This window comes from Sphaerodactylus townsendi, linkage group LG01 (genome assembly GCF_021028975.2).
Source record: "Sphaerodactylus townsendi isolate TG3544 linkage group LG01, MPM_Stown_v2.3, whole genome shotgun sequence".
NCBI lineage: Eukaryota > Metazoa > Chordata > Lepidosauria > Squamata > Sphaerodactylidae > Sphaerodactylus > Sphaerodactylus townsendi.
Window position 1 is genome coordinate 142,470,183 of NC_059425.1, and position 144,179 is coordinate 142,614,361.

General features: G+C 42.7%; 2 protein-coding genes across 6 annotated transcripts; one reads left to right on the forward strand and one right to left on the reverse strand.

Moving 5' to 3' along the window:
- Positions 1-2,647: 2,647 nt before the first annotated feature.
- B3GAT2 (beta-1,3-glucuronyltransferase 2) lies at positions 2,648-34,639 on the forward strand. 2 transcript variants are annotated; one of them, XM_048496255.1, is made up of 4 exons: positions 2,655-4,057; positions 23,248-23,392; positions 31,103-31,251; positions 31,339-34,639. In XM_048496255.1, exons 1-4 carry the CDS (start codon positions 3,509-3,511, stop codon positions 31,423-31,425), a joined length of 930 nt encoding a protein of 309 aa, XP_048352212.1. In that variant the 5' UTR covers positions 2,655-3,508; the 3' UTR covers positions 31,426-34,639. The 2 variants fall into 2 exon arrangements, with proteins under 2 accessions (XP_048352221.1, XP_048352212.1); XM_048496264.1 differs by lacking the exons at positions 31,103-31,251; positions 31,339-34,639 and adding an exon at positions 23,716-24,879 and having other exon boundaries at positions 2,648-4,057.
- SMAP1 (small ArfGAP 1) lies at positions 30,659-120,368 on the reverse strand. Of its 4 annotated transcripts, none has more exons than XM_048496223.1 (11): positions 120,012-120,366; positions 89,326-89,459; positions 83,455-83,540; positions 81,210-81,270; positions 74,717-74,794; positions 74,050-74,130; positions 55,327-55,411; positions 41,935-42,065; positions 37,323-37,488; positions 35,022-35,350; positions 30,659-32,810 (listed from the first exon to the last, which is right to left on the reverse strand). In XM_048496223.1, the coding sequence occupies exons 1-11, from the start codon at positions 120,127-120,129 to the stop codon at positions 32,676-32,678; spliced, it is 1,404 nt and encodes a 467-aa protein (XP_048352180.1). In that variant the 5' UTR covers positions 120,130-120,366; the 3' UTR covers positions 30,659-32,675. The 4 variants fall into 4 exon arrangements, with proteins under 4 accessions (XP_048352180.1, XP_048352172.1, XP_048352199.1 ...); XM_048496215.1 differs by having other exon boundaries at positions 81,195-81,270; XM_048496242.1 differs by lacking the exon at positions 74,717-74,794 and having other exon boundaries at positions 120,012-120,368.
- Positions 120,369-144,179: the final 23,811 nt, after the last annotated feature.

Below are 144,179 nucleotides of genomic sequence, written 5' to 3' on the forward strand. Positions count from 1 at the left end.
CTTTATTTTGCATGGCAGGCTGCTGACACAGGCACAGGGGAATGACCAATTAAAAAGTTGGCAAGTGTGTAAATGTCACATATTCCTTCACTTCATTATTCTTTAACTTTGTGTCCCCACTTCGGGCACTCCCCTCCTTATTCCAGACTTAGCATTGTATTATGGTAATATGTTAAAGGTTATGGACTTTGAATTAATTCACCTCAGTGACCCTTGCCTTTGCTGTGGGGCAATGGGACTTGAGCTTTGTTGATTGCATCTTTAATTCATATGCTGTATTATCTAGGCAAGTACTATTTGTAACAGGAAAAAAAAATCATTGTACAGTAAGTGGGGGAAACGGCGGGATGTTCAGCCATTCTGAGAGAGATGCTATTTTGGTTATTGGCCTTTAGATAAACTGCATCAGCACAAAATGGGCCACTGTAATTTCATGTCTGAGGTGCTCTGATTTGGATCTATTGAACTATTTATATTTGCTGCATCCCTCCTGTGTTATTTCATTAATCACATAAGAACCTTTCCATTTCTCTACAGAACACGCTAACTCTAATTATCTCTCCACTGCACAGATGTTTCCTCATTTAGATGTTTGGTGCACGGCCATTTGTCACTCTGGTTTTCACACAGCTTTCAGTTTGCATTGCATCACTCTAATGTCTTTTCTGCGTCTGAGCCCTTGGGGGCTAATATGTCCCCTCTGGATAGCAAGCAGACATATGCGGCCTAGATAGGTGCCTGCATAAAACATATAGTTTTATCCATATGGGATCCAGTTTTATCCTTATCTGGAAAAGATCTATTGCTTTTGTGTACAATCCTGCACTCTGTGGGGCTGCTTATATCCAACTGACTTAAATGGAATCTAAGCAACCTAATTATGTGGAGGATTGCAACCTTTGACAGCTGAATTATTACCCTGGAAAGGCCAACGTGAAGTAAACATTATTTGTTCTTGCATGTTTAAAACATGTTATTTAGAGCTCTGGCTAGTAACACAAGTTTACAAGGGATAAAGAAATGTTTGATGTAGCAACAGTAATGAAAAATACTGAACCAAGGAATCATTTGTTTTTGTGTGGTTTTACATCTAAGAGCATATATTTCCATTCTGCAGCAAAAGGACCACCTTTGTCCATTTCAAAATTAAAATTAAGATAAACTTATAAAACAAATGGTGATGTGGTATTATGTGTAGTCCAATCCAAGCAAGGCTACCCAAAAGAAAATCATAGTGGGTTTCAATGGGGCTTACTCTCCAGTAAGTATGCATAAGACTGTAACCTAAAAGCTAAGCATGTTTGCTATGGAGTAACTGCATATTAAACACAATAGGACTTAACAGACCAATTCAAAGAGAAAGCACCACTGTGATGGCTAGGACATACTCTCAGGTAAATGTGCATGGGACTTCAGTCTTATTCTGAGTAACACTGCTTAGCCTCATATAAACAGGTTCCGTTTTAACAGAGTTGTTTAACTTCGGTTCTTTACAGCTCTTTCATGTGGCACTGGTCCAGATGCAATTCTGACAAATAAAAGTCCTGGTAGCAGGATTCTTTGCCCCACATTTCCACAGGCAACGTGCATTGCATGCTATGCGGAGGAATACAAAGAGGGGAACTTAATATGGATTGCCCATGATCCTTCCCCCCCAAAGTGAGAGCATGTTCATTTTCCCCCTCCCCTAAACTGTGCAAGCTTATGTATCTCTCCCCAGGAGAATCCTGCTTTATACCTTACAGGGTGTGTATGGGAAGGGGGGGGGGGAGGAATGTCTGATTTTGCTCTTTACAAGTGGCACTGTAAGTTGAATTGCCACCTATAACCTTTGGAAGCTGGCTGGGCTTTGTGTACCAATCAGTGTCAGTCAACATCAGTTCATTGTCAGTACTACAAGGATGTGAATTGCAGAGCCCTTGAAATCTTTCTTTCTTTTGAGCCTGGTATTATTCCATTGTGGCTCCAGGGCTTGGAATTATCTTAGTCAGGTGCATGAAGGAGATGTTAAGCAGCAAGTACCAATAGGACTGGGACTGAAATAGGGACACCTTGCCATATGTTACCTTCCTCTGGAGTCTGATAAAGGGTTCCACCTATTTCATCTCTGGAGAGGGATGGGTCCTCCAGGTGCTGAACAACAGGGCTGAAACGGCAGTTCTTTTGATTCTAAAAAGAGGAATCCCCTCCTCACCGAGAAATGTGGAGAACTGCCTGTGCATATTCCACCTGTGACAGTCTGGGCTTCCCACCCCATCCCTTAAACCCAGCAATGGGTCAGAGCAGGAGCAAGTCCTAGAGGAAATCCGCCGCTAATTCCTCCAGTGTTTGCCCTGTTCAGCACTGTTCTCCCAACATAATATCCAGGCACAGTAATCTTCCTCTGCTGTTTGGCTGGCACACTGATTATAAATAATGGCATTTGCTTTCGCCTGGTGTAACTAATCTTCACCCCACCCGCCTAACACCGATGCTTCCTAAGTCTCTGGAGTTTTAAGCACGTGAATCTATTCTGCCTTTTCTCCAAAGAGACCCTGCAGTGGCGAGAACAGAACCAGCCAAGAGCAGCTTCTCTCCTCCCCCCCCCCCCAAAAAAAGGCATCAGCTCCCCACCCCTGCGCCGCATCAGCCCTGAGGGGATCCCTCCCTCTCCTCCCCAACACACACACAGACACACCACCAGAAGCGCCCAGCGAAGCCGCCTGCCGCGAAGAGGCTTCCTCCGGCCGGATTCCTCTTTTCTCGCCGGCAGAGTCCGCCAGCGCCAGCACTGCCGCTCTCTGCAACGCGGGACTTCGCAAGCAGCCCCTGGAAAGAGTTCAGGACCCGCAAACACACCCCGGCCGTCCCGCGCATCGGAGAGGGATCAAAGGGAAGCGATGCTCAAAGAGAAGAAACAAGGCGGAAAGCGGCACTCTGGGGCTGGCTGAAGAAAGAGGCGCGCGGAATCGCAACCTCCTGCCCTTTTGCTGATTTGCTCCGCTGGCTTAGAGGGAGAAGGAGCAGAGGACCGGGAGCGGGGCGGGGGCCGGGGGTGTCCCCGTCTGGAGCAGGACGACACCGGCCAGCCCGCCCTCTGCACTCCCTGCGCCGCCTGGGCAGGACGGCTCTTGCTTACCCCCGAGAGGTCAGCGGCCTCTCGCCTCGGCAGGCTCCAACAATTGAGGCCTCCTCGCCTCCGCCCCCCCAGCGGCGCCCCGCTGCCCACTCTCCCCCGCCGCTCTACCCCGGGCCGTGGGGGGCCCGGCGGCTGTTCTCCTCCCCGCCTCGCCTGGTCCCGGTCCGGCTGCGCTGCGCCGAGCTCCCCAGCGCCAGGAAGCCGGGCGTCCCTCCGTGCGCCCTGCCGCCGGCTCCATGGCGAGGGGAGCGCAGGCTGAATCTCCGGGGCGGAGGAGGCGCCGGCGGCAGCAGCAGCAGCAGCCGCCGAAGCTCCCGCTGCCACTGCCGCTGTTGTGAGGGCTGCAGCGGCGGCACCCCGACCGGCGAGCCTGCGAGCGGCCGCCCCGGCATGAAGTCGCTGCTCCTGAGCCGCTTCTTGGTGCTGCTGCCGTGGGTGCTGCTGGTGATCGTCGTGCTGGACGCGGACAGCGGCGGCCGGGCCCCCCCTCCGGCGGCCGCGCTCGCCCGGAGGCCCCCCGGCCCGCAGCAGCGCGAGGGGGCGCCCCGGCAGCGCCCGCCGGAGCCGCAGCCGCCCATCATCTACGCCATCACGCCGACCTACAGCCGGCCGGTGCAGAAAGCCGAGCTCACGCGGCTGGCCAACACCTTCCGGCAGGTGGCGCGCCTGCACTGGGTCCTGGTGGAGGACGCGCCGGTGCGCACCGACCTGGTCAGCCGCTTCGTGGCCGGGCTGGCCGGAGCCGGGCCGCCCTGCACCCATTTGCACGTGCCCACGCCCCCGCGCTACAAGCGGCCCGGGCTGCCCAGGGCCACGGAGCAGCGCAACGCCGGCCTGGCGTGGATCCGCCAGAGGCACCAGCACTCGCCGGCCCCTCCGCCCGGAGTGCTCTTCTTCGCCGACGATGACAACACCTACAGTCTGGAGCTCTTCCAGGAGGTAGGGGGAGGGAGGAGGGGGGAGGACGGGGCGCCCCCTCTCTCCGACCCCGTCCTGTTCAGCCCAGGCACAGCCGCATGTCTGAACAGCGCCGATGCCCAACTTCTTTCCCCCAGACCCGCAGCAGGTCCCGCTGGGTTCCAGCGAACTTACTTTATCCGGCGCCCCGCCCGCTCTTCAGGTGCTGAGCGATGGTCCCACCTATAAACGCCGCCGCGCTCGGTTTGTCCCGCCAGTAGTTTTGCTCGCGGGCCCTTTTTGCCCGGCTGCACGAGCACGTGTTTGCGATGGGCCGGAATCAGCCCTGCGTGACCCGCTTTTCTTCCCGCTTCCAGGGCAGTAAGCCCTTCTCCGCCCGGGACGGCTGCCCGGTTAGCTCCTCTGGCCCTCGCAGCCGGCGGCTCCATTGCCCGTTTTGGGCTATCCTGCTTGCATTTCACCCGCCCCTGCGCCTCAGCGCTGCCAAGCCGAGGTCCGGGGGAATATTTCTCCAAGTACTTGGCGTCCGGCGTATATTTCTCCTGTCTGGTTGCGCCTTTCCGGGCTCTGAAACGAGTAGTAGACAGTTGTGTTTTAAAATCTGGGGACTTCCCGCACGTTTGCAATTAGGAGCAAAGGTTTACACTTTACAGAGAATTGACTTCCAATTTCACTGTATGTCTTAATCGAGAAATGATATGCTACAGTGTTTATTCAAATGAAAGTCTAGGATTTTTTTCTCACAAATATGCCATCAAAAAGAGGGGGTCGTCCTACATTCATCTGCAAGTTACCTTTATGTCTAATAATATTTTGGGGTATCATTTTTAAGGCAGCTGAGTTATATTCAGCGTGGTCTTCTCTTGAAGTAAAAAGGGCGCCTAAGGCCCTACTCTGGTCCTAAACTAGTGTTGTTAGAAGCCAAGATATAGCTTTCTCATTAATGCCAAGCTGTGGCCTTCCCAGCCTTTTTTCACTGCTAAGACCTTGAAAGTTCAAATGCAGTGATGCATTAGCAAGGAATAGCTGCTGCTTTATTTCCACTTCATTTTTGGCTTCAAAAACTCTCCTCGCCTGACTGTGCAGGCACACACCTCTTAGCTGTTAAGATTTTTTTTTCATGTATTCTTACAGCTGTCTCCTGAAACTTTGAGGTTAATGCCATTATTTCAAGGCTTAGTTCATTTTGTTAAAAAACAGTATCCCACTGTAATCTCAAAGTGGCTTCCCAGAAGTCCTCCATTTTACAGGCTGCTGTAGAACCAGATGTCTAATTATCAGGAAAGAATAGATGTGATCACAGGCTGGTTCTCTGAGTTGTTTATTCTGTGTGTGTGTGTTGCCCATTCTTTGGAATGGGGTGTGTGTGAAGGCAAGTGTTTATATAGTGACTGAGCACCTTGTCACGTATCTCTGTGTGATGTGAAAAACCTGTCCAGGCTTATGAGCAAAAACAACCTTATTCTTTCCAGTGGGAGTTATTGGCAGATGCGTCAAAAGGAGGTGGGAGGTTTGCCAGTTTTTTTTATTTGTTTCTCTGCTGGCAGGATGGATCATTTTGTACATAAAACAGTGTAAGAAAGGAGTATCTTACACATAACTTATGAATTAAAGTATAACTTTGGTGAGGGGAAAAAAGGAAGTGTGGAAGCCTTGGAGGGTATGCGGAGAAGCTAAAATAAGCCTTAACCCGCTCAGGTAAAGGATGTCTTTGCTATCTTGCTTGCTGCATACTGAGACATATCCCCTCTATTGTAAAGGATTTCCCTTTCTTCCAGAATTATTGCATCTCAATAGGATATAATCTTTCCCTTCCCCAGCAGGAGAATGGCTTGGCTTCACATAATTCAGTGGAATTAACATTTATGCTTTGGTGACCCTAGAGAGGAGTGGGTGCCTGTGTTGCCACCTACAACAGATTTCTCTCTGTTTTGCAACTAGGCCAGGTGCATGAAGAATCAATAAATTAAAGCCAAGGCACTGCGGAAAGATGCAGAGCACATCGAGTCCCTGAAGAGAGTGGTTTTGGAAAGCCTTCTCAATCCTGCTGACGTGTGTTTAGATTTAAAATGTGTTGGGTCTCTTTCAATATGCTGCTGGCAGGTGTTAGTCCCCCCCCCCCCCCCATTCAGCGGAAGAGTCTGACTTCCTTTCCTTATGTGGCAGCCTCATGCATTGAAACTTTTATTGGAAGTGATTGAAAAGAAGGGATTTTAGTTGTTCCGTTGCTGTGGTTTATTTTCTGCTAAACTGTGGGAGGCTGTGTGTACCTCTTTAATGCTGGGAGATCTCGGGCATTCATCTTTTTGGCTGTAATTATTTCAGCTGTGTTCTCTGTTTGAACTGAAAGCTGGTGGAGTTTTACTTCAGTGGAAGGTGTCACTTGAAAAACTGCTCCATTCCCTGAAGCAATGCTGATGTAAAAAAAAATCAGCTGCCAGGCCTAAATTACTTGCATAAATGAAAGCATTAATTAGTCAGGAGAGGAAAGAACTAACTGCAGCAAAAGCCAGAGTAGTCGGAGCATGCCTCTTGAGGTCACTGCTCAGTAACATCAAGTGCAAAGAAACACCCAGATAGGATTTTGTTTTTGTTGGTTTTTACTCCTTTGACTCTTAATGAGATAAGTACAAATAAGATCCTTTGGAGCATGCGGGGTTAAATTTGAAAAGTTGAAGAAGCAACTGATGTTAAGTTGCTCTCTCTTTTTCACACATAGGCACACGGAATGGGTGTGGGGAGAGACACTCTGTGCCTTTGCTGAGCTTTCCTGTGCAAAAAGAAAGGTTTGTTTTGAATAGATGCCTGTTTCCATCAAAGAGTACATCGGGAAGCTTAGCATATTTGCATGACAAGGAAGGAGGATAGTCTCCAACTTCAGGAGGCAATTGGCTTCAAGCTCCACTATTGAATGAAACCTTTCCGAGAAAAGGCTGGGTAGGTTAGGTTTTGCATTAAAGGGTATAAGAGAAAAGATAATCTCTTTCTCCATATTGATTTAGCACCTTAGGAAAACCTGCTGAAATTATTCGAGATGCCTCAAGCGTATTTTATGTCCTTGGTATAAAGAATTGGAGAGAGGCCCTGTAATGTTTTCACTCAAGGTATTGATTGGAATTCTTATGAGTGAAAACTTGGGAAATAGTGATTTCTGATCGAACGTTCTGTTAAATCCCTCCTCCACCTCCAGATCAGGATCAATTTATAGAAGCTGTACTATTTTTTTTTTTTGGCCCCATGTGAAAAGAAGCAAACTTTTGAGCGCATCACGTGTGGCAGAAGTCCAGCCATAATTTCTCTCTTGAAATTGGATTAATGGCATGCAAGAGGAAATTGATGCTTAGTGCCTTTCTCCTCAGCCTCCCAGTAGCAATTCTAGCTGCTGCTTCCTTGAACCAAGAAGAGCTGTGATTTAAGAACCTTTTCAAGTGTGGAGATGATATGGGTCAAAAAGTATGGACAGGGTTTTTTTTAAATCCTGTATTCAATTTATGCCATCTTTTTAGTTGCCTGTACGCTTGTTCAAAAGTTGGTTTCAGTTCTTAAGTTGCCTGGGTGAGATGGTCCTCTTACTAAATATTCTTATACCGTATGCATCATTAATACTAAATTTAGTGTATAATTGAGTTTTTGTTGTGTTGCAAGGCAGGTGGCCTGTATCACATGAAAGCTGTTTAGGGGTGTGGGTAGCCTTGAAGACACTGTGTTTTTCTTGAGCATGAATGATAATTTAGGTCTAACTTTAAAAGATCCTCATGATATAATAAGAAATTAGTATCTTGGTGTAATCTAGTTTGTATACATTATTAATCACATCTTTTTTTTCTATTTAACGCATTACATAACTTTATCTGGCTACCTTCAACTACTACATGGTCTGGAGTCAACTATTTATTCTGACATTTAAACCGTGCTTTTCGCTGCATCTGTGGTTCAGAACATTTTACCACACTGTTCTCTTCTTCTCTGTCTTATCCTTGCAATCATAACCCGATGAGATGGGTTAGACAAGAGAGTGAGTGACTGGTTTAAGGTCACCCAGTGGGCTGCCATGGCATCATGGGCATTTGAACTGAGGTCTCCAAGGTCTTGGGCTGGCATTCTGAGCATGCTGACTCTTTTGCTTCCATCAGTAGCTCTTTTTTGTATAATTGAGAACCATTTTTCAGGAAACCAATTTTTCATTTCTAGCAACCCATGCTGGCTATCCAGAATGATAACAATCCCCAGTAAAGTGATGGCTTGAATTAAAATGCTCCAATATCACTCATGTGGTACATCAGTGAGAGATGCATTATATTGATATACAGTAATGTTTACATCTGGCTAGTTCAGATAACGTTACTGAAATGATACTTACAGCCCAATCCAGAAGGCTATGGTGGCCAGGGCTGGTGCTGCTGCTACACTGCTTCCAGGTGGCACAGAGGGCTTCCAGGTGGCACAGAGAGGTAGCAAAACCCAAGAAATCCCAGCCACCTGAAAGCTATCCTTAGGGCGAAATGGATTTATGCCACCCCTTTGAGTGGTGTAAATAGAAGGCAGATCAAAAACTTTGGAACGCTCCCATCCTGTTCCCCGCTGTGCCGGCAGCCAGGTTTTGGCTGGTGCAACTCTTCAAGTGGCCGGTCTTTCCGAGTTGGGCACCATGGAACTCTGAGGTACCCTCCTGCCTCCCTGTTTGCTCTTATCACTGATGCCACTTTCATTGTCAGGGTGGCAAATGCAGTGGCACGACCCTGCGCAGTTCCTAAAGTTGCTTCGACCCCCATCTGGATTGTTCTGCAAGGTTCTTAAGTAAAATGTGAATAATAACACACCTAAGAAAAACAGGGTTTGTGAAAATAGGAGTTTACCTCACTGAACTCCTTCTTCTGTTCCAGAAAAGCTAGTCAGCGTGAATGCACAGGTCCATAGCGTGCCCATCTAATTGCATTCAGTAGTCTGATTAGAAGGGCTGAGTTAGCCCTGCCTTTGAGAGCACAGAATAATGGGACAACTCTGTACAATCCAATTCTGTGTTTACTTCAAGGTCACCCCCACAGTGTTTGTAAATTCTTGGGAAGATCTATATAGAATTGTTGCCTTAGCTCTTTTGGAGGGACTAACTCACATTTTGAAAACAAAAAGGGAAAGGACTGGAGAAAGCATTTCAGATTTTTTTTTTTAAATCACCAGGCTTGTCTGGACCTTAAAAATATTATACATTCCAGTTGCCAGCATCAAATGTTCAGGTGTTCTCATTCTCAGGTTTCCAATGAGAAAAAAGCACCATAGTAGAAATTAAATGATTCTGTATTTTCCTTTTCTTTTGGAAATAGTCCTTCACACAAATATGCCTACATTTCCTTGGGGTGGCCAATCTCCAAATGGGCCCTGGAAATCTGCTGGCGTTAAGTAATTAATCTCCAGCCACCAGATGTAAAATCTCCTGGAGAAAATGGCTGCTTTGGAGGGTGGTCTGTGCGCACTGTCCCTGCCCTTCCCCAAGACCTGCTCAAAAACTGCAAGTATTTTCCAACCCAAAGCTGCCAACAGGAATTGCCAAATATAAGTAACATTATTGTGAATGGCATCGTACAAAGAGAAAAGATGATGATCTGGAGATTTTGAGGTCACTTTAAAAAAAATTATCATTTCACACTTTTGAAAAGCTGTCATTAATTGTAAGTGTGCTCATAGTTCCTATGAACCTTGGAAACATACTAGGTAGTCATGGCAAAAGTAGTTGATCAGAAAACAGGGCATAACCATTTGCTCCAAAGTTAATATTGTTGCTGGTTTGTAGTACTGATGATCAGTTTTTGAATTGCGGTTGAATGGTTGCCATGGTGACTGTCAATTTGAGTGTTCTGTGTCAATCTTTGCATCTGTGAACAGCCTCATAAGTTGAATTTGCTGTTTGAGAACAGGTGGGCGAAACAGTAACATAATTGGGGGGGATGGACATGATAATTGTAATGAATATCTTAAACAAAGGCATCATGTACGGGCATTATATTGGAGTTTATTACTCTGGATATTGCTCAAGGTTTGAGACACTGCCATTCTGTTTCCTGCTGAAGCTTTTGCTTTGCAATAAGGACCAATGCAGCCTTTGGCCAGTGTTTTCCCTGTGGGGGAAAAAGATACCTGAACTAAGAAAGTGCAGTTCTGTATGTTCAAAATAGTGCTGTAGGCCAGGAGTCTGCAACCTTTTGGAGCTTGTCAGCACCTTTGGAATTCTAACATGACATGGTAGATACAGCCACAAAATGGCTATCATAAAATAGCTTCTGCAAGAGATGGAGTCAGCAGACCTTCAGTCACGTAAAGAAGATCCTTGTACGGTAGTAGCAGCTGTTGCCGAAGCAACATTTTAAAAACATCTGCACAGCCAGTCAGAAGCTTTGCTGTTCCTAAGCCTCAACCTGCTTTCTAAAAACACTTGGTGGTCATCAGGAAAGTTATCAGCTGGCACCATGTTGGGGACCCCCTGCTGTAACCTCTTTTGGAAGGCTGCCTCTCTGTTCTTTAGATAGAAAGATTCCCTTTCTGTATAGCAGAAAAAATGGATGTTGTGAGATAGGGCTTTGTAAGAGAGTTCTGGAAACTCATCTGATATCTTTCTCTAAGAAAAGTTAAATGAAACATATTCAGAAGTCTTGCTAATGGATATGTGATCAGAGCAGAATATTGGAATCTTTAATATACTACTGCAGCAACTTTTGAAATGGAAAAGGGTATCCAAGTTGTTTCTTTGCATATTGCTCAGGATTTAATTCTAGTGGTAGAAAGTTAATAGCATGTGTCCTCATACCAAAGCAGCATGAGAGTGGTGTCTTATTAGGGTTATAGTGGCAACACAAGGGACAGCAAACATCCTTATAGTATGCATCTACTGTTAGGTCTGCTACTAGCAACAATGGCATCGATTCTATGGTACAGGTGGGGCTACCGACAGGGTCTTTGGCTTCCAGCTGTAGAGTGTGTTTGGTTAAGTTGATGAGTACCCACCTTCCTGAGTTATGATTTAATGTCGGCACTTAAGGCATGGGGCTCTTCAGCCCTTGTCCAAGTTCCTCTGGTTTAGCTTGGTTAGTTGCTTCTTGATCAAGGTCATACCCGGCAAAGCCAACACCCAATGTGGTCAGTGCTCAGCATCTAGTCTTACAGCAGAAATAATGAGTGCTTTTAAATAACTAAAGGAAGGCTGGCCAGTGTGGTGGAGTGGGGAGACCTGTGTTCCAGTCCCCACTCAGTCATGAAAGGTCTCTGGGTGACCTTGGGCCAGTTGCTGTCTTTGGGTTAGTCTGCCTTTTAGAGTTGTGGTAAAATGAGGGAACTCCTCAGAGGGAAGGTGGGATAAAAAGTTACTGATGGGTGAGGTGTTTAGAAGACTGATTCTAGCCACTTTCAGTGTCCAGGGGAGCATATGTTGGGCTCATGCGCTGGTGCCATAGAACAGCAGGACTGTTCACACTTGTAGGATTTCATGGCAAAATGGAGAACGCTCTAGTGAATAAAAAAAAGTTAAGACAGCAATCTCAGACCTCCTGACTTAATCCCACTGAACTCAATGGGTCTTTCTTCTCATTAAACATACACTTGATTGGGCTGTAATGCTTGAAAGTGTCCACCTCAACATGTAAAGTTAACCCATGCTCAGTTATAATCATTATATTTTTAAAAAGCAATCTAAAGATGAGCTGTGTGCACACAGTGTGTTCTTCCATTACTACAAAAATAGAATAAAAACTGTATGTTAAAATAATTATGTGTTATAAATCAGCAAACACAGGAGGCTTTGGTGAGAAAAATGAGACCACTGTGTTAGACTAGCAGCAAGGTAGGAGGAGATAATTCTTCAAAATAAATGGAACAACTGAATCCAGTATTCTTTCACAACCACCGAGTTTGAAAGTGCAAGCTGATCATTTTTCTCCCCCTTTTAAAGCCTCATGTATGAACCTTTGAAGCCTCATGTATGAACCTTTGAACTGGACTCAGTTCTGTAAAGGGCAGTGATGTCTGTTGTATTAGTCACCCTTCCAGTACCCTTTTAAGTGTCCAGTGACTTTCTTAAGAAGATGTTAATTTGCAAAATAAAGCAACAGAAGGAGCCAAAGGCTGTCACTTTATTTGATCATCTTTATTGAGGTTTCTACATGAAGTCATTATAACCTCTGTTTGGTCCCCTTTCCCGGCAACAGTGGAAGGTGATGGTCCATGCATAGCCCAGCTCATCTTTAGACACTAAATTGCCACTGTTTAAAAAGAAAATTGTTATATGACAGAGTACTGGTTAACAATTCCAGAGAGATAGCCATGTTACTCCTTTGTAGCTAAATCAAATGGAAGTTGTAGCTAAATCAAATGGAAGTTTGGTGGCACCTTAAAGACAGATTTTATTTCAGCATGAGCTTTTGTGTTTCTGCAGCCTTACAGCTCAGTCTCACATATGCAGAAGCAAGTCACGCTGAGATTAATGAGATTAAGTAAAATGACTGCCATTAATTCGACAGACTTTCTCCCATTCAAGGTATAAACACGGAAGATAGAAAAAGATCACCCAAGCACAGGCATTGGGCTACCACTCCCCAGAGTCAGAAAGAGAACTGAGAACAAGATGGCTGACTCCCACAAGAAACGGGACATTAAGAATTATTCCTGCCTCTCCAACTGATTGCTGGGAATCACCCAGAAAGAAATCCTTCTATGCTCAAAGGAGAAGGATCTCTCATGGTAAGAATGAATGGTCATTCTCCACTTATAGCATTCTATGCTCTCCAATATAGAATGAGGCTGTTGTGATGTTATAGCTTCTGGTGACTGTTGTGAATTTCCAGATGTGAACTAATGAAGGAGAACACCTCTGCTGAGTAACAGCAGCACTTCACAGTACTTATGCTTCATAGTATTTATACTTCACAGCATAAATACTAAAGTCAGTGAATTTAGTTATGTTTCAAGTACAAACCATGACCTTAATCCAGTCAAACCCTGATGTAAAGAGGAGAGAAGTGGAGTGGCTACTGGAGATAATAGTAACTGAAACTGACCCCATTTTTTAAACTATGCTTATAGAGGTCCATTTGGGGCTTCTCTTTGAGAGATGCTTATTTTGCCCTGCTTAACATTTAAATGGGGTTAGAAAAGAATTCAGAAAGCCACCAGATCAAGGTTCCTGGAACTCCAACAGGCTTTTGCATGAACCCATTCATTTTGGTGGCCAAAGATACTAGATTTTACAGTTCTAAATAATTGTGTGTCCTAATTATCCTTTTGACATCTATCCTTACAAACTGAAACTGTCGTGTTCACCAATGTCTTTCTTCTTACATGGGCATTTGTGTCAATCGAAGCATAAAAGATGCTGCACTGAAGCGATGGAGTACTGCCAAGAGCCTAAAATTATCTTGTATGTGGAGTCAGTCTATCACATCTATATTCTGGAGCCCAGAGCTGTGTACATTGATTGCCCCTCTTCTGTTCTATCCTGTCAACAATCCTATGAAGTAGATCTGGTGAGAGGGCGTGGCTGGCAGAAGGTCACCCAATGAGGTCTCCAGTGTCTAGTCTGAAACTAATCATTCCGTCACAGTGGCTTTTGTAGTGCACTATGAAGTAATCTTAATTTCAGTTTCTATCTTTACATATATTGCTCTCAGTGCTCATATTTCATGCTTTTTTAAAAAACTTGATTTATGCGTAGGTCCATTCTGTCATTTGCTTCTGGAGAAAAACTTATTAAAAGAGTAGAATTGAGATACTGGAAGTGAGTAAAGAATTGTAAGTAGTATAAGACAATATTCTCTAAGCGAGTGCTTAAAATGTTCATGATATCTTTTGTTTGGATTGCAAGGCAGATTGTTCCTGTAATTTGCTTGTTTTAAGTTGTGTAGCCACTTTTTGTGATGACAAACAGTTCTTAGAGCGAATTTTGCACCGTAGTTGAACTGAATTTGCTCCCGAAAGAGCCAAAGTGGTGTAGTGATTAAGAGCAGTGTACTCTAATCTGAGTTGGATTTGCCATACCTCCACATGAAGCCTGCTGGGTGACCTTGGGCTAGTCACAGTTCTCTCAGAACTCTCTCAGGCTCCCAGCTACCTTCCAAGGGGAGAGTAAGAGACGGTGATTGTAAGCTGCTTTGAGACTTTTTATCGGTAGAAAAAAAAGAATATAAAAACCAACTCTTCTTCAGAATTGTTTGCTTTAGCTGTATGTGTGTATGAAATGATCTTCCAGATGCTGTCTGAATGCTTGATAAATTGTCCTTGCAATACCTGGTAGTACCTCATGGTAAATTACACCTGCATTTCCCTAATGTCCAATTCCATAAGGTGAACTTGACTCCTCCTTCCAAGTTAGGAAGGATTCTTCTGTTGAAGAGTTCATCAAGACGGAGAGATTCTTTTGATTTCCAACCCTCGTTGCTCTGTTAGGAACCTATGAACATCGCAGAAGGCACAGAGCCTTCTGCTGTGCTTTTGAAACTGTGCCAGAGAGTTATAATATCATCTCCCCCAGGATTGGAGTGGCAGTCCTTTGCAAGTAATCTACAGATGGGAGCACAAATGGTACCACAAATTACCAATTACCGTTCCAGGGCTTTTTAGTGAAATCTAGGGGGAAATACGTTGAAGGAGAGAAACTTAGTGGAAACTTTCATATCCTTAGCAGCCGGTTGTTTTCACATGAAATGCCGGTGTGTGTGTGTATGTGTGCGTAAAATATCTAGTGTCTTTATGTGTGATCAAGTAGGGTCAGAATAATTGTGCAATTAGGCATTTGTGTAGATATTGTGCAGATGTTTGCAAGGCAGAGATGGTGTACATACACAGTGTCAGGCAAATAGAAAGGTCTTCATTGTGGGGGTGGTGCTTTGCCTCCCCAGACGCTTCGCAAAGCCATTCCTGTGTTTGTATGAGTGCTGCAGTGTCTCCCGTGGCAGTCTGTGTGTATGTGAAAGACTGCCACCCATGTGATTCATTCTGACACCAAGCTTGTGCATAATGCAAGTGACAGACCTCCCAAGAGGCCAAACATCACGTATGGGTTGCAGAAAAAATTATAGAAGGTAACTTTCACCCTTTAGTATCCCTTTTAGCAGTTTGAGGAATGTCAAACAAAGAGCTGCTACACCAGGGTGCTCTTGTAATTCCAGGCCCTATCCATCATATGTTGGTTCTCTGTAGTCTTGAAAGGGCTGAAGCACTCAGCATAGCCCCCTTTTCCTTTGGGCTGAATTAGATGAGATGCTGAGAGATAAATGATCAGCTCTTAATTCAGGTGTGTTTTTTGAAAACTTCAATGCTGAAGGATGAGTATCTGATTGGAAAAGTAAAGGTGGGTCTTAATTCTTTCACAGTTATCGGTGTGTGGGGGGTGATGAGGATGTATTTTTCTCCTTCTGGATCTGAATAGATGTGGGGCAGGGAGGGGGGTCATCTGATTAAGAATGACCTCTACTGCTGCTATGGCAAACAGATTATCCCTCTCCATTTCATGTTTAAAAGAAATTGGGAGACTGATGCATACCATGGAATTGCCTTGATTCAAGGAGTTGTGCAGGATTGTCCAAACAATAATCAGACAGTGGTATAGCTTAAATTGCAGAAATTTAAGTTGAAGGAGAGCTGCTCTGAATGCTGTTCAAATGTAACACATCTTTCTGAAGGGCAGTATACTACAAAGAAAATAGTAATTTACATTAAGAGTTGTTGATGCTTCTACCACTAGTGGTAGTGAACTATCAGGAAGGGCACCATAGAAGAAAATTGTGGGGTGGGTGGGCTATAACCCAGCACACTGTGAAAGTGCAGTCAACTGATTTTCTAGGCAAAAGATTGGTGGCCTTGGCTTGTGTTTACAGAGATGTTTTAATTTTCCAGTTCTAAATCTCAGAAATATCGCAGATTTCCAATGTATTTGCCACAATTCTTGTGAAAAATACGACAGCATTTGAGCTTCTCCCCATATCAAGAACTTGATTAGAACTAGTGCCTTGTAAGCAAAGGGAATTTCATCTTTCAAATGGTAGTGGCAGTATCCCCGTGATGAACATGGGGACACAGTCATGTCTAGTTGAGCTCTGAGAAGTACTCTGTTGAAGTGTTCACAATGATCGAAAAGAGTTGTTGCATCTGTAAATTCTTTGTATTGAAAATGAAGCGCTGTCTTAATTAGACCCTATAACTCACAAAATGGGTTCACACTGATAACTATCCAAACTTCAACTGGATATACTAGTTGTGATAACTGATCCTGTTCAGTACTGTTACGGAACAATGAACATAATGGCCCAAATCCAGTGGAAAATTACATTCTTAAAGTTTGATGAAATTTCAACCTTGTTGGGACCAACTTCATTCCTTTCAAGTGTACCTAAGCATATCATGCTGTCTATGGTCTGGGGCCAGGGCCATTTCTAGTTCCAAACCACAAAAGGAGCTGCTTAAGGAATACTGACCTTGCTTGCCTGTGTCCCTGAATGTCATACACACACCTATCCACAAACACTCAACTAATCAATCAATAATTTGATCAACTACCAGTATAACAAAACAAAAGTAAAACAATGTCTAGGTAGTCTGTTCACTACAGGATCTATAGTTCCTTTTTGAATGTTGTTGAAAAACATGTGCTCTTTGGATTCAGACTCTCTTTGTGAGCAAGCGCATACCTCTGTTCATAGGGAACTTTCTTAAATTTCCTCACAGTACTGCAGAAGGTAAAGTATTGCGTCTGGCCAGAGTAAACACCCTTCTGTAAATTATACATATATAAAACAATTGACTAATGAATTGAAAAGGAAAAAGAGCAAATCAAGAATACATTTAAAATCATAGAAATAGTAAAAGTGGCAGTCTGTAAAACAGCAAATGCATATGAAAGTAATTGCATCAGGTAGTAATTGACTCAAATATGTGAACTTTAGAATACTACATGTGGGGACTTATAAGAAACTTGCAGGAGCAGCTATCTTACTCCCCCTCCCCCCACTTTTGCTTCCTCCCCTCTCCCCCTACTTCTCTGTCTTATTCTTTCTCCCTCCTGTCACCCCTTTTCTTACTCTCTCTCTCCTCCATGCCTGTCACTTTCTCTTTTTGCCCCACCCCATCACTCTCTCTCCCTCTCTCGTCTGCCCCACCCCACTTTCTTCCCCCTGTCATTGTCTTGGCCTCCCACCTGCTTTCTCTCCCATTCCTACAGCAGCAGCGGTGGTTGTGGCCTTCTCAGGCCTTTTCCGCACAGCAGCGAAAACGAACACAGTAGCATGCAAGCAGCCCCAACTTTCTCCCCAGCCAGAGAGGCGGCTCCGCACAGAGCCTCCTCTCCTTCGGTCCTCTCCATTTTTCCTTCCATCGTCACTCTGGAGGGTTGGAGGGACACACACACACTACCCTCTGACCTCCAGGGGTCGGAGGGCAGCATGGGTGTGTCCCTCCAGTCCTCCAGAGCGATGCTAGAAGGGGAGGGGAGGGGAAAAGCGGCGTCTTCCCGCCGGTGCGGTTCGTGCTGCTTGGGGGGAGCCAGGATGGTGCTGCTGCAATGCACTCCAGGGATTTTTTTTTCCCGCCCCTTGGGTGCTGTTTTTTGGCCATGTGGAAACGGCCTCAGCTTTCTACCTTCTTTTCCCCCCACCCCAGCAGCTATGGTGGCAGTGGCTCTCCCAAAATCACAACAAATCTCCCAACCTCAGATATCACTTCCCCTTAGGGTTACCAGCTCCAGACGGGGAAATTCCTGGAGATTTGGGGTGGGGTCTTGGAAGGGTGAGGTTTGGGCTGGGAAGCAACCTCAGCAAGATATAATGCCATGGAATCTACCCTGAAAAGCAGACGTTTTCTGCAGAGAAACTGTTCTGTCTTCCAAAGCTCACTTGTAATTCTGGGTGTTCTTCAGCCCCTACCTGGAGGTTGGTGATGCTAGTTCCCCTGGAGGAAATGGTTGCTTTGGAGGGTGGAGTTGATGGCATAATGCCTTTCTGAGGTCCTTACCCTCCTCAGACTCTATCCCTCAAATCTCCAGGAATTACGCACCCTGGAGTTTGCACCCCTATCACTTCCCACTCAACAGCCAACCTACTTTGATCTGTTCCTCTGTCTTAAGATTTCCATCTCCTGCCCTTCTGCAGCCTCTGTCTTTGAAAGCTTTGGTCTTTGTCTACAGTGGGGACCAAAGCAGCTTACAGTAGTCTCAGCCTTGAGGCAAAAAGTCTCAATTTATCCAGAAATCCCCTAACCTGGAGCTGGTACCCTTCCTCCAGCCTGGTCCCAATGAGTTTTCCCTCAAAGGTCAGGATAGGCCTGGAAAAGGGCCTTGCCTTTTACTCACATAATCTGAAGCCTGAAATGCTGTGGTTGCCTCACAAAAGCCATTGAGGGAATTGGTTGCTTAAAGATCTGTCTTGTCCATTCACTGCTTCAGTCACCTGATTTAAGTATCCAAAAATTTGGCTGACTTTGCTGTTAGGATATAAGATTTGAGTCCAAAAATAACATCTTTTATCCCATGGAGGGTTTCACAGTTGGAAGGTGGTAGGCAATTTTTGCCAATTCTGTATCCCACTAATGACTTGCATCTTCCCCATGGGAGTGCAATGGGAGGTGAAAAAAAGTTATATTAAATGGATGGGAATCATTTCTGTCTGCAGAAATGTCTGTCTGCAGAAATGTCTGTCTGCAGTGTTCTGTGATAAAACATTCTGTTCCATGCTTCCTGGTGCCTCTAAGCCAGGTCACATTTGCAGGACTGGAGCAAGGGGGACTGCGCCTGGGGCACCCCTCCACCCCTGCAATGCCCCTGCTGCCCCTGCCATGCCACAGAACGCCCCTGCCATGCCCTCACACCGGTGCACACCCGGTGCATCGTGCACCCCTGTCCCCTTGGTGCTTTGCCACTGCACATTTGTGTACCAGTTTCCCTCTTAGTCATGAGTCCTAGATATTTGTGAAATAGCTCATGGTCAAAAGCGATACCAATTTGTAATCAAATTAATTTCCCTGGTGGAAGAGATGCAAAGGATGTCCTGTAATAAAATGCTTACAGTTTTTTGTGGTAAAATTAGGTGCCTCGACTTATATGCGGGTCGACTTATACATGAGTATATATGGTATATAGGATTCTTTTTTCAATTAATTAAGGTACTTTGTGTGTACACGTTCATGTGTGCTTTGGTTCACAGTAACCTTCCTTTTTTGCTTTGCTTTTAAAAGCTGTATCACGGCAACTGTACCAAACTAGCTTAAAAGGAGAGTTAAATAATGTATGAGAGAGCTTTGCATGAATGCTTGCATTCTTGCATTTTATCAAGTACAAGAGACTGGCATGGATGGTGCTGTAATTTTTTATGATGCCCCAATAACCATAGTTGCAAGGCTTACATTTTAAATTTCAGCTCTATTTGTGAATTTCAGAATTTTTTTATTTTAGCTTGCTAAAATTCAGGAAGAAATGATCACACAAAACAACATTTTGTTCATTTGAACAACCCCAAATACACATTATGGCAATGGCATTGCTTGACAGTTCTAAGTATGTTTCTCAGAGCTGTAAGAACAGGCTGTTTCATTTCTGCATCCCATGCAACAATCTGTTGCAATTGAAACTTGCCTGAATACTTTCTGGCACATATACATATAGGCAGTAAGGCATTGTAGGTTTAACCCCTGTTGGTCTTCATAGAATCATAGGCCGTTTCCGCACGGGCGGAATATGGCAGCCTGGGGACGGCAAAAACGCCATCCCCAGGCTGCCATTCGCACAGGGGGCGCAGCTGCTTCGCTGGGAAGCGCACTTTTCTGAAAACACCGGCTGGAAGCCACTGCCGTGCGAACGGCAGCGGCTTCCCGGCGCTTCCCCCCCCCCACTCCCTGCCTTCACTCACCTGCTCTCCGGCCCTCCAGCGCGTCGCCGGGGCCTGGGGACACCCCCCCTGCTCTGTGACACTGAAGCAGGCGCGCAGGGCAGGGGAGGCGTGTCCCCAGGCCCCGGCGACGCGCCGGAGGGCCGGAGAGCAGGTGAGTCGACCGGGCGATGGCGCCCAGTGGCGCCGTCTTCCCAGTTCTTTCTGGGACCGTCTATGTGGACGGTCCCAGCATTGTCGGGGCGGCGTCAGAAACGCCGACCCAAGCCCTTGTGCCTCCATGCGGAAAGGGCCATAGAGTTGGAAGGGACCACAAGAGCCATGAAGTCCAACCTCCTGCCATGCAAGGACACACAGTGAGAACCCAAAATGGCTTACAACATCTTCCTCCTTTCCTCCAGTCCATGTTTTGCTGTCAAGTCACAGCTGACTTATGGTGACTCTGTAGTGTTCAGAAGGGGTTTGTCATTGCCTGCCTCTGCACTGCAACCCTGGTATTCTTTGGGGGTCTCCCATGCAAATATTGACCAAGGCTGACCCTGCTTAGCTTCCAAGATCTGATCAGATCAGGCTAGGCTGGGCTATTCAGGTCAGGTCATATACATGAGTATATAAAAGTCATTTTGCTACCTTGTGTTATACTGTAATATGATCAAGGGAAAGAACTCTGGGTAGGGTAGTACAGAAAGGAATGCTGGAGGTGATAAGATGCAAGCTCTGACCCACCCTATTGGTGCCCTCATTATTCATTCATGTAGGGAAAACTTAAGCAGTGCACTTGAAGGCAATGTAATAGAGAAAGAGACATTTCCCAGACTTTGTCTTTGCACGCATGCATAACCCACCTGTCCTCATGCTGTGCAGTTTGAGTGTCCTTATCCTGCCAGAGCTATAAATGCACAGAAACAGGCTTCCATGTATGTCCGAGGTAAAGAACTGTCCACATAAAAGAGATATGAATTGTCTTATCACCAAGGCTATAAAATGCACAGAAACAGGCTTCCATGTATGTCCGAGGTAAAGAACTGTCCACATAAAAGAGATATGAGTGTCCTTATCCTGCCAGAGCTATAAATGCACAGAAACAGGCTTCCATGTATGTCCGAGGTAAAGAACTGTCCACATAAAAGAGATATGATAAATACTTACTTTCATAAAAGAAGCGGGAATTGGGCTAGAGACTGTAATTTCACCAGTCAGATTTACCAGGGTGATATGGGAGACAGTAATAGGGGATTGAACATACAGTGTGATACTAACACCCTTCCCAATCGTTGAAGTCAGTGGGCATTGAAGGCTGTAAATTTACTTTGGATTGCATGGCTGGTATTCCAAAATGGACGATGATGGGCAGCCTAATACAGAGTCCTTGGTGGCTGGCGCCGCCCTGCCACCTGCACTTTGGTGGCACAGGGAGGCAAAATACGAAGCAAAACCTCCCCATCACCAAAAAGCCCTCCATTGGGCTCAATAAGTCTATGGGGCTGGCCACCATGTACCTGGAGGCAATGCCGGGGTAGAAGCTGACAAATGTTGGCTCCGCCCTGGCCACACCTTCGGAACACCCCTGCTATACTAATGTGGCCGGTGGTGACATTGGGCTGCGTTGCCTTCGCAGCTCTCCTCAGCCTTCCCACTCGGTATTAGTCTGTGAGTCTAACATATTTGAAACTTATTTTAGTCTTCAGTTTTTGGTTGTAAGCTGTGTTGAACATTTTTTCACAGTTTTCACTGCTGCAGTAAGGCCAGAAGAGGGAGACTAAGAAGGCAGAAAGGCAACTGCAGACAAAGCATACGGAAACCAGAAATAGCGAATGCAGCAATTGCAATCCTGAAGAGTTCCTCCCAAAATACAGTTTTTACACTCATGAATTAATTAAATCTGGGGATTTCTTCAGGTTACCAATACTTCTCTATTGTATTGCCCCCATATTGCCCACGTAGATTTCATGACTACAAAGCTATTTTTTGTTATTTGATAGAAACAACCGGTGTAAGGCCAGTCTGTATGACCATGTGAATGACTTTTCACTGCATTTGTCTCCATCCTTATTTCAGAGTAGATTAAAACAATCCTCTAAAGATTAGCAAACTGATTTTCTATAGTGTTTCCTTGATTTTGATTAGGTGTAGTAGTGCTGAAACCAGTTACTTTGTTTCCTTTTGAATTTTTTTCTTGCAAAGTCTAAACCTTGTAAGTTGGAGTTTCCAAGGTGATTTTGAGGAGAGACTAATGCACAATGCATTGTAGTAGTCTAGGCTTGGTATTATTGCAGAGGCGTAGCTACAATGTCCCGGGCATCCACCATTGGGGGGTGCAGAAAAATTTGGGCTCACAGACTTCTCTCTGTGATACACCTCTGAAGATACCAGCCACAGATGCAGGTGAAACATTAGGAACAAGATCTACCAGACCAAGGCCATGCAGCCCAGAAAACCCACAACAACCAACATTGAAAATGATGCTGTTTGGAGGGTGGGTGGGGAATCTACCCAAAAACTGCATCACTTTCAATGTTGTTTAAACTAGGGAACCCAGAGTGTCCCTTTATGGTGAATCTGGGCTCCCTAGTTTAAACAATATTGAAAGTGATCCTGTTTTGGGGTAGATTCTCCCTTTAAGGTGGATTTGAAAGGAGAATCTGGGCTCCCTGGTTTAAACAACATTGAAAGTGATTCTGTTTTAGGGTAGAGATTACCCAGAGTAGAGATTACCCGCAATACAATACTATCAACCACATCTTTGCATAACAAGTTCCACCCAAACACTTACTGATTGGTTCTCCACCTTGGGACATGGACAATATATACCCCAAACATTCCCTTCTCTCTGGACACAGTGTGTAACAGACTTCCCCCTGTGATACACCTCTGAAGATGCCAGCCACAGATGCAGGCGAAACATTAGGTATAAGATCCACCAGACCACGGCCACACAGTCCGGAGCCCACCAGAATCAGTTGAATCCAGCCGTGAAAGCCTTCTACAATACATATTAGTTTTTAATTTCCCCAGTAGGTCTAGAACATCGTTTCTTGCCACTTCAATTTGACTTGGTCCTTCAGATGCCTTTTCAGTGCCATTTTTATTGCTCTCCCTACATTCAAAGAATAAAAATAGATACAACTACCCATTTTTAGTTCTCTACAGAAACCTAAGGTTACTTTTGGAAATGTGTACCTTAATTGAGGCTGCTTTATGCTTTGTGCCACTTCTTTGATGGAAATGCTATTGTGTTGTATCAAGGACCCAGTATTCCTTTTACCCAGGGAAGGATTTCCTGATCAGTAAAAGTATTACTCATCAGCACAACACAGTACAGCACTGGTTTGAAAGTCGTTCTCTGCTTCCTTCTTACAGATGCGCACAACCCGTAAAGTGTCTGTTTGGCCTGTGGGGCTGGTGGGCGGACGACGCTATGAGCGCCCCATTGTGGAAAAAGGCAAGGTTGTTGGCTGGTACACTGGCTGGCGGGCAGATAGGCCTTTTGCCATTGATATGGCAGGTGAGTAGCTACGTAATGTCAACTAGATAATGTGAAGAAGCATGTTAGATATTACGTGACATGGTCCCATTGGTAAACAATTGAGTTCTGGATCTTTGTATGTCTACATAATTGCAAACTTTTTCTTACCTGTGACATGAAAAATTGCTACCAGATCGACCAGGATTGTTGCTGAAATCCTGAAAGTCTTAATTTTCTCAAAAGTACAACTTTCTGGTTCTCAGTTTCAAAACAGAATATTTGTAAATATTACTGGATTGGCACTACAATAAGCTGTTTTTGGAAAGTCATATTTCTGTGACCACCAGCATTTTCTCTTCTAGGACTCCTGTGCATGATAGGGAAGGTTTGGAATGAAGAAGGATTTGGATTATTAAGTCCAGCATAATGAAATTAACAGTTGCCAGGCATTGAATTAACACAACTCACTGCTGTGAAAGAATTTGTATGACTATTTTCTAGTCCCGGGACCAGTTCTGTGAGTCAGATCCTGAGCTTGGAACCCTGTGGAAATATTTGTGAACATTATTTATTGCATCACTTTTAGTTGCATTGATGACAGATTACCTTTTAACCCCTTTTGCTATGATCTCTGCACTGTGTTAAATGAGTCCGGTTGTTATAGTAGTTGTGTTACGTGGGCTTCACGATCACATGGAGAAGCCCTTTAGATGGAAGTGGACAAGCCTAGGAATGGCAGCTAACACAATCAGTTATATTTCCCTAATTCCATTTCTAGGCAATGGAAAAGCACACCTGTTTCTCACTTGCCTTGAAAGCGCTTTGATGGGGTCGCCATACATTGGTCGTGGCTTGATGTCAGTTATGTACATAACTCTGTTTCTACCTAATATGCTCACGAGCTCCTCCCTGTGGTAGTGAGGCCTACATGGTTCACTACTCCTTCTGATCTATAAAACATTTCCCATTGCCACAGGAACCCCAAGCTTTTTCAGTTGCACAGTAATCCTTAATGTAGCAGATAGTGAGAGAAACTACTTGCAAACACACCTGCTTTCCCATCATGTCAGAAACATGAGTGTGGCTTCCCCTGGATCACACTGAATCCCGCTTTTTCTTTTAAACATCTGTTATCTAGGAATTACAAGAAGCAAGGCATGGTGCAGGTAGCCAGCTCTTTTTGTCTCCCCCAGTTTATGAACAATAAATGAGTTTAATATGTAATAAAGTACTATGTTGACTACAGCTTACTTATTCAAGGTGTTATGACTACTGAATGTGTGCTGTGTACTTATAACACTGTTCAATGACCATGTGCAATATTGTTGATATTTAATTTAGCCTGTTATAAGAAGCATTGTGTTGAATTTATGTAAATGTAAAATAGCTAGTTATTGTTGCATAGCAAACAGAACTTTTGTGCATCAGTATAAGTATTTTATTGTTATGGACACATTTTGCATATATAAAAGACACAAAACAGTGGCTTCTTAGTTGTTTATTATATTGTTTTACACACACACACACACACACACACACACACACGTTTTACATACACGCGCACACACAATGACATTTTTACACTCAATTCATGGAAATTTGCCTTCCCCCAGTTTATAACAATTCAGAGGTCTACTTCCTTGAATACAGAACTAGCTATCAAGTCACAGAGACATCCTGTTAGTTTTTAAAAAAATTATTCTTGGATGACTGTGAGGCATCATTTATTCTGCACACTGTGGATTTGAACAGATCTCTCCCTGCCTCTTCTGGCCCCAGCAGGTTATTGGAGGGAGTGGGAAATGCTTGTTGAAACTGGACCCATGGACTCTACATAATGGAGCTTCATATGTTCAAGCAATGATGAGCCTCTCATTGCTTGAACACACGAAGCTCCATTATGTGGAGTCAAGCTACTGGTCTGTTAAGGTCGGTATTGTTTCAGCGGTGGTAGCTCTTCAGGGGCTCAGATGATGGTTTTTCATATCACCTACTTCTTTCAGCTTAACCTGGGACCTTCCTTATTTGCAGCAGATGCTCTACCATTGAGCCGGGGTTCCATCCCCAAGCTTCAGGTGGGCTTTATCAGCATAAAAATTCCACAGAAATTTGCTGCCCAGTTTTAATTATGGCAGTTCCCTCTTGCCTCTTCTCCTCTCACCAAGACACAAGCAGAGAAAACAGATTACACACAGAAACAGGCTGTGGTCAGGCTGAATATGAGAGAATGAATATATGCAAGCACATAGAAAAGGGTGAAAGGAATTTGACTGATGGGGGAGGAAGATACAGAAGAATGATTTCAGCTTTTATGTATTATTGAAGGTGAGAATGCAGGTGAAAAAACTGGGCATTTTATGGCATACAGTTGATATTTGAGAAGTGTAGGGCAGCAGGCTTGGGTATACTAACAGCTTCTTGTGTTCATGGCTACATTTGAAATGTGTGCAATATTGGGCATTGAATGTTATTGGAAATCAGAAAATGTTGAAGTGAAACCTTCTTGCATGAGCATGTATGTGTCTTCAGTTTTAACTGGCTAATAAGCCTGCCGTATGTTTGCCATTTATTTTTACTGTTAGTAAAACATTCTCGATTATTTTGCATTTTATATGGCATTTCTGTTGCAGTGCTTGTGTGAATTTCTTCTCTGCTCCTTAGTTAATTACTGCAGACAGCCAGTATCATTTGTTGCATGAACTCTATACGATGTAGTGGGAAACAAGCCCCATAAGGCAGTTTAAGTGTAAAAAAAATGCTGCTTTGCCATGAAAAGATTCATTTTCTGTTGTTTTAGGTGGCATGATGACACTGATAGTTTGTAGAGTAGATACAGTTTGCAGCACATGCTTTAGGGAGAAAACCTCAACCACCACGGGCTGAAAGGCAAAGGCAGAAAAGCTCCCCAAATTAATCTCATCAATCTTCAGCTCTACAGTTAGTGACTACATAGCTCAGTCCAGCTGTTAGCTTATAAGCTTGGCCAGTCTTCTGTATACTATATGCATCTCAGATGCTGGCTGAATTTCTTTGGCTATTCCAGCGGCTGTGCTCCTACTTAGCCATAAGCTGCCATACTTCAGAGAGTTGCATGTGTTAAAGAAGAGTGCATATAAACAGCTCAAGTAAACACGTCACATGATTCTTCTTTCTGTTAGCTGATAGCATTTTCTTTTACTCAGAAAAATTGTATTGATGAAATATGCTGAAACATTATACAAGATGCCTAACAAATTAAAATGGTGACTAGAAAACTGAAAGAACACATCTCTCCAATACTAGAAAACAGTTTACAAGTGACAGATGCAAGCAGTTCTGAACATAGATAGGTGACAGTGAAAATGTGAATACAAAGCCAATCATTCCCTGCGTGGGAGATAAATATTGCAAATGAGGTATGGGTTCCTCCTACCCTCTGCAGATTTTCACCTGTCAAGTAAAGCTAGCAGTCATTCCTAATGTATTAGCTTCACTTTGCTCCAAAGTCTGTTTGGTTTCCTTGGTGTGTTGAATTAATTTTTTGAATAATTCAGTTGGGAGTTTTACGTCTTAGTTCAGCCCACTGTCAATATCCAGATGATGAACCAGGCATGTAATAGTCCACTGAACACAATCTTGGAACATACCTTGTAAATACAGTGGTGTAATATATTGTTGAAGGCTTTCACGGCTGGAATTACAGTGATGTTGTGGGGTTTCCAGACTGTGTGGCAGTGTTCCAGTAGCATTTTCTCCTGACGTTTCGCCTGCATCTGTGGTTGGCATCTTTAGAGATCCTCTTTTGGTTCTTTTAAGCATTAAATGTAATGCATAGAAATCTTTTGAAAACGCACTTGCTTTCACTTCCTTCGCATGTAACAAATAGGGCAGCCATTGTTAGGTCTCTGTTTCTGACTTGCAGATAAGCAGTTGAAAATAATGCAGGGGTGTTGACTGGGGAAGACAGAGTAGAGATGTTCATGGAGAAGGTCCCATTAAAGAGTGTCCCTGACAGGAGAATCATCCACCAAGACCAGTAGGACCAAGAGAGCAGATCCTTCTATATAATTATCTAAGGGATGGAATGTCCAATGGCGATCCCTAGCCAAAGTGTGTCCAGGTCACCCATTGGTGGGTGACATTACATTCCACCCCTGCCTTCCTTTCCCCAATCCAGAAGCCTTCCCCTGCTCCAAACAACAAACTAGCATGCTGGGGCAGCAGCAGGTTGCAGCCCACTGCCCTGCCAAGTCCACCCCAAGCCTCCCCCTGCCCCCAAAAGGTACTCGGGCCAACACAGCAGCAGCGGTCTGGTCTGCTGAGGCTGCCCCAAGCCTCCCCACTGCAACTCCCCCTCCACCCCAAACAGCAGGATTTCCCTGACAAGGACAATGAGTGCTGGCCTCGGGTAAGTCCAGCTGGGGTGGAGGCTGGTCTGGGGCCACTCTCGGGGGGGGGGGGTCCCCCACCCCTGTCTAGAGCCCATTTTATTTTAATTTAAAATGAGCTTTAGTGCTAGTAATCTATAATTACTGTCATTTTTATGCTGAAGCAATTAGATGTCTCAATAGGTTAAACCCACTGTGGCCTATTCTGGGACCTACCTGCTATTCTGTGCTCATTTGTTTTTGTACAGATCAAAATTGTAAGTGGTTCCCGTACCCCCATGTGACTTTGTTTTATAAAATCGTGATTCGTTCTCAATGAGATTTTTGCCTTGTTGTCATCAAATCTGGATTCTCTTTATGGGAACTATATGATGACAGACTTGAACTTTCCCCCTTTTAGGGAGTCAACATTTTGAACTTCCGTAACAGAACCACTGAATGAGCACTCTTGGAACTAAGGCCTGTTGATTTCAAATAAATCTGATTTTTAAAACAAGTGCACTGGTGACTACAAGTATCCTGTGTGGTGTCAGTTGCTGCAGTGCATTTGCTGCTGTAGCTGCAGAAGCAGTTAGGGTCCCTTTTCCCATTTTAAAAAATGAACCCTAGGTGCCACAGTTGTGAGTTGGAAGCCGGCTACCGATCAGTGTGATTTTGCCTGAAGAGCATAACTGGCTCTGCCTCCTTCCTCATTTCATACCAGTGCTTGGTAAGTGCTGCAGAGACAGGGGGAACACCCAAGTACAGAAACACCTGATCTGCCGCACCTGCTGTGCCTTATCTGGTATTTGGATGTGGCCCTATTGAAGAAACACAAGTTGCAGCCTTATCCAGAGTCCTGGCAGCTGCCCTGTCATCACTTTTCTCTTCTGGTGTCTGCTTGCCCAGTTGTTAACATCAGCTGCTCAGAGACCAGTACAACAGTGAGTTGCTTTTGTGCTTGAATGCAGTGTTTATTTTCTGACCCCAAACTATGGAGAATCACAAATATAGTCATACACTGCATGCAGAGAACCTGCTGTTGCTTTGTCTGCATTGCAGATAAAAACAGGATATTTTCCCCCTTTGGAAGCTGCCTTGAGAGCGTTATCCATAAGCAGAGGATTAACTAACCTAATAGTTGGTCCATGGAGAAGGAAAGCTTTGGAGTTCAGAACCAATAGCTGTTTGCGTACAAACCCCTCATTTTCAGAAACAGCCTTATTTCATTTCTCTCCCTAGGCATTGCAAGTCCTCCCCGCCCACCCCCCGCCACTTTCAACCTACTTTCAATCCACAAATGGATTTACAGGACAAATAAATCAGCTTATTAAAAACTTACATTGAATTTTAAATAAACGGAATGCAGAACTGGAAATCCTTATGCTGCCATAGCAAAAGGTACTAACACTCAAAGTGCCTCAGGGAGGGCAAATCCACTGGCACAGACCACCTCCACAAGTGGATCCCCCCCCCCGCCCCCGGATTGGACCATAAGAAACTCACTCTAGTAATCATCAGGACATATTTTACTTGATAAACAAGTGCATGCCGTGACAAAAAACTACCAGCTGGTACATGACATGGAAGATACTGCTTCCAGAGTCAGATTTTAGCTTCCAAAACACAAGAGAGCAATGGAAAGGACAGGGTTGGCCATTAAGAGGGCTGGGCTGTAGCCCACTTTCAGAGGCTTCACAACCCACTTTTGGGTCCTGACCAACCTGTGCGGAAACACTGTTATATACCAAGCAAACGGTTTACCTTCTCACCTGAACATTTCTCATTTGTGAAGCTCATGGGTATGTGTCGACAGCTAACCTTTAATGTTTCACAGACATTTGCCTTTTATCAACAAAGGCTGTTCAGTTGGATTTTGGGGGGACTATCTAACTATTGCAGGGGTAGGGAACCTGCGGCTCTCCAGATGTTCAGGAACTACAATTCCCATCAGCCCCTACCAGCATGGCCAATTGGCCATGCTGGTAGGGGCTGATGGGAATTGTAGTTCCTGAACATCTGGAGAGCCGCAGGTTCCCTACCCCTGAACTATTGGGATGATTGTAAACTTGATCAGAAGGCTACTTTATAAATGTGTTCCTTTCAGCACTGCTGTTGTCAGAAACAAACCAGTATTTCAGACAAGAAATCTAAAAGTTGTGTCAAACACACTCTGAATTGCTAAAATGCTCAGTGTGTACAGGGCAGTTCTGATAAGAAAAAAGGAATTGATGTTGTAGGGTCACATTAGACTTTTGAAATATAAGGAGCACTCATTTCCCCAAATGTCTCATTCAGCACACTGACTCTCAGGTGAGTCCCACTGAATACAGAATAAGCTTGTACTACAGCTGAATTGCTGGTTTTAATTTCTTAAATGAGAGGTTCCTAACAGTTCAGCCTCACATAACTTTTTACCCTTACATTTCAAGGACAGATTATGGTTTATGATGTGGGGGGAAGGATTCCAACATGTTTTGCTACATTCTGCTTAATATTGTACATGATTTAATCAAATGCAAGATTATATTTTTATATCTCACAGCTTATTGAGGAGCATGTTCATAAATCTGGTTTCAGCGATTGCTGTGCTTAATTCATTTCAATTAAAAGCCAAACGGAACAAAGTGGAACATTCCCATTGTTAAACACAGTTTCTTATAAATACTGCGTTGAATAGCACTATATGTAAGAAACAACCCGAGACAGAAAATTTAAGATGTCCACAAGCATTCTGGCCCACATCATAGAATCAGTGTCACAGAACGTAAGAAACTCACATGCGGGTTTTGCACTTGGTAAGAATCCGTTCCTGTACCATTAAAAAAAAAATTCAAAAGCCTAGCCTTTAATAAGAATGAACTATGGGTAGGTTATGTTCTGCATTCTTCGAAAACAGGAGATAATGGGGGATCATTTCTAAAAACCAGTATAATGAAAAGCTAATTTGCATGCAGAATTCATTAAGTCAAGTTTATTTAACCCTCTAGTTAACAATTACATTCACTTCAGACTTCAATTTCCAATTAATTACAAAGGTGATATCTTGGAAAGGAAAAACGGTCTGTTCCTTTGAATCTCACCCCTTTCCCCAACAGGCAGACTGTTCATTATACATACATTCCAACTGCTTACATTAAACGCCAATGTTTACATTCTATCAAAATGCATAAGGAGCACTCAACAGAGATGAGGAGGAGCATAGACAATAGCTTTTCAGAAAAAGACAAAAATGGCTCGTAGCTTAAAAACTAAGCTGTTCAACTTGTGAAGCTAACCCATGACAGTACTGTATGACACTCTAAACTTGTTTTGCAAATGCAATTGGATACAAAAAATATCAACTGCTAAGTCAAATGTGTAAAACTTTAGTTTCATTATGTAACAAATCTGATTTTCACAGGGTTTGCTGTGAGCCTTCAGATAATCTTGTCCAACCCTAAAGCTGTATTCAAACGTCGTGGATCACAGCCCGGAATGCAAGAATCTGATTTTCTGAAACTCATAACCACAGTAGAAGAACTGGAGCCAAAAGCAAACAACTGCACAAAGGTATTAATTTCACTAATAATGTAGAAGAAACCTGTCTTTTGAGGGGTAACATAAAATTAACTATTTTTTTTTCAAATATTTTTTCAGGTTCTTGTATGGCACACACGAACTGAAAAGGTAAATTTAGCTAATGAGCCAAAGTATCACCTGGACACAGTCAAAATGGAGGTATGATGTGTATGAATAAAATGGGACGTACCAAAACTGATGGAGGCAATTGTGTTATACCTACTGAACTCAGTTAACATTCAGCCACCATACAGCCTGCTGTTGTGCAACAACATCCTTTGCTAATCTAAAGAAAGACTTCTGTGCAAAAAATATGTCAGCTGGTTTAAGATGTATGTAATTTGTCTTTACTTGTTTTGCATGTGTTTCTTCAATCCATTTTAGCGCTTTAAGTAAAATATTCAGATTATGTTGGTGAAACCAGTTAAATGCAATGGAAGATCCGGGGTGGGAGATTGATCTCAAGCAATGTACATTTCAGTTCATTGTTCATTTATTCCCCAGATTATTTATAGATGTTTATTTGCCCTGATTTAAAGCTTTGTTTTGAAGTGTAGTAGACAATAATACCACTTACAATGTGCTGGGTTTTTCTCTCTCTTTAATATAGGGAAGCAACAGCTTATCAAAACGAGGCACCATAAAATGTAAACACAATCAATGGCATAAACCTGGATACAGCTGTGATGACAGTCTACCTTTCAGAGAGTTACCCTGCATATATGCTGGGAAGGATTCTTTTAGAGGAGTCCTTTTCACCACCATCATTTTAAAACAATGGAAATTCAGAGATCAGTTTTCTGGCTTGGTTTTTATAAACTGATGGGGCTCCCTTGACATCCAGGCTTGTCTTCCTTTCACGACCATACTTCCTGTTCAGCACATCATAGTAATATCACAGTGAAATGAATAATGAAACAAAAATCATTGTTATACAAGAAAAAAAAATCTTCAGTGATAACGTGATACATGTACACTCTTATTTATATGATTAACATTTGTTCATACAGTACCTTCTACAGGAATACTAGGTAATTTTCTGGATGGGGTTTACACTTTAAGAGATAGTACTAACATGATATCTGTTTCCCTTATATGCAACCATTTGATCTATAACTGGTAAAACAATTTGAGTATGTCCTTGGTCACATAGTTCTCCTGATAATGATTCATGACATCAGAAGCGCTGTGGAATGAAAAAGCTGCCGATGAGAGGTGTTCTCAACCTGCTTTTCACTACATCAAGATTTAAGTCAATACAGACCACAACACGGTCAGTTAATGTTACTTAATATGAACAATTCTGTGAAGTTGGAGAGGGAGAAAATATGTACAGGGACAGACCAGGGAACTAGATAACATTGGAGCATGGAATGTCAGATCTCTGATCTGGGTGGAGTTTCTATTGCCATTTTTCATTTCCAGAGCTGTGTGCTGAGAGTCTGGCCTGAGGAGCTTCCTGTCCATCCTGCTGCTGTATTTGGGGGCTGGCCAAAGCTCATCATATTGCTTGGACTACTCAGATTCATTCCAGCCATTTGTTGATTCATCTGTGGAAGTACATATGCAAAATTGTAGTTAGCACGAGGGTCTGGAAACGTGCCCTCAGAACTTGCGACTCTAAAGGGGACCGAAGCTTAATTTTATCAGTGAAGAGAAACACTCTCAATGTCACAGATTTATAATTCCTATTTGCAGAATTCTTTAAAACCTGTTTTTTAAAACTTGCATAGATATGATTGAAGTGCCACAAATTATCATGTCCATTCCAAATCTTACCCATGTGCATTTATGCCATATACAAGTTCCATGTGGTGACTTCCTATGGGTTGGTTTGGCTGTATATTGTAGTGATCTAGACTGTGGGAAGGGTGGGATATATAATGATAGAAGAACCCAGCTTTTATATGGATGTTTACAGTACTGGACAGAACCCCCATTTTAAAGCAAGTTTTCTGCCAAGCCACCTTACTAAGATATACAAAAAGCCAAATTTACGGTTAGTGAAGTGGCATGAGAGTCACTTCCCCACATCTGCAGAAAGCAAACATGTTGCTTTCAGCCCTACACCAAGATTTTCCTACACCAATAACAACAGTGTTGATCTGGGGAGTAACCACATTACATGTCCAACTCAAGCGATCTGCTTTTTGTGTTGGATAAGAAAAGGTGTGAAATTCAGCCATATGAATATGGCCTGGTCCACAGTGAAAAACCTACAGATTTACATCCGATCAAAGAGGCAAGGTTTGTCCAGAATTATAAGACACTGCATTTCATTTTACTACAGTGTTTTAGTTACTTGACCTGAAAGCCTTGTAAAGGAGCATTTTATGGAGTCCTGAACTTACGGAGACCTTAGGAAAATGTTTGCATGACAGCCAAATGGCTTATCCAAGTCCACTATCCCCCACACAAGCTTTATCCAGATATATTTGTAGGAGAGACACGTCAAAGATTTTAAGAGCATGTTGACACTTTCCTTTTCTGAACTGCAGCACTGCATCAGCAACAAATAAATTGTGAATGGCTGATGCTCAACAGTGCCTGGTAGATCTGGGAAGCTGGCAGCCGCTGCATTATTTGCAGAGAGATACTTGGCCACAAAGAAATGGACTTGGTCTGGAGCTTGCAGATCCAACCCAAAAAGCCCATATTGAAGTCAGGCTGCTGGATAAGCACTTTTTATAACTTCCAAATCTTCTCAGTCTTAATTCACATTGGTAAAAATTACCCTTCACCCTAACACAGTGCCCTGAGCAGTTTTTTTTAAAGGCCAGCAATTATTAAAGGCTCACTATTGCATTACCATAGCAGTGTAGTTGCTCCCTCTCCTTGACTGGATCCCACAGCACTCTGCAGTCAGCAATAGTCTGAATTGCATCTTTCTCTCGCCTCAGCCCATATGACTGTATTTATTGCAGGGCAGTGTGGAATTCACTCCTGGGAACTAGTAAAAAAGCTGCTCCACAAATACAGCAGGCCCTTCTCAAAAGAGCCTGCTGAACATTACAACTCACTGCTTTCAGGAATTTTTGCATTGTAATGAATTGGCTACCAACAACTCATGACAGTGTTCTTGTGGAAATTTCAAAAGGAGCCTGAAGAAAGGTCACAAAAAGATTCTACTTTCTGCAAATCTAAGGTCTAGTAATAAAATAACCCACCCACCCCCCAACACACACAGACCTATTTAAGAAAATAAGCTTTTCAGGAATTTGGTACTTCTACTTATCACATGAGAATATTTACACCACTAAAGGAACCTCAAGTAAAGAAAGGTTGAAACAGTCTGCTACATGCATTTTCAGGGCCTGGCATAAAAGAACCCTACTAAATTGTGTAGGCTTAGTAACTTGGGACATTTATATATGCACAACCCCCCCCCCCCCCGGAAATGCAAGTTATTCACCGTATAACTTAAAAATGTTCCACCTCAAATGTGTAAAGCTAAAGAGATGATAAATAGTGCCGTTCTAATCAGAGTTTAACACCCTTCTAAGCCCAATGATCTCAACAAACTGCACATTTCCCAATTTTTCAACTGCACAACTAGACAAGAGTAGAACTTCCCCTCTCACTTTAGTGTGGGCCTGTCCTGTTATATGCATTACTTTCCTTAACTGAATGCAGATGCAAATCCAAAATAAATGCAGCATCCAGTGTACCTAGATGCTTGAATCTAGAACTTAACCTTAACAGAAAAAGATTCTTCTCCCTACACTCTACCAAAACAAAAGAAGGAAGAAAAACTTTTCTACCTGAGAGAGGTTCCACTGAGCTTGTTGATTGTGCTGCATACCATATTTATTCTGCGGTGAGGCTATCTGTCCCACCATTGTTCCTTGGGGGCCAACAACATTCTGAGGAAGTCCCAAACCAGCAGTCTGTGCAGGCACAGAAAAGCCATTGGGCATTCCCATGCCCACCAACATGCCTGTGTTTTGCCCCATGACAGGCACTGACTGTCCCATCATGTTCCCCATCATTCCAGGGGCTGCAGGCACAGGCACTCCCATGGCTGGAAAGCCTTGAAAATGAGTTGATGGAGGTGCAGTGAAGGGCATAGACTGTGGTCCCATGAAGACACCTGTATTGGATAAAGGGGAAGAACAAGAAGAAAGGGCATTGGATAATGTAAACAACATCTTAAATTCTGTAAGATAATTTTGAAAATATGTTTACCCAGGTAAAATTTCAATTTCATCTGACAGAAAAAGTCACAGTAGCCACGTTCACGAAGAATGTGTGTACTATCAGCAAACTGTGTACACTCAGTTTTTCTGTATAGGTGCACTGAATAATTCTTGTTACATTCAATGTATGTATGGCTGAACACGTGATTAAAATCACACATGTATCCAGGTACTAATCCCCAGTTGCATCTGCAAAGCAAATGCACGTTGGTTCTCTCTTACAAACCGATGTACATGCATTCACTGGAACATGTGAGCCAGTTTTGTGTGAGCTGGGAATGAGATTGCCTGAAGGTCTTGTTTTTAAATTGCCATGTTCATGAAAGTTTGGAGTTAACGGTGTAAGCAGTTTATCTTCTGAATTACTCTCATATCTACATGACTGTTAATTTGAAGGAAAGTCCTCAATTATTACAAATTAAATTTTGAACAAAACTTAACACAAAAATACAAAATCCAGACAGTGAATGCTTTAAAAACTGTGTCTGTCTTCTAGGATGCTGAAGAGGATAAGCTATTCCTTTCACCATATGTGTTGCTAATTCTTCCCATTCTCTCAGCCACACAGTCCTTGCAGTGCAGCTTGGCTTACATATAGCGTTCTCACATTGAGGTTGTTCTGTCCTAGAACAAATTGGGGTCGGGGTGGGGGGGCTGCCTGTTGCTTTATCTGATTGGCCACATCTACTCAAAAGAGCCGGAGTTGTTTATTATAGGTGACCTCAGGCCACCTAGATTAAAGAAAAACTGCTTCAGACAGCCTATTGGCCTGGGCATTATCTTGATACAGTTGCTGTAATTTTATTGTCTATAGTTTTAGCCTTTAATCAGTTATCTTCCCTCCTGTTTCTCCCCTCCAGTATTGGTTACATTTGCTCCTGTAACCTGTCAAACCACATTAACTTGTGGAGTGTAGAGATAACTAACTAGAACAGGAGAGGAGTTAGCTAGACAATCAGTGTTTAGCAAAGCAAGTTCTTATCCATCCATCGGGTTCTTCAGTTTTTTCTCCTCTTATGCTGCTATATTTTTTTATGTTTTCCTCTTTTGTTTGCTCAGTATTTTCATCCCTACTTTGTTCCAGCATTTTTACACTTTCATTTTTTTAGTCACATTCTTTATCCCTTTTTGTCAACAGCCTTCCCTAGAAGTGAGGCCTTAGTCCAAATCAGAAATTCTCACACCACAGCTCTAGAACCTCTTCTGATAGAAGGATTCAATTATGTCAAATATGCAACAGTAATAAATGAGAACAGATAGGAACATGTGCAAAGTGCTTTCCTTTTTCTGCAAGCAACCACTCACTGAAGACCAGACCTCTATAATTTCCAGACAGGGTTGACCTGTGTGGCACTTCTCAATAAATGCTGTGTAAAAAGAAAGGCAGCTGGTGGGTTGGAATGGTACATACACAGCCCAAAAAGACCACAAGTAGGGAATCTTCTCTTACTACTGTCCTCTTGTGTTCATCTCTTCTTTCTCCAGCTTGGCTCCTACAAAACCCTACTGACCCCATGTTAAAACATTTCTGCATCCATGAATAAAGGGCCTATGTTTATGATTCATAGGATAGTATCATTTCCCCCAAACTGAGTTAAGAGCCAGTGTGGTGTAGTGCTTAAGAGTGTCTGGCTAGTATCTGGGAAACTCAGGTTCAAATCCCCTCTTGTGCTGTGGCAGCTTACCAAGTAAAACAACAGTTTTAAACATTTTTGTTTTTCATACTTAGTTGAGTTCCATTTTATTGTGGGTAGAAGCAGAAAAATATATACAAATATACACGTTTAGAAGGAAACCCCCACCTGTTGAGGTTGCACCACTGCTGGCAATTCAGTTACTTTGCAAGCAGATTTGTGAAGCAATTACCTGGGGCATTTTGCTGTGGCATGGCCCCTGTGCCATACAGTGACAAGATGGAGTCTTTGGAGAGAAGTTTCTTTGCTGATTCTTCTGATTTTGTTTGTTCAGTGAACAGGTCAAGGTCCCCAGATGCAGCAGATATTGTGGCAACCGCAGGGTTAGTGGAAGCACTCTGGGAAATAAAGGTCAAAAGAAGACTACTCAAAGAAATGACCAGAAGAAATGCTAGTCAATGTGCATTTCATTCCTAAACTAAAGAAAAAAATGTTTAATTACAGTATTACGAGGCAATTTCAAGGGTCCTAAGATTCTGAAAGCTATACAGGAATAATGTTGTGTTACAAATACATACACACAGAGGAATTTCGATGGTTATGTATAAAGAACACACTAATATTCATTTCTTAATGTTCCCCTTATAGGTTGCATATATTATATATTAATAAAATCATGAGAAAGCTTATTCTGTGTGAAGCAAAATCAGTACAGTTCCACACTATGCAAAAACATGCCTGCATACACATGATCCCACAACAAACATGAAAACTGTGGAATGTGTGTACATGCATATAAGAATAGGGGATGGGCCACAGTTGTGTAAGAAGGTATGTATGTTTTCCATATTGTATGAGCTTACCGCAAGAAATACTAGTGCAACACCATTGTACACAGTAAATTTATTATGTAAGTTGTAGGGATGCCCCTAGATAAGAGCTAGAATCTGCCAAAATATTGGAAAATGGTATCTTTGCCATGTGACTCCTACTGTTGGTATGAAGAAATGTGGTGAATTTACACTATGCTGCACACCAGCTGATTTTCAGAATTTGCCAAACTTTGCAAATAAACACTGGGAAAAAATCTATTTCTTGTCAGTCATTCTTTTAAATGAAAAGGTTACAAAGAAATCATATCATCATGGCCTTTTGCAGGATTTATTTTAAATGTAATACATGCATCTTTGAAGATCAAATTTTTCCCCCCTTGCAGTCGATAATATTTCTCTGACAACATGCTGGGGAGGCCAATGTGACTGTTCAAAAGGGTTAGAGAAATGGAAAAGAATGCCAGACTAAGTGACAGGTATTTCTAAAGGAATTTGAGGGATATTTATCTTAAGTATGGAGGAAAAAGTAGGACTCAGTCCTTGCTGACATATGTAGTGGTTCAGACAGGACACCTGCCTAAAAGGATTACCTTTTCCACTGCAGTCCCAGCTTATGATGGCTTTATTTTCTTCTATGCATTCCTTGTCTCCTTGTACCTTTTTCAGATATTCTCCTTGGAGATTGCAGAAGACCTAACACACAATTTGCTGACTCTCCAATGCAAAGCAAATGATGGATAATTCCATCAATTGCTAGTTCCACGAAACTCCTCCAATGAGAGGTTTAGAAAGTGAAATGAATTTGTGCCCTATGTAATGATAGGTGATGTAGCTTAGCCTCTGTATGGGTCTGTCTCTAGATGAGGTAGTGTGCGTTTTCTGCACCAGGATTTACGGCTCACGCTGTGTCTATTAGAAAAATGTCATCATGCAAGGGTAAAGAAACCTGCATATAAAAAGTTTCCTTTCAACTACTCACAACAATTTGGGGACGAAGGGAAACTTTTGTTGTAGGGGACCAAGCTTGTTTTCAAAACACACACAGGAATCTATTTTTAGCGCCTCAGGCACAGTGACACTGCACAAATTCACAGGTTGAATGGTTCAGTAGTCTTTGTGAGGAAGAACTGCACCCTTAGAAGCGAGAAATCCCTACATTTTTAATGAAGTCAGCAGAGCATGAAGGAAAACATTTTCCCATAAATCATACTATATCTATGGTAAACTCTGCAAAGAAAAGTTAACTGTACAGTGAGATAATTTAACTGCCTCAGATCCTTTTCCTACAATAGATACGGAAATGATTTATCTCAAAATGGAATGCACATGTCTTCTATAGTCCTCAGAAGAAATACAGACCAAACTAAGGACTAAGGACAGAGTTAAGCAGTGAGATGGGACGAATTGTTTTCTACTACTATTCTCTGTAGACAAAAATGCCATTCTTTTACAAAATTAAAATGCCAACAATGAATGGATGAAACAGAAATGAATTAAGTGTTGTAGTTAATTTTCTCCAATCACAATGGGATCATTTATATACACACCCGCATATCCTGACCAGGAAACGAAATACTTACACAGCTATAGGTTGTTTTGTTTGAATTCCAAAACATGACTTAAATCCTCATATGGAGGGCATAGGTTCCAATGGAACAACGAACGGAAGCATTTCATTTCCTAGCTCCATGCAAGATCAGGAATAAGGAGGGGACATGCAAAGCCTCAGGATCCCACCAAGTTTCTGCCTAATATTCAAACCACAGTCTGGTATTGTGTGTGAATCTAGTCTGTCGCTGGAATGTGTGGGTGTTCATATACTTCCATAAAGGAATACATAAGTAAAACCCTCCTTCAGTGGATGAGAATGTGGCTCAAGCGGTTCTGAACCAGAAACTCTTCAGTGTAAACTAGAATGTAAAAGTGTAGCTGCTGCTACAGATGCTGACAGTTGGACTAGGTTGAAGCGGCATCTCATGCACAGTTCTTTGGATTTATTTGTGTGTATTATTTATAATTTGCTTTTCTTGCTGAGATTCAAGGCAGATTACAAGGACCAATGCAATCAATAGTGTGATATATCTAATAGTGATGAACAGGATGAAAATTGCAAAAACGGAAGACAAAACTGTTGTCTGAACAAAGCATATCTATTAAAAATGACATATAAACGTAAACATTACAGCAGTAGAAACACTGTGTGTTTTCCTGGACCATTTGGTTACAATGTCACCCTATTTTTGTTATAAAAATGCCTTCCTGAACTATTCAGTTTTACCTAGTTTGCAGTGCGCTAGGAGCGTGAGAGCCTTCCAGACCTCCTCAGACTTCCTCATTCCACAACAGAGAAGGCACATGTATATACAGTTGTTGCTCTCGCCAACTTGTATGATGACACATGCAGAAGGTCCTGCTCAGACAGATGGTCATAGCAGGACATAGGTAAGGAGGTGATATGGCAGATATGAGGGTCCAAGTATCAAGGACTCTGGATGTGCTAGACAATACCTTAAATTGAGCCTGTAATTAATGTGCATCTGATGGAGTGACTGCAGAATGGGTGTAATATGCACACTCCCTTGAGCTCCTAATAATTGCTGAGCTGTGGCATTCTGCACCATTGGAGCCTCCAAATTGATAGGGGGGAGGGGTTTCTATGTACAGTATATTACAGTATGTACAGCAGAGTTGGGATCCAACCAGTTCTTACCACTTCTCTAGAAGTGGTTACTAATTTTTTCTGAGTGCCGAGAAGGGGTTACTAAAGCAACCTCCCTGCCCAATAGGGACTGGAGGTGAATGTGCGCGGCATCACTATCGGAACCTGTTATTAAAATTTTTGGATCCCACCACTGATTACAGGAGTCTAGACTCAATGTTACAAAGGATCCATGAATCCTGATTGGCAGAGTCAAGGGGGGGGGGGGGCATTTTTCAGTCTTCTAAGTTGGAAAAAAAAGTGTGTTTGTTTGTTTGCAACTGCATTAGCTTGCTTTTTCAGCAGTAATTCCAGGTCCAGTATAACCCCGATGCTGAACCCTAGCATCAGAAGTGTGAAGCATGCTGTTGTTTAAGACCGCAAGCTTTCTAGTCAGAGTTCCCTCATTCTTGTCTAGGTGGAGTTTTATTTTCATCTGACTGAAATGACACGGGAAAGGGTTAACACACCTCCAGTTCACAGGATCTGTCTATTTTATCTAGATGCACTGACTGCTGGACAGAAAATGGTGGCCTAGCAGATGAAGCAAATTACCCAGGATGACCAGAAATGTACAAGAACAACTTGACATACAAGTTAGGATCTCTGTAGTGATTCCTAGTCACAAGCACCCAGAGAACAGATGGACTGAAATATACACATTGCCCACGAATCATGCAAATATGTAATATTAAATAACACATTGCTATCCCTACCATTTCCATAAGAAAGCCAGACCAACTTCCCAAACCTTTGCTACCAGATCTGCTCCCAACTTCCCCCTATTGAGGATCTCTACACTGACTCTCCAGTACTTTGGCATTTTCTTTGCACACTGCAGTATCTGCAAACACAAAGGATTTCCTGTAGCCATAAGTTATTTTTACTCATATTGGGTAGGAACAAGGCTATTAATTGCAGATGCTTAGGACTAGTTTGTGCTATGGGTAAAGCTGAACTGCCCCTACTGAAAATTGTACCGTAAAGCAGGATGATGTGAAAGTAACATGCAATCCAGTTCTTGATGCTGCAAATATCAAGTGATGATCAAGTATTAACATTTCATAAACTATTAGCATTCTATTCTTCAAGCATGAGTGGAGTAGGATTTCTATGGTGCTTCAATGAAGCACCGCTGAAAGGAAAAAAAGACAAATTCCTGCCTAAACATTTACAATCTAATTATCAGCCTAATACTTGGATTACAGCCCAAAGTAGCCTTTGGGTTGTAAATTAAGCAGGATCATGCATAGATGGAAGACCACCAAGGAAGACCGAGGTTGCTTTTATGTAGGTTTTGTTTTTCTGCTTACCTGGGAAGGAGGTACAGAAGAGGCCGGCAAGGGATTAGAGATCATTGGGCCAAATATATCCAGGTCATCATTCAGAGCTGTAACAGGAGTGGTGATGCTTCCATTTGTAACAGCAGAATCAGCAGGGCCATCTTAAATGACAATGTTTTAGAATAAAAAGTGTTACACCAGATTTTAATAACTGCAAAGTAAGTATATACGCAGCAAGCCAATTACACTGCCAGTGCTTAAAGGCATTCTGGATTGGCAGAACTTGCCAAGTGTTCAAAACACTTGGTATCCTGGCTCCTCTGATAATCTGCCAGATCCCTGTAATTTAAAAGCTACAACATGCCAATGTAATTAGCAAGATTTGAACATATTAAAACACAGCCTGAGGCCAGCCATAAATGGCATCTAAACCAGTTTCACACAGTTACACAGTTCTACAAGACTTCCACAGCTTTGTCAAACAGTATAATAGCTTAAGGAACAGAAATCTTACCAATATATAACCCTCGCTGGAAGCAAGAATTGTAATAATTAGATACTTCTGAATATATCACTGGTAGACATACAGGTCATATTGTTCTCAAAAAAAGACAGGACTGATAATTTGGTAATCCCATTGCAATAACCTACTGACATAAGAAGTTCAGCACCTCGTCAGCATATTATCAACATCTTCCTTCAAACCATCAGACTAGCATCTTATGAAATATTTCAAAACTAGTTTCTTCTTTACTATCAAGCTCTCAATATCCATAGTTTATGACTTAATATTGGAGTATACTCCATTGCAACTTACTATCTCAAATGTGAAATAAAAGATGAGAAATATCTTTCACTGTCCTTTTGATTTTAATGCCTATGGTGGATTTAACAATTGTTTAATCTACTGTTTATTCAAGCTCTATAAACATTGTTTCTGAAATGAAATTGTGGCATAGTGTTGACAACTGAACCCCCACTCACACATCCCCTCCCAAACCCCATGAATGTTATAGTTAACAGTACTTCATCCAGGAAGGAAAGCTGAGTTGTATCACATCTTTCTGTTTCATACAGATCAATAACTTCTATGAGCACTTCAATCCCACGTGTTTGAGAATTTCTGCCAAAAGCACACTAAACACATACAGTTCTGCAGCACTCTCAGATATATTATTATATATTTCCAACAGTATTGTAAGTTAGGCCATTATCCCCAATTACAGATGAGGGACAATGAGAAAATGACTTGCCTGAGGCCACTTGGTAAATCTGTGGCAATAACAGGATTGAACCAGCACTGTGTGCTACGTGCCAGTATATTTTTTATTTATTTAATCTACATCTGCACCGTCTCTCAACAGGGGATCAGGGTGGCTTACAACATTTAAAATACAGTAAGTACAACTACAGCACAAATAAATATACTAAATAACAATAAAACCAACTGAAATATAAACTTAAGATGATCTTCAGATCTGAAACAACAGGCCAGATCTCCAGTTCATAATGCTAAACAAAGGCTGTGTGAAACAAAGCAGACTTGCATGCCATACAGAATGCTGGCAGGTCCCACAAGGCAGAACTTCCCCAGGGAGCTGGTTCCATTGAGAGGGGGCAGCCGGAGAAAATCCTCTTGCCCTGGTGGTTGACAGGTGGGCAATTTACAAGTCAGACATCTGTAGAAGGCCATGTCATGATGAACTAAACAGGTGAGTGGGGTTGAGAGGTGTTAAGAATACGATTATCCCAGGCTGTTTAAGGTTTTATGGGTAAAAACACCAGAACTTTGAATTGGCAAGAGAAGTTAACTGGAAGTCAGTGAAGGTGCCCAAGTATTGGTGTTATACGTGCAGACTCGGGAGACTAATCAGCAATCTAGGAGCCACATTTTGGACTTCCTGAAGCTTCCAAAGCATCTTCTCAGGCAGCCCTCCCCAGAGTCTGTTACAACAGTCTAATCTGGATGTGATCATCACATGAATCACAGTGGCAAAGTCAGAGCAGACAAATAGAGGGCCAGATGGTGGACTTGATTAAAAAGTTCTCTTTGCCACCCTGGACACATGTTTGTCCAAAGTAAAGGAAGAAATGAGCTACATTCCTAGGTGTCATCTGCATATTGGTGGTACCTAACTCCCAACCTCCAGGAAATCTCTGCAAGAGGGCACATATTAAACAACACTGGAGAGAGTATCAACCCCTGCCAGATCCCATAGGCCAGGGCCGAGGGACAGAATCTTTCCACTGATGGCTACTCTCTGAGAAGGTTCCTGAAGGAAAACCATCTCATTGCATGCCCCTCACCCCCAGGGAGCCTAGGTGGTCAATCTGGACCAGATGGTTAATTACTTTACATATTTGCTATTGATTTGCTTTGCTTTACATAGTATTTGCTTTACATATTTACATTATTTCTGAACCCAAATAAATAATTAGACATGGTTTCTCCTCAGCATACAAAAAGATGTTTGGGGGGAATTCACAGATACATAAAAAACTAAAATCCCAGCATGTGCACACACGCCAAACAAGTAAATGATTGTACAAATGAAAATATTTACACCTTGAGAAGCAAAACAATCCTGAGCATTGTAATAGAAACCCAATTTGTTTTGGGGAGTTTAAAAAAAGTGACCACTTTGTTGAATTGACAGCTACTTCTTTCACAAAAGCATGACTGCTTCAACAGTTTGTATTTCTGGCGATGGATAAAGACGCTTCATAAACAGCTTGTTAGCAATTTACCAAGCAGATCTAAAGTTCCTCTGCCCATCTGTTTTCTCAGTTTGCCCAAACTACCAGCCAAAATACAAAGAACACGCTAACTACTGAATCATATGATAGTTGGCACCTTGACTGTAGCAGCAATACATTTAAGGTCAAGTCAAATAAGAAATGATGCCTAATTCAAGACCTTACTGGTTTGGATCCAGCAAGCAGTCAGTGGAAAGCACTGGAAGATGCAGATCTTTTCCCCTTGCACCCCTCCCCACAGCTTTGCTTACTAACACCAAAAAAGTTGATTTCTGCTGGGGGAAGGGGAACAAGGGGAAGGTCCATGATCCGTGTGCCCATGGATTGCTGGATTCAACCCACTATCTCTATCCTGAATCTAGATGATCAAATTTGAAAACTAAACACTGAAGATCTAGGAATATGTGTGCTTTTGTGGTAGTAAAGAACACCGTGGAAACCTTTCCCAAAAGTCTGGTAGAGCCTTGTTGCTGTACCATTTGAATCAATCTGTCTTAAGATAAGCACCCAAAACCTGCAGACTTCTTGACTACCAATTTCAAAAATTAAGATTACCATCTGTTAAATCTCCTTTCAGGGTTCAACAAGAAGACTACAGAAACAGTAGCAAAACTGATCTCATGGGCACTAAAACACCATGACCAAGTCCTGAAGCTATCCTGACTTCAGAGGATTAATTTAATTCTGACAGTAGGGTTACTGATACTTTAGATCAGTGGTTCTCAACCTTCCTAATGCCGCGACCCTTTAATACAGTTCCTCATGTTGTGGTGACCCCCAACCATAGAGGAGCGGTGTCTCAGTTCCTAAGACCTTTGGAAATATGTGTTTTCCAATGGGTCTTAGGCGACCCCTGTGAAAGGGTCATTCGACCCCCAAAGGGGTCGCGACCCACAGGTTGAGAACAGCTGCTTTAGATAACCTTTACAGTGTCCTGATTCTATCCTTTCATTATGTACACTTCTTATTCTGAATTGTGTTTAGTAGGCACAGCCTGAGTAACTGCAACAAGCGGTTGGGCTTTATGGTTTATTTTATTAAAAATAAACTGATCCTTTCAAAAAGCTACTTCGAAGACCTTGGTTCTTTAGAGCATGCTTGTCTCCAGATGAGGATGTCCAACATCAGTCTTTTACAGAGGCCAACGCTAGTGGTGTGATGGGATAGGATATTGCCGTTAGATTCTTCTTGATGGTAGCAACATTTATTCCTGTCTACCCAAGTATCCAAGCACTTCCTCCTCCCCAAAATATCACACGGTCACTGCTTTGCAAAAGCAGATATAACGGCCAAATCCAAATCAACAGTGTCCCTAACAGAAAACTAACAGCAAAGGCCTGCGTTTCTAGGAGAAATGGGGGAACAGCCCAGGAATACATGATCCTGTTATGATATTTAAAAACAAAGTTCACAGAGGTCATTTTCTAGGCAGCAACAGGTTTGCAAAGCAACAAGGGCCAGGAGCCTGGAAGTCTGGGGGCAACCAGCTACAGTTTACCTTTAAGGTGATTGGTGCATTCAACTGAGACTCTGGTCCAATGAGAGACAGTTGCCGGAGAAGAAATACCTAGCTTGAATGTATATAGAAGCTATGGATTAGTTCTATTCTATTTGATGAAGTGTTCTGTATAGCCTTACAGTCTTATTTAGTGTAGTCTTGTGTAACCTTGCAACCTTCCTATTGGAAAGAACATTTTGCGTGGACAGTTTTCTTTGCCTAAGAGAGAGGAGGAGGAGGAGGAGGAGAAGATGATGATGATGATGATGATTTGGATTTATATCCCCCCTTTCTATCCTGTAGGAGATTCAAAGGGGCTTACAATCTCCTTGCCTTCCCCCCTCACAACAAACACCCTTTGAGGTGGGTGGGGCTGAAGAGCTCCAAAAAGCTGTGACTAGCCCAAGGTCACCCAGCTGGCATGTGTGGGAGTGCACAGGGTAATCTGAATGCCCCAGATAAGCCTCCACAACTCAAGCGGAAGAGCAGGGAATCAAACCCGGTTCCTCCAGATTAGAATGCATCTGCTCTTAAGCACTACGCAACTGCTGCTCAGGAGGCTGCAGTGTGTGCAAGAAGAAGACTACTAAACCTTCTTCTCTGTTCTGAGTAACTCTGCTTTAAGTCTGCTGATAGAGCCCACATCTTCACACAAGGGAAAGCAGAATGGCAAATGTATTTCAACTTGACGATGCATGGCATTTCTGCAATTTTCAGTCACTCTGAAAAAAATTCATTCATCAGTGACGCAGGAAGCCAGCAGTACTACTGACCTCTCTTTCACATCTTCCCTTTGTTTGCTTTCATCCTTTTTCACTCAAAGAAACCTGTGAAAAATCATACTTTAACTTGGAATGAGCATGGAAGAATAAGTGTGGCATGGTGAAGGAAATGCAAAAGAATGAGACATTTAACACTGTTATTTGCCACACTATCAAAATAGATATCTGCTTTGTCTGGGATTTTACCGTTAAAACAGTGGGTAGCATTACACAAAAAGTAGATGACTGACACAAATCTTCAAGGGGAAATAGTGGTTTTGTTTTGAAGTTTCTCTTTGCTTATATTGCTAATATGAGGAATTCTTAATATGTTGTAATACTGCAGGATTCACAACAGTTCATATGTTGACATAAAAATGTGTTGGTATCATTAAAGAATTAAATCAAAACATACACTGTAAAGTTGCCAGGCTTTTGGACTGGGAATTAGAGCTGTTGCAATAAAGATGTTTTAAAGATCTACAACTTTTGCATTATTTGCAGCTCTAGGGAATTTTAAAAACAAAATTAAGTCTACAGAATGACATCTGAGAAGTCTGAGTTTTATTTTGAACTCTCAATTCTAGTTTTAACAAATGTAAATATAAATATTTCGAGTTTCAGGAGCCAAGAAAATAGAGAGAAAACCAGAGAGCCCATTTTGAATTTGTACTTGATCATTATTTGATTCAACTGAAGTATTTTTACATGTACAGAATAAAGCCTTTATGAGATACTGTCACTATGAATAATAATAAGCCCTTCAGTGGCAAATGAGCAGTACATTCCAAGAGCCACAGGGGTATTGGTTCATGCTTTTGCTAACTTCGTTCTTCTCTTGTTATGATAGTAAATGCAGAAGCGCTACTGCAACAATACGCTGGGGATTCTACTCTAAAGTCAGGCAATCAAAGTTATGGTTCCCATAGCAACTGTAACTGTGCCACAATTTATATACTTATTAACCCACAAAGATTAATACCTCACTATGGCCCCAAATTCAGATATGCACAGAAAACACAAACATACAGCCACAGAAACCACATCTAATCCACATTTTGTAAGACCTGTGCTTTTGTTATTTCAAGCACAAACCCCATTATAACTGAGATTCTTTGTTGTCCAGCACCTTCTTTTTGGAGAGAATAAACGACAGGGCTTTCACAGGTTATGCCTATAAGACCTGGTTTCTGAATGCAAGAACAAGTGACCACAGGCCATTCTATGCCTATGTTTTATTTTTAATATGGAACAGAATATGAATATGTTTCCCTAAACCATGCCGATAGCTTTGTGATCTGCTAAACAGAAAAGAGATTTCTTCCTCAATTTAGTCTACATTTTGGAGTTGGCTTAAGAAGAGGTAAAGAACACTAGGGCATTCAGACAATTCTTCACAATATATCTGCTTGTTCTACGAAAATAACTTCTAGGAGGAGAAGAGTGCCACATAAATAGCTTCCAGTGCATCACTGTGGGTATTCTGTGCAGCCCCATATTGGGACTGCGCATGCACTGGCCTACCACGGAAAGGATTTTAAAGCTTTTTGTCTTCAGCTCTAAGAGCACTCGCTCCCCCTCCCCAAATGGTCACTTGATAGGAGGGGAATGAGTGCTATTCCCTCAGCTCTTCTTTCGCCACCGCAGGGGAATGAAGTTCTTGCTGCTCTGCTGATTCTTCCCCTCACATCAGGAAAATTGCAGTAGATTTTCAACTTGTTTTGCCCCCATTTTATATAAATGACTGCTACACAGGAAGATACATTACTGCAATCTTGCAGCTTCAACTACCTATCTCAAAGTTTATATTTTTAACTAGCAAAAATGAAGTTAGTGGTACAAGTTCAAGAAAGGCTTGCAGAAGAGGAAGCAAAGGAGTCCAAGTAAATCTCAATGTTGACAAAAATCACTGTAACTTCACAGCGGCATTAAAAGTAACATTGAAATAATTTGGTAGCCACTATCAAACATGGTAAGTTCTACCTCCAGACATGATTTTTTGCCCCCATGTCCTCCTTTTGAATAGCTAGAGGCATCTTGTGGCCTGCTGTCGGAAATAATATTGTTCTGGGTTAGAATCACATCTACTTGAATTCCTTCCTTTATGTTTTCATAGAAAGTCAGCAAAGGAGGACCAGATTATAGAAAATGACACATCAAGGAAAGCCACATTTCTGTGGAAAATTGTATCATTTTTAATTATTAAAAAAAAAGATTAGGTCAAAGTAACTGTTTGCTAAAGCTTACTTTTGGGGTTGAGAAACAGGTTGCTTGCCTGCAACTGATGTCAACTGTTACGGTGGAACAAGGTGTCACAGAAGGCAGAATGCTTCCATTGCTCTGTTTCTTGCCCCCCAGAAACAGCTGGCATAGAACATCATAGAACATCTGAACCTGTCCCTGCTCCCACCTCATATAGTTAGTAGCAGGTAGTAGGAAAATGCACATTGTGAACACAGGTTTGCGTGGGAAAGAAAGCAAAAGGGCAGCATCTCCATATTTCTTGCACTGTGAACACAGAACTTTATAAGTAGAATCTCCCTCACATCATAGAATCATAGAGTTGGAAGAGACTCCAAGGGCCATCAAGTCCAACCCCCTGCAATGCAGGAACACACAATCAAAGCACTCCTGACATTTGTTCATCCAGTCTCTGTTTAAAAACCTCCAAAGAAGAAGACTCCATAACTCTCTGAGGCAGTAAATTCCACTGTCGAACAGCCCTGATGGTTCTTCCTAATGTTCTTCCTAATGTTTAGGTGGAATCACTTTTCCTGCATCTTGAATCTATTACCGTCCCAGCTTGTCAATATCCTTCTTGAATTGTGGTGCTCAGAACTGTACACAGTATTTCAGGTGAGGTCAAACCAATGCAGAACAGAGAAGTACAATTACATCCCTCGATCTTGATACTGTGCTCCTATTGATGCAGTCCAAAATCGCATTGGCCTTCTTGGCCACCACATCACACTGCTGACTCATGTTTAGTTTATGGTCTACTAAGACTCCCAGATCCCTTTCACATGTAGTGTTGTCAAGCCAGGTGTCACCCATCCTATATCTGTGCATTTCATTTTTTCTGACTAAGTGTAGTATCTTCCATTTATCTCTGTTGAAATTCATTTTGTTTGTTTTGGCCCAGCTCTCTATCTGTCCAGGTCATTTTGAATCCTGCCCCTGTCCTCTGGGGGATTAGCTACCCCTCCTAATTTGGTGCTATCTGCAAATTTGATTAGCATACCCTCTATTCCATCATCCAAGTCATTGATAAAAATATTGAAGAGCACTGGACCCAGGACAGAACCCTGTGGCACCCCACTAGTCTTTTTTTTCCAGAATGAGAATGAGCCATTAATAAGCATCCTTTGAGTTCGATCAGTCAACCAACTACAAATCCATCTAATAGTAGCATTGTCTAGCCCACATTTCACTAGCTTACTTGCGAGAATATTATGGAGCACATTGTCAAAAGCTTTACTAAAATCAAGGTATGCTACGTCCACAGCATTCCCTTCATCTACCAAACTTGTCACTCTATAAAAAAAAAAATATAAGATTGTCTGGTATGACTTGTCTTTCAGAAACCTATGCTGACTTTTTGTGATCACCAGAAGTTTTTGACATCATATTTTCAAAGTTATAACTTCTGCAACCATATGTCTTTAAAATTAATGTTGAATTTCCAGAACTGCGAGACAGCCTATTAGCTGCTCCACAGAATCTCAAGGAACATATAGAATCAGCTTACTCCGAAAGCTGCTAAAAAGCTATTCTGTCTTAAGCAGAATTAATGACACTAGGCATGACAGAGCTTCATTAAAATGCACCAGTTAGCTTATTTGTTTGATTAGCAGTCATATTCTAATTTCTTCTGAACTGCTTTCTGCCATCTCTGTAATTGAAGGTTAATAAGGTTATATTATCCAACTTGTTTTCAACAAGTACCTTGCTTAACTTTCATCATCCTTAAGATAAATTGGAAGAAAAAGAACATGGCAATTGAAGTACGTCCCCTTAGAACAGCTGGGATTATCAATTTTTAATGCTAATACACGGTGATGGTTACTCTAAAGTGCGCAACCATCCATATTCATCTATGTTTTCTGTATGGCACATCTAACTGGTAAATGATACATCAAATGGAAAATGAGTTTTGTTTCTTCCTGTAAATTTCTGTAAACATGATGGAAAAGTAGTGTTTTAACATTATGTAGTATTGAAGACTTTTTACAAAATGAATAGTACTGACTTCTCAATGTGTCACTTTAAGAGAAAATATATACTTACAAACTGGAAAACCCAAACAGGGATTCCTTGTGACTCAGAGATATAATATCACTGACTTCTATACGCTCATTATGATGAAAGCAGTTACAATTATTTATCTGTAAGAGCACAGAACAAGGATGCTAAACTGGGAAAGCACCAATAAACACACACACACAGGTAAATGACAAGGCCCACAGGTGACTGCAAAGACTCTTTGACAATCAATCAGGAATACGTTTGCAAAATATGAAGTTACATAAATACTGAGAGCAAGTTTATGTTTTTTAAAAAGATCATCACTACTTTAAGGAGAAGTGCCTTACTTGTCATTCATATAGGCCCGTGGTGGCAAACCTTTGGCACTCCAGATGTTATGGACTACAATTCCCATCAGCCCCTGCCAGCATGGCCAATTGTAGGGGCTGATGGGAATTGTAGTCCATAACATCTGGAGTGCCAAAGGTTCGCCACCACTGATATAGGCAGTGTACTTAGATCACAAATGTGATAAAACAAGTTTCTATGGAATTCCTCAACCAGACCCATTGGTATCCCTTTGTACATTATAACTGGCACATCACAGTACATTGTAACTAGTATGTTATAGAGTCCCCTTCACCCCTCAAGATAGTCCATTCCTTTCCAATGCTTACTCCTTGGTCATCTTTTTGAATGCACCATATCTAACAAGCTTTCAATAAGGAAAAGAACTGCAAGATACAAGGATATTGATATGGATCATACAAACTGTGAATACAGTTTGCAAACACAATCTTTGCTGTCTCCTCCTGAATCTTATGGGTTTCCTTAAAAGCTATCCTTGTGCATCAGCAAATATTCAGCAATGAAATAGCTGGAAAGGCCAGCAGCAGAAGGAATTCAAGAAAGAACTCGGATAACAGTAGGGGAAAGTTTGTTGAGTCACTTCAGCTGCAGCCCCCCATAGAACTCCAAAAAGTCCCCTGACCCTTGGGGGAGCCACAAGGACAAAGATCCTTTCTATAATCTCCACACCATTCGTGGTTCTTAAGCATTCAAGTTATTGTCATAAGCCTGCCTGCCTGCTTTTGAGAAACCACACATACACAGATTTAATAGATGCAGACATAAAGATACAGCAGTTTAAGATGCAGCATATTTGGGTTCTTATTAACATACCAGTCTTGCTAGGAACTGAGGAGCATGCAGGTTATTCTCTGGCCAAAAATCGGCTACAAATTGGCATTAAAATTATTATAATCACAGTTACCTTCTCCTTCTCCCTCCCTCCCTCCCACTCACCAGCACTGCCCCTCCTCACATGGCTGCAGCAGTGGAGATACAGCAGGTACTGTGGTGGGAGGCGGGAGCAGGTCATGCAGTAGGGGGAGACTCCTCTTCTGGTGGAATGGTGGATGGAGGTTCTTCCTCCTTTGCCATATCACAGCCAGCTCCTCCTCTCCCACAGGCAGCACTGCTGACTCACTATGTTAGAGGTTGCTGAGGAAAGGTAGTGATGGTGGAGCTGGTGATGGCAACAGTTCTGTGCAAGAACAAAAAAAGGTTCCTTCTCTAGAAATAACATTCCCCCCTCCATTTCAGGTTAAGTTTTAAGATTTATCTGCAAACTGGTGAGATCCTCACAAGTGGATGGAGAAACCTCCCATCTCTATCTGCAGATGTGGCCAGGTAAACAATTAGATATGTTGATGATTTTATATTACCAAGTCAACTGATCATTCATTTACAGCTGCCACTTTAAACAAACATGATGTTGAGTCAACCACTGTGTTTTCAGAGCATCACATTTGTTTTGGTGAGACATGCTCACTAACTGGATACCACATAGCTTGGAGAATGTATGAAACTAGAAAAAATCCTGCCTTTTCATTAATAAGAAAGCACAATAAAATACGGAACTTTAGTGTAAATAAATCTCATTTATTAGCATCTGATTGCTGTAGTGGTAATTCAAACTTCTGCCTCTACCACAGGAGTCTGAACTTGAGGTGTAAATTCATGCTTCAAATTGCTACATCAAAATCAGTATTCTTCATATAATATACATAATCAACATGAGACAAGCATACTACAGTAATTCAGATTGACCTGCTTTTGTCAGTTTCACTTCAAGTACTGGAGTCTCTCTCTCTCTCTCTCTCTCTCCCCCCCCCCACCCCACCTCAGTGCTGAATTTGCTTTACTAATCTAAGCTTACCCCTTTCTAGCATGTAAATATAATCCTGTTCTTCAGTGTCAAAATTTAGTCAAAGCCTAATTGTAACTGAAAGGAAAAGATAATCCCTACTCAAACAGAACCACTGCACAAAAACTGTTAAAATACACAGCAGCATTAGACTGTTTTAAATGTTGACATAAAGTGGTATTTGTACAGGAAGGAACTGAAAGTCAATTTAATGCCAAATTACTCTAAAGTAATTACTCCAGTAGCAAAGTTTCTGCAATCAGGTTGCCTGTTCTAGAACAGATGTCCCCAACACAGTGCCTGCTGACACCTATCTTGGCACCCACCAAGAATTTTTCAAAAAATGGGTGGGGCAATTGCTCAGGAGGGTTTCTCACAGGCCACAGGTGATTAGATTGACTGTGCAGAGCTTTTTAAATGTTGCCTTGGAAGCAGCTGCCACTACCGCACAAAAATCATCACACTGTGATTGAAGTTAAGTGATGCATATTGAAGAAAATATTCCAAAGCAGTATGTTTATTTAAAAAGGCATTCTCTTAAACAGATCTGCCTGAAATGGTGAACAGTTACTATAGCAGTTATGCAGAACATAACTTGCTAACATTCTGCGGTAGGAACTGCCCCCTGCGGCAGCCGTTCTGTGGGTGGTTCCCACCACCTTGTGCCAGCATTCCAAATGTGCTCCCTGGTTCAAAGAGGCTGGAAACCCCAGTTCTAGAACTATGGCTAAGGAATTATCTTAGTTTTGATTAGAACCAGGTCCCTGAAAGACTGGGTAAGCACACTGAAACTCTGGCCCTTTCTGCACGGGCCATATATGGCGCCCTGGGGATGGCAAAAACGCCGTCCCCAGGGAGCCGTTCGCACAGGCGGCGCTGCTAAAATGCAGCAGCGCCGACCTGGCTCCCCTCCACCACCCCCAGGGCGGCGTCAGGCCGCCTCCAAAAACCTCCCTCCTGGAGGGAGGTTTTTGGGAAAACAGCGCGTTCCCACCGGCGCAGTGCGAATGGCACCGCCGGGAACACGCTGTTTTCCCCGTCCCTCTCCCACTCACCTTGTTGCCTTCGTCGCTCTACTGGACTGCTGAGACCCTCCCTCACTGTACTCTAACCCCTGGAGGTCGGAGGGCAGCGTGGGCGGGTCTCAGCAGTTCAGTAGAATGAAGAAGGCGATGAGGTGAGTGGGAGAGGGATGGGGAAGAGGCGGCTCTCCCACACCGGCCTCTGCGGGGGCCGCTCACACGCTCCCGTGCGAACGGCCTCCACCCCTCCAACGGCAGAATTCCTGCCGGTGGAGGAGCGCCCTTTCCGCAGTGCGGAAAGGGCCTCTGAACAGTTTAACATTAACTAAAAAGTACTCTTAAAACGCCAGTATAATGCTCAATAACTTGCATGCATTCACCCAGTAAATTCTCTCTCTTTCTCTCTCTCTTTCGGACAAGGAGACTTCACTGTATTTCCCAACCTACTCTAAAACCCTCTGTTCCTGTGGTAAGGGAAACTGGTATTGGAGAGCCCATGTCCAAAGCTCCCTTGGGTTTGCAGAACTGATTGCACAGGTCCTTAGATCCCTGGGTAAAAGCAGAGGCATTCAATAGAAACTGCACAACATTCACATAGACATGAGAGAGCTGTATACTTGGGAGAAATATAATAAGGAAAGCCTATCTTTTAAAAAGCATGGTGTCACAGTCTACAAATGCTTTGAAGATCACTTTGATAGCTTTCCCTTCCCTAAGGAGCTCATTACCTACAGTTTAGTAAAGACAGCACTGACAGGAACAGACCCCCTTCAAGTCTTTTCTAAGTAAAATCAGCATGCTACAATACTATTTTAGAGTTTAACGAATGATACTTGCCAGCATATGAAACATCAAACCATTGTGTTTATTATGGTGTGTATTGCTGAAGTAATTTGATGCAGATTAATAGTAGGATAATTTGCTACTCACCAAGTCCTAAAAGATCAACAGTTGAGTCTGGAACTTTCTTGGGACTTGCTTTAAGTTCCAGTTGCTGATCCTCCTTCTTCTCAGCCTTTATTTTAAAACAAAATAAGCATGCATTTTTAATTAAAGATTTTCCATTAACATTCCAGAGAATCAAAAACTTAAACATCGCAAATAAGTAACTTGGTTAATAGTGGAAAGAGTAATCACATTATCTTAACGTTACCAGTGTATACAGAAGAAAATGAGGGAGGCAGAGAGAGATGACAAAATGTGCTGCTTTTACCTGTGCTGGAGCAAGCATTTAAAACTATTTAACATTTATATAGCACGTTTCCAATTGCTGAATGTACTTCAAAGATTACCATAATTGCTATGTTCAGTGTAAACAAGCGCAAGGTGATGCACACTGGAACAAAGAACTGTCACTTTAAATACATGCTTATGGAATATAAACCGGGAGAGACTAAAAGAGAAAGATCTTGGGGTTGTAGTGGACAGCTCAATGAATTATCAGCCCGGTGTGTGAACTAATGAAAATTATAAGAAAAGGTTCTAAAACAAAATGGCCAATTCCTTTTTGTTGCAATGTGCATCGATTTGCACTTACTTACACAGAACATAACAATTATGATAATCTTGGCAAAGCACATTCAACAATTAGGAATGTGCTATATAAATGCTAAGTAGTTTTTAAACACTTGTCCAACACTGGCACAAACAGCACATTTGTCTCTCCCATTTTGTTATGCCAGGACACTTACAGTCACTCCAGAAGTAGAAAAAGAGGCAGCTAACCCCCCCCCCCCTTTCATATCCAGAGAACAAATGCCAGAAGGCCAAGGGGGGAAATTAGCTTAATCAGACTCAGAGGAAATAATGGACTAAAATTGTAAAAATGCAAAACTAGATTTCTTGGCACCGTTTGCAGGAATGCTTATCCTAGACAAAAACAATCCTTACTAAGATCATTTCAAATTCCACCTACAAACAACGGCCAGTGTTTGCGAAACACAGGCAAGAGATTTTCTAAACCGACAGTGCCTAACACATGAACAGAAAGAGTTAATTATAAAGGCAAAAAAATCATCCATTGAGTCCCAACACATCGGTAAGCAAACATTCAATCATCTTTTGAGTTAATATCAACACAATCTCAGGTCACAGTTATTTTTGTCCCAAACAAATATTAACCAAGGAAATAAGTTTCCTCTACCATGAAACTAGCAAATAAAATAATTTTAATTTGACTTTAATTTGAATGATCACAGGACACACAAACATACACCGCCAATGGGAATTATAAGGTCTGGATTTCAGTCATACACTTCACATCATATTTTTCCATCTAACCTGCCTCCAACCAATAAGGAGACCGTATACATTCATCACAATTGGTAGCTATAAGCTAACTTTTCACTTTTTCTTACTCTCTCCTTTTCTCTCACTGAAGCCCAAAGCCCCACACTGTTTCTCAGAGGCATAGCTCCAAAGGGGCTGGGGGTGCACAACGCACCAGGCGTTCCCCCTGTGGGGGCGTGGTGAAGGTGTTTCGGGGGCATGGCGGAGATGTTCCGGGGAGGGGACGGTGGCGGCATTCTGGGGCTGGACGGGGTTGGAGTACGCACCAGTGTACTGGGTGCTTTTCCCCCTTGATGTCTCTGCTGTTTCTCCAACTGCTCTGATACTCTTCATGGTTCTTGTCATGCAGCCTCCTTTAGTCTCTCTCAAGGATCTTCTTCAGATCCCTTCATTCTCTGGTTTCTGTTTCCTGCCAAGACCCCACCCACGCACCCAATTTGTCTTCAGCATAACTCTCCTCATATCCCCAAGACTCCTCCTTTTATTACCTTTCCTTCTCTTTCCCTTTCTCTCTTTCAGCCTTCCTTGTCCCATGTTCTTCAAAGACATGCACATATCCACACAACTCTCTCATGGACGAGACATAGTTAGGCATTTTAATGATCAAAGATTTTAGCAACTGTTGAATTAGGGTGTACTAATTTCCTCTGATATGCACCAGTACCATTAAGAAAATATGATCAACCTAGCACCATGGTGGCGAACCTATGGCACTCCAGATGTTCATGGAGTACAATTCCCATCAGCCCCTGCCAGAATGGCCAATTGGCTGCTTGTGTTACCACTAGCACATTCCTCCCTACATTATATAGTATTCAAAAATTAGTTGCAGAAGATCTTGTGCGAGTGGTAACACAAGCATGGTTACAATAAGTCTGACTTTACATGAGTAGCTATTGTGGAAAAAGAAAAACTTTTTCTTGAGTTTTGATTGTTCCAGAGATCTATACTCTATTCTACGGAAAGATGATGGTTTGGTCAGTTGAGATGCAGCAGTTGAGAAAATCGTATGCTTCCGCCTTAGAATATAATCCCGAACAAATATGAGAATTATCATTCATTTTTATACGCTGTCTTTGTCAAAATGATTATTTTTTGTATTTTGAAACATGATACTTTGATACAAGAGCATTTATGCTAAAATCTATTTTACTTTCAAACTTTTAAAGGGATAGGGAAAGCAGGGCTAGATAGGTACTAGAATCCAGGCAGAGCATTCTACAACAAAGAGGATTCCGCGTGCTTTGTTCTGTGGCAGAAGAATCCTCTTTCTGTGGAACAGAGTATAACACAAGCAGAAATTTTGCATTGATCCCATTCATTATGACTAAAAAGAAGCTTCTCATCCAGTGGAGTAACCTCTGAATACCAGTGCAAAGAAGCAACATCATATGGGTGGGTGATGACTGAACCAGCCATTTGTGGACAAATCTCACTAACTGTAATTGCTTTCACTTTTTATTGTACTGTTTTTTAAAAACAAATCTGCCTCTCCATTACACTTTTCTGTCCATCCCTGTAACATTGCTGAAGGTATAATGCTAAACAGAATTATCTCTAAACACAAACTGGGATACACTCACAATCAGAAACCATGGACTTGTAATCAGTCTGCATTATCTCTATTGGGTCTCAGTAGAGAAAACAGAATAGGACAGAAACTGCCAAATACTAAAAGGTAACCATCTGTGCTTGGTATGCGTGTACACGAGTGCTTGGAAGGCAATCAAAAATTGAAAAAAAAATCCCTATATGGATGATTCTGAGTGGGGCTGTGCAGAGAGTGGGTGGTTATTGTGAAAAGTGATTCACTGCACATATATGGGCAGCTCTGGAGAAAGAGTGCAAATTCATTCACCAGCAGACAAGACAATGCCTGGCAAACACTGCCTTTCAGACTGCTTTGAGTTTTGAGAGCAGAAGCCTGGTGGACTTGCTGGCTTTGAAAACTGCAGCTCATTGCCTGGCAAATTATCAGAAGTAGCACAAAAAAAGGAAATGGATTTGCTTGTCTATGTTTCTGGTTTAGAATTTGCCAGATGTTTCTGGTTTAGAATCTTACTCCACACCAGCTTTTGCTTCTTCCCGCGTACTGCAGGCAGGAGTTGCCTAGTAGTTCAGTTGTTGCCTGTTTTTTCCCCCAGGAAAGAGAACTCCCAAAGCCAGCAGGTATTACAGCGATTTTGCACGGTGTCCACTGTACGTGTAATGAGTTTCTGGACATGTTACATAGAGAAGGATAAAGACATCCCTGATGGATTGATGATATATGTCTCTTGGGGAAATGTGACCTCTTGGCTTAAGGAAAGTATTGTGACTGGGATGGGGTGTGGCAGTTTAACAATGCACTGCCAAGGAGAGTTATTCACAATCCTCTGTTTGTTTATCTCCAACACAGAGGAAGAGGCTCTGTTCATTAGTCACTAAGACATCTGATCTCCCCTTCTGGCTGGAGATTGATATTGTTCTTCAGACAACCTATTATCCCCCTCATTTACTAAGAATGAGGGGATTTTGGCATCTTATTGTATTCACCCGATTAGGGTGTTTCTGGAGGAGGTACTGATGAGGGGTAAACGGTGGGGTTTCCGGTGGGGTTTCTTCCGGTGGGGTTTCCGGTGGGGGAAGACGCTCCGCAAGCGGCGGAGAGTTGGAGTTTGCCGTTCTCCTCCTTTTTGGGGCTCGAAACTAGGAGCTTCTAAACTGGAGGGCTTCTAAACTCAAGTAAAAAAGGCAAGGCTCATCTGTGGGTCGGGTTGTGACGAGACGGCAGGCGCGCTTGGGAGAGACGGAGAGGTGCGCGTGGGAGAGACGGCGGCCTTCTCCATTTTTCCAAAACTTGGGAGGGCGAAGGCTCCAGAGCCGTGAGTCATAGTAGCCGGGAGTTTTTCAAACTGAGGAGCGTGCAAGCGAGGTCCCGGTTTCATCGGAGGTTCCCTCAGAAGCCTCGGCAACGTCGCCCCTCTCCATAACGTCTTAACGTCTCAACTCTTCAACTCAAGCCATTAGGTTTTTAGCTTCCCGGTCCCCAGGAAGGGATGGCTGGCGCTGGAAACCGCTGGTTGCTTTCCCTCGATGTAGTGTGGATGTTTTGTGTTTTGTGTTTTTTGTGCTGTGTTTTTGTTAGCTAAACATGCTACGTGGCGCAAGGAGTTTTATAGTCGGCAAGTCTTAATACAAATTGGACTGAAATGTGAAATGGCTATTACGGAAGATTTCATATGTCTTCACAATATACCGGCAGAGGCAGCTAGGACCCCGGGGGAACCCTGGATTACAATTCCTGGTAGGAGGTTGAGACGAAGGCGGGATAGAAGGAGGAAGAGAGGGCGCCGGGCTGGTGTTGTTTTTTACTAAGCTGGGAAGGTGTAGTTTCAAGTCTGCACTTCCAAGCATTTTTCTTACTAATGCACGATCTCTTAGCAACAAAATGGATGAATTAAGGCTACAAATTGTGAAGAGCAGATTTGGCAAGAACAGCTGTGTTTTATTAATTACAGAAACCTGGCTTCACTCACACATTCCCGATTCAGCAGTTGAACTATCTGGTTTCACTTCTTTCCGGCAGGACAGAAGTAGTAAAGATTCTGGGAAGCATAAAGGAGGGGGTTTAAATCTCTATGTGAACAAAAGCTGGTGCACTAATGCAAGCATCACAGGGGTCACTGCTCAAGGGATTTGGAAAGTATGACTATTAGATGCAGACCCATATATCTGCCACGGGAGTTTAGTGTGGTTATCATCATTGCAGTATACATTCCACCTGATGCTAATGCTGCCATAGCTTTGAGCTCTCTGTATAACATTGTTGAAAACCAGCAGAAAAAAGCATCCTGATGCTGTGCTCATTATAGGAGGAGACTTTAATCATACTAATTTAAAAAACAGTGCTCCCCTAAACTCTACCAGCATGTCAGGTGCCCCACTAGAGGAGCTAATACATTGGCTAATGTGTATACCAACATCAGGATATACCAAGGTGATACAGTTACCACACTTGGGTCAGTCAGACCATTTATCACTGTTTCTGGCACCAGCATATATTCCACTTGGGAGGCGGGTGTTGCCTGTAATAAAGACTGTAAAATCCTGGCCTGATGATGCCTCTAAACTACTTCAAGATTGTTTTGAGACAACAAATTGGGATGTTTTCTACCACCCAGATCTGGAGGAGTATACCACTGCTGTTCTGGGCTATATCACTCACTGCCCGGATACTCTTACTGTGTATAAAAGCATCCGGATTTACTCCAACCATAAACCCTGGATGACAAGGGAGGTTCAGCGACTTTTGCATGACAGGAATATTGCTTTCAGATCTGGTGATGAGGCAAAGTATAGTGCGGCGAGAGCCAGTCTCAAGAGAGGCATTCGACAAGCCAAGATGTGAGTTATAAGAGAAAATTGAAGATTATTTTAATAATAACAACATGAGGCAGGTGTGGCAGGGAATTCAACAAATTACCAACCATAAACCAAACAATGACATTTCTGTGGATGGGGATTCTTCTCTGGCGGAGGAGCTAAATCACTTTTTTGCCCGCTGAAACAGGTCTATCAGAAGGAGATGACACACAGCCACCAGGTGATTGCAGCTCACACCTCACTGTGGAGGAACATGAGGTGAGGCAAGTTTTGAGGGCTGTGAATCCAAGGAAGGCTGCTGGACCGGATGGTATTCCCGGTCGGGTGTTAAAGGAATGCTTAACCAACTGGCTGGTGTTTTTACTGGGATCTTTAATCGATCTTTATCCCAGTCCACCATTCCATCTTGTTTGAAAGCTTCCACCATTGTTCCACTACCAAAGAGATTTCCTGCTGACAATCTTCAGGATTATAGACCAGTGGCACTCACCCCCATCATCATGAAGTGTTTTGAAAAACTGGTCCATAGGCATATTAGTTCTTGCCTTCCAGATACATTTGATAAACATCAGTTTGCATGTAGGACTAATAGATCTACGGAGGACGCCATTGCCATCAGCCTCCACACAGCTTTGACGCATCTGGAACAGCAGGGAATTATGTCGCCGAGGAATGCTCTTTGCGGACTTTAGTTCCGCATTTAATACAATCTCGCCACAAAGACTGGTGACAAAACTTGTGGATCTTGGACTCTCACATTCAATCTGTTTGTGGATTAGGGACTTCTTGTCTGGACGTTCCCAGAGGGTTAGACTGGGAAATCGGGTTTCCTCAGTTCTTACTCTAAATATGGGAACGCCACAGGGCTGTGTGTTGAGCCCTTTACTGTTCACCCTTTATACATATGATTGTACTCCTGTCTATCATAGTAACACCATTATCAAATTTGCTGATGACACAACGGTGGTGGGGCTCATCTCTGGAGGGGATGAGTCTGCCTATCGGAATGAAGTGGACCGACTGCTCTCATGGTGCAGGGAAAATAACCTGGTTCTTAACACTAACAAGACAAAGGAGCTCATAGTGGACTATAGAAGGAATAGCTCAGGCGGGTGGCTAGTTTTAAATTCCTGGGCGTTATGATTAAAGAGGATTTGACCTGGGGAGTACAGACTACCGCGGTGGTTAAGAAAGCCCAGCAAAGACTGTACTTTCTGAGACTTTTAAGGAAGCAACAACTAGATGGAAAACTTCTGGTGTCCTTTTACCGCTGTGCTATACTGCATCTGTGTATGGTTCTCCAGTTGCACAGTGGCGAATAGGAAGGCGCTCCAAAGGGTGATCAATACTGCACAAAGGATTATCGGCTGCCCTCTCCCCTCCTTGGAAGAAATCTATAATGCCCGAAGTCTAAATAAAGCCCAAAATACTCTAAGGGACCCGCCTCATCCAGCACACTCTCTTTTTAAACTGCTACCATCTGGCAGACGATACAGGGCCCTCAGAACTAGGACAAAGAGGCTTAGAGACAGCTTCTACTCTAGAGCTGTGGCTATGCTAAACTCCGCTGCTTCATATTGATGTATTTGGGGCTATGTAGGGATGGGTGGAGGATGATGATGTATGAGTCTGAAATTGCATGAGTCTGAAATTGTATGAGTCTGAAATTGTGTGCATCGAGGAATGCTGCTGTAAATTTCGTTGTGCGTGCACAATGACAATAAAATGCTTATGCTTATGCTTATGCTTAAACGAGTCCCTCTTCCTTTGGAAAAAGTACAGAAACACCAGGGGGAATTTTCATGACCATGTGTTGCTAGCAAAGCAACAGACCAAATCAAAGATTTCTTTTGCCTCATGGGGTGAGGCAATCTGTCAGCAGCCTTGCTCAGTTTCATGGAACCCCTGAATTTTTTTTGTTCCTAATTGTTTGAACCCTAACAGCTCTCAGGCATCCAGTGAGGTGGAACTTCCCCTAAAAAAGAGTCAATTTGATCCCTCCTGGAATCTTCACAACAACAGTTCAGGCATAGAAGTGTCTCTTCAAACAGCCCCTCACAAACTTCCAAAGCTTGTGTATCATTGAGGCAGTCTGATGACCATAATTCTATTTTAGAAGAGCTGGAACTTTCTGACCCATCAGTTCACCCAAAAAAATCAAGCTGGGAGTCTATGGGTGGTAATATTGTTGCTCTAACTTCAAATATGGTGCAAGGGGTAGCCGGAAGGCTGGAGGCACAATGCCTCAAACTTTCTGGAGTCCAAGAAACCCACACCAGATTGAGTTCAAAGCAACATGTCCAGAAAAACATAAATGCTCTTGAAATGTTATTGTAGAACATGACTGGCGGGTTTTGTTGTGTATCGTGTGGCCCAGAAAGCCCTTTTTTTGGTCTGAACTACAATGTGATTATATTACAAGAGACCTGAACAGCTGAAGATCTTCATTCAGATGGACACTTTTCTTACAAGACTGAGGCATTGCCAGGGTGGGGGTCAGGGAAGTGGAAGGGGGCATTGGGTATTTTTTTTAAAGAGTCCAACATCTAGTGTTACTTCCCCCAGAACAGTTGGTCATGGCTGCTTTCCTATTTTGAAAGGAGTAGTCTGTTAATTATATATACAGACTTGCCTCCCTTGAACAGAAAACTAGACAGATGCCAACTGGTCAGCTCTTGAATTTCATGTAGCAAATCTGCACAGAATATCCTGAGGCCATGGTTTTAAGGGAGGTTGATCTAAATGCTTTAATGGGGCCTAAGGACCATTCCTTCTGGGCAAATATAAGCTGACACTGGATGACTTAGAAGAGGAGTCAGGGATCTCCCCTGCCTTGCATGTCCAAGGATCAGAGTTCAAACGACACTGGGATTTGCCTTGCTAAACTAGCTCATAGACCAAGCCTACATATTCTGAATGGCTCCATGAATTATGATCATCTTGGTGAATTCACCTTATGTTTAGAACAGCACCACAGGTTGTGTTGGTAAAAAAAATTGCAAATGCTGCCATATTGGAGGGCAAAAATCTCCCCCTATTCTTTATCATTGAATCAGATCCATCTTAAAATCTGTCACCCAGTGCTCGTCACCTCTTCCAAACAAAATCCTCTACTTGGATCCGGCAATTTTGGGGGAGAAGGTGTGTGGGGGTTGCCAGTCACCACAAAGGACCACCTGGTTTCATTGGTGGCAGTTCCAATAATCTTGGAAAGGGAGGCAGGCTCAGTGATAGGAAGTTCAGCAGCCACCTAGCTTTGGCAGTGACTCTTGTGATGGTGGGGGGAAAGCTGACCCAGCAGCAAGGAGACTGGAAGCTGCAGCAGGCCAGCAACTGTGGAGGGCCATTTGGTTTCAGCAGTGACTCCAGTAATGGTGGAAAGAGGTTGTACGGCAGTAAAGAGAAAGGTGCTGCAAGTATTACATTGATGGACGAGGTAGGTGCATTGTTCATGGTGGGAAGGTAGGTAGGGAGAGCAGTAAATGTAGGAAAGGTGAGTGGAGTGCCATGGGTGAGTTTAGGCAGGTGGAACAGTAAGGGTGAAGAACATGAGTAAAGTCCCAAGGCGGGGGACAGGGATGAAGTAGTAAGATGGCAATGAGTGGGAGGGTACAGAATGGTAGCTGTGGGTGTCAGAAACCAGAGGGCTAAGGAGTGAACATTGGGGTAATTTTCCCATGAGTGTCTCATGGGTCCCCCCTTCTTGATTACTATTCAGTAAAATGGTTTATTATGCTTCAGGAGAGGTTGTTTTGAATTCAGGGGCATCTGCTTTTATGTATAACTTTCTCTTTTTGGAGGAAGGGGATTGTCTTACATTCAGGGTCATCTCACTTTCCAACAAACACAGTAAACCAGAACACATTATATTTGTGCTTTTACAAATTCAGAAGTCAGACAGATGTGAACTGATGTTAGTCCCTTTATAAGGTATTCAAATATGTTTGTATCAAGTCAAACATAATGTTGTAGCTTATACAGTCATGTAGAAAATGTGTCTAATTCAAATTAATACGGTCTTCAGTACTTGAGTGTCAGCAGCATAGATGCATATAATTTATGCAGCATCTCAATATAATTTAATCTGAAAGACGCTCCTTCACATTTGTTCCAATTGTCTGCCATTTTATGTTCACAAAAAGATTCAGAAATTAGATCCAAATTGTGATTTGATTATTCCCTTTAATTGAAAGTTTCATCCAGTGACTAATGGAGACATATAAAGCTAAGCACACAAACAAACATATTTAACTATAGTGTAGATATTAATCAATGCAAATCCTACTTTGACTTTCTTTCATATCCTGAAGCCCCACTATTAAGTGATTTCCAAACATACAGTCACTCTATGTTATTAGAAGCAGCAGAAAGAGAAACATGGCAGTGATTAGTCACACACTGTTCCATAGGTGTGCATGCCATGACTACTGTCCAAGCAGATTTAATCCTAAACTGTGTGGGCCCTACCTACCTGAAGGACCTCCTGCACCTGTATGGCACTGAGATCATAGGGGGAGGCACTCTTCACCCAGCTGAAGTATAGTTTAGGGCAGGTGCACATGGGAGGGCTTTCTCCTTGACTGCCCCCAGGTTCTGGATTAGCCCCCTCTTGGAGATTTTCCATGACCCTCCCATTGATGGGTTTAGGCACATGGCAAAGATCTTCTTTGCCCAGGCATTTGGTTAGACATTTGCAACCCCCCCCCCCCCCAAAGCTGCTGGTCTAGACTCTAGGGGATGGGGGAAGTCATGGTGGGCTATTTTAATTGCAGTTGTAATTGTCATATTTTATTGTTTTTGTTGTGGTTTTTATTGTGTTTATGTAAGTCGCCTAGAGATGCTAGTATGAGGAGGGGCTTCTTCACAGTTTAGCTTGTCCTCTGCTGCCAGCACCCCATGTAATATTTAATGCTGCTCATAAGACGATTCACTGATCCAAAACTCCTATACAGTGAAAGACTAACATTTAAGACAGTCTTGAAATGAACTAAATATTGTCCTTAACACTTGGATGTTGCAAGGCAGACTGTGCTCAGGTTCAGTCAAATGGAAATGGATAATCACTGCAGACACCTTAAATAAATATAGTTTGAATTATGTATACAGGGTAGTGCAAATCCACGGTCGAAAAGTCTACATTATTTTAAATCTGAATATACTGTGCTACTCAAACCAGTCACCTCTTAGAATACATCAACCACACTCTGATGTTTTTCCATTGGCCTGTTTCTCTTTGTTTATTAACCTAAAAGTCACATTAGTGACTACCTACGTGAAATACATTTGTATCAGACAATCCCCTCCTCCCAAAAAGAGAAAGTTATGCAGAATGAAATTTGCTCAATTCAAGAACAAAATTTAGATGATCACACCTTTTGATTTCACCTCCAATAAATAATTCAAACTACTTACAAGCCACTATAAAAACCATTACTAAAACTTAAAAAAAAACACCCTGATAACACCAAGAAAAACATGCAACTTAGTCAAGGCTTACAGAGTGTCCACAATTACTAGGGGAAAAACTTATTTTGCTCTCTTTCAGTATGAACTGTAACTTTCATATAAACTAATTGGATTCATTCTTTTTATTGCCTTGATGGCAATAAAGTTTTAAAATGATTGCCTAAAACATTCAAGAATTCCCTTAAGGCAAAATGTAATGTTAGATATTTCCTGTACATTTTCAACAGGCCTGCAGATATTTTTTTCTGACAGTTAATATGCCCCTTTCACACCACTTACTTCAATAAGCATGCATTAAAACCTATTACTCCCACTGAAGATTTCTTGTCTGAAAGATTTGTCAAAACCCCTTTCATTCTTTCTTGCTAACAAAATGTATTAAACCAGAGTATCAGCGCAATCTGGCAAATTACCATTACTTCACTACACACTTCATTTTTATTGTAAATAATTTCCATAAGACTTTTATTGTTCAGAATGCTTATAATGCTGCCTATTATTTGTGTAATGATATGTTATTAATCAGGCATTGGCTGAGGACAGCACAGTCCCTTGCATCCAAAGAGAACCCCCACCCCCATGCAGCCCAACGGTGTTAGCCGTCAGGAAGCTGATTAAAGTCAGCTTTGCCCTGGGAAAGCCCCCACTGGTGTCGACTCCTGTGGCAAAGAAGTGCCAGTACAATGGCTGCAATGGTGCCCAGGTGATATAGAATCATGCAGCTCCCCAGCACTCACTTAAGTTACCTCTGCAGTGGCATAAGTGCCACTTACACTGCATGGACTGGCAATGACCCTGCCACCAGGGTCACGGTGGTTCTTGAGCCCCAGCAGATTGCACTGTTAATCATACCTTTTTTTAAAAGAAATATTTTAGAGAGTTACCCTCCCAGTTGACTAGGACACCTGTTAGGCTTGTCATTAGAACAGAAAAGGTTATGCAAGATGAAAGATTTTGTTTAAGGTACCAAAATACTGAACATAGGAACTCATTTTCCTCTAGCTTCATTTTGAAATAGTACATCACAAGTGTACCTTTTGGCTTGCTACCAAAGTACTGCTAAAATGCACTGCACATTAGACTTCAGAAGCAAGAATAAAATTAACACAGTAGTTGCTATTCATCCACACAAAAAATGTTTTACAATGGAGGTTGTTAAAGGTTTCATCTAAGAGTCAACTATAAGTTGCAGAAATTGTTTTATCCTTACCTCATCTAAGAACCTAAAGTTAAACTCAGTAAATATTGACTTTTAATTTAGGTAACTGTCAGGCTTATTGACCAGCTGATGTAGGCATGGTTGTTTAGTGTATTTACAAAATGGAAGCCTGAGGATTTAAATTGCTTGTTTAAGCAACATTTATATGCATGAACACCAGTCACCCAAATACACAATTAGCACTAAGCTCTTACTTAACATTCCCAATCCATCAGATACAGGCTTGTGCTTTTTAAAATTATGGGTTATCTGTAAAAAAATTATAACTGTTTACCTTAAATGGGAGGGAAGGAAAAATGCTCTGGGTCCACTGACTTGTTATACTACCGCAAAAAAATGCTTCTCCCTGTATAAGACAGACTTTTTGGAATCAGCTTTACCCAGGGCCTGAAAACTGCTTGCTAAATTCTTTTCAAAATACTATGGTTGTTTAAATCTGAATCCTCCAATTGTTGCACCTTTAATTAGCTGAGCCCACTATTCTGGTCTCCTTTTCCTGCACTTCTGCAGTCACATTGCTACCTGATTTAGAAAATTATCACCTCTTCACTATACTCATTAGAAATGCACAACAGGCTGAGAACACTGCTTATTAATGAACGCTTCACGTGTGTGTGTTTCAAAGAATCCTACTCTTTTGTCCATTTTCAATTGTTGCAATTAAACTCGTTCGAGCAGGGGTGTCAAACATGGCCCAGGTGCCAAACCTGGCCCCTTGAGAGAGCTTATCAGGACCATGAGGCAGCTGAGGCAACACCTCTCCCCCCTCCCATGATCTGACCTAATGAGCCCACTGCAGGCTTATCAGACCATGCACTCATCCCACTTTGCACCCAGTGTGGCCTGGTGAGCGACCCCTCCTGTGCTAATCTGGGCTGGAGAGCCTACTGCAAGCTCACCAGCTGAGGCAGCCACCTCCCCCTCCTCCTCCCCATGCTGATCTGGGGTGAAAGTTTATGAACATACTGGACAACTCATACTTGCTTCCTCTTGAAATATAAAGAGGAGTGGGTTGATGGGGTAGATCTCTGGGCTCCAGACTTATGACTTTCGGAATCTTTTCACATGCAGCTTTACAGGGGAAGGGCACCAGTGGCAGTTAATGGATGGGGGAGACAAAATAAAATCTGCTTTTATGAGCTGGCTCTATTTACAGGAAGCCTTGGATCCAATGCTGTTTTATCCTTCTCCAAGGCAAGGTACTCAAAATAAAAAAATCAAAGTTTTAATGGTAAGTTAGCTACAATATCATGACTCTACAAAAAATATATGGGAGGGGAAAAGGTAGTTACACTTCCACCTTAGGAAAACATGGATCATGTCTGTTAAATAAATCAAAAGGTCATCATGTCTAGCAAATTGTCTTCAGCTAAGATAATGCCCACTTACTTGACAGTAAGCCCCATAAGACTCCACAAGACTTATTAAATTGAACATAAACAGCAACAAAAATGGGGGGGGGGCTCTGCACTTTTTTTGCCTACTATAGGAATGTTATTGTGTTTCTTAAATAAGCTGATAATTTTTAAAGCCTTTAGCCAGTTTTTCTTGCCTATGAATAAAATAAAGTTACATGAGTGTAAGGGGGGAGAATAATTAGAAAGTCTAATTTGCAGACAGAAAATTCTCTTCACAGTAGACTTTTAAAAAAATAACATATTAGCTACTACCAGCTATCTGTCCCCATGTTTTATCTAGAAAGGCTAATTTGACCAGTCTTTTATAACACTAATAGCGAACATTTTTTTAAAAAACGTAGAAAATCCTATCTTAATCCTTTTAAGTTTAGAGTCTTATGTCCATTTACCTTACTGGCCTTGACTTATTTCCAAACAGGCGGGTACAAGATCATATCACATATGCAATTTATTTAAACAGGCAACAATTATTTTCTATGCTTAATGTACCAGTGTCTCCTCCGTGAATTTATAGATAGTGTAAAAATGGCCCTTAGAGCTGTATGTGTCACCTGAATTTGGTCTGTCTATTCCACCCAACCTTGAATATGGTGAACAAATAATTTTGAACGAAAGAGGGATTCAGAAGGATCTGAGGTAACTCTCAGCAGCAGCTCAGTCCTTTACCACAAGTTGGCCTCCGTGACGTTACTTCCTACACAACAGAGTACTGATGCAGTTTAGAGTTTAGGAGTATGCCCACAAATCCAGCCCATACATCCATATATACTCTTCCTCACCAGGAAATACAGTCTAATTGAAACACAAAAAAGGTGGAACAAGAAAATCTGCTCTAAACATTTTTAAAGTACATAAAGTACATGCAGCAAAATTCACAAAGTTAAAAGACAAGCCTGCATAATTTTAGACAGCCAGTGTGACATAATGAGTGTCAGACAAGGATCTGGGACACTATTTTTCAAATCCCCACACGTCCATGGAAGCTTGTTGAGTGCCCTTGGGCCAGCCTCAAACTCTCAACTTAACCAAATTCACAGGGTTGAGTGGGGATAGAATGGAGAGGTGGAGAACAATGAAAGTCAACGTCTTCCCACCAGGGAAAAAGGCAGGGTACAAATGAAGTAAATGTCCATTTATATCCCATCTGTCTCCCCTTCTCTCATTTAACTTCATCCAAATCTGGATGACTTATAAAAGAAATCATTATAAAAACATTTGCAAGTAAGCAATAGAAACATTCAATTTTCCTTCCTTTTTAGTTGATTCTCTCTAGGCTATGATGTGAGAAGCAAGCATGAGCAGTTATTTGTTTTGTGAATATATAGGTACCTGTTACTGCAGCTCCTACACTATTGTTTACACATAACAAATTAAAAGAGTGCAGTTAAACAACACATATTTATTCATACTTTAAATCAAATTTAAATGCTGGGGGTATGATATATATTTAATATTGAAACATTTTTCAAACATCACTCTGCAACATATGATTCCCAAGGTTATACTAACTACATTTTATGGCTCAGCATGTATCCTATCAGGCATATTATGCAGTCCTCCTCTGGTGCTTATTATGAATTCCTTTGTGATTGCCATTATTACATTTTTTAAAAAAATCTAGGTAACTACTACTACTACAAACACACAGAAAATGTACATTAAGCATTATTTAAGAAAATTCATATATTTAGGTGATAGGAGCAGTTGCCGTTTTCCTATTCTCTTACGTAGTGCACTGTGGCTAAAATATACTGCTGCTGTTTTCTCTAAAGAAAAGCAATTAGAAAAATTGGCAACAATTATTTCTTCCTGCTAGAAGGCAGACGATTTGCATCCCATATTATTAAAAAGCTTGTAACTTGCTTTGACCCCTCTCCCCTCCAACTGACACAAGCCAATATACAATGCCATGATTACAGGTCATGTAAATTAACTCAATCCTTCTTTAAGAAGAAGAGTTTGGATTTATATCCCACCTTTCTCTCCTGTAAGGAGACTCAATGTGACTTACAAGCTCCTTTCCCTTCCTCTCCCCACGACAGACAACTTGTGAAGTAGGTGGGGCTGAGAGAGTTCTGACAGAACTGTGATTAGCCCAAGGTCACCCAGCAGGAATGTAGGAGTGTGGAAACCCATCTGGTTCACCAGATAAGTCTCTGCCACTCAAGAGGAGGAGTGGGGAATCAAACCCAGTTCTCCAGATTAACCATGACACCACGCTGGCTTAAGCTGTCATTTAACCTTTTAATATTTATAAATGCTGTGTGGAGAAGAACTGCCACTTGGACATTTTCCAGAACATAGATCTGTTCTGCACAGCACAAAAAAGGTGACTGATTCTTTCCACTCCCCTCACCCAAAAGAAGAAGTCCAGGGGAAATCTTTAAAAGAGGCGGTGGCTGGTTTGGTTCGAGACAGCAAAGGCATCAGAGGGGAAAACCGTTTTGCTTTCTGGTCAGTTTCACCCTCCATTTGCTCCCGACATTTTGTGTGGTGCTGAGGAGATTCTCCCTGGCTGCCTCCATTTGCTGAAGGTTGCCCCAGGACGTTTGCTCTGCAGGGCACCTTTTCTCCAATCTTGGGCACCTTTTCAATGCAAAATGTACATAGTTGTACTCAGCCCATCTTGCTGATTCTGGCAATATATAGCTTTTCCATTTTAAAAAATGTGTGAGTAGCTATCTTCATAGATTTGTTATCTGAGGGTGGGAGGGAGGGAGGGCATAATCTCATTCTCTCTTGCTCTGAAATGAGCTGCATCAGCTGTCCCTGTGTTTGGCTCTTGAGCATCCCACTGTGAAGGAGAGCATCCACTCTTCAGGGAAGGGAAAACTAATTGCTGGGGGAAACTCAAGCAGGCTGCATCCAGGTAGGAAGGCATTTGTTATAATATTAATCCAGTACTTTCATTTTAGCATAATCTATCAAATGACCTTTGCCCTCTGCTCCATGAACATGAACACTTCCACTTCAGTTCTCTTTTAATTCCTCTCTTCATTAACATACTTTAGTTCTTTACCCTCCCCTGACTCCATAACATGTTGTCTTCACCACAACAGATCTGCAGCCCATCTCTCATATCTTCTTTTCTGTTTTCCCCAGTCACAGATCTCTATAGCCCATTTCTCAACTGTCTCCCATTTCCTTTCTGGCTCTCTTCACACTACTTTCCATGCAGCTACAGGCCATTGTGTATCCTCATTTGATATCCCATTTTTCTTTCCCCATGAGGCATTTTTGCTTTCCATAGCATGTTTTTGTCTTCCTGAATCACAACAGATGCATAACCTCCTAATTCTAGGGCTTCTTATTTTCTAATTTTTGCTGTCTCTATTTCTACTACAGTTCTACTTTATTTCTACCCCTCCTCACTGAGTTTGGCAGCAACAGAATAAGTGGCAGATCACACCCGTGAAGATGGCAAAGCTGGACCAGGTCACATGGCTGGCTCACCCCTATAGACAGGGGGGAGGGGGGAAATCCTGATGCCAACTCCACCAACCAACCCTAAAAGGTGCAACAATAAATAAACAAAAAGGCAGGCAGGCTACTTCATCAATCTTATTCTTTCTGGCCTCAGAGTACCATTGCCACTCCCACTTTTGATGGCTCAAGTCGGGTCTTGCATGTCCCCGCAATGATGTGGAAAGGGACTCAAAGCTATGGGTATTTGGAATTTCCTGAAAAAGCTGCAAATGCAGAAGGGGCTGCAATAGAGTTGCAAGCCTGATGCTGCGCAGACACACACTAAAAAACTCATGCAACTCTTGTTTGTGCTTCATGTGATTTGTCCTGCTCTGACAGCGGAGAAGGTCTATAAACTACAAACACAACTGAACACTGTAGGTGACATAAGCACCAGGAAGCAACACCTGACCCATTAGGAAAAGACCTACACTGTTGCTGGCAGCAGAGTTACGCAAGAAGAGGGCATATAAAATAATTTCAGATAATCCGCCTAACCTTTGGTGGCGAGACACCAATAGTATAATATTGTTATGGTTCTTTGCTTCAGAAAAAGCTCTGATCTTGGATGTAACTATACAAATAATGAAGATCACCATTTCTTAAGGCTTTATTTTAGGCTAGGTTTTATTTTCCATAAAGTCTCTTTCTGCCCAGAGTTCACAAAATTTACTGAGGAATTCTGCTGTCAGGCAGTCTTGTGTCCATGCGTTATGTTCTGGACAAAATTCTACTCTGCCTATAAACTGGTGCACTGGTGTAGCAAAAATAAAGGATAAGTTCCATGTTAAAGAATACCAGACACTGTCTTAGACTTCACTGTATTACTAGAATCTGAACTAAACACATTTCTGTGACCAACCCCATTTCATCCATTCATTCAATTTCAATGCACAGATCACGACAGTGGGCAGCTTTCATCCCTTCACTAACTCCTACTAGGACTTTGTATATGGTCAAAGCACTAACTGCCTCCCAGGGATTTACCACACTCTAGCAGATCACTAAAATCACCATGGGGAACAGTTTATTTATTTAAACTTAATACCCTCCCCAATCCAACAGCAAGGCTCAGAGTGTCTGTTTAAGAAATGGTTTAAAACTGATAGAGCTCTCATATACAGTCATGTTATGCAAGCCACAATCTCTCCTTAAAAGGCACTGCAAGTCCCTCTCCCTTTCTAGATAACCGTTGTCAGCTGTAGTTAGCACAAAAAGACAGCTGGAAGAAGAGACCCAAAGCAATCTGTAAAATGAAAGAGTAAAAGTTTCTTTTCTTTTGTGGATATATTTCTGATATAGAAAGTCAGATTATTTCCAGTGACTCATGCTGAGCAATATTTAAGCTTTAAATTACATTTATTGCATACATATTTATAGTGCAAAGACATATACTGTTAAACATCTGTTTGCAAAGGGAAAAAGTCTTACTTTTTCAACTCCTAAACATTTCAAAGGTTTTTCTGGGTCTCTGTCTTTCTTTTTCTCTTCTTTCTTTTTTTCTTTTTCCTTCTGTGAAGAGAACATTTTCATTAGGATCTACTACACAATAATTTTTAAGTTTGAAATACGAACGTTGCAGGTGTATTGCCATCCATGATCATGCTAATATTTCACACTGGCAATCTTATCTACACAATGACTGCACAAACCTACTTTACACTTCTGTATGTGTTCTTTGGAGTTAGACAGGAAAATGGAATACTAACTATGTCTTCAGGACTTCTGTATGCCCAATAAATTATAGGGATTCCCCACCCCACCCCCCACCCCAAGAAGTTATCTTTAAAAACACAGCAGTACAGCAAAAGACAAGTTCAAAATCCTGATTTGTGGGGAAGGATGCAAGTCATAATTCACTGTTCAGACGTAATTACAAAGGTTTGATGCAAGCCAAGACATCATTCATTAATTGGCACGGATGAGAAGTAGGTATACAAAAGTCTAAGGATTCCCCAAGCTGACTGTTTAGTTTTAAAAGCCTATAACAAAAAATCATGATATTGGTCTGGAAAATGTTAAGGCTCATTATCAATAAACCAAAAACCACAAAGCATCTGTACCCAGATACTGTATACATAGTAGGAAGAGGAAATACCTCCATCTTAACTTTCTCAGAAGCAGCTTGCAGAGAAGGAGAGGATGCCAAAGGCTGAGCAGTTTCAGAGGAAGGCATCTGTACAAAGCAGATGAAAGACAAGAAAAGCACCAAGGCAGATTTAATTAACAGGCTACTGGAACAGCCGAAAGTTTACTTTATTGCTGTCCGTTTATCTTAGAAGATACAGGTGAAATGCAGAAAAAACAAGACAGGACATAGAGGGAGGAAAAACAAGCAATTCAAGAAGTTTGCAATTTTTAGGATACATGTTGAGGCAAATTTGCTTGTCCCTGGCCCCTCTATGATGCGGCTGGCCACTACCCGGGCCAGGGCTTTTACAGCCCTGGCCCCTGCCTGGTGGAATGCTCTTCCTCCAGCTGTCTGGGCCCTGCGGGACCTTAATGAGTTTCGCAGGGCCTGTAAGACCGAGCTATTCCGCCGGGCTTTTGGGTAGACCAGCCGCTGATGCCCCCTTTCCTCCTCATCTCCCCCCCTTCTATCTAACAACTGGGGGGCCCTACTGTTCCCTCCTAGGGAAGTTAAATATTGGATGCCGTCTATTGTTACTGTTACTGCTGTTATTGTTATATTTTATTGGACGCTGTATTTTAATGTACACCATTGTTATTGTAAGATGTGTGCTTTTAATTTGTTGTAAACCGCCCTGAGCCCTCTAGGGGAGGGCGGTGTATAAATTCAATAATTAATTAATTAATTAATTAATTAATTTTACTTCTAAAAGCGATTACACCCATTTGCCATCCCAAAGAAGATTGATTCAGAAAGGACTTCCCCAACTCAATCCAAGAACTGACCATAGCAAAAATTAACCCGCCGTAAAAAACCATGCATGCTGTCAGTCAACTGTTCATCTCTTTATACGTTCACTACAGCCAGTTCCAAGAAGAGTGGGTGGGTTATCAGGTAGCAGTGAATGATTTATGGCTGAATATACTAGAATCTAAAATGAGAAATGAACTTGGGTAAGATCACATCACAAGCATGAAGGAAAATAATTAAGTCTCACTCATTGTTCACATTTTTCCCAATGTGGCTGCTAAAATATTAAATGTCCTGGAGCTCAGAAAGAATTCTTTCCCACGGGGTTATGGAATGAGGTAAAAAAACTCTTCTTCTTGCTCATTCTTACCAATTATTTATTTTAACAATGAAGAAGGACAATCAAGAATTCTAATTAAATGTATTTTTAAATAAAGCTCTCTATTTAAAAATAGCAAAAAAACTTGATAGATAATTAATTGCCTTACAGTCATACACTACCAAGCAAGTCATACAGACTTCTGAAGGTCTGTGTATAATAGCAATAAGCACAGAATTTTCAGCTTTATTCACAGCACTACTTGGTTTGTGTATGAACAGATCTAGCTAACACAAACAGGATCAGGTTTATTTATAAACATTTCCATAATACTTCAAAAACATATATTGACATATTTTATATCAAAAACGTATTCTAGCTGTCGTTCTCATATAAAGGAACAGACAGCAAACCATGTCATTGGTTTACATACCAACAGTTGACAGAAGTATTTTAAAAAGACTTAAAACAATTTGGTTTTCAAAATAAACTAAACGAATTTGATGAAATAAGGAAAATAACAAAAAATTGATCAGTAAAATATATAAATTACTATTAAAAATAAGAACAGAACAGGAAGTGGTTAAGAAAGAGGATTAGCTAGGCAAAAGATATAGGGAAAACATCTCATTAACAGATTGGAGTAATATCTAGAAAAAGAATTACAGGTTTACATTATCAATGAATATAAAGGAAAATTTTATCAAATTATTTAATAGATGGTACTTAACACCAAGCCGACTAGCAAAAACAGACAAAAAAGCAGACGGAAAATGTTGGAGATGTAGGAAAGGCAGAGGTAAATTTATCCACATGTGGTGGACTTGTGAAAAGATAAAGCTCTATTGGGGGAAAATTGTTGATGAAATGAATGAAGTACTGAAAACAAAGAATCCATTAAAACCAGAGATTCCCTGTTTGGGGTTGACAGAAAATAAATTAATTAAATGAAAATCTGTTCCTTTATATGACAACGTCAGCTAGAATCCAAATTGCGAAATACTGGGGCGGGGCGGGTGGTGGTGGTGGTGGAAGAAGCATCGACCATGAACCAATGGGAAAGAAAAATTAATTGAAGCAATGGAACTGGATTGATTGACATGAAGACTAACAGAGACACCGGAAAAATCTGAAATAGTATGGAAACCGTACCTAGAACACCTTAAAAGATAAACGTCCAAAATGAATACAGGGCTACCGTATATACTCATGTATAAGTCGAATTTTTCAGCACATTTTTAATGCTGAAAAAGCTCCCCTCGACTTATATGCGGGTCATTAAAATTGTTTGTGTGTTTTTACTTTGCCGGCCAGCAGGGGGCGCAGTTTTTATGCTAGTGGCACCAAAATTTCAGAGTACCCTCAGATGACACTCCTGATGATACCAGCCAAGTTTGGTAAAGTTCGGTTCAGGGGGTCCAAAGTTATGGACTCCCAAAGGAGGTGCCTCATTCCCCATTGTTTTCAATGGGAGCTAATAGTAGATGGAGCTATCCTTTTGAAGGTCCATAAGTTTGGACCCCCTGAACCAAACTTCGCCAAACCTGGCTGGTCTCATCAGGAGAGGCTCTTTATGATACCAGCCAGGTTTGGTGAAGTTTGGGTCAGGGGATCCAAAGTTATTGACCCCCAAAGGGGATGCCCCATCCCCCATTGTTTACAATGGAAGCGAATAGTAGATTTTCCATTTCTGATAATATCCCTCTTAACATCTAAGTTGGGTTACATTTGGACATACAGATGATGATGAGGAATCCAGTTTTGGAGGATTTTAACTCTTGTGTTTTAGCTTGGTTGCTGGTTGAGCTAAGGTTTTTGTACTTTTAAAGTTATTGTTGATACCATATTGTTCTTGTTGACCCTTTTTTCCACTTACAGAGCCAGTTTACTGTTTTTCTTTGAAATAAATATTCAAAAACATTTAACCTACTGATGCCTCAATTGATGTAATTTTATTGGCATCTATTTTTATTTTTGAAATTTACCAGCCGCTGCTGCATTTCCCACCCTCGACTTATACGCGAGTCAATAAGTTTTCCCAGTTTTTTGTGGTAAAATTAGGTGCCTCGACTTATATGCAGGTCGACTTATACGTGAGTATATACGGTAATTTTCTAATTTGAAACAAAATCCTTTAGTTAAAACAATAAGTCTCTTAATTTAGATATGTTATTTGTTTGAAAGGTGATGCATTAACTAGATTCATGTATGAATTTATAAATAAACAAATGTTGAATTTAAGATACAAGAATTTGATAAGAGGCAAAATCTAGCAGATGGATAGGGAGAATCTGCACATAATAAATAGTTCATTGGGTTTTTGTTTAAGTGACCAGTATCATTACCAGCATTTAATTTGTTGTTGTTGTTAATGTTCGTCAATAATTGTTTGTTGTTAATGTTTTCTATTCTAATGACTGGGTTTTCTATAGTGTATAAATATAGATTTAATAATTTAAATTCTCAATAAAAAGATATTTTAAAAAACGTATAAAAATCTGCAATGGGGGCAAATCCAGGGCTAGGACAGAGTTTTCTCCAAACTGAAAAAGATCCTCCCTGATTTTTTTTACCTGGTGTACCCCAAGAACTGTACATTTTGCACCTGTGCAGACTATACACACTGGAGAACGACAACCAAGAGCTTGTGAGGCTATCTTGAGAGATTCAAGCCACCATTTAGGATTGCCCAGACATCACCAGACAACGTTGTTCAGCCTCCATTGCCTCAGCTGAAGGGCTTAGGGTCCTTTACAAAGCACTGAATGAAAGCTGATTAGCCCGATGTTCTGTAAAGTACCCTAAACAGCAAATTCCACAGAAGATTCTAAGTGAGGTAGGAGATCCTGGTAATGTCATTAGTGCTTGCCTAGACAGTCTAAAATGGAGGTCAAGATCTTAGTCAGCATTCAGAACCACAAGCGAAATGCATGGTCTCCACCATGAAGTGGCAGGAAAAAGCAGGGGAAGCCAAGGAAAGCAGCACCCTAGGAGGTAGAAGATGAAACAAAACTGGAACCAAAAGATGGATGGAAGAATCAGGAGGGAGAAGCAGGAGCAGAAAAGGGGAAGGAACAAGGAGCAGGAGCAGATCCCAGGAGGTGAGTAACTAAAAGAAGGTAGGAAGCAATTTGCCTGGCCTTCTATCTGCACAAGATACTAAGTAAGAAAGACTGCATCAGGGTCACCTTTTCCTGACTCCTCTCTGAGCTGTATCATCTTTACTACTATTTTCATCTTTTCATGCTGTGTGTTACTTCCTACTCACCTTACTGGATGACTCTGAAACTGTAACATGCTCCAGAACAGCTGGTGTGTATAACTGGTTAAAGCAGGGATCACTAGCATGGCATCTGTGGGTGGTGCCCAGTAAGTATTCTGATTGGCCACTGGAGCTTTGATTGGATGGTCAGATTAAAAAAAAAACATTGCTTCTACCAGCGATAATTTCTGGGGAAATAGTGGTCTGAACAGCAGCACTAGTGAAATGCCCTGAGACTCATCTCACTGTGTGACATTTGAAGAGAGAAACATTGGCTGAGAAAGATTAGTTATTTTCCTTTCACCTCTCCCAGAAAGGGAGACTGAATATGACACATGAATCCTTGCAGACTTGATAGGGAGCCATGGGCATCTGCTCCCACCATGAACGGTGAGACAACTTCAGGCTATTACAGCCCATAAGACCTGCCACCCCCTTTTAATTTTTTTACTTCTTTTTTTCTCTTCAATTTATTTTACTATATGAACATTTCTTTCTGAAAACTGAAAATTATGTGTTCAAAAAATTACAGAATTTCAAGATAAATGTGAAGTATATCACTTATTTTAAAAGGAGTAGAGAAGAAGGCTATTGAAACGACATATATGAATTATTAACAACATTCTTGATGTATTGAAAAATTTTTAAAAGGGGAAAACATTTAAAATTATTATGGATAGAGGATCATAATAGATGGACTCAATTCCTCCTCAGGCAGATGGTAAAGTGACCAAAATTCCTCAGCAGTGGGGTAAAAAGGCAGGCGCATGGGAGTGAGTAATCGCCACATTCCTGTTTTGTTTGTGTTGTTTTTTCCCCCGTTTTGCATAAGTACCCCCAAGCATGGGGGGGGCATTAGGTGGAAGTCAGTTGTGTGTGGTGATTGGCTGGAAGTGAGATCACCACCATGGCTACCCTTTCATTTAATAGGATTTACTTTATTGATGCTCAGTCTTTCTCCCCAATGGGGACGCAAAGTGGCTTTCATGAACCTCTTCTCCTTCATTTTATCCTAAGTACTATCCTGTGAGGTAGGTTAGCAAAATTTCACTTCTGATGTATCAAGTAGAAATTGAACCAAACAATACATTCATACAGTAGACAAGAGGTTAATTTTTTTCCTCATACAGAGACTAACAGTTATGTTAGAAACAGTAGCCACTGCCAACCAGAAACCAGTGCCAACACTGGAAAGGCCTGTATGCTGACTGTATCATTTGAACTCATGAAGCTGCACTGTACTGAGTCAAAGCATCAGCTCACCTATTTTAGCACTGTCTACTCTGGATGGGAGTACTTAGATCTGATGTGATCCTCTTAGCTGGAGATACCAGCGACAGTGTACTTCTGCATGCAAAGCATATGGTTTAAAACCAAGTTAAGACCTTTCAAATCTGTAACTGAACCTGGTTCTGAACACTGTTAAACTACATGTACTGTTATAAACCTTCAACAGCAGGTTTTGTGCAAGCTAATTCCTCTCCTTTTTCCCTAACAGGCTTCCTGATTGAGAAATCCCAGCTGTTCCCTTTGACCAGCAGCAGAGCAGGTCTAGACTGCAGTATGTATGAGCTCCTACCTTAATACTGCTGGCCATTTTTTCACTATCATCCCTGTGCTACTTATACAACTTTCCCTCTTGACAATCCATCACAGACATCCAGCGGTCAGATCAATGACTACAATGGGATTTAATTTTGGATTTAAATCATTAGCTTTCTTCAGGAGCAGTCACCTCTCTCAGCCCTGGCCATTTCAGCTGGCAAAAATAAGTTGTCATTTAGCGTGGACTACAGAAATACCAACAATGAAGGAATATTTATCTGCACCCTCCTACTTAGTTCTATACTAATTTAATAGGCAAGGTTCTCTATTTAACATGCGGATCACTCACAACCAATTCTCTTAGAGATAATGAAGGGCACTTTTGCCAGTCCTCTATACTAAATTCTCTTTTTCTTGCTAATTTACAGCCAGTCCTTTACTGTGCATTTAATATATGTATATACAGTATTTTTCATCAAAAAAAAGTACATACAGCATTATAGTCTGTGTGGCAATTAAATTTCCTTATGAACAAATTAAGAGAAATTCAGAAAAAGGAATGGGCTTACGTTGCTGACACTGACCGCATTTTTGTCATAGTATTTCTTCTTCTCATATTTATCCCTGATAAAAAATTCCACAGCTCTGAGATCAGATAACTTAAGGAAAAGACAGAAAATGACAAAAAAACACCAGAGGGTTTATGGAGCAGAGCATTTAATTCCTAGATTACATTCCAGATAAGAGCTGTAAAGACAAAAGTGGATTCTCATACAAGTTCTGCTTTAATTAGTACTATAGCAAGATCCCTGTTCACTGCTCCATTTCACACAGAATATCTGCATCTTAAAATGAATAAGAAAATGACCATTAGACACTTACTGCGAGGGTCCTTTTCTTCTGAGTGAAGGAGGACATCTCCTTATTGTGGCCGTGTCCCACCGGCTTGCCGGAGAGGCAGGAAGTAAATTTCATCTTCCTGTTTCCCGGGGGAGACCCCTCCTTCTTCCTCAGTTTTGGATACTTCTGACAAGCAGTGCAGATAAATAGTACCCCCTCAGAACCCCAACAGGAACTCGATAGGAAAGAGAGTAAGGAGATGAGGGGAGAGGAACAGATCCCCCACCAGGCTGCAACCTGAGTAACTTTACAGGAAACTGAACAAACAAGACAACTGTTCCTAGCCCCAACAAGACATCCCCCCAAGAAACTAACAACTTCCCCCCCCCCCCCCCACCTTTTCTTTGTCTGTGAGGCAGGCGAGATGTCCTCCTTCGCTCAGAGGAGAAGGACCCTTCAATGTAAATGTCTAATTGTCATTCTCCCCTGAGCAGGAGGACATCTCCTTATTGTGGGACCTTCTAAAGCAATTTCCCTTAAACAGTTGGGACAGGTTGTGAAGCCAGCACGTGCTGAAAGACCCTGCAGCTGAAGTTTGCGTCTGCTGCACTGTACGTGTCCACCGTGTAATGCCTGATGAAGGTAGATATCAAGGACCACATGGCTGCTCTGCAAATCTCCAACACCAAAGTGTCGCCAGCAAATGCTGTGCTGGTTGCTGCTGCCCAAACTGAGGGTGCCATGATGCCCCCGAGGGTGCCATGATGACCTCCGCTATGCATTCCCTCAGGCACCACCCAATGGCATGGCTGGAGATCCCTTTCCCCTTGTTGGGAGGGGTCAGTGAGATGAACATGGCGACCGTGAGCCTTATCACTTTCATTCATAGAATGCAAGCCTTAAGGGTCCTCCTTACATCTAGGGTGTGCCAAATCCTTTCTTCACAGTGCTGAGGGTTAGAGAAAAGGGTGTGCGGGTAAACCTCTTCCTGCCTATGGAACCTGGAGTCCACCTTGGGATGGAAGAGTGGATTTGTGAAGAGAACCACCTTATCCTTGTGGAAGCCACAAAGGGGCTTTAGAGGCAAGGAAGAAACTGAGGAAGGAGGAGGGGTCTCCCATGGGAAACAGGAAGCTGAAGTTTACTTCCTGCCTCTCTGGCAAGCTGGTGGAAAATGCCCACAATAAGATATCCTCCTGCTCAGGGGAGAAAAGTGGTTGCACCATAAACACTGGTAACCAGAAGATGAATATCTTTCATTTTACCTCAACGTCTATTAAAGTTCAACTGGGGTGTGCATCTTTTATAGATCAACACAAATTCATCTGTGCTGTAGGTGCAGTCAACTCTGTGCAATTAAATCTTTCGATACTTGCATTTTTCTGTACAGTCATCTTTAGCTACTATTTTAAGTTCTTGCTCCAACTTGCAATGGAAAGGAAATGGGCAGATAAGAAAGCCTGTTATGAGCATGGTCATTACAAGCACAGTCAGGATTTGAAGGATTGCATGGCTTAGCTCTTAAGGGCTCAGGCACTCCCAAAACTTACCTCTACCCTCACATTCGGTGCAGCACTGGAATAGCAGTTTCCGTTCCTTAACCTCCATTTATTCAGCACAAGCATTGGGCCAGACATAGCATAGGTCAGATTATCTCCCAAAGAAGTAAATCTACAGTACAGTCAGAAGTTAGTGTTTCTTGGCCTCAACCCCTGCTTATCCAAACATTCTCTCCACGTGTGCACAAAAGTCACAGTTAGTATTATCTGGGTGATTGGTACCTTTGAATTTTATCTTTTCTGATCTACATGAAAATAATATTACAATTCATGGTACCTTATTCCACTGGTTTTTAACTCAGCTTTTCAACTTAGCCTTTCAGTGACTCTGTAGTGCATATATCTGAAAATCATTGCCATGTATGGAATAAATCACAGAACACCTAAAATGCTCCAAACAAGTCCCAGTTCGGTAAGCTACAAAGGATACTGATCTGTTTGAGGTCTTCGAAAGTTCTCTGGTAGATTAGCTTCATAAAGTAATCTTGCCTTGGTATTTCCCATCTCCTGCATGCACTGTAAGAAATGACAAAAGAAATACACTGACTGTTTTAACACTTAGTTGAACATATTTTACTGTAACATATAACATGCAATTTTAAGTATGCTTACTTAACAGTAATCCCCATCAGAATCAACAGAACTTCTACCGGTAAGCATCCCAGTAAACAGTCTTTTAAAACATATATTCAAGTCACTACTTTTGTTAGTCAACTACCCCCAACTGCTGTCAACATAATCATGTTCTGCTTTTAGCGATTTACTTTTATGTGAAATATATTCTGTAGAAACAGCAACAGCTACACAGGGCAAAAATATTTCATAAAGTTTGAAGGAGCTAAAGTACGTATCTTGACTCCTTGTTATACATTAAAGAATGGCAGAAATTTCATTGCAGAGTTCAACACTGCTATAAAAGGCAACCAAGACAACAACAAAAATTATTTTATGTGAAAGACAGCCGTTTTGTCAGTATCTGCTTTCCACTTTACTATTCCCTCCTGGTTTTGCTTTTAACAGCAAGAAACACTTTTTAAAATTAAGAATATGATTACAACAATAGACTAAGGCTACTCTCACATCTCATCACTCCTCCTCCAAGTCTGTACCCCATCCAAAGGAGACCTGGTTGCACCGACTTGGGACTCCTTGACCTTTAGATCCCACTGCTGAATGTGAGGTCTGTATATAAAACATTTACTACCACTCAGGATTCAATCCCGGATGAGCAGGCTGACCTGACCTGCATTACAGAGGCCTGGCTGGATGAGACTGAGGGTATAAATCTGACCCAGCTCAGTCCTCCAGGTTTCTTTCCACTCATTAACGATTCAAATGGTTTGTAGATAATTTGTGCTAAAAGTGGACATAGATTGCATTGAGGAGTTGTGACTCTTTATTGTAGGGTATAAATTATTTAGCGCCCTCGACAAACTTTTAGATGGCGGTGCTGAAAAAATCATGTAAGAGTTCACAGGAGTGTGAAAGGATGAGATCACAGCCAAATGGACCTTTATAGAGCTAGTCCCTAACCCGCTGACTTTTAAGGGGATTTAATACTCAAATAATAGTCTGTAGTGGGCAAGCCGTTGGATACTCATCCTGACTGATGACCCACTTCATGAAACGTGACCACTTCACAGAGTATGACTTGCACATAAAAAGTTTACAAGCAGCCATTAAGACCTCAACTACCTAGTCTGGCAAGTGGTTTATGGCTGGACTAACTATGTAGTGATGCTACATCACAGTGAACCAGAATCCCTATGCTGAAGAGGTCTTCTCTCTCTGGAAGAAGGCTGACATTTCCCCAAGCTAATTGCCAAATTGTGGGGATTTCTTTGGCCAGCACAATGCTATGACAATGCAGGTTTTCTTGTAGCCTTCAATTTGCCTAGAACCAGAGGTGGGATCCAACCAGTTCTCACCACTTCTCTAGAAGTGGTTACTAATTTTTTCTGAGTGCCGAGAAGGGTTTACTAAAGCAACCTCCCTGCCCAATAGGGACTGGAGGTGCGTGTGTGCGGCGGCGCCACTGTTTGAATCCCACCACCATCGGAACCTGTTATTAAAATGTTTGGATCCCACCACTGCCTAGAACCCTGTGTTACAATGGGAAAGGGAGAAAAGAATAGAATAGGCATCTCGATGAATGGAATTAGAAAGTGTTGCCTAATAATTCCCTGCTCACTCCAGTCCTGGAACAAAACTGTGTGCACTTGGTGATCTGCGCTATGGCAAAGAGGTCTATATGTGGTGCCCCCAAGTCTATGAATATGGGGATTCAATACAGAAGGATCATGGTTGTAGACTCTTTGTTCAACACTTCTGCTGCCATGGTATCCTCTCCTGCCACAAATAGCAGACAGGGAGATGTCATGCTGCATGGCCCACTGCCATATTTGTGAGGTCTCTCTGCTGTGGCAATAAGAAGATGCTTTCCCTCAATAGTAGCTGAAAGAGAGGCAAGAAAGTTATCTAATGGCTCTGAATTCTAACAGGCTGATGTGCATCCTAGACTCAGCCTATGACCATTGTCTCCATATTTGCAAGGAAGTACACATGGCTCCCCAGACCTTTAACAAGGCATCTGTGAATATCATTAAATCATAAGAAAATGTACCCAGCCCTATTCCCTTAAGTAAGTTCTCAAGTCTGGTCCACCATGTAAGAGATTTGAGCATAGATCTAAAGATGGAAAATTTGTACCCCTGGGGATCCACATTAATAGTTAGTATACAAATGAACCAATTTGTGCCTCATGTTCCATCTGGCATATGAGCTCACTGCTGTGATGGAGGCCATTAAACCACATAGCTTCTGGATGTACAGGGCCTTCTGGAGTCTTTGTTTATTAAACTTGGCTACCCGTGTTTGAATGGAGCACACTCTCTGGAGGAACAAATATGCCCTGTGGGACCCTGAGCCTAGGACTGCTCCAATGAAGTCTATATACAATGTAGGCCCGTGGTGGCGAACCTTTGGCACTCCAGATGTTATGGACTACAATTCCCATCAGCCCCTGCCAGCATGGCCAATTAATGACCAAATCAAAGGTACCTAGAATGTCCTGAGCTAGTGTTAAGTCATTTAGTAAAGACTGCTAAGAAGTTCTCACAAAAAACTAATTATGAAGATAAGGGCACATTCAGTAGCATTTCAAGTTCAATTATGCAACTACTGCAGACATATTTAGTGAAGATCTAAGGAGTTGTAAAAAGCACAAATAGTAGTACAGTGTATTGGTAATGGTTCCCACCATACTTAAATCTTAGGAACCTTTTGTGTGACTTATAAATCAAAATATGGACATTTGTGCCTTTTAAATTAAGAATGGCAACCCAAAGATTTTCCAAGAATAGTAGAAGTATGTCAGAAACGAAGAAGGTGAAATTTAGGCACCCTGAGAAGCTTACTCAGTTGTCTTAGGTCCAATGTTGAACTCTTTCCTACCCTTTTTATTTATGACGAAATATCTAATATAAAAGCCTTTATTCAAACAGAGGTGATACCTCATTTTCCAAAAGAGCAGAAATCTCCCCTGTCAATAGAGGTGAGGTCACCTGTGGTAGAAGAGGTAGAGAAAAAGTCCGGCCTAGATTCTAAATTGTAAATTATATCCAAATTTTATTCTTGTTAATAGCCAAGTGTCATTAGTAAGAGCCCCCATTGGATGGCAATGGAAGATACCAAGATTTAAGCCACCTGTTTGCCATGGAAACTCACTGGGTGACCTTGGCCCTGTTATTCTCAGCCTAACTGATCTTACAGGGATGTTGAGGATAAAATGCAAAAGAGAATGATGTAAGCAGTTCAGGGACCCTATTATGGAGAAAGGCAGGGTACAAAAGAAATAAATAAATAACATAATTTACTATGCAATCCAAAAATCAGAGAAAGGGGCTAAAGTTGGGGAGAGGTGTTTTCTTCCTTTCTTCTAGTGCCCGTGCCGCTGATTCCCCCTTTGGAGTCAGCGGCCCAGCGTGTCGCTGCTGTTGGCCACTGTTCTACTCCCCCCCCACCCCAATTCGGATTGGGCTGCCTAAAAAGGGTTGGCAGGTGATAAAAAGTTGGTGGGTGGGGAGAGTGGGGAGCAGGAAAAGGTGAAAGGATGGGGATTAACAGAAAGAGGGAAAGCAGATAAATTGTGGGGAAGGAGATATAGGAAAAAAATAAGGTCGTCCCCCCCGTAAGTCCTTGCTGGTTTCCTACTACACAATTGGGCTCTGCCTAGAAGCCAGCATTTTGCAACTTGGCCACAGTTGTCCCAGGTAGAAGTTGCCAGGGAGAGGAAAAGCTGAAAACAGGAAACAGATAAAGGTGTGCTGGCTGGTGGGTGACAAAAAGAGAAAGAAACAGAAAAAGGTTATGGGGCTTTCAGGGAAGAGAAAATAATAATCGTCCTGAAAAAAACCTGAAAGTCCCCCCACTGTATATCATAATAGCTTCTCTTCCGCACCTATCCCAAAAGCCTAATGTTGTTGCCTCAACCACCACCAGCAAGAATTTGACAATGAACGCAATATTACGTAAACCTGGTAAAATATTTGTTTATTTGAAAAAGTTTATTACATGTTTTCACATGCATATTGGGTCCTGACCTAGAAACACTGGACTCTACTCTAAAGACAGGTGCTTCCACAGAGAGGCTGGGTCAGAGGATATCTGACAACAGGACAAAGGAAGGAGGGGGATGGACTCTTAAAGGAGGGAAAAAAACAAAAGAAGCTGAAGAATTTTCCTGTGGAGACTGAGAAAGACAGTTGGTGGAAGAGTGGCCATCTTCGGACACGGGCCTTCACCCTGAGTGTTCGTGGGACTTCTGCCATGACTGTGAGGAAAAGTGGCAAGGCAACCTGTCTGCAATTTGAGAGTCAGAACCCAAAAACTAAAGTGATTTCCTTCTCTTTTCACCCTGACTTTGGAATTGCTTGATTTAATTTTAATGCACCCTGTTTTGCTTAAAACTCCCAGTTCTGAATCCATTGTTTCTCCACCTTTCAACAAAAGTTATTTAAGTGCTGTTCTGGTTTTGAACAGGCCATTCACAATTCTATGACCACTAACATTGCCCTTTTAAAACTAAAACTGTTACAATGATACAGATCCAATGAAGTCAAAAATTCTGTCCAGCTTTTAAAGAAGGAGTTCATAAAATCTAAGCACAAAGCGAAGTGTTTTATATAGGGAAGGTTTCAGATTGACATCCAAATAACTAGTTACAATGAAACATGAAGAAATGAAAATGTCTTCTTTTTTTTAAGGTGGGGATCGGGAAGGAGCGATTTTCACAAATACGACAAAAAACTTTCCTCTGTTACAGCTATGGATGACTAAAAAAAGAATGGAAAAGAATGGCACCAATCAGACTCAGAAAAGTCACAAATAAATGAAAGGGTATAGGGGAGTTGTGCACATTTCATATCCCTTGAAAGTGGACTTCAACCTGAAAATATTTGGGGGCAAGAAATCAGTGCACTACTCATTTAAGTGGCAAGTAGGTTTTTCATTTAATACAATAATGCTTGACACATGGGGCTGACAAATATTGTACTCATGAAATGCTTGACTGCATGAAGCATTTATCACACAAAGCACCTGTAAGCAGCCTTCACGAGACAGTCGCATCATGAAAAACAGAAATCCACGTGAGGAAAGCAACATCAGTAATGGTTGCACAGTGCACTCCACACCAGTATACTTAATTTAAATGGGTTGTAGCCACCGAACCACAGGCCTGCAGTTGCAGAACTAGACATTCTCCTCTGTCCCTGCCATGACAACCCACTCCCAACCCAAAGGCTGCCTCTAGCATTCAGCAGAGACACATAAATACTGATGGGCACAAAGGGTTTGTAGGGTGTGGAGGGATCTGGAAAAACCAATTCCCTCTTCAGAGGATGGCAGACGCACCCTTCTGTCAACAGAAAACACATGAACACACAAAGCAGCTTTATACTAAATCAAACTTTTTGGTTCATCAAGGTCAGTACTGTGTACTCAGAGTGGAAGAATTCTCCAGAGTCGCAGGTACAGTTCTTTCATATCACCCATTACCTGATCAGCTCAGTGGGAGATACTGGGGATTGAACCTGAGACCTTCTATATGCTAAGCAAATGCTCTTCCTCTGACCCAAAGTCCCTGAAGCACTGCAGGTTTATTGTTCTAACATGAAGGATCCCTTTGCTTTTTTATGAATGAAAATGATACCCTATACCAATTAGGACTGTTCAATCAGATCTTTCCAAATCCCCCCCCCCCCCCCCCGGCCAGCCCAAAATAACTTCATGGTACTTTTACCTGTATTTGTTCTGGTGTCCATTGGTCCAAATTGACAGATTTGACCCTGGATATATGAACACCCAAATTTCGATGTATACCAGCACATCTGATACAAATAAAGACACCCGTGTTCCAGGAAGCCCATCGTGGACCTAAGGGAGTAAAAAGATTAAAATAATTCAAGATCTGCCAGGACTTAATTTGTTTTCTAGGACAACTTGATACCGAGCCCTCATGGTTGACAAAGGCTATAATTCAGACAATCCACTGCTTGTGTGTGAACAGAACCAGAAACTACTGCTCACTTGAAGGGAGTGACATTTCAAAAATCCAGAGAGAAGACAGGAAATGCACCAAAATAAAACTCTACCAAAAGACATTTTCAATAGCTTCTCCAGTTATCGTTATTTAGATTTCTCTTCCATTCAAAACAAAATTGTCAAAATATAATAAATGCTACCCCCATCAGAATAAAATTCAATCCAAATAGAAAGATTCACAGTAAAAGCATTCTTAACCAGCACCTGGTCAACTGGCATACCCAACATTTAGGGGCCCACCTGAGTCACATGTCTCCCATTTGCTTGGTAATGCTGCCCTTTGGTTACCATCCAAAATATTGCTGTGGGGTAAAACAGGGCAGCAGTACCAAGCATTGGCCACTGGAGCAGGTTTCAGGTCCCAGCCAAGTTTTGAGTGTGGCTGCTACCAGGACAGTGCTACCGCCCTCTCACCCACTAGCTTTGTTAACTGACATATTTGGTAAACTGGCCACCCCCATTCTCCCTGTGAATGCCAGTTAACCAAAGTCCATACTTTTGAAGGATGCTTTAACACAGTAGACCCCCAACATGGTATATACTAACTGTGTTTTAGAAAATGGGCACTGCCAACTGGGGCTTACTAAGTTTTTGAGGTCTATGGTAGAATGCAAACAGAGGCTTTGTGTAAAGTACTGTACCCGTGAAGATAGTGGAGTGATATTCTAAAAATACAGCTTATAGCAAAATGACAAGCAAAGGTTGTTCTTCAGATAATTGGTGCTAAAGTACACAGACCAGCCATTACATATACACGGGCTAATTACTCCCAGTAGTGGCTATTTTCATAAAGTGATTCCATTGCCTGCAATTGTGTTTGGAGACAGGCATTTTGAGGTCTTGCAGTGGAATGGAGAAAAATTACTTAACCCATGTGCTTCACATGAGCAGCTTACTACATTTAGATAAAATTGCTCCTTCTTGTGGTTACGCAAATCTCCTTTTGATGATTACTATGTCTGCACCAGCACTTACTCTAACAAAGTGGCAAGTCCCCTGAGGTATGAGCTAGTACAGTGGATTAGAGCCAGGGGAACTCAGTTCAAATCCTGAAGTTCATGAAGGTTAACCGTGATGTTTGAATCGACATGCAGGATTAAACAGTTTGTTTCTTACCCTCCAGCTCCAAGATTTTTAATCAAGGTTTAACCCTGGTTCAGATCCAAGGTAGTAAAGAAAAAACTACCTCCAATTGAGTTGTGTGCCTGCAGTAATATTCCATAGATTATTCTACAGATTATTCTGTGGTGGTGGGCAAGTAAATTCATGATGCTGGCAGGGGATGATGGGAACTGTAGTCCATAACACCTGGAGGGCCACAAGTTTGACGCCTAGGGCCTTGCTTCATCTAACCCAGCCCTGGCTGCAGCATAAATATTTTGTGCCTATGAGCTTTCCTTGGGGGGTGGGGGGGAGGAGGATTTTATCCTTCTACCCCAGTGCCCACACCACTGATTGCCTCTTTGGAGACAGTGCAGTAGTGGCACCTCTTACCACCCGTCCCCTCCCACCTCGTATTGGTCTGTTAAGTCCCCCATGAGAAGGGACTGGCAATGTTAGCAGCTCTGGAAAAATTTAATCTTACTGCATGTAATTCATATTTCAAGTCTGGGTGTTTCTATTTCAGTATTAATTGGTGCTGAATGTACAATGCTAAAGAATCCCAAAATAAGATTGACACCTTCATGTAAAAGATGACATGTCTGCAAGTTGCTAGTGAATGGTTATAAATCATCAATTTAGAAACAAAGTGGCTTTTCATGTCCAACCCTCTGGCAAGTTTTTCAATAACTTTTTAGGATTCACAATTAATATGTGTGAATAACCTTTCAATCAGGAATGAAAAGTCAGGAACATCATCAAAGCCGGGCAAGTAAATTCATATTAGAAACCCAGGGAAATCATGCTTAAATGTAAAGCTAATCCCTTTGGCTATGTAGTAAGAAGTGTAAATGGAAATTGCTGAAACTTCCAAAAAGAGCTGTTGCAATTAGTACCTTGACCAAATTGTTTTAGAGCTAAATAAGATTTCAACAAAGACTCTGTCATCATAAGAGAGGTGAGTACCCAGCTTGCTGGGGTAAAGTGTAGGTGAATGGGGTAGGCAATGACAAACCACCTTGTAAACATGGTCTACCTAGATGTGATGTCACCCCTTGAGTCAGTATCCACCTGTGCTTGAGCAGGGTACTACCTTTACCTTTTAATTGATTATTTGGTTTCCTTTGTTCTTTTAAGGCAAGTATAAAATATTTTAAGATCATATTAAGCAAGTAAAAAGCAAAATATTTAAACATGCACCCAAGCAACATAAATGAAGGACTTTAGAAAATGCTGACTGGACAACCAAGAGTGGCAGTTGCATTCAACTGCTGAAGCAGCAAATCTGTACATGTAAAGCTGCCTATAGCAGAACTAATGGGGAAAAGCAATAATGCACTCCTATGAGTACTTACTCCAATCTAAACTGACTGAAACCAATGGGTTTAAACTAGAGTATCTCTGTGTAGGGTTGCAATGAATTCATTCTAAGCATGTAAAGAAGCACCAAAACTCAGAACCTGAATGTGGATCTTCAGGATCAGAATTTTAATAATTTGGAACTTCACTGAAGCCAATAAGAGGAAGCCTTCTGAGCAGTGCCGGCAGTCAAAAAGGGACGAGCAGACAGGCAAACTGGGCCACTGTGCAGGTAGTGAAGGAACACCTCCACCAACACTCTGCGGTGCTGCTTCGTCATACCAGTGCTGAACAAAGCAGAAAAGGCAACATTTTTGGGGTGGGAACTCAAAAAATTGATCGTGATTCTTTCATCCTAATTAGAATCCCAGGCTTTCCAGATAGCCCAGAATTATAATTTATCAGTTTCGTCAGCATGGCCAATTGGCCATGCTGGTAGGGGCTGATGGGAATTGTAGTTCCTGAACATCTGGAGAGCCACAGGTTCCCTACCCCTGACCTACACCCTTGTTTTAGGGTACCACAGTGGGCACAGGTAGCATCCCTGAACCTTCCCCATGAACCAGTCTTCTCACATTTTATACTGCTGGCACATTCTCTTCTGAAAACAGTAATTGCTTAGCAGAACCAATAGGAAAAAAATGAAGCTCACTTACCACCCCTCTCAGAGTATACCAAGTCTATAATTCTACTACAGAGATTTAACAAACCTTATCTGGCTTAATAAATCTCAGAAGGGCCCTAAATGGAATGCTAACATTTCCTGTTAATCTATTAATTTGCTAATCCTTACAGTCCAATTTGTGGGGGGGGGGGGAAGGGGGCTGAAGCCGCATTGGAGGCAGTGGAAGGGTTGTGTCAGTGCCCATGCCACCAGTGTTGTGTAAACTGGACGCCAGTGCCGAGGGAAATACTTCATCAGCTGGCCACAGCAGCATGCAAGCCACCACTGTAAATACTCAAGCTGATATGGAGGGGGGGCATTTCAGGGGCTTTCCCAGGGTGGAGCCAACTTTAGTTGCCTCCCAATTTTCGACCCGGGAACACCCCCCTTCAGTGGCACAGACTTATTTCATGCCTCGGGGACACCACAGGTAATGAATTCAAAAGTCAATTACAAACTTCCACAAACAGTTTTAGGGCATAATATATACTCTGACCTGGGGTTCCTTGAAAAGATTCAACAACATTAAGTTTCGCCCAACAACAAATGCTTGTATACTTTTGTAGTTTTAAAAGAGAGCTGTAACACTATCTTTCCAAAAGTGGAATGGTAATGAAAACAAGTCCACTGGGCAAAACCTGCCTCAGATAATCCCAGAATGCTTCATTGATGCATATTAATTGCTCTTTCCAATTCCATCTAACCATGACAGAAAAAGACACACTAGTTATTTTCACACATCCATTGTTATATTCCTTGTTCTGTAATTTGAATATATGACTACATCAACTAGAGTACACACTTCACTTGGTCTTCACAAGTGATGCGCTTCAGACTAAAAAAAACATATTTCATTGTACGATAGAGCCCGTATGGTACAGTGCTTACAGGGCTGGACTTGGACCTAAGACACTCAGGTTCAAATCCCCACTCTGCCTGGACGCTTGCTGGTGATAACTGGCCAATCAGTCTCAGACTAACCAATCTCATAGGGAAATTATAAGGATAAAATGGAAAAAGGGGAAATGTTGTAAGCCACTTGGGGTTCCCATTGTCAGATTTGGGTATAAATGATGTAAAAAAAATTAAACTGTTCAAAAATGTGTGCATTTGAAAAGAGACTTATGTGAAACACTTTTTCTTTTACAAGAAACTTGTTTTGAGACAGAAATTATAGAGAGAAATCACAGGTTACACAACAAATAACATACTAGTGTATAAGTCGACCCGCACATAAGTCGAGGCATCTAATTTTACCACAAAAAACTGGGAAAACTTATTGACTCGCATATAAGTTGAGGGTGGGAAATGCAGCAGCTACTGGTAAATTTCAAAAATAAAAATAGATTCCAATAAAATTACATTAATTGAGGAATCAGTAGGTTAAATGTTTTTGAATATTTATTTCAAAGAGAAACAGTAAACTAGCTCTGTAAGTGGAAAAGAGGGTCAACAAGAACAATATGGTACCAACAATAACTTTAAAAGTACAAAAACCTTAGCTTTTTTGTAAGGAAGGGTTTTAAACAATGGATCTTACAATAAAAACTGGAATGAACATGCCTGTTCACTGTGACTCAAAACTACCCTGCTTTTTAAAAGAATAGTTCATTATTTTTAGTGTACATATTTTTAAAATTGCACATGGCAGGTTTTAGAAGGAACATTCACACAACCTGTCAGGGGAGGAATGTTTATGTTAGCAGTACCAACATTTCAGAGAATTTCTAGGAGCCCTCCTGATGATACCACCCAGGTTTGGTGAAGTTGGTTCAGGGGATCCAAAGTTATGGACCCTCAAAATGCAGCCCCAACTACTATTAGCTCCCATTGGAAACACCCACTTTGTGCACCCACTTTGGGGATCCATAACTTTGGACCCCCTGAACCAAATATCACCAAACCTGGCTGGTATCAGCAAGAGATTATCCTGATGATACCACCCAGGTTTAGTGATTTTTGGTTCAAGGGGTCCAAAGTTATGGACCCTCAAAATGCAGCCCCAACTACTATTAGCTCCCATTGGAAACAATGGGGGATAGGAGAACCCCCTTTGGGGGTCCATAACTTTGGACCCCCTGAACCAAACTTTACCAAACTTGGCTGGTATCCTCAGGAGTGTCAACCAATGATACCCTGAAATTTTGGTGCTGCTAGCTTTAAAACTGCGCCCCCTGGCAGCCGACAAAGTAAAAACCCTAAAATATTTTTTAAAATACAGCTGACATGTATAAGTTGAGGGGGGTTTTTTCAGCACAAAAAATGTGCTGAAAAACTTGATTTATACACAAGTATATATGGTACATATTCTTCATGGTCTTTACATTTCACAGCATACCTGAACTAATAATATCAAATATCAACTAGAATAATTGGCATAACAAACCAGCAAATCTTTTCATCTCCCAATTAAGGTATCAACAAATAATATTTTTCTCACAACAGATATGAAGAGTCATTTTACTCTATTTAAATCGCTTTTTTGAGAAAACTTTGTAATGTCAATTACCGTAACATTTTAGAAACGGATTAACTGCTCTATTTTGTTAGCTGAACTCCACCCAGACACAGGATGTCTCCAGACAGGAAGCAATCAAATGGATTAAAATGCCAGGCAACTACTATGCAGACACCCTTACTGATTATGCAACTTCATTGTTATTTACATATGCTAAAATGGGTGGATTCCACTCAACACATGCAAATAACACTTGCTAATTGCACCCTTTACACTTGTTACTTGTTAAACAGGCAAATGGTTCTTCATCCCACCCTGGATATTCCACAGGTAGATATATTCTACTTGCTTCACAACCATCAGATCCTCTGAAGATGCCAGCCACAGATGCAGGCAAAGCGTACACTATAACTCCAATCCTTCGTGTCTAATTTATCAGATGCTTACTGAATCACATTTATCTAGCTGGCTAGTTACAATCGAGAAGATAAACTCTACTGCCCTATCTATTCAGTCCTTTCATTCCTGTCTCCTTACAGAACCATAAAACATAGATTTTTGGAAACTGAGGCTCAAAACCTTATTTGTGCTGCCTCTAAGACATGCTCCCTGTTGAGTCTGGGAATCTCAAACACACCAAGTCATATAGCTGAATATCTTCCCATCTCACAAAATCCAAGGCAGCACAGAGCTTACGCTCTCACTTGCTTTAATGCTATGCCATCTGCCCTACTCTCTGGAAGATTCCAGAGAGTATCATATGCAGAAAGAGTCTGCCTTTGTGATTCAGGAACTACTGAAACAGTACAACATATTTTATTCTTCTGCTCATTCTTTGTAGAGAGGCAGGCCAAGTTCTTAACCCCTATTCTTGCACTGAGAGTCGACTCTTCTGTTGCAGCTTTGACATCCTTTTTATTAACAGCCCTTCTACAGATCTATGTGAGAAGGTAGCTAGTTTCCTACAGGGTGTTATAAACAATCTTATCAGGAACCTTGAAAGCTAGAATTCAGGATACTTTGCTTCAATGATTTACTTATTAAGACATATATGATTAAGGCTCTGTAACCATACTCTTTATGCAAAAACCTGTAGTAGACGAAACTTGTAACAGACTTTGTACTTTACAAAAGACTTTTGGAGACAATGGAACCCTGCCTCTCAGACAATAAAAGGTGCACAATTGCAAGGAAAAGGCAGCTGACCAGCTCCAACTATTGTGTTTGGCATCCTTTCGCTAGCGCTTCACTTTATCCACTTCATCTGCTTCCTCGTGAGGAGTCACTTCTGAGGGCCCAGCATTAGCAGGTTCTGCATCTGAGTCCTCTGAGTCCAGGTAGCTGCCCACAGGCTGGCCCATGGCAACCAATCTTCCTCCTGACCTAAAGTTGTACCTACAGACATGACCAATACAGAGTTCTCTGTGTCTGGGGAGTGTTTGCTGGGACAAATTGCACCTGTGTGCTGAGGTGCAACTGCAGAGGGGACTCTACCACCTCCACCTCAGAGTCTGCCAGATAGGGTCTGGCTCTTTTGGCACACATTAGCAGATGGTGGTTGGAAAGCACAGCTTCCTCATTGGAGCCATCGCCATCTTGGGCTTGTGGGGAGGGGGGTTATCAATTATTTGCCTGGGCCTTTAGCCACAGCTTGGATCATTGGCTCATGCATGGACCTGATGCCACTGATCCACACACACACACACTCCAAGTTGTGGTTGGTGAGGAGTCAGGAAGGGATTAATCACCCACAGGAATCTCCAAAACTGAATCTGCCAATGTGGATGGGCAGGAAAAAAACAATGGGAGCAGGGGAGATGCAGCCACGTTGGCTGAGCTTACCAGCTGAGCAAAGTTGTCCGATGATAAAGATATCTGAACATGGTTTGTGCCCTGAATCCTTTGTTACTCAGAATGGTTTGCACACTGACCAGGAGTCCCTCAATATCCACATGTATGAACAACATATGAACTAGGAGATACCCTGTTTCCCCGAAAATAAGACAGTGTCTTATACTAATTTTTGCTCCCAAAGATGCGCTATGTCTTATTTTCAGGGGATGTCTTATTTTTCCACTCCACAGCTGCATGCTCTGGTCGACGGGCATGCTTCCAAACAAAACCTTTGCTACGTCTTACTTTCGGGGGATAATTATATTTAGCACTTCAGCAAAACCTCTACTACGTCTTATTTTCAGGGGATGTCTGATTTTCGGGGTAGCTGTTACACACCACTCTGATCTAAAAATACATTGCTTCTTCACAGGGGGATGCTATATCTACCCCCTGAGGGGGTCTTTTTCTACTATTCCTTGCAACTTCTGTATACAGGCAATTCTTCAAACATCTATTCCCCATTTTTTTCAGCAATCTGTGCAATTATGGGAAACACACCAGTTACGAGAAAAGTAGAGGCAAAAGCTCAGCCTTCTTTGGATACAAAACCACAGCCAGCCACCTGTCAGTGTTTTTACAAAGACGGTCAGCTGGAGAATATCGCAACAAAAGCTATGTTGATTTCCTCCCAAATTAAAAACTTTTGTGTACACTGCCTCTCGTACCCTCCAATATCCAATGAAAGCATTATTAAGCAGAACTGCAATTGCCCTTATCCATCCCTTCCCTACTGAAAGGCAGGTTGCTTATTTGTAACTGTTGTCCTTTCAGTGATCATCTGTCCATTCATACTGATGGACTTTGTGCCTGTTCAGAGCAAGGATTGAACATTGCTAGGGCATGGATTTAGGCACAGACATCCTGTCCCCTCAGAGATGCAGAGACACATACCAAAGGTGGAGGAGTTGCTCCTTCCCCCCTCCACCGCAAAAAATGCTGCAGCTAGTTAAAGGCACCTGTTGCAAGGAAGGTAAGCTATTTTTAAAAACTATAGTTACAGGTAAGCAACCTGTTTATATTGCTTTGTGGTGGCCCCTGCCCATCACACTGATGTAACTAGACATGGACACAATTGCTAAAGGCAAAGAATGAGTGGATGACTTTTCAGTCAAAAGATGGGAAGGTTCTAACCCTGATATCTGGCATGTGGCTGCTCCAAAGAGTTCTGAAAGCAGCATCCTTCTACAGCCACAGAAAGCCAATGCAGCCACACAGTTCCAGTAGAATGAACTTGGGAGTCTCTATGGAAGTGGCTTATGAGCAAACTCATAGCACAACTTGGTCGTCTGATAAATCCACTGTCTGAAGCTCCATGAGAGAAACTCTGTTCCCTTCTTGAGAGTCCAAGAAGCCAGCAACAGTTTGGTTTGTTGTCTGAAGGCAGAGCTTCTATCATTAAGAGGACAAGGCCCATGGTAGGATGAAGTCCTGATTGAGGTAGAAACCAGATGCTAACTTCAGGAGGACAGATAGTTTCTAACACAGGGGTCTGCAACCTGCGGCTCTCCAGATGTTCATGGAGTCCATGAATATCTGGAGAGCAGCAGGTTGCAGTTCTCTGTTCTAAAACAGATAACCACTTTATCTCTGTGGAACCACAGACAGGACAGTTGCACTGTAAGAATGTCTTTCTGGTTTTTTGTTCATTTGTATGTGCCATCAAGTCACAGCTGACTTATGGTGACCCCATAGGGTTTTCAAGGCGAGAGATGTTTGGAGATGGATTCCCTTTGCCTGCCTCCATGTCACACCCCTGTAAGGAATTCCATAGAAGCAGAAATAAAAGGCTCTTTGGTGAAAAAAGACCGTTTATTCAGACATCTTAGAAAGCTCAAGTACACGCCGTGGCAGGAATGACACTTCCCGCCAGAAGCACAGGTTATAACTCTATTCATCCCATCCCTCCTGCTTCCTATGGAACGGAGGACCTCATCTCCCGCCAAGAGATAAAGTCTCCCGCCGATGAAGGCTGGCCCATCGCCCGGCTAAAGAAACATCGCTACTAGAAGTAAGCGCCCGTTCTTACCATATCAACACTATTGAAAGTTTTACACTCTGCCTCCCTTTAAAGTTAAAGACCCTCCCCCAGGTGTTTGCGTGGAAAGGCGCCTGTGGAGCAGAAATATGGCGCGGGGGGCATGCTAATATTTTCGAATAAAACTCATTGATTATGTACTCCAGAGGAATATCCCACACCAAGAGACTAAATATTGCGCCATTGCCGAAAGCGAGTCCCAGATGCAACGCCAATTTTACAGAGTGCCAAAATAACAACAGCTGGAAGGGTGGGTCCTCCTCGCTGGCGGTCGTACAGGCATAAAAGTCGGAGCCTTCTTTGAGTAAACCGGGAATGTTCCAAATACAGGATTAAATTGCCACAAGAGTTAGGCAAATCCAATCGGCAGTGACATCACAATCGCCTTAGTAATCTGAAAAAGGTCCCACCTAATCTTTGCCTTAGTTTGGAAACTTTATGCACGCCCTCTGGAGATTTTGGCATACCATACCCGTTTCTCACACGCAGAGGAAAAGCCGAATGGGTGCCATCCTATTGCAGCTTCTTGGGGAGTCCTTATCCTGTTGTGGCATGGTTCGTCTGGGATTTCGATTCATCCCTCGGGCTAGGGATTGAAATCCATTGTTGAAACTCTGAGGGATCCAAAGCTGTCGCTGGTAGCTGCGCAACGGGCGTGGGAACGAGCCGCATCAGACATTGCCACCTTCAAAGGGGGTTTTCTTTGTACTGCTATGAACCGTGATTTTCATTATAGGCGCATTCCCGCGAACGTGAATGAGCTCGCACTCAATTGTCTTGGTGGTAGAAGTTGGTAAATAACGTGAAATACCGTGCTCTAGGGTTCTGTTCGCTCTTCCCACTCACCGGGCCACTTTGAACGTAGGTAGGTGGCGGCGATCACTGGTATGGCCCCTAATAACCCTGCAAAAACGCCTTCCAGAACTTTGGTAAAATGAATTGGGGTCACAGGTCGGAGACCACCTTTAACGGGGCGGAGTGTAGACTGTAAACATGTTGAATGAACAGCCGTGCTAACTTAGGAGCGGAGGGGATGAAAGCACATGGAATAAAATGGGGCTTGTTTAGGAAAATAAGTCCACCACCACCCACAAGACCGTGTTGCCATGACTTTCGGGCAAATCTGTAATAAAATCCATGGAGATGACTTCCCTAAGGGCCGGAGGCCACCGGGAGGTTTCAACAGCCCATGGGGCTTTCCTTCCGAATGGTTTTGGCTTCTGCACAAACAGAGCAACCTTTAATATACGCCTTCAATGTCTCTTAGCAGCGGCATTATGCTGCCACCAGAACTGACGGCGTAAATGCAGAGTTTTCTGCAGAAAGCCAAAATGTCCAGCCGAGCTGGCATCGCGGGCAGGTGGCTTCGCGAACCTGCTTTTGGCGAGGGGGGGGGAGGCATTCAACACTGCTCTCCGCCAAACTCCATTCTCCAAACGCAATTGGGAGTCATCACGTTTCTTCTCCCTGGAGGCTCGCGGCAGTTCCCCGGCCTCCTCGAAGTTCCCGCAGGAAAGGAGAGACGAGACTAGGAATGGGCGTGAAGGAGGAGTGGACGCTTTGAGATCGGGTGACAGCCAGTCCTAATCTGGGAGGGGGGAGAGAGAGAACAGTGCGCGGAATGTCTCAGAAGGCAGCGCTCCACCCCTCCTCCTCCCTGTAGGCGCGAGAGCCGCCACAGCCAGTTTATTGGTTTTCCCGGGGAAAAAATGGACTGTGAAAGAGAGAACCGTAGAAAGGAAATCGGCTCCAACGGAGTTGTTTTCGGCGGACATCTTGAGGGGGGGGTGGAAAGAGCGGCCAGGTTTTGTGTGATCCGGACCAAACCTGAAAGGGGTGTTTAGCCCCTCCAGCCAGTGGCGCCAAGTGGGAGAGTGCTACTTTGATGGCTGCAGTCTCTTTATCCCCACAGTCCAGCTGCTGAGTTCAGCACCGAGAATTTCTTTGATAAATAAGCACACGGAACCAGCCTACCATCTTTATTTCTCTCTTCTGCAAATAAGGGCTGCTCCCAAGCGCTTTGTCCGAGGCATCCACGCGGAACCACACAAACGGGAGATCTGGGTCAGGTGCTTTAGGATAGGTTCGGGTGGTAAAGCCAGACTTTAAGAGCTGAAAGGTTGTTCCTGACATTCTTCAGACCAGGAAAGGGGGGCCCCTGGCTTGGCGGATACAGTGGATCTTTACCCTTAGTGCTGTAAGAGGTCTGTGGAGAGGGAGAGTCAGCTCAGCTTAATTGGGGTATAAAGTCTACCATAGAAATTAGCAAAACCCAGAAAAAGATTGGAGTTCTATCGCGGTTGGTGGGGCAGGCCATTGAGGACCAGCCACCGTGTTAGCAGGATCCATTTTTAAGCCCCTCGGGCTTGATCCGGTAACCCAAATAGTCAATGGAGGTCTGGTGGAAACAGTTACATTTGGAGAGTTTGGCAAAGAGAGAGTTGTTGGAGCAAGCGCTTCAATCACCTCCCAACCAATGCTTCATGCTCTTCTATGGTTTAGAATAGGAATTAAAACGCCGCCTAAGTATACCACAACTCCCTTCTGTAGGCCAATAAATCATGGAGAACTTCACAGCTGATGAGGGGCTATAAAGCCCCGGGGCCCCAGACTTAACCCGAATGGCATTATTAAGTATTCGCAACCAAGGTCCAAACTTTGTGTTAAACGCAGTCAAGTGTTCATAGCTCTTCTAGCAATTCTGACCCTGTAGTAAAAGCTTCTCTCAAGTCTAATTTAGTAAAGATGCGCCCTTTGCCCAGTGTGCATCTAAAAGGTCCTTTGATCAAAGGCAAAGGATATTTATTACGGGACAGGGAGAGACTGCATTGAGACCTCGGATAATCTGTGCAAAGTCAGAAAAGACCCATCTTTCTTTTTGGCTACAAACAAAACGGGAGCAGCTGTGTGTGTTTGGTAGCGTTCCGCCGTATGAACCTGGGCGAGCGAGGTTCTTGTCCAAGAAGGCACGAAGTTCCTTCTCCTCATTGGGGACTCCATACGGTAGATTCTACCTCTTTGGGCAGTTGCTCTGGCTGTATAATCGATTTTGCAGCGCGTCAGTGTCTCTATGGGGTAAAGCAACTGATCGCATTCCTTTGCTCCTGAAAAAACTCTGGCTAGATCATGGTACGCCGGTGGGATGCCAATAGAATCGGGAAGCAACGCCTGATGACAGCCAGGGAGGGTGGTGTGTCAGGAGAAGTTGAGCTTTTCCACCCAATTCAATGTGTTCACCGCGGTAGGGAGGTGTCAGTGTAGAATTTAAGATCCGTTCTTTCCAAATGAACTTTGGTTCATGTAACAATAACCATGGCATGCCCAAAACTATGGAGTGCTTTGGCTTTCACTGGCGCCAAAATAAAACTAATTTTCTCCCAACGGTCGTGGCGAACGGAGGAGAACCGGTTGTTTCTTTGAACTGGGCCGTCCTTTCGTTCCCCGAGGGTTGCCGCCCATTTGGGTGAATGGTATGGGCTTAGCCAGGGAATTTGGTCCAGACCTAGCTCCTCTCTGCCACCGTCTGGGGCCGCATTAAGCAATGGGAGCAGCCAGAATCCACAAGGGCCGAAGGCTATAATGCGAGTATGTTTACGGGTTGGCCAGAAACGCTTTGGACAGTAATGGGAGCTGCTGCCTTCACCGCCACCGCTGGGCCACAGAGCTCTGGACCCATTCATCCACGGGGCTGAAGAAAAGGCAAACAGCTGCTTCCTCCTCCTCTGGCTTTCAGCCTTCGATGACCGCTTCTTTGTGGAAGAGCCTGTTGCCGAGGCTGCCCCGCACTTGCGTGCTTACCGTCATGGGTGCTGCATGAATGCCGTTGGTTTTTGTTTCTTCTGACAGTTACGGCAAGCAGATGACCTTGGTCCTCCGCAGTAAAGGCACAATCCCAACCGACGACGGCGCTCAGAGGTGGTCTCGGTGGGGGCGGCTGGCCGCTTGCTCTTGGCGGACGAAAGTGGCAGGTTTCATGCGTGGGCTGCCTCCCGCACGGTAGCGTATTCCAAGCGTTTAGACGCTTCACCTGGGATCCTGCAACTGGATCCAATCAGCAATAGTGCCGGTAGGAACCCGACTATTAAAAAAAACACCAAGCTTCACGCGAGCTTCGCCGGTCACAACAGTGCATCTGAGAAGTATTCCTGCGATTCTTCACGCGCGTCAGGCCACTCAGGAGGGAGCTCGGAAAGCAGCCGCCGCGACGTAAATTCACGGGCAAATTCTCGCAAACGTCGGTTGCCCTGCTGGATAGTTTGATGGTGCGGATAGGCCTCATTTCTTTCGGGCGCCCGGATCTTGGAAGGCGCTAACGCTTCTTAAGGCTTTGAGGAATGGGCGTGGGCACCGTATGCGGCGAGTCTTCATCTTGCAAATCCAAAGCGGTCACAAACCAATGTCGGCTGCTGCCCCAGGTATCCAGGACTGAGAGCCACATGTCCCGTATTTTTTCGCGCTACCAGACCGGGTATAAATCATCATAGTCCTCCATGCGTGGGCATCGAAAGTTGCAAAATGAAGCGTAGGGAAGCTTGGAAGCCGTCCCATCAAAACGGGTGGCAGGCAGGTATCGGGGCCTATAGTAACCCCTTTCCACGGCTCTTTGGCGCCGGCAGGGGCGGCGGCTGTAACGGGTTGAGCAGGTTGGGCGGGCAGCGGCTGCAATTTTTCAGGGGGGGCCGGAATCGGGGGTGGTATCAATGCCGGTGTCGCTGGCGCTTGGGTGGCAGGACCAGCCACGCTGCCCCTCTGGCGCCGGCAGTATCAGTAACAGCATAGACTCCAACCTTGGGGCTTCCTGGCCTCTGCCGCCTCCTCAGTTCCCTCTCCAACGCAGCCAGCTTCCTCTCTCCTTGGCGGGTCAATGCATCCTGGTGCGCTTATGCAGGGCCTGCTTTTTCCTCGCTCCAATTTAGCCAGTTCCCTCGGTCTCCGCTTAATAGCTGCAGTAAGCTCACTTTGGCGTGCGCAGAAGGCCTGAACGCTTGCTGCTTGCAAATCCAGTCTGGAGTGTTCCAGGACCTTACTTCATGGGACTGATGAGATTCTATGGGCGCATATTGTCGTTGGAGCCGCGATTCCTTTGGGCACGGTGTCCAACTCGAAGCTGGGACTTCTTCTTGCGCTGGCTGTTCCCGGTCCCTCTGCAGGTTTCAAAGGCCTTGCTGCAATCTGTGCCCGTTCCTCCTCCCATAGCTGGCGCTCACGGGTCCATGCTTCTTTGGCATCTCGCAGGTCGGCCCACTTCCTCATCCCAGTTCTCTTTCGATGGGAGAGGGAACAGATCCGCTGGGAGTGCAGGCTTTCTTCGACTCTCTTCGCCGCCTGGAAGCTGAGACATCGGAGACACCGTGAAGACACCGGTGGCTCCCTTCGCAGCCGCTGGACCCGGGATCAGGGGGGGGGTCCGGATCGGAAGACGGTAATGCACACCCCTCCCAATCCCAGGTTTAGTCCCAGGTAGTCCTTCGGGCGGCCCCAGTGCTGTGCCACGTGGTTCTTTGGGAGCATCACCAAATATACGGTAGTCCACAGGAATCGCTCAATCGACTCCTGGGTTGCCGCGATGAAAGGTGGTCAGGCCCGTCTCCTCCATGACATTATAGGTTGCATCTGAGGTTTGTAATCCATACGAAAACGGTAGAGATCCGGATCCACAGGCCAATCCATAGACAGCGCCCCAAACGACCTCATGTAAGTCCCCTATGGTCGCCTTCGCCACGCCCCTCGCTCCAACGGGAGTAAAGGAAGACTCGTGCTGATAACGAGGACGGGAAAGAGTCACCAGAGAGCAGACCCGCTCTCCCGCTACCGTTCCTCCAGGATCCAGAAGGAAAGGTCGGAGCTCCTCTTGGGGCTACACTGCACTTTCCGCAGTAATATTCAACCTCTCCATGCCGGCAGACACACCAGAGGTCCACTGCACTAGGGATATAGATGAATTAGGATTCCTGCCACAATGTAAGGAATTCCATAGAAGCAGAAATAAAAGGCTCTTTGGTGAAAAAAGACCGTTTATTCAGACATCTTAGGAAAGCCTTCGGCACACTGCCAGGCAGGAATGACACTTCCTCACCAGAAGCACAGGTTATAATTCTATTCATCCCATCCCCCTCGCGTCTTCCCATAGCATAACCGAGACCTCATCTCCGCCGCGAGAGATACAGAAAGTCTCCGCCGATGAAGCTGGCCCATCGCCCGGGCTGTGGAATGTACTCAAGGTTAGGCGGCTGCCCTTACCATCAACACCATTGAAAGCTTTACACCCCCTGGTATTCCTTGAAGGTTGCCCATCCAAATATTAACCAGGGCCAACCCTACTTAGCTTCTGAGATCTGATGAGATCAGGCTAACCTAGGGCTATCGACGTTGGGGCAAAAAATATTGTCATATGCTAACTTATGGCGATCCCAATGGGTTTTCAAGACAAGAGACCCTCAGAGGTAGTTTGCCATTGCCTGCCTCTGCATATTGACCCTGGGTGTCTGGATGGTCTCTCATCCAAATACTAACCAGCCAATCCTGCTTAGCTTCTGAAATCTAACAAGTTTGGGCTAGCCTGGATTATTCAGGTCAGAGCCTTTGCTGAATAGTACAATATAAGCACCTGCATGCAAATAGGCATTTACGCGTAAATTAATTATGACTTTAGATGCATCTTCAAAGCAGCCATTAATTAACGAGCAACAGATAGGGTAACAGCTTTATCTTTACCAGACAGCAGCGATGGTGAAACAACTGGAGCAAACATTGGCCAATTATGCATGGCGAGGTTCCCATGACTTCAAAGAGAATTGGCCAGGGAGTCTTTTTTGCAGAGCATGTTCAGCATTATTATCCCCTGTTTGCAGCAGGGCAGGCATTACCCATCAGCTGGTTTTTTGCTTGCGTCCGGGGGGGGGGGGGGATGTTTAACGGGTTCTCTATCATGTATGCATGCTTTAATTTTTAATATAATGTTTAATGTTTAATCTTATCAATAGATTGGTATATCAGTCTATCAATCTATTTAAAGATATGAAGGAGAAGGAGGTCATGGGAAATAGAAATGATACAGCAGGACAAGAAGCGGGAAGCAGTTGGCAACAGGGAAGAGGGTGGGGGAAGCATGCAAAGCAGCACAAGGGAGTTGGGGGATAAGTCTAGGTGGGCTGGCTACGGGCAGAGGTTCGAGGCACAGCTGTGCCCACTGGCAAATCTGTCCCACTCTGGCATTGAAGCAAAATTAAAATCTCTGCTTGCCACAGAGAGAGTGAAAAGTGAAAATGGGGCTAGAAAAAATACGCCCATACAGGAAATCTTGTCACAGATGTCATTTGCCTCCACCACAAAGCAAACACCTTGTGTGTAATCAGCCATTATAACCAGTACTTAAAAACACTAGAATCAAGACAATGGTTAACGAACACCACCCAGACTCAGGATGTCTCTCTACAGGAAGCAATAAATTGGATTGTAAATGAATACTTAAATGCACAGGCAAACTGCTATGCAAATGCCCTTAGTAACTGATTATGCAACTTCAGTGTTACATACAAATGCTAAAATGGGGAATTCCATTTAACACGTGCAAATTACACTGCAAACTGCACCTTTAACACTCTTAGCAAATGCAAATGGTTCTTTCTCCCACCCTGGGTATTTCTCAGGTATATATACTCCATGTGGCGTTTCCCTTCCCCCCCTGGAGCCCTCAGGCCAAGATACCTTCCCTGACCTGGGGGCTGTCCTCCCTAGTCGCTTGTTCTACCTTTTGGCCCGAGGGGCCAAGAAATAACTTTGCCCACAGGGCAGCTGCAATAAGCTGCTCCCTGTCCTTTGGCAGCCTACTTCTCTCCCTGCCTTGTCCTTCCCTGTTTCTTCACAGGATGGAGCCGGCGGTAATCTGGGCGCAGGTCTGGTCCTATTACCTCACAGCTACCGAGACCTTTCTGTTTCCTTTCTCGCTTTACCACCCCGTGTTGGCAACCCCTTCCCTCCTGCTTTCCTCCACACCCTCCCCAGTCCCTGCTGCAGCGGCAGCTCCAGAGGCCCATTTCCCTTCTCCTTTTATCCTCTTCTCTTCACTCCCACCTCCTTGGCCCAGCTGCTGCTCGTCAATCTCTCTCACAGCCGGTTCAGCCCTATACAAATAAATAATAATAGCAACCTGGGCAACTTCTTGCAGAAGGAGGCGTACTGCAATGGATAATGGAGGTCATTTTTTATCTTTTCCATATGCCTCCACTGCCTTAAGCAAACACAAGGAAGAGCTTTTTCTTGAAAACTATGGAACTCTTTACTAAAGAACCTTGACTTTTGTTGGTGACTTTCCACCATCATTTAAAATAACCCTGTTCCGGAAGATCTGTGCCTATATGAAGTACAGTTTTCTTTCGATTTAAATCTTTGAAAAATATGTGTATCTACTGGCTATTTTTTGTACTGGTTCATCCTTCTGGCTTTTCTTTATGTACTTCTATACCATGCTTTTATATATATGGTAAATTGTTTTGTGTATCCAAGAATGGATAGAAGAGATGGGTACAATGGGCTATATAAAGAAAGGTCTCTTAAAGCACTGCATAAACTCTTCTACAGTGCTGGCTATTTTCCTTTCACTGAAGGTTCTTCAAACCCAGCTTGATAGCACTTTAACATAGAACAGCTAAGCACAAGCATAAGACCTTTTCATTTCCAGAAGCGCAACATCTCATCTTACATTTGAAGAAAAACTTACTTACCTGTCCAGCTGCTGTTTTCTTTCCAGAAAAGTTTAATCCACTGTACTGCTCATCAGTAGGAGTGAATCCATTATGTTAAAATATGTTCCATGTTAAAATATTATAATAAGCACGCATACTACAAGCAGATACACATTTCCAGCTACTATCATAAATCCTTTCTTCCCTGAATAAGGACAGTTACTGCTCAAGATTAATCATGGCATTTGTAAGTAAATCTATTACCAGAGTATACCTAGCCTAAGGACATGTATAAGCAAATTTGTGATGACAATCAGAAAATGTACATACAGTGTTGAATATAAAATTAATGTTATTTAATTGGGGGAATAGGATTCGCTTCCAATGGCATACATGTAATTTTGCAGTCTTTTAAAGAATTTGTAGAAGAGAACTTCTGATCCTTGAAAATAAGTTACAAACAAAATAAGAAAATACAGTGGAACCTCGGTTTTTGCCAGTAATCCGTCTGGCGACACTCGACGAAAACTGAAACTGGTGAAAACCGAAGCTACGCCGTTTGTGCATGCGCTACGCAAACGGAGTAGCAAATTTACGCAAAAAGCGTAAATTTACACAAATGGCGTAGCCGAAATCCGAGGCACCCAGCGAAAACCAAGACAAAAAAAACGGCTGGGGGCAACCGGCGAAAATTGAAACGGACGAAAACCGAAGGCTACGATTACCAAGGTTCCACTGTAAGTTATAATTTGTAGCTCCTCATTTCACTTCTGTTATCATTTTTTGCTAGAATCCCTTTTTCTTGACATGATAAGGACCTTCTACAACATCCTTACAAACAGGATTGTTACCGCGCTGCTCAGGATAACACTTTCCGTTCCAGAGGTATCCCGCTCTCGGCAGCGCCCAGGAACCCAAGCAAGACCCGACAAGGCTTGGATAAATAAAAGTGATTTATTGAGATGCTGACCTAAGTGTCAGCACCTCCCTTCCGCACAAAACACTGCGCTGCCTAGCAGCCTTACAACACTCTTAAGTACACTTTCTCCCGTCGAGGAGCCCCGGAGAATCAAAGACAGCCCACCACCATTCACAAAACAAATCCAATCGATTACGTTTGCAACATGCAGGAACCAATCAGTGTCCGATAGGCATCCTCTTCTCAAGTTTCACGCCAGAGCAGGGCTGGTAGGCGATGACGCGGTAATCACTGACGGAGGGGACACACAAAGAGTTTTCTCCAGGTGTCCGGGGTCAGGAAGCAAAAGAGCGATGACCATTGAGGTCCCCATATCTGCCTGCTGACGAGATTAGGCAGGGCAAGGCGCTTCGGCTGAGGTTTCCCTTTGTCCGCGTGCATCAGGAGACTTTACACGTGAATGGGATAAGTCCGGGTGGGGCAGAGATGGCTCTCTGCCCTGGGCCAAGGAGGTTCCATACAAGCACAAATACAGGGAAACTTACAAATCCTATTTCTACCTAATACAAATCAGTTTCTACCTAAACAAATACAAGACAGAATAAATTTTCCAATCGTTTTTAGTTCAGACATATTCCAGGAGTGGGATTCTCTCCTGGCTCCGCTATCAGGATGACCCACAGGCCTTGAAGTACCAAACTTCAGCTAATATAGAGGAAAAAAGTGCCATTGCTGACTTCTCAGATATGGAGCTTCAGATTTTACCTGCACCAATTTTTGCCTTGACTATTGTACATGTGCCCCTTACAATCCTGTTAATTGTACCAGTGAGTAGGGCCAAGTGTCATTGGATTGTAAGTATCTAGAGCCTTGTTTTTTAATGATGCATGTACAAAAACTGATATAAAAGATCTTCCTCTCTGTAGTTCAGACTGATTATTTCTATTGATAAGAATCAAAGCCTCCCTTTATACACTGCTTATTTGATTTCTTCCAATAAGTTCAATAGGAAAAAGCTTTATAGGTACTAGTCTTTCCAAAAGAGTGTTCCTCTTCTGCTCTTTATTCCTGCCAGCTCTAACTGATATAATACTACGGAACACTTCCTTTCCTCCGACTTGCACATTCAAATCCCTGAAGTCCAAAAAGGCAAACTACAGCCCAACAAGTTGCGTTCACTTGGATTAATGGCTCCATCTAGTGGCACAGTGATTTTGTACAGAAACAGAAATAAAGTCAACTAGTTATTCAACAGCTTTAATGAAGCATAACTAGACTCTAGCAATCTAAAGGAATATTGTACTTAACTGCTTCCAAGGTTACCCTTCTAATTCACGAAATTAAAGTTCTTATAGGAAAAATGTATTATTGCTACTGGTTTATTTTTTCAGGATGTGACTAAGTGAGTCTTCTGTTTCAGTTTCTCATTTGCAATTGTTTATCAGACAGACACAATAACATAAATGGGAGCTCTTTAGTTTCATTCTGTAGAGCTATTCTCCTTTAAGAGCCGTTCTCACTTTCCTTTCAGAACAGATTGTCTTAACAACAGTAAACCAGGTACCCTAGGCAGTTTAAACACAGAAACACGTTTGCAATTTGATTCTCCAGTAGAACAGGACAAAATTCAACATTCTCTCAGAATCCTACTAAGCCCTTTACAAAATCAGGTGCAAAATCATAAAGACCTACAATATAACTTTATATGGTTATACAACTCTTCCACCCACAAGATAAGGACTTCACAACAAAATAGGCAAAGTCATCCATATGCTTCTATGATTAAAATATGCAAAGATATGCATAAGGTTGTTCCTATAGTAATTGTTATATGTTAAAGAAACAGCTTGTTACCCACAAGGAGTTCACTACAACGATAAAAATCCACTAAAATGAAAGTGTGCCACACAATCTTTACAAGGCTTTGATTGCTTCTGAAATACTATTAGTCATATAACACTCATGCATGCTAATGTGCCTTTCTATATAGCAACACATATTTCATTAATTCCTGCCAGTAACTTTCCCTGATATGCTTTCCTGATCAGGAGGAAGTATTACCGAAATTACGAATAAAAAATAAAAGCTACTCAGAATGCAGATCGGCAATAGTGATTGGACATCCTCAAAATCATACATGGTAATAAGTGTGACTGAAAAATAAGATTATAATCTTTGTTTCCCAAGCAAAGGGAATATAAACCTGACAGAATATACTTGCTGATGCTAATCCAATGCAGCTGCAAGCATAAATGAGGGCCTGCAAAGTCAGATCAGAAAGACAGCCGTTAAGAAGGAACAAATGGTATAGAAAGCTAGGTGCCCACCTGCATACATATCAACAGCCAGTGCTGATAAACCAGCACCTAAAGCAAAGCAACTGCTCAAAAGAATAGATTCAGTTAATAGATGTAGTCTGTTTTCAACAACAGAACCTCCTACAATAAACAACCCAGGCAAATATGCATAAACGCATACAACAAAGACTACAGTTCCTCTATAATAACAGGAACTGTTTCCATACATGAAAGCTCTAAGGCCTATCAGTTTACACCTGCTCAGCTAAGGTCCTGTGAATGGCTTGGAGAACATACATCTCAGAACATGCTTCCCCAATATCAAACACCCCCATTCTTTTCCCACTTCTCTTCCCAATCCCAGTCACTGAAAAGTCATGTGTGCATGCTGCTCCACACATTTCCAATGCTTACCCACTGTAGGAGCTTGCACACTCCTCTGTTCCCACCACTTAGGAAAGAGCTCCACCTCCTCCCCCAAGATTTCACCACATACGTCAGAAGTCCTTGCCATCTGAAGGACCCATCCAACCTACTACCTTTAGAAATCCCCTACACAAAACTGATACCTCATAGAACTCCCTATATACTCTTAGAGCCTAGGTAGACAGAAGCAGCCAGAAATATAGGGTGACCTCATCAAACCATGGTTGGAATTAAACAGAATATAGTATCATTGTATACTGAGACAGCCAGATCTATGTGAGAAACTGTCACACCACTTAATCAAGTGTTTATCTTGTGACTCCAGGGGATTTCCCCACACCCATAAAAGATTGAATGATGGCTGCTTGCAAAACAATAACCTTTCAATACATTCCAATCAATAGCATCCCTTACAACACCAAGTGGCTTGGTAACATAATCAAGTTTCAAGTCAACAGGATAAATATCATCTCTTGCTCCAATAGCATCACCCTTGAAGTGAGTCAAGTACCCTGAAAATCTGCCTCTGGCGAGCAGCAGGAAACAGCACACATTTCATGTATGAAATAACCCCTTTTAGGCTAAGCTGGCATTCTACCCCTGGGACTGCCCCTCGCAGTCTGATTTTTGTTGCATCACTACCACACTGTTTTTTACTCTGCTTTTCTTTTATGCTTTTTCTTTGCATTCATCTAAGTTCAATGAAGATCAAGTTCAACTGAAGGCTGCCTCTTCCTCTTTCCCTCTCATTTCCCCCAAAACACCACCCCAAGATTCTCCCTGTGGATACACAAACTTGAGATTCTGTACGAGGGATAGTAGCTGCACATGTAAAGCCCCCCTTGATTACAAGGTAAGAAGCTGTGTCCTTTCCTTTGTTTCCATATCCATCAGATCTACACAAGATAATTTAATGGGGGGAGGGGTGATTTGTCTATATTTTATCTTGTACCCTAACACAAGATGATATTCCATATACATTAATGTCAATTTTAAGTCCACAGTAATCAGAGTTGAACTTCACCAGTTCAATACTCTTACTCTTAGCATACAAGAAATGAACTCATTTTAGGTAGTGTTATTTCTTTCTTTAATGTGGACCAATAATAATTTTATGTACAGTTGTTGAGTACATGGCATTCTTCCATTAGAGGCTTTCATTGATTACTACATTAGTATTGATTACTACATTAGTATAAAGAGGTTTTGATGAGTTCTTTTAAAAAAGAAGAGCTACTGTGAAGAAATGCTGCCTTCAAACCTGCAAACTACATTCAAGTATTATTCATACCAGCACACATGCAGAAGGCAAAGGCCCTAATTCCCAAGTTCATGCAGATAACCAGGGTTAGCTGTTCCTTTCCGTACAGCAACTCCCAATGCCAAGTCATCAAATCACTTTTAAAACTCCCAGGGCTCACTGCGTACCTCAGCACAGAGAATCTCCATATAGAACATCGTGGGGAAAACTCCAGGAGTGCACGTAGTCTGGTATATTCTTACTAATAGTAGTACTTCAAGACAAGTAACTCTGGTCTAGCTCTTCTAGACGAGTAACTCAGGTAGCTCTTCTAGACAAGTAACCCAAAAGTCTTTTAACTAACTCCTCAAATCACAAGCAACCCAAATAACACTTATAAATCCAATTACCTATGCTATGACACAATGGCCTGATTCAGACCCACAACTGAAACCAAAACCTAGGGCAGGAGCCTGGATAAGTCTTGTCTCCACCTCTTATATAAAATTTCTTCATACCACTTCTCAGTTGATCAGTGCCCCAGCTTAACAATATTAAAATTAAACTGGTCAGTGGTTACACTTTTCAAGAGACTGAAGCTGCCCAGTTTCAGACCAGACACATTTAACACTGCTTCTGGGTAGAGCAAAGGGATGGGCAAACAAACCCATTTGTGGTCTGCTGCTGTTTCATAACCTTGGTTACTCTGGAAGGTCTAAACCTGGTCAGTATTAATGCCTTAAAGTCAGGAATTTGATGTTGCAACCAACTATCAGGACTGCTAGTCTGGTTAAAATGAATTTATATAAACTATTATTGAATGAAAAAATATTCTTCCTTTTCATTCTGAACAACGTTGGTGGAAAAACTGAACTGCAGCTGAGAGAACATAATGTAGAGCCCACTGGGAGACCTATGAAGCACTGATGACAGCAGCAAAGAAATGTTGCTTCTCAGCTAACATCACATCAGCTGGTTTACAACCATTCCAATTATTTAAGATAGCATTTGTTGACTGCTGAAGAGAAGCCTCCATTGATTCAGAGCAATCAGTTGCAATACTTCTGCAAAGGTTGGGTTTTGGTTTTTTTGCTGTTAAAACATTGCTATTACATCTGATCTGTTTATGGATCATTTTGATCCAATTACCATGATGAATGTTGACAAGATTCTGGAATCTGTGAAGGCCATTACTAGTGTCCTGCTAAAATCATCTATGGACAGTATCAAGAAGCCTTTGGTGTATATCAACACTAACTCAGGGCACATTCCCTTGGATACTCCAAGTGACAGATATCCACCCACTACCATAAAAACATCTGAACAGAAAAACAATGTGACCAATTATGACCCAGTCTGTCACCTATCCTTTCTGGACCAAGTGATAGAGTGTAGCCAACTTTTTGAATTTATATGCTCTGGACCCTTTCAGTATGGTTTCAGGACAGAGTATGGGACAGAGATATGGTGGCTTTAGCTGATGATCTCCATCTGGACACTCCATCTTTGTCACTCCTCCTGGACACATAGGCCCATTCCACCTTTCCGGAGCATTTGGAAGCAGAGACATGTGTCATGAAGCCTCTTTTTGTCACAGAGACTTTGTGTTTTGTTTCTACTCCTCCCACTTCGATTGTAAGTATATTACGTGTTATTATCTTTACATTGGTGGGGGGAGATTTTGTGAAAACTGTAAGTATAAGTTGGAATTTATCTTCTGTTTCTTTTGTGAGATAACAACAGACTAACAGCAGTAGAGGAATGATGTTGCATAACTATGTGTTTAATAGTCAGGGGCTTGCAGGTGTGAAGCCCACTTACGACTTGGCCTTTTCCATCCTCTGTTGGCTTTGTTCCCAGTCATATAATGTAGATAATTCTGCTGTTCCATTATTTATTTATTTATTGTTTAGTTTTATATCCCGCCCTATCCCCGAAGGGCTCTGGGCGGCGTACAACAAAGTTAAATCACAATTCAGCTAAGTACAATCAAAACTACACAATTAAGATCCAACATAAATAAATTACTAGCTCCCCATTATGGAGGGCAGTCAGGCCATTTGGCCTAGGAAAACATCTGTGATTCTGACTAGTCACTACGGTGGGGGCGTTTTAAAGAGAATGTCATCAGCAGCTTTACCTTGGTTGGGCAGTTGACATGACTGGCCCTGGGGTCTCAATCCAGATGGGATTTTCTCATAAAGTAGGGGTTCTATTGCCCATGGCATGCTCTCTGAAACCTTACAACAGGGTCCAGAGTTACCAGAACTGCTCCTGGATTGGAGGGTCGGAGGACACCGCTGTTTGAAGCTGGCCTGAGGAAGCCTGGATGAGTTGGAATGGTAACTATTGAAGAAAAGTCTTGCCCTTGTTTGTTTTGCTGTTCATTAGACAAAGTCTCCTGTTGAGACTAGTGAGGTTATTTGTTCTCTTACTGCCTATGTTCTATCTAGATTTTTGCACTCTGGTCAAATAAACTTATATCTAGCATTTCCCTGTCTTTTGTAGCCCCACTACAAATTCAACAGATCCCTTGTGTACTACCCTACCAGCTGAACAGCTAAGCCTATCTTATAGGGCTGGTTGGCTGCTTAGCACCCAACTTCAAGGCAGAGCTGGAGCTGGGCAACAAGGAGTTCCCCTTGGCTTAGAACTTCTTGACAAGTTTCCTTGAGCACAGAATCCAGACTTTTGGTGCCATGGCCAAGAAGACCCTTTTCCAGAAGGCATTGGGCATTTAAAGCAGGGATTCAGAAGATGACTGTAGTGGGAGGGAGTCTTGCAGATATGTTGATCCCAAACCATAAAGAGTTTTAAAGGCAGATACCAGGACCTTGATTTGGAGACAGATTGGGAGCCCCTGTGGGAAACAATTGGAATGCTACAGTCCTGATGATCCACTGAAGTCAAGATCCTACTTATAGCAACTGAAATTGCCAAGCACTTTTCAAGGGCAGTCCCACACAGAGCACACTGCTGAAGCTGGTTACAGGCACTCCTGGTCACATATCTAGCCTGGTGAAAGAGCATCCCCAATCCATGGGTGCCTTCTTTCAAAGGGAGTGCAACCCCATCCAGAACCTTCAGGATTTCTAGCTAGAATTATCTGGAAGCGAACAGCTCCAAGCGGACCTTGATAAATTAGGTGAGTGGGCTAAGAAATGGCAAATGCAGTTCAATGTAGCAAAATGCAAAGTGATGCACATAGGGGCAAAAAATCCAAACTTCACATACACGCTACAAGGGTCAGTGCTATCAGTCACAGACCAGGAAAGCGATTTGGGCGTCTTTGTTGATAGTTCCATGGGAATGTCAACTCAATGCATGGCAGCTGTGAAAAAGGCAAACTCTAGGCTGGGGATCATTGGGAAAGGAGTTGATAATAAAACTGCAAGGATTGTCATGCCCCTATATAAAGCCGTGGTGCGACCGCACTTGGAGTACTGTGTTAAGTTCTGGTCACCGCATCGCAAAAAGGATACTGAAGAGATAGAAAAAGTGCAGAGAAGGGCAACGAGGAGGATTGGAGGATTGGAGCACCTTCCTTATGAGGAGAGGATGCAGCGTTTGGGACTCTTTAGTTTTGAGAGGAGACGGCTGAGGGGGGATATGATTGAAGTCTATAAAATTATGCAAGGGGTAGAAAATGCTGACAGAGAGAAATTTTTCTCTCTTTCTTACAATACTAGAACCAGGGGGCATTCATTGAAAATGCTGGGGGGAAGAAATAGGACTAATAAAAGGAAACACTTATTCACGCAACGTGAATGGCCACTAACCTGGATAGCTTTAAAAAGAGCTTGGACAGATTTATGGAGGAGAAGTCGATCTATGGCTACTAATCTTGATCCTTCTTGATCTCAGATTGCAAATGCCTTAGCAGATTAGGTGCTCAGGAGCAGCAGCAGCAGAAGGCCATTGCTTTCACATCCTGCATGTGAGCTCCCGAAGGCACCTGGTGGGCCACTGCAAGTAGCAGAGTGCTGGACTAGATGGACTCTGGTCTGATCCAGCAGGCTAGTTCTTATGTTCTTAAGTGAAAGCTGGAATTGAGCGCTATCTGAATATTGGTGACAACCCAACGCTAATCGCCTGATGACCTCAGCCAGCAGTTTCATGTAGGGCACAAAAGGGACAAGATGGCGCCTTGTTGGACCCCACAGGATAAAGGGCTGAGCAGAAGCTCCCCCAGCACCACTTTCTGAAACTGACCCTCCAGGAGCCTCCCACCAATAGTATGAAAAGATGCTAAACAGTCCAGATAAATCAATAGAACAGGACTCCTTCTGCCTCCCAGTGCAAGTCACCCACCAAAGCATCCAAAAACTGGACTGAAACTAGAATGGAAACAAACAATTCATTTCATCCAGGAAAGCTGTGATTTCAGTCCCAAGTTTCTTCTTATAGGAACATCATGGGTGTCTGTAATGAGGAAGAATCCAGGAAAGTGGTCAGAGTAAGGAGGGTTAGGAAGATTATTTCATTTGTTTCCCCCATTGACTGCAGCTCTCCCAGTGAGGTACACTTTATTTGAGGGAGTACTTCAACCCTCACAAATGATTTTTGGAACAAATACTGGGTTACGCAAGGAAGAGCAAGGCAGGATAATTCTGCTCCACCAATTTCATCAAGTTTACACACTAGGCCCAACCTTATAATCCACCATTTCTAAGATTTAATTACATCCTGTCATTAATGTGCTTCTAAAAAATTAATGCCCTGACCTGGATAAGCCAGGCGAGCCTGATCTCATTGGATCTCAGAAGCGAAGCAGGGTCAACTTTGGCAAGTATTTGGATTAGAGACCTCCAAGGAATGCCAGAGTTGTGACATGATGGCAGTCAGTGGCAAACCACCTACAAATATCTCCTGCCTTGAAAACCACACCAGGAGTCACGATAATTGTTTCCATATTACAAGTTAGGGTGAAAGTCATTAGTTCCAAACTGGAAAATGTTGAAAATAACTAGTCTGGATTACTGCTATTGCTTTTTTATTCTTTTGTTACCCATGATATACTGTACATTCACCAGTATGTAAAGGGCTCATTTGTTTGATCTCAGTCCTCTGATCAGAGAATTAAGAACACAATTTAGTCTCAGTTAAACAGTCCTGTCTGAACCTTCTTGGAACATTTTTATGACCAAAGGGAACCAGGATACAATGCAATGCTTCTGAGCCCAAGACGACAATAATGATTCTGTCTTTTGAAATCAGCATCCCCTGTCATTCCCAGTGCCTCACTACTCCCCACAAGCAATTCAGTATCGATTATGGAAGCGTCTTCCTGATGCATGCTGAATCAGAGCAAGCATCAACCCACTGAAATATGACTCACTCCTGGCTCTTGTTGTGTACACTGGAAGAAGGGCAACACATCCAGGAAGTTCTAGGTCAAACATTCCAGGCAACCGCAAAGATTGTTTTCCCTATCTACAGAATAATGCAACAAATTCTAATTCACACAAGGAAGAAAGACTATTTTAGAAGAACCAGGTTACAACCAGCCTTCTCAAACAGGTATACAAGCAATTCTCACACTCAGCCTTTGTTAATCCTAGAGTGTGTTCAGAAATAATATTTAAGCATAAGGAAGGTGTACTCCTAGAAAAACAATTCTGAGATGCAGAATAATTACTGACTTTAGACGTTTACTTTAGAAATTACTTTAAATAAAACTGTTCAATTCTAAATATTTCAACATGCAAATAGGTACTTTAGCCTTCTCGGAATTTTAAAGTCCACTCTCACCTGCTGTCTTAACTGAAAAAGCAAACAAATGGATAATAATTCAAAACCACATGATCCTTCCCACCAGGCCCTTTTTTGCCTCATGGACTTTTACAACATCACAATGCTTTTCATCATTTCTCATCATCTTCATGCTCTTCAGTATGTTCTTTTTTGACACTCTCAAAATCCACAGAATACTCAAACCTGAGATGTCTGGCTCAAGCATTAACACCATGCCCTCACAAAATGTATCTGCTTTTTTTCCTCACCAGTTACACAAATTATTAAGAAATATGCTTCCTCTTGAAGATGAAAAAAAGTTTAATCATCTCTTTCTAAAGTGAACAGTGTCCCTCTACCTTTGACACCCATCTTCCAAGTTCCAGTAAGCAGTGCTGCCAATATAACAAGGTGGCGGGAAATAGAAACACCCATGCATGCAGAATGTAAAGAAGCAAGTCCCATGGAGTACAACGGGCCTTCTTTCCAAGTAAGACTGTTTAGAATTGCAGCTGCAGAGTTCCAAGGTACACTGAAATCCTCAGGGTATAAATATTTTAATTTAAACTGAATAAATGAAATACACGGAATAATAGCTTTTTGATCAGATATCTAAAAGGTATCATAAACTCCAGTTCAAATATCACTCTAATGGACATTAACCCTGGTTCAGAGTTGAGTTTCATCACTGGAAGAAAAGGTTCTGGGGCTAACTCCTAATAACTGCTGTTTCAAATGAAGTCTGATCATTAAAGAACATAAAGATATTTTTATTACAGTTTAAAGATTTTACCTCCCAGCAATCACGAAGACTGAAATAACTATCAACACACACACAGCGTCAGTGCCAGGAAGCAGTAAGTGATGATAGTGTTTAACCTTTTCAGCTTAGGGGGGAAAGGTCATTAAGAAAGGAAACGACAGACTTTTATCCAGTTATGCATGGTGTGACCGAGGAGAGGCAGAATTTTCACTCCCTCTCCCCAAACACTAAAATTCAAGGGTACCCAATGAAACTGAAGGGCAGCAGATGTAGGACAGGCAAATAGGAAACACTCCAGTACACAACTATTAACTGACTTATGGGATTTGCTGCCACTGGGTGCTGAGATGGCCACTGACATAGGTGGTCCTAAAAGAGAAATATTTAAAAAGTTCATGACAATAAAAGATCACAGGTTGCCATCAGACCCAGCAGCCACACAGAACCTCCACATCCAGAGGAAGTGATCTTCTGAACACCCGTTGTCGAGAAACGACAGCAGAGGGAAGTTTCGGCCTCCTAGTAGTCCACAGCTGAAACACAACATTGTTGGGCTGAATGGACCTGGGGTCTCCTCTAGCCATCAGCCAGGCTCTCCTTGAAATCAAAGACCGATGAGAGCTATCTGGCCTTCAGGAGTCCCGACCCTCTCCTTCCCATCCCCACGTTCAGCCCCACAAAGACCCCCAGGCGCAAAGAGGCTCCCTGACCCACTTCACCTTCAGCCTCCCTACAAAGCGTCCTCGCCAGTCGCGGGAGGCTCTCCAGGCCACGCCCCCATCCCCCCTTCCTCCCGCCAATCAACTGACCCTTGGCCTCGCAGTCGGCGCAGTACTTGTTGTCCTCTTCCCGCAGGAGCTTGGCCAGGATGGCCTGGTGCTGCTCGTTCTGCTTCTGCGCCTTCTCCCGGCACGAGCGGGTGGACATGGCGAAGGAAGGGAGGGAGGGCGAAGGGGGAGGGGAGAGGAGGGGGAGAGGCTGAGAAAGAGAGCGAGAGAGAGAGAAGGGAGGGCAGAGGCAGCCGCTCAACAGCCGTGCGGGCGAGGAAGGGCGTGAGGGGAGCAGTCCGGACACCTGAACGGAAGCAGCTCCAAGCAAGCCGGCAACCCAGCGGCGGCGGAGCTTCCTCCGGCTCTTCCCTCCGCCTGTCACGAAGAGGAGCGCACGCCGACTCAGCCAACCAGCAGCCGCCGGGGAGCCACGCAAGACAGGGACCCGCCCCAGCAGCGACTTCCTCAACCGGAACTACTAGCGAGTGGCGGCGGCCGCCGCATCCGCTCCTAAGTCTCCTTCTCTTGCTCCCAACGTCCGCTTCAGTGAGGCGGCCCTCGTCTGTCCCCCTCCCCCTCAAAGTAGTGCCTGAGGTCAAGAGGAAGGAAACAAATTCGGGAGGGACCTTGTTGAACTTGAAAAGCTGACGCAGTTTTATCCGAGCATGAACCTTCGTGAATCCACCATGAGTGGATCGTTACTAGGCAATCATTTTCTGTAGAGTGGTTTGAGAAATAACCACAAGGGCCATGAAATGCAGGAAGTGCGGGATGAAATGTAATTTTGTAAGATGTAATCAAAAACACAGAGACCATTCACTGGGTGTGTTAAGTGATTAATGTCTGTAATGGGTGCAAAATCCCAGGTCTTTATATATATATTGGGGGAATAGTGTGAGATTTCTTAATTCAACCCAATCCAGTCATTTAATAACAGTAGTTCTTTTTGAAGAGCTGAGGCTTCCATGTCAAAATAGGGTTGCCAGAGATCTGGTAACCATATCGCAAAAACAGAATTTAGGGAGACTGACACATTCCCCATTAGTTTCTGAGTATTAAGTTGTTCAGTGTCAGCTTTGTTTATTTGTTTATTCTTTTGTGTAAGAACTCTGAGCCAGTGTGGTACAGCGGTTAAGAGCAGCAAACTCGAATTTGGTAGATCCAGGTTCAATTTCCCACTCTTCAGCAAGAAGTCTGCTGAATGACCTTGGGCTGAGTCATAGTTCTCTCTAAACTTTCTCAGCCATGCAGAGGCAGGCGATGACAAACCATCTCTGAACATCTCTTGCTTTTAAAACCCCATGTGGGGTCACCATAAGTCAGCTGTGATTTGACAGCAAACACACACAAGAACTGTTAAGATTAAAAGACATTTTAATGTGTGTATGTACATATGTACACACACATATTAGCAGAGTAGAGCAGAAGAGACAGCTTCTCTTGCTTTTTATATATGAGTTTACTAACTATAAAGTGAGGGTTACATGGAGATAAAATAATAAATCCTTTCTTTCCTATTGCACATCTACATTACTGTACATTTGGTTACATCTTGGTACCTATCTGCTGTCTCATGCTCATGGTGGTGGGGTCATGTCTGCTCAAACAAAGAAACAAAGTTAATGTATTGACGAAGGCTTTCACAGCCGATTCAACTGGTTGTGATGGGTTTTCCGGGCTGCGTGGCCGTGGTCTGGTAGATCTTGTTCCTAACATTTCGCCTGCATCTTTGGCTGGCATCTTCAGAGTTAATTTTAGAGTTAACTTTATAACTTCAGATGTACGTGCTTACTAACATGTAAGTAATGGCTATCTGACTGACCAATAGCTAATCAACAGATCAGGTCATAAACAGTGACTTCAGCGACTTGTTTACATGCAAACAGTTAACCCTTTTAACTGAGTTGTGATAGACACTTATAAAATCCCAACAATGTGGTATGTGTAACATTGAACAGTTGGATCAAGAAGCTGGTGTCGGCAAATTGTTTAGCTAATTTACTGATCCCCAAACACAGGATAGTTTTCACCCTGGCTCATCTCAATATTCTGCCATCTGCTGTACTGGAAAGGAGATACCATAGCATCCCAATTCCAGTAGTGTTTATGTCTCTGTGCTACTGAGGTAAGTCAAAACAGTTGAGCATATATTACTACACTGTATGATGTCCTCAAGACACATTTTTCTTCTGCCTATCCTAAAAAAAAAATTCCAGGAAGATTGAAGGAATGGTACACCTCTCATATTGGGTGACCTTGAGCCTGGAACCTCAGACTCAGTCACAAAATTCTGTGCAGCTATGAGAGCCTACTGAAGTACAGAGCTGATGTAATGTAATATTTTTACTGTACCTTTTATTGTATATATATATTTAGAATTGTTTTGTTAGCCTGTCTAATGTTGCTGATCTTTGACCATAATAAAACTGTTCTGTTTACATTGGAAAGTAAGCAAATGAATGAACCCTACTGTCCCTACATGGTATTGCTCATATCGTTAGGTTTCCTTATATTACTACTTGAATGGATACGGACACAGAGTTGGATTTTGGTTGGTTGTAGGTTCTGGTCTCTGGCCTTGTGCCTCTGTTAGTTGCCCCTTTGTTGAGGAAAGGAGATAGGGTTGCCAGCTCCAAATTGGGGAATTCCTGGAGATTTGGGTGGTGGAGGATGGGGAGGGACCTCAGCTAAGGACAATGCAATAGAGTTCATCGTCCAAAGCTGCCATTTTTTCCCAGGGGAACTGAACTCTGTGATCTGAAGATTGCTTGCAATTCTGGGAGATTTCCAACCATATCTGGAGAGAGTGGCTCCTGCAGAAGAAGACATTCTATATTAGGTGATTGTCTCCAAGCAAGGAAAGATCTGCTGAACATTCGTGTAAATGAGGGTATTTAAGTGTGCATGTAAGAGGATTTTATATTGATTGATTAATCTAGGATTGATATACACGTGTGCCATACATATGTGTATATGTATATGTTACATTTTTCAAAGTGTGTGAATATAAGAAAAAATTGTGTATGTGTGCATACAGGCATCATCACTGCTTAAGTCCTGCTGATTTCCATATAGAAAGAGAGAAATCAGACTTCTGAGCAAACATTGCATAGTAAGCATTAGCGGACTCCTTCCTGCAACCCTGTGAAGAGACTCCATATGTCTAACTCAGTGGTGGCGAACCTATGGCACGGGTGCCAGAGGTGGCACTCAGAGCCCTCTCTGTGGGCACACGCAAACAGAGTCCCCCCCCCCCCCATATCTAGGCTGGCCTGGGCCTCTGGGCTCGATTATTAGCGTTAAACCTAAGACCTAGTTTTGGGGAAGCAGTGTAGGTAACCCTGTTAAGCGCTGTTAAACCCCGCTGATTTTCGTGCAAAGAACTGAAGCGTGATCCTTTACCTGGGAATAAGCTCAGTTGCTGGCAATGGGGCTTGCTTCTGAGTAAACCCTCCTAGGGCCATGATTCACCCGTTGGAAGAGTTTCACGGTTGCTTCAAAGCAAAGCCACCGACTACCACCAAGCTTACTCCCGAGTAACGCACGCCTCGGAGCCAACCGTTTTCCCCAAAACTAAAACCTTAGTATTCAGGTTAAATTGCCATGTTGGCACTTTGCAATAAATAAGTGGGTTTTGGGTTGCAATTTGGGCACTCGGTCTCGAAAAGGTTCGCCATCACTGGTCTAACTGTTGCATCCATCCAAGCAGCAATTTTCACAAGAGCAAGTGGCTTTAAATTAGTAGTGGTGTTTCACTTGGGGATATATCCATATGCTTACCAGAGGATTGGATAAATACACAGACAGGATCTGCATTTTCTTGTAGGTCTTCTCCTAAACACTAATCTAGTCCCTGATGTCTTGTCTGCAGTACTGGGAAGGCAATTTAGTAGCCAGAGCAGACACATTATTCTACCTAATAATTTTTGAAAACATATTTTTAAATTTTATTTCCTGATAACTTTGATTTAATGAATGAGGGTTAGTTTAGGAAGTAGGAAAGTAGAGATTGGTGCTTTCCAAAAATGTAAGTACTTCAAATGCCATCCAGCAGACTCACTTCCCGTGGGATATTTACAATCCTCAAGTTATCGTGGCAAACAAATCCCCTGTGGTTACAAATACTTTTTCTCACTAGACACAGCATGAAACAGACTTTTCTCTGTGATACACCTCTGAAGATGCCAGCCACAGATGCAGGTGAAACGTTAGGAACAAGATCTACCAGACCACGCAGCCCAGAAAACCCACCACAACCACTTTTTCTTTTTTTTAACACTAACTCAACTGAACAAGGTAGACTGCTGTAATTCTGTGGGGATCAAAAGCTAAACTTTGGAATGTGTGGATCATGAAAAGCTAAGGTTGGTTTTGAAATGGGTGTGCCCAAGCATGTGTTAGTTTTGATGCACAACCTTGGACAAGAGCCTATTTAGACAGAATATGGAGAAACAGAATGTTTTCAAATGGGCAAAGGTGTTAGAGAAGGATACATTTTACCTCCATATCTCATCAATTTGTAAGAAAATTCAGATTAGATTTAGCTGAATGCTCTGCTGGGTTTCTGTTTTCTGAATAAACTTTGTGGCTTCACTGTAGATCATAACAAATAAAAATATTAAAATTTCTTACCTCTTATACTATATGCAACGAATATAAATTCAGAGGCGTAGGATTAGAGATCAATGCAAGAATAGTTACCATTCTCTGACAAAACTCTTTGCCATAAAATCATAGGGCAACTTGCATACTGGATAACCGTTATGATTCTTCTGAGTCCTCTGTGGTCCTCCTGCTTTCCCAATTTTTTTTCAGTGTTAAGCCTCTGAGCCCAGTTTCTATAAACAGGCAGCAGATTCTAATGTGCCATCAGTATATTTCTTAAATGTGCATCTTACTCTTTCTGCAAAGAACTCAGAGAAACATCAGAGTAACGCTGAATGAAGTAGATTAGTTGGAGTGATTTCTCTAGTCTCACCATGGGATTTAATGACAGAACAGGGATTGAAATTTGTGTTTCCCATCTTGAAGACTGTGATGTTAGCTACTGACTCACATTAGCTCTCTCATTATGTTCTGGAGAAACATAATGTTGGCTAATGTCCAGAGGGAGGTAATCAACACTAACTAAATCTATTAACGTAATTGCCCTCTCACCTATATGTTTCCTGAGAAGTAAATCCCCCTGAATTCAATGAAACCTACTCTTAGAAAAGTCTGCACAACTGCACCTTTATTATTATTATTTGAATTTTTTTTTTAAAAAATGCCTTTTTTGTTATAGTATATTAGAAGACTTTTGCTTTCTTGTAACTAGCTTGACATACTGATGCTCTGCTGGTATTAGAAAACAATGATGTCTCTTGGTTACTACAGCAAGCAGTTAGTTGTCCTCAAGTGTACACTCAAGAAGATACACTAATATGATCTTTTCTATCTGATACATAAATCTGACACAGGTAAAAGAGACTACATGTACATGACTGCAAATCACTGGAGTTTATTCAGTCTTTATATGCTTCGGTGTACACTGTCTCAGGTGTGTACTGCAAAAGGTAATGGGGGAGGAGAACTAAGCTAAACAAGTACCAACATAGCTATTTTGTAATTTATGTACATCTAGAGTACAGATTTTTTTAAAATGACTTAGGTGATAGCATCAGGAAAATTCAGTTCCAGCCAAAAAAAAAAAACCACCATCAAAAATTGCAACTGTGCAGCACCACCGACAAAATAAAACTCCAGTTTGTTTCTTAGAAGTTGTGCATGCTGCAGTTCCCAGAGAAGTCAAACAGTTGTTAACTGCTTAATCAATACCATCTGAAACCAAGTCTGGAATGTGTAAATGCCACAAACAGATATCCACTAATCTGTTAAAGAGATTATCCACCTGGTGACATTCTAGCATGTGAACACAAATTGTAAATCTTGCGGTATTGAAAAATTAGCCCCTTGTTCTGCCCAAGAGAATGCTATGATTATGTACGCCATAAGTGGGAAACCAGAAGGATTTCATCTCATTTTCCCCTCCCCCACTATTTCCTCCTTTCCTGAAAGCCTCCACAGCCTCTCCCCTTTGCTTCCTTCTCCCCTTCCCATCCAACAGCCATCCTACATTCATCTGCCCATCTGTCTTCTACTTTCCCTCTCCTCTCCCCCCCCCCCCGCCACCTCTGCTAGGAAAACTATGGCGAAGTTCAGTTGCCAGGCATGGTGAGGAACCCTGACTTGAAAGGTGGCACCTCACTTTCTGCTGTATTCCTCTTCCCATACTATTTCCTATTGCCGTTCTCCTGACAATCTCCATATTCTCTGCTTCATTCTCTCCTTCACAGCCCTTCCCCAACCTACCTTTTACCTGCCTCTCACCTTCAGCTATATGGATTATTTATTTACCTCATGTATAGCCCACCTTTCTCCACAATGGGAACCAAAGCAGCTTACATTATTCTATCTCTCCTCCTTTTTATCCTCACAGTAAACCTTTGAGTTAGGTTAGGCTGAAAGCATCTACATCACTTAGTAAGCTTCCACAGCGAGGATTTGAACCTGGATATCCCAGACTCAACTCTGACGTTATAACTGCTACACCCATACTAGTTTTATAAGGCTTAGGGTGAATCATGCAAGCCAAGTGGCATCAAGTCACCCAGTGATTGCTATCAGGTCTGGCTCTGATGACTCTTCCCTCAAAGGCCCAGGAGTGTCAGCCATTGGGCCAGGCTCACTTTCATGGTAGGAATTCTCAAGGACTTGTGAGTGGCATCTCAGATTCCCTGTAAACCCTCCCCACACTATTTCCACTTTACTCCCTCTTGGCAGTCTTCATATCTTCTTTCCTTGTCTCCTTCTCTCCTTCACAGCCATTCACCAGCCTATATTTTTATTTGCCTTGCATCTTCATCTATATTTATTATTTAGTTGCTCAGTTTATACCACAACTTTCTCCACAGTGGGAACCAAAACATATTATTCCCCTCTCCTCCTTTTTATTCTCACAACAACCCTGTGAAAATAGCCGATCTGGGGGCGGGGGGGACTGAGGCAGCAGATGACCCAGGGGCCACTTCCACGTGTCATGTGGGGGGTGCCATTGGGCCACTCTAGTCCCCTCCCCCACTGTGCCACCAGCCTCCCACTTGCCTGCCTCTGGTCACCTTTGTTGCGGCCACCAGGCTACAGGTGGCAAAGACCAGCCTTGTTGTTCATTTGGATGGGGCAGGAGGATTAAAAAACCTGCTTCCTCCACCCCCTGCACGAGTAGAAGGCCCGACAGAGGTAGTGGGGGAGGCCAGCTGAGCCAGTCTGGTGGGAGGGAGGAGGCCCTGCCCCACTGCCCCTCCTCCTCCACCACCAACCTTCTTGCCTCCCTGAGGCAGGCATGGTGGGGCACTCAGGGGGTGCTACTTTTGTCAGGCCAGCGCTGCTGCTGAGCCCAGCTATCTTTGGCCACTCAGCCTTCCTCTTCTGTGCCACCCTTTGCTCATACCTCTTCCCTCCCCAACCTAGCCCTCTTCAGACTCCATCACAAAATCCCCAATAATTCCCAACCTGGAGCTGACAACTCTAGTCCTTCTTGGCCCTTATGAGTTCTCCTTCAAAGACCAAAATAGGCATCAAGAGGCCCTCCCCCCTCCCTCTTTATTTTACTAATTGAAACGGAATGCTGGAATGCTGTGGTTTTCTAGCAAAAGCGACAGAGAACATTCATTGATTTAAGCCACACACATTCCTTTTATCATTTTCAGATTTTTGAAACTGCTAGTGTATTTTTTTAGATTTCAGATTTTTCTGCAAACCTCGGGCCCTTTTCAGGGTTTATAGAAAGATCCATCTTGGCCATTCACAGCTCTGATAACCAGATTTAACGATCCAAAAATTTGGCCAAGTTCCCTATTAGAATATAAGATGATAATGATAAATGTTGATAGAGTGTCAGCTGTACGCCAAACTACATACAAAGCATCCAGATAGTAACTGACAGAGTCAAGAGCAATATATCTTAAACTGCATAAACACAATCGTCGTTAGTAACACATACAGACATTTTTATGCTATACGCACTACAGGTAATTTGACTTTATTGTTTCAACCAATTACAGAAAATAAAAGTATATACACATACACTGAAAAGGGTAAAAATATTCTGCAACACTATGGTGGGGGTGGAGAACCTCTAGAATGGTGTGTTTACACCTCCCAGGGCTTGCATGTAGGGTTGCTATCATTGGTTTGAAAAATTCCTAGAGATTTGGAGGGGAGTGCCTGGGGAGGTTGGCGTTTGGGGTAAAGAGGCAGTTCATGGCGGGTGGGGGGGGGGGGCAGGTAATGCCATAGAGTCAACCCTGTAAAGCTACTGTTCTCTCCAGGGGAACTGATCTCTGGTCCATTCCACACAACACAAATAAAATGTCTTGTAGACGTTTTAAAAAGAAATGTTTTTTTTGAGGGAGGATTTTGTCCACATAGCCCAGTGGGAAAAAGAGTTCTGAGAAAAACTTTTTGTGTGTGTCTCCCCCCTCTTACTTTTGGTTTGTGAGCAATTTGTGCCCACCATTTTCTGCCACTTCAGGATTTTCCATGCTGCCCACCATTTGCAGAAGGTTCCCATGGATGTTTGCTCCACTTGAAGCTCATCTGCCTGCCATTTTTTGTGTATAAAGTACATGAATAAAGGTAATTTTGACTGCTGATTTCGTGCATATGTTGTTTTTCCTTTTTTTTTCTTTTTGGTTTTCAATTAGGTGTCTTTGACGCTACGAAGACTCAATATGAGAATCGCAGCCGACTTGTTACAGCTCGCAAACCAAAAGCGAGAGCTGTAACAAATCGGATGGGGAAAATAAAACTGAAAGTGAGAGCTGTAACAAGTCAGACATTTCCTGCTCTCCGCACAGCAAGCAGGAAACGTTTTCAAAGCAACTTCAGGGGGGAAAGTCACTAGTTTAGAGTTTTCGGGAAAGTCCATTTTGAGCAAAAATAAAACATCTTCCAAACTTTTTTTTTTTGCAAAAAAACTGTGTGGAATTCCACCCCCAAACACTTTTTTTAATGTCCTGAAGACGTTTTATTTGTAGTGTGCGGGATGGGCCTCTGCAGTCTGGAGATTTGATGAAATTCTGGAAGAACTCCATGCCCCACCAGGAGGTTGGCAGCCTGACTGGTATGTATTGTTGGGGCTTTTTAAGTGTTGCATTTAAATGGATTATGAGGTTTTATTGCAAATGTGGGCTCTTTTTGGATTGGGAGATATTGTTTTAACACCATGACTATATGTTGGACGCCACCATGAGTTGCAAGGGGAAGGGCAGCATATAAATGGAACTAAATAAAATAAATAAATAAATAAATAAGGGGTGGAGTGGGGATGAATAAAGAACCATGTTCCTCGTCCTTTCCTCTTGAATGTTCAGTTCACTGTTTGTGGAGTGTGAAGGTTTGCTTTCTTCCTGGCCTGCAGGTCTGTCCCTTACGAGACCTGCCAGACTCTTTGCACATGCCCTGTGCCTTGCTAGTTCCCACAAGAAACAGCGTTGCTTGACCCCATTCCTGCCTCCCAGCAATGGGTCAGAATCAGAATGGGTCAGTAAGTTAGGCTTGGGCATATTGTCAGGACAGCTGTCAGGAGTAGAGTCTCTCCTTGGCTAGAGAATGGCTGGAGTCCAGAGACAGTGTCCAAAATCCAAGGACAGCTTTGTTCTCCAACAGTACATTCCTGACCTCTTTCTACTATTTCTGTATTGTGTAAAGAATTTGCACAATGCTAGACCGAACCTACTTATGATATTCCAAGTTGTTTTGCAGTACCCACGCAACACCTTGGCCCAGCAATCCTTCCTTGTGATCCTGTCTTTAATTGTAGGGGCTGTACTTCTAGTAAATTAATCAATCTTAAAGTTTCCAGCTGGAAAATGTGAAAGCGATTAGATTGGTTAGAGTGTTAAGCTAGGTCGGAGGATCATGCTCCTGGAAGTTTAAATCCTCATTCTGCCATACAAGTTCAATAGGCCCATCATACTCTCAGCTGAACACCTGTTATTTTGAGGATATAATGGAGGGGAAAATAATGATCTCATAAGCTACTTTGAATTTTCAGAGGAAGAAAAATAGGATAACATTAATTTAAACAATTATTTATTTTCAAAGGCTTTCACGGCCTGATTCAACTGGTTCGGGTGGGTTTTCCGGGCTGTATGGCCGTGGAAAACACGGCCACACAGGCCGGAAAACCCACCAGCATCAATTATTTATTTATCTGCTAATGGTGCTTTTCATCAGTCTGTCATCTAAAGAGTCACATTGGTTGACAGGATAGGAGTAGTTGGTATTTAAAAGTGCAATCCTATGCACATTTAGCTGGAGGTCTGTGGGACTTGCTTTTGGGTAACTGTATATAGGATCAGGGTGCATATCTTGTAAAGGATGAACATCCTGGACTACTCTTTTCTCTTGAATTATTTTAAGTTTGGGGGTTTTTTTAGCTGATGCTGTAGATGAGGATGATTTTTTTCATGGACAGTAGCAGGTTCCTATAAATTTATTAATACCTTTTTAAAAATGTTAGAGGCAGTAAGTAACACTGTGAGAAAACCTACTCTCTGCAGAAAGGATGTTGCAGTCTTGGTTATTGCTAGGGCCAAGGGCCTCAAGCTCAAAGGGGACCTCATATTTACACTTAAGTTAATTTTTGGGATTTGATAAATATTGCAGCTTGTTTGTATGTGTATCATCCATTTTTAATGTTTTAATTATGGCTAGGGGGTCACAAAAGCTGGAAGTGACTCGGTTCCCTCCTGGACTTCCAGGATATGTTGGGGTTTTTTGCCATCCAGTGACAGCTAACATATGGTGACCCCAAAGGAGTTTCAAGGCAAGAGATGTTCAGAGGTGGTTTGCCATTGTCTGCCTCAGCATCATGTCCCTGGATTCGGATATTGCAATAATGAAAAGCAGATAAAATATCATGTTTTGTTATGAAGATTAGAAGGTGTTGTTAAATGTCTCTGTGTGTGTCATCTCTGCTGCCTTTAGAAAGTCAGGATTAATTTCTGTAGATTGTAAGAGCTACAGAGACACTTTGTTCTGATCGCCTTCCCCTTGTTCAGAGCATGCTGATGAAATTTTCCCCAGCGTAATAATACTCATCATATAATCAGTTTTCCATGCATTGCAAATCATATGGGGATTAATAAATTCCTGCTATATTCTGCCTTTCTGCATGAAAGCATATGGAGGAACAAATTGATTAACTACTATTAATTTTTACATTGTAGGCTTAAAAACTGTCCAATCAATGCCATGGCACCTTGCTGGAATCTGACCTTCCTGTGTGACTAAAGAAATCTCTTTGTAAGAAATCTCCTTCTCTCTCCTTCTCATCACCAGAGACTGAAATAGCCCTGTAGGGAGGGAAAACACGTTTAGGCTGGCCTGCTGAGAATGGGGTCTTCCACCAAAGGTCCTTGCACATGGTAAGAAGAGCTTCTGTCTCATTTGACACAGCTGCAGGCTCTGCCTCTTAGAACAGGGATCAGAGCAATCACAAAGGTTAAAAGTGCAATTCAACTATGTGCAGTTCATGGTCTGTGACTGGAACTGTAGATACATAGTTTGGCCTTGAAAGAGAAGGGCAATCTGGATTAGTGCTGCATTGCTGGGAAAGGGGGAATAGCTGTTCCTCCCCACTGCACAATATTTATCCATGTCCTATTACCCTAACAGACTGAAGGGTGGGGGGTGGTTTTGCCCTTTCCCAGTGCCATAGCCACAACTCAGACTACCACCACACCTTCTCCATGGCGTTTCCCCCACGGACATAATATCCTGAGGGAAAACCAGGGATCAAACATACTGGGTTGTTTGTATCTCGGTTTCTCCCTTTGCACGGCTGCCCTGTCAGTGTGTTCAGGCCGAGAGGAAGAACTCCAGTGAATTATGCATGGCCCCCCTGGTTTATTTTCATTTTCCACATGAATGTTTACGTTTACTTAGTTTATGTATGTTTACGTAGTTTACATAGATTCCTACGCATGCACGAACATTCCTGTTTGTCCAACATTCTGATTGGCTGTAGCTGTGGGGCGGGGAGAGCAGGCGGCAGGGTGGGGAAAATAAACCAGTTTGTCTCCTGCAGTGTTTGTATGGGAGCGGGATCAGCCTGGACTTTTAAAAAAGAACCTCAAATTTTATTGTTTTTTGAAAGCTGTGGGATAAGGGAAATACAATTCTCTGCCTAAATCAATACAATTATCATTTACATTTTCCTCTTCCTCAGTACATTTTGAGCAATTGTACTTTTAAAAAATGCGGAACTGAGATAAAACACACCAGAATTTTAACATCAGAATAGTTAACTTTAAATAATTAACAGTAGGCTCTTGCAATCTTCATATGCGTATTAGCAGCTTCAATAAAGAGCTACATTTAAAGTTAGTATATATTTGGATTAAAAGTATCATTGGGCATAAGTGTCAGAGCAGTATTCCATCTTAAACGGACGGACTGGGCCTCTCTCCAGTTAGGCCCTGGTGTCTGTCTCTGATACTATCCATGGGACCCATTTTTCCTTCTCCCCTCTTTGGGAGGGTTTTTAATAAGGATTTTATTGCTGATGCTGTTTTATTACATTTATTGCTGTGTTTATTTTAATGGTCTTAATTGTATATGTTTTAACTTTATGTTGTTCACTGCCCAGAGCTTTATTAACTTTATTAAATAAATAAATAAATAAATAAATAAATAATATGAAGCCTAAACTAGGAAAAATAATTCCCCCTCTTCCCCCCAAAAAGACCACTGGCATAATTATCACTATTCCTCAATTTACATATTCTGTATGATAAAAGTGCTGCCTGACTTTGTTTAAAACTCACAGGCCTTTCTTGCCTCTCTTTTCTTTTCACAAATCTCATTGCATCCCTGTTCTAGCTATTTATTTATTTGGTTCAATTTATGTGCCATCCTGCTGCAGAGACGTGTGTGTGTGTGTGGGGGGGGGGGTGGAATGGCACCCAGGGCAATACCTCCTCTGGCCACCCCCCGCCCCAACGCCCCACTTACCTAAGCCAGTGGGCCCCTGCCACGGGCTGCCTCTTGGCCCAGCCCTGCCAGGCTGCTTTTTCATCCGGCTGAAGGAGCAGCCCTGAGGGATGGAGCCGAGGGGAGGGGTGTTTGGGGTGATTCTCTGCCCCCCACGTGTCCAGCTGGCATGCGCCTACAGACATGTGACCCTACGTGTCCCTGTGAGCGCTCAGCTTCTGCCCTCCGTAAAAGGGCTCAACCCTAATACCACATGGCCTGTGACCTTTTTAGCAGAGCAGGTTTTAGGGAATATGGGAAATTCCAGCTGTTTTACTAATCCACTGTGTGAGGCAATCAAGTGATTGTTTTAGTACAGGTTCTGCACTTATTTATTTATTTACTTACTTCAGTAAGTACTGCTGTGCCTCTCAAGCCCAAGGATACTCCATAGCTGGTGACATAGCCTGCTTTGCTAAAAGGCATATGTACATTTACATTATCTAATCCTCTGGGGATTCGCTGTTGGGCTCATGATTCTGTGTCACGCTAATCAAAGTGTATTAACTTTACAATTCAGTCTCGCTTACATTAGATATTGCTCCCGTTACAGAAAGGGAGAACATTCTCTCCTGATACTGTTGCAGGTAAACAATGAAGAAACCAAATCTAAGGAAAGCCATAAATAGTAACTAATCCTCCAGGCAAATGAAAGGGAATAGCTAGCAATTACATGTGTAAGCAGATAGCTAACAGTTTCTTCTGTATTCACCAATGCAGAGCGATGGTATAAGTTACTTTCCCAAAGCTCTTTAAGCCTCCCACCATTCGTATGATGTGGTAAATCAGTAAGGAAAACAAAATCCCGATTCTTCAGTATGAATGTGGGGCATCTGCACTCTCCTCCAAGACCCCTTCCGCACACGCAAAATAATGCATTTTCAAACCACTTTCACAACTGTTTTCAAGTGGATTTTGCTATTCCGCACAGCTTCAAAGAGCACTGAAAGCAGTTTGAAAGTGCATTATTCTGCATGTGCGGAATGAGCCCAAGTTAACACTGGATTTCCTGCTGCTCTTTATCTATTTTAACGTTTCTGGCCATATTGAAGGGTGCCATTTTATGGCAAAAGCTTTCTCCACCTGCACAGCACTACTTTAGTTAGATTCTGGCCTTTTCTGCATGCACAACTTACCATATATTTTTCCAGAGGTCAAATCTTGTGTCTTGGAAACATTTTCTGTGAAATCATTCTGCACACCTGCGTGTCTCTTCGGCTGCATTTATTCCACATGCTACTGCTGAAAACATTGTTCCTAGTGGCAGTGAGATGTCATTCTTGATGCAGAAGAACAATCCTCCCCCTGCCTTTTTTTTGTTTTGTTCAAACACTCTAGCGTTACTGCGCAGTTACATTGAAGATGTAATTCAAAAAATGTCTCGCTCTCCATTTCTACCATTGAGAACTACCCACACAAAATTGAATTAAAAAAACCCCTACTTGAGCAGACAGCATTACCTGAAGGAACAGAAACATGTAGTCTACCTTCCCCTCCTCTCCGACCCACAATGTGTAGCCAAATTTTTGCCAGGTTTTTTGACTTACAATCATTACTGCAGCCACAAAAAGTGTATAACCCAGTGGTGGCGAACCTATGGCAGGGGTGCCAGAGGTGGCACTCACCCTCTCTGTGGGCACGTGGGCACAGAGTTCGTCATGTGGGGGTCAGAAAATCACACACCTCCACACACACATCTAGGCTGGCCTGGGCCCCTGGACATGACGTGTAGGTAACCCTGTTAAGTGCTTTTAACCCCACTGATTTTCATGGGAAGAACTAAAGCGCAATCCTTTACCTGGGGGTAAGCTTGGTTGTTGGCAATGGGGCTTCTAAACCCTCCTAAACTCTCACCCATTTGAAGCATTGCACGGTTGCTTCAAAGCAAAGCCACCAACTACCACCAAGCTTACTCCCAAGTAATGCGCGCCTTGGAGCCAACCATTTTTTTCTAAACTAAAACCTCAGTTAAATTGCCGTGTTGGCACTTTGCGATAAATAAGTGGGTTTTGGGTTGCAGTTTGGGCACTCTGTCTCAAAAAGGTTCACCATCACTGGTATAACCTTTCAGTAAGAGGCCAGATGTGAATAATATCTCTGTTCTAGTGTTGGTATTTGGCAAGTGCTAGTCACACAATCCAGTAATGAAGGAGTTAATGTTGTGCATGCTAATTAGTTAGTGAGGTCAGAAGTCAGTGACCAGGTAATTGATCCCTATTGGTAAAGCAGACCCCAGCAGGAGATACATGCAGGTCTGCACGTAGACAATAGGTATATATTCTTTGTTACTTTCTGCACATCCTCAGATGCAGACACAGAAGAAGAGTGGTAGCTCTGTCTAGTAGCTTATTAGCCATGTGATAGCCAAGCAGGAGCTAGCTAGTATAGCCAGTTAGAAAGACACTTTCTTGTTTTGTATCCAAGTTACCCTTCCCATTTTATAGTTAGTAAACTTTAAGCAACTGTCTCTGCCTCTTTATTGCGCAAACTCTGCTTTATAAGAAGTGTGATACCCATATAACAACCAAAATTCACTTCACCCAGGTTTCCCTTTCCATGGCTATACCTGCAATGGCACAGGTGTAACTGGTTTTTAGTCACACAACAACATGCAATAGAACATAAGAACATAAGAACAAGCCAGCTGGATCAGACCAGAGTCCATCTAGTCCAGCTCTCTGCTACTCGCAGTGGCCCACCAGGTGCCTTTGGGAGTTCACATGTAGGATGTGAAAGCAATGGCCTTCTGCGGCTGTTGCTCCCGAGCACCTGGACTGTTAAGGCATTTGCAATCTCAGATCAAAGAGGATCAAGATTGGTAGCCATAAATCGACTTCTCCTCCATAAATCTGTCCAAGCCCCTTTTAAAGCTATCCAGGTTAGTGGCCATCACCACCTCCTGTGGCAGCATATTCCAAACACCAATCACACGTTAGCATTGAAGAAGTGTTTCCTTTTATTAGTCCTAATTCTTCCCCCCAGCATTTTCAATGAATGCCCCTGGTTCTAGTATTGTGAGAAAGAGAGAAAAATTTCTCGCTGTCAACATTTTCTACCCCATGCATAATTTTATAGACTTCAATCATATCCCCCCTCAGACGTCTCCTCTCCAAACTAAAGAGTCCCAAACGCTGCAGCCTTTCCTCATAAGGAAGGTGCTCCAGTCCCTCAATCATCCTCGTTGCCCTTCTCTGCACTTTTTCTATCTCTTCAATATCCTTTTTGAGATGCGGCGACCAGAAGTGAACACAGTACTGCAAGTGCGGTCGCACCACAGCTTTATATAAGGGCATGACAATCTTTGCAGTTTTATTATCAATTCCTTTCCTAATTATCCCCAGCATAGAGTTTGCCTTTTTTCACAGCTGCCATACATTGAGTTGACATTCCCATGGAACTATCAACTAAGACGCCCAAATCCCTTTCCTGGTCTGTGACTGATAGCACTGACCCCTGTAGCGTGTATGTGAAGTTTGGATTTTTTGCCCCTATGTGCATCACTTTGCATTTTGCTACATTGAACTGCATTTGCCATTTCTTAGCCCACTCACCTAATTTATCAAGGTCCGCTTGGAGCTCCTCGCAATCCTTTGTGGTTCTCACCACCCTACATAATTTGGTATCATCTGCAAACTTGGCCACCACACTACCCACCCCTACTTCCAGGTCATTTATGAATAGGTTAAAGAGCACTGGTCCCAATACGGATCCTTGGGGGGACACCACTCCCTACATCTCTCCATTGTGAGAATTTCCCATTTACACCCACTCTTTGCTTCCTGTTTCTCAACCAGTTTTTAATCCATAGGAGGACTTCCCCTCTTATTCCTTCATTGCTGAGTTTTCTCAATAGATAGCTCTCTTTCCCCTTCTCTTAGTTTTGAGTTGTCCCCAAATTAATTATTATAGCAATGACAATGTTTTTGTTGTTCTCTTTTAATATACCAATGCACTGTATCTTGGACTGCATGAAAATAAGTATCTAGACACAGTAATGTGTCATTCCCTTGCCACAAGACTTAATCATCTATTGTTATGATGGGCATAATCTGCCTGATGTTCAATGTTCTGACAAATCTCATCAGCATTTTCAGATTTCTCTGTGCAAACACGTTCATCTTTATTTAGGTTTGACATTTCTCTAGAAACCACAGTTGCCTTCCTGTACAACAATAATAAATCACAACAGTATCTTGTTTTTAATCACAAAGAAATTTATAACAACCTATTCTAGTTCTTTTAGTTTCTGAAATCTGTTTTTCTTTACTTCTTCTGCCCTCAAAGATTATTCTCTCTTATTCTGTGGAGTATGTAACTAGTTTTCTCCTGTTATCCAGTCCTATGGATTCCTTTTGGTATTCCCTTCTTACGGAACTTTTACCTTAATTTCATGGATCCTATTCCATTAGTCCTTCTCAGCATTTTCTTCTTAATTTAATGATTTAATTAGTGTTCTTTCACCACGTCTGTTCATGTCTCCATTTTCTATTTTCTCCACATGACACAGAGCCACAGCTGATTTTGGCTGCCCAAAGGAGTCTCTTCAAAGGTGCAGCCTCAGATATTCCTAAACTGTCTCCCAAAAATGATATACAATCAGAAGCGTTCCTCCCATTTGGCAAAGTGGGCAGTTGCCCTGGGCGCAGCCCTGTGGGGGGCGCAGGTTTGTTTGTGGGATTTTTTGTATTTTCAGTGTTTTTCCATTTTTGGCCTGCAGAGGGCGCAGTTTTTAGGCTAGAAGCACCAGAAATTCAGGGATGTTTTGGGAGACTCTCCTGATGCTATCACCCAGGTTTGGTGAGGTTTGGTTCAGGGAGTCCAAAGTTATGGACTCCCAAAGGGAGTCCCCCATCCCCCATTGTTTCCAATGGGAGCTAATAGGAGATGAGGCTACACCTTTGAGGGTCGATAACTTTGGACCCCCTGAACCAAACTTCACCAAACCTGGGAGGTATCATCAGGAGAATCTTTTACTGATACCACCCAGGTTTTGTGAAGTTTGGTCCAGGGGGTCCAAAGCTATGGACTCCCGAAGGGGGTGCCCCATCATCCATTGTTTCCAATGAGAGTTAACAGAAGATGGGGGCTACACCTTTGAGGGTCCATAACTTTGGACCCCCTGAACCAAACTTCACCAAACCTGGGTGGTATCATTAGGGGAGTCTCCTAAAGATACCCTGAAAGTTTGGTGCTGCTATCTTAACAATTGCACCCCTGCCAGCAGGCACCTCCCAAATTTCCCCAGATTTTCCTTTTAAATCCCTCCACCTTTGACATGGATTTAAAGGGAGAATCTGAGGTGCCCAGTTTAAACATTGCAAGTGATGCTGTTTCAGGGTGGGGGAGAATCAACCCCAAAATAGCATAACTTCCAATGTTGTTTAAACTGGGAACCCCAGATTCTCCCTTTAAGGTGAATTTAAAAGGAGAATCTGGGCTCCCTAGTTTAAACACCATTGAAAATGATGCTTTTTGGGGGTGGATTCCAGCATCACTTGTTTAAACTAGGGAGCCCAGATTCTCCTTTGAAACATTAAAAGTGATGCTGTTTCCCCCAATTGGGGGTACTGGATACAACACCATAAAATGTTTTCATAGCAGTAATAAAACATTTTGAAAGCATTTTGGAAATGTTTTCAAAAAATTATTTCTGCTGTGTGGCATGGCTTATGGTTGTGCTCAGATTTGTGAGTTGGGGCATGTTCTATAATGTGATGGTGACTTTGAAACAACCTGGTGTAAAAAATCATTGCTTGGTCACAGTGGGGGAGGGTGGCTGCCCATGGGGGGCGCCAAGCTCCAGTTTGCCTAGATACGCCACTGGGCGTAGCTACAAGGGGGGTGCGCGTTGCATTGGGCACGCACCTGGGGGGCATCAAACTCATGTTTTGCCCAGGACTCCAGTTTGCCTAGTTACGCCACTGTATACAATAATACTCTATTCTTTGGAAGATACTGTAGTACAACAAAGAGGTCTCGGATGTTAATGAAGGACCAATCTATTTCTCTTCTTCAAATATCCATAGTATAGCCAGATTTAGAAGAATGATTGTGTATATATTAAGAGGCATCTTGCATAAAAGTCACACTACAATTCAAAATCACCCTTCAAAGCATTTAACATATAGAGCTAGCTAGTACATAGAAACTCCTACATTCCTTGCCAGTGGTCTAGTTTTGTTGCTTTTATAATACTAATAGGAATGTAGCTACTTTATATATATAATTCCAAAGTGTGCCCCTGCCTGTGGATCACTGTCTGTGAGGGCGCACTCATGCCAGACAGATGTTTCTGCAAATCTGTGGCCCCTTCCGCATATGCAGAATAATGCACTTTCAATCCATTTTCAATGCACTTTGCAGCTCTGCAGAATAGCAAAAACCACTTGCAAATAATCGTGAAAGTGGACTGAAAGTGCATTATTCTGCATGTGTGGAAGGGGCCTAGGACACCCCTTAAGCCTGCAAAAAAATCTGACAAGTAGGACGGGCGGGGGTTTCCTCTTCAAATAAAAGTTCTCTGCATAAGCATAGAGAACATATTCACATCAGGCTGTCAGCTGTGGCACAGCCCAGGAGCTGTGCTGGGCTGTGGCAGCTCCCGCTGAGAGAGAGGCCAGTTACACACAAGGCATCTGCAGCGTGTGGGGCAGATGTGTGTCACCGCAAGATGTCTTGCATGAATGTATTTCCTCCAACCCTGCTTTCAATTTCTATTCTCCTTGTGGTAAACTACTCCATTACTAGTACAAATTTAATTTTTGCTTTGCAGCCAGAGTGGGCACATTTGCCAGTAAGCACAGCTTTACTCCAGACCTCTTTCCTGCGTCCACAGCCAGCCCACCTGCCTAATCTCACACACACACTGCATGTTGCTTTGACTTTTCTGAATGCCAAAGGCCAGGGTAAGTGGAGGAGGTGAGTTGAAACCAACTGTACTCCACCTCCCCTGCTCTGTTTCTGCCTTCCCCAGAAGAAAACAAGCTTCTCTCTCTCACTGCAGCAGTGAGTGAGAAGTGTGTGAATGTGTGTGGAGGGGAAGGGAAGGGGAAAGGGGGGAAGAGAATATCAGCTCTTGTGATGAGATTTGTGCTTTTAAAGCTGTTGATGGGCAGAATTAAGAGAACTAGAAGAACCAGAGCCCCTTTGAAGCTTCAGCGAGCAGCTGCATGGCAGACACTGGGCTGCCTCCTCGCGTGTAAACAGAGAAATGCAAGGAGACCCTTCTGCAAGCCCAGTGTGCAAAGAACAGCCACAAGGTAAGTACTCCATAGGTAATGGGCCAGAGAGAGAGAGAGAGAGAGAGAGAGAGAGAGAGATGTGGCTCCTGGTGAGAGAGTGACAGTTGAGCTGAACCTTTGCCTTAAAGAAAGGCTGTAAATAATGAAATGTTTTATTCCTTGCTTATTTTTTAAAAAATGTTGCCCTACACTGCAAGATTTGGACCAAACAGAATGTTCATGTACTAATCCATTGTAGAAAAAGAAGGCTTGAGGCTAACTCCCCATTACTAACAGTGCTCGCCAGAGAGAAGAGGGAATATTCTGTATCTTATAAACACAGGGGTCAGCTGCTGGGTAACTACTGAATGACCTTTTACTTAATTAGCATGGTAAAAATCACACTCCTGGATGGATCACTTATGAAATGAAGGAGAGGAATTCATTACTCCAGGGGAAACCTTGAGTTCCTTCAGGAGAAAGCTGGAGCTTTGGGGTATAAGTCAGGAGAATTACATGGGTCAAAAGAGGCAGGATCTATAGCTCTGGGTAAAGAAGCCTGTCATATTTGGTATTGGGCTGCCCAACAGCAAACTATGCTATCCACATAGTGGGCCAAGATAATATAGCAGATGTGCTAAGCAGGGAATTAAGTCTCTAATTAAGGGAATTAAGATGAATGGTCTCTAAACAGCAGACACCTTATGTCTTCTTTCCAATTGTGAGGACATTCCAGAATAGACCTGTTTGCAATAGTACACAACACCAAGTGCCCTTGTTTTGTTCCAGGGCTGCAGTTGGCAGACTATTGATGGACTACACATTCTAATTTAAAGTGTGGGAGATGTTTTCCTCCACATGTTCCCTCCTTTTCCCCTGCTGAGCAAAGTCATAGTCAAAATAAAAGCAGATAGAGAAAACTGCATTCTAGTGGCCCTTTACAGGGCCAAGAGAGTCTGGTTCTCCACACTCTGGTGAAAGGCGGGGGGGGGGGGCGCAGGGGGAGTGCTCCACAGTGCCAATCTTTCTGGAAGATCTCCAAAGGTGGCCTGCGCCTGCACAGTCCCTTTAGTGCCTGCATAGAAGACCACTTGCTGAACAACAATTACAGGTAAGTACATCCTTGTTTTATACATGATGAAAATAAAGCAGGGCTGCACCAGGATGTGTTGAAAGAAATATTTTCTACCAATATTTCCTCTCCCAGTTGACAATGTAAATCCTTTAAATGTCACCATCACTTAGATTAGAAGCCCTTTTACATTTCTTTTTTTCCTACTCTGTACTTAATAATAGCTTGCTTTTAGCCAAGACATTATTTGCCTGCAAAATGATGAACTGAAACAAAATGCTATTGACTTAACAACTGTGGTTTTGAAATGACTTAACTAAATCATTACTCTAAACAGCATGGCTAAAACTCAGCACTTTCTCTGTATTGTATTGCAGTTGGAATTGTGTTTAATATGCACAGCAATAATACCTACTCAGAACATTGAAAAGGAGGTCAGAATGCAGCCATCAGTTATGTATGGTTGCTTCAGTTCTTGCAGTCACAGGAAGGGGGAACACTGGAGAAGTTTTCAAGTCCCTGGTGTAGGGTGCCAGTAGGATTCAGCTAGATGCATTACAAATTGTGTGGGCCTGAATTAAAACCACGTCAGCAGAGAAACATAGCTACTGCTGAGAACAACTTTGTATCTGCTCTTCTCATCTAGTGTTTAATGAAAACACAAAACATACAATATGATGCTGCTAAGTCATGAACTGAAATGGCAACCAGCGAAGTAGTAGAAGTAGCATAACTTTTGGAGTTATGCTATTCTGTAGAAAAAGAACACCGGAGTCCGGCAGCACCTTGAAACAATTTTTTTTCCAGTGTATCACCTTTTCAATGCAACAGGCTTACTGTGTCAGATGCATCAGATGTTATCTGACAAAGTAAGAGTTGACTCAAAACGGCTTATAGCTTGGGAAAAAATGTTGGTCTTTAAGGTGCTATTGGATTCGAATTTTGTTCCAGAGCCATGAGTCACATTGTACCTTTAGTATTGTTAGCCATTATGGAGGCCGAGGAGGAGGAGATAAAAGGCTGGTTTTTGAGAAGCAATTGTACACTTCCTGTAAAGCTTTGGTCACAGTATTTTCCAAGGATTTTCAAAGTAAAAAAAGCAATCCACGAAAAGGCTCTTTTTTTTCTTAAACCAATGAGTACATAGTGATGGACTGAATTCAGTTGAGAGGGCTATATGTCTGCCATATTGATTGTTTCCAGGCTGTGGAACGCCAGATCCTCTATGAAATCTGGGTGCTCATGCTCTGTGCTCAGGGAGGTTACAGGAATAGACAGCCTTCAATATGAATCCTGAATGGTGGCATGCCAGATCATATTTCACGGCATGACAATTCTCTTCCTCCAGTCCAAAAGCTGGGGTGTCATTGACTCAGGTAGAGCCAAGACACAGTTCCAGTCCTTTCAGAGGGCTTAGAGTGATAATGTTGTCAACGAGAATTCCTTCTGGCTCAAATAAGTTCCAGCAACCCCAGCACAATTGTTGGTGCTATATTGGACTGGTATGTGATATTGCTGCTCAATGCACTTAAACTCAATGCACTCTCCCAAGCGGATCTAGCCACAGTGATCCATGCAACGGTCATCTCCAGATTAGACTATTGTAACTCGCTCTACGCGGGCCTTCCCTTGCGTTTGATCCGGAGACTAAAACTGGTGCAGCATGCGGCGGCGTGTTTGCTCACAGGCAGCGCCACTTGGGAACACATCCAGCCTGTGCTGCATCAGCTGCATTGGCTCCCAGTAGAGTTCTTTATCATCCTCAAGGTGTTGGTGTTGACCTTTAAGGCCTTATGCGGCCTGGGACCATCGTATCTTCGAGACCGCATCACCCCATATGTCCCTGTACGGCCTCTTCAATCAGTTGAGGCCAATTTACTAGTGGTCCCTGGCCCCTCGGTGATGCAGCTGGCCTCCACACGGGCCAGGGCCTTCACGGCTCTGGCCCCGGCCTGGTGGAACGCTCTTCCTCCAACTGTCCGGGCCCTGCGGGACCTTGGTGAGTTCCGCAGGGCCTGTAAGACGGAGCTGTTTCGCCGGGCCTTTGGAGGAACCGGCCGCTGATGGTGCCTTCCCTTTTCATGGCCCTCTGCCTCATGGCCCTCTACATCTGGGACCTGCCATTCCTCCCTCTTGGGGAGAGGATTTTGAATACGGAGCTGCTGGACTCCATTTATATTTATTATTGTGTTTTTATTGTATTATATTTATTATTGTATTTTTATTGTATTTTATTGTATTGTATTTATAAGATTTAGCTTTTACTGTTTTATCGCTGCTTTTAAAGATTTAGCCATTTTATTATGTTTATTGTTGTACACCACCCGAAGCCCCTCGGGGATAGGGCGGTATAAAAATCTAATTAATAAAAATAAGTAAAAATAAATAAACTGTGAGGTGGACATGGAAGGTTGTTAACTACATATGTTTTGCTGCAACTGCTCTGAAGAGCAAGTGCTTTCACTGTCAGTATCCCTCCTCAACTGGAGCTGCCTCTGTGGCCAGCTCAACATTCATCTCCCTCCATCTTTTGTTACCCAGCACAACAGCATCTGCACAGGACAACACTGCATTTCATATGGACTTGGCATTCATTTGGCCTAGGAGCTGTCTAACCCTATTCTGAAGGGACAATGCCACTTGAAAAGCAGTGGAGTGGTAGTTGCTTCTCCTGTGTAAATAGTCTGTGCCAGAAGTCCTTGCCTGTCTGGTACTATCTATTGTATCAGTTAAAATAGCACTTGCATTCAGTTAGGTTGGCCATTTCTTTTACTATCATTTCCTGGATGGCTTCTATGTTTTCATGTCTCCTTTGATATCTTCAGAAGGCACTGCAAG

What these genes read in the sequence shown, in the direction of transcription:
- B3GAT2 (XM_048496255.1), top strand. Translation starts at nt 3,509, where the DNA reads ATGAAGTCGCTGCTCCTGAGCCGCTTCTTGGTGCTGCTGCCGTGGGTG. An exon ending in GTCTGGAGCTCTTCCAGGAG is followed by an intron (nt 4,058 to 23,247) that starts GTAGGGGGAGGG and finishes TCCTTCTTACAG; the next exon opens with ATGCGCACAACCCGTAAAGT. An exon ending in TTTTGCCATTGATATGGCAG is followed by an intron (nt 23,393 to 31,102) that starts GTGAGTAGCTAC and finishes TGATTTTCACAG; the next exon opens with GGTTTGCTGTGAGCCTTCAG.
- SMAP1 (XM_048496215.1), bottom strand. Translation starts at nt 120,129, where the DNA reads ATGTCCACCCGCTCGTGCCGGGAGAAGGCGCAGAAGCAGAACGAGCAG. An exon ending in ATGCGGTCAGTGTCAGCAAC is followed by an intron (nt 74,795 to 81,194) that starts GTAAGCCCATTC and finishes TGCTTTGTACAG; the next exon opens with ATGCCTTCCTCTGAAACTGC. An exon ending in CTCAGTGGAACCTCTCTCAG is followed by an intron (nt 32,811 to 35,021) that starts GTAGAAAAGTTT and finishes GTACTTCCACAG; the next exon opens with ATGAATCAACAAATGGCTGG.